The 144,179-nt window shown below is 42.2% G+C and overlaps 1 protein-coding gene across 1 annotated transcript; it reads right to left on the reverse strand.

The window, feature by feature from the left end:
• Positions 1-4,269: 4,269 nt before the first annotated feature.
• On the reverse strand, positions 4,270-115,453 carry epha8 (eph receptor A8). The gene is made up of 17 exons (XM_066690892.1): positions 115,008-115,453; positions 79,482-79,546; positions 52,272-52,935; positions 30,005-30,160; positions 26,507-26,899; positions 23,835-23,959; positions 22,271-22,433; positions 19,508-19,604; positions 17,844-17,911; positions 17,106-17,231; positions 16,718-16,903; positions 13,887-13,948; positions 12,417-12,626; positions 11,361-11,510; positions 10,555-10,745; positions 8,550-8,705; positions 4,270-6,578 (listed from the first exon to the last, which is right to left on the reverse strand). The coding sequence occupies exons 1-17, from the start codon at positions 115,099-115,101 to the stop codon at positions 6,464-6,466; spliced, it is 3,021 nt and encodes a 1,006-aa protein (XP_066546989.1). The 5' UTR covers positions 115,102-115,453; the 3' UTR covers positions 4,270-6,463.
• Between the last annotated feature and the right edge of the window lie 28,726 nt (positions 115,454-144,179).

Consider the following 144,179-nt stretch of genomic DNA (forward strand, 5'->3'; position numbering starts at 1 on the left):
AAAGCACGGAGGACATCGTGAGGAATAAAAAAACTGAATGGTCACTGAAGGTTCATACGATTTAATGAAACGCACTGAGAATATCTAAACATCTCAATGTGGGAAATGTCTTCAATATTTAATGTTTTCAATATTGTTACGCATGCAGTTTCATGAATCCCCAATAATCTGTAAATAAATCAATACAATTTACAGATTCAGTAGGCTGAACAATTCAGGAAGGCAGGAAAAAAATACTCTAATCCTTTGACCATCTTCAACCTGCCATTAGTGCACAGAACCAGTGATCTACATAGCATCAAACTTAAATAAAGAAAATCCATCACTTCCACCAATGGGAGCAGAGCTACAGCCTCTTCACACACCGCTGGGTCTTTAGTGTTTTTGGACACATGCCCAATATAGCAGCGGGACACTATTTTACCTAATTAGGGTCTTGAGGGGATCCAACACAGGCTGTCCTCGTTTACGGAAGGTGTCTTGAGGAATGCAAATCCAGCCGCTAATTGTACTCTGTATCTAGACGGAGAATCGATGAGACTAATACTGTATTGACGTTGAGCCCAATATTTAAAGTTATTCTGGCCACAGTTGCATGGACTTTTACCACCGATGCCGTGGAACAGCCAACACAGGTTATGTATGAGTTAACACACACCCGATCCGTGATCTCAGCCCTGACAAGAGATTTACTCGGTTCCTGCAGAGTGCTTTGAAATTATATTCCTCCCATAGCATTATTGTGCATTGTAGGTAATGTGATTTGGGCTGGAATGCTCCTAATAAAGTCAGCAGCATTTGTATATAAACTCCACATACTGTCAGACACAGCATATACATTTATACATCATACATTATGGATGTCTTGTGTATGTCGATCGGCAAGGGATGTATAATTCATGAACCAACTGTATAGATGTGTGACAGGACATGCAGTGCTATATGGGTATCATGCCCTGGAAATGAATCCACAGCAAATGCAATCCACACAGCTGCAGTGGAGTAGAAACCGATGATAATTTCAACTCAGGCGGGTCTGCCTTTCCTTCTGGTACACAATGATTACTTGTATGAAGACAGGAAAGGAATGACAATCCTAAAATAAAGACAGGAAATGCAATATTTTTGTTATTTTCCTAATTTCTACATATTTTGGTTTGTCATCATCCACTGAATTCACAGAGACGTACGATATCCTGATCCAACACTAAAGGAGTACAGAAGTGTTTTTCCCAAAGTTGTGGTTTCCATTAAACCATCTTTTGTTTTGCAAGAAATAAAAGTCTGCCCTGAAGGAACTGTCTATTTGAGTCTGCACCCTGTTGCTACATTTTCCTGTTTCTCAGACACAAAAACACTGACATTATCCACAGATAAATTAGGCCATCATTAATATTGTATGCAGAGTTAGGCTACAAATGAGTTATGGTCGTCCCTGCTTGTGAGAAATACTGTGCATCTCCAGGAAAGGAAATCTGGGTGATGCTAATTATTTTATTCTCTCTGAATGAACAATCGTTGACCCCATTTCCTCTTAAATTCATAATGCTTTTAGTGCATAGAAAATATTATAAAACTACGCCATCAATTCAAATTATTACGTTAAACACCATTCCAGACAGAAAAATTAATGAATGAGCAGATCTTCTCAATGCATAGTAGATGCATAGTTTTTCTGTTTTTCTTTTAGTACACAGGCCTATACAATGAATGTATAGTGAAGTATTTTAATTTCAACTGATATCCACAAGTGTAATTGTGAAATGACTGTGGGGGTGTTTAACAGGATTTCAGAGCTGCCGCTGTATACCGCTCACATTTAAGACATGTGTAAAAAACAAACAAACCAACCCTGTAAAGAGCCCAACGGTGCGTCAGAGAGAAAAGGATGAGACAATAAGCAACCAGACATCTGGGTGTCACTCTGCATCCGAGGCGTTTACATTCGTGTCACTTTATTAAAATGCAGATTTACAAATATTAGCGTGACGCTTGAATTAAAAGCAGAAAACAATCCGACAGCAGTGTGGCAGTTAAAGCTTTGTGCTACAGCAACTACCGCACGTTCCACTCATGATCGTACGTACGGGCTGTGTTCATCCGCTTGACCTACTCTGGACTCGGATCAAAGTGGTGTTAATGGAAACCAGCTTCGCTTTTGAACGCAATGTCATTTCATGGATTAAAATGAACAAGTCCGGAGCCACTGCGTCATGACACATGCGTTCTCGATCACGATAAGTAAAGAACTGTGTGACGTGTGTGCTCGTGGGCATTACAAAACACCTGCACCAGATAGCTTTATATCAATACCATAAGTGATTATAAGTGTATCAATTTATTTATACATTTACACCAGCAGACAGGTGGAATAATCATTGGCCCTGCACAAAATAACTGCTGTCCTGTGTGGCCGAGTTCATGATGCCCCTTCTGACGAAACCAGACCAGCCCTGACGTCACCAGACCGCAGAGCGACAGGAGCAGCGATCAGTCCAGGGTCTGAAGGTTGCCGGGCTCATCAGAAATACCATACCGTCGTTTACACTGATTGAAACCTATTGGCAGCTCCAAAAAGAGTTAAATCCAAAGTAAGCATCTGTAATCTCCCATTTTTGCAATATATACATTTTATACAGAAAATGTGTACAGTAGTAACAGAAGGTGCACCGAGGAAACAAATGAACGCAGATCATTCCAAAGAAAAGACCATCCTGAAGAGAAGAACATCACAGGAGCCCCTCACCGATGTCCTGCAGAGCAGCGAGTTTTCATTGCCAGCACAGAGCAGAGCAGACTCGGGCGCAGTGAAGTCCGGGAGGGGAGACGGGTTATAATTGGAAACGAGAATCCAGCGCCACAGGGAGGCCATCCTGCTGTGTTGAGTAAAAGAATCTCAGCGCCCTGTTGACCATCTCATTGTACCTGAGCACCAGATTCTCTCTAAACCCTCCTGCCTTCGGTTAATAACAGCAAATTATTCACAGAGACAGATTTGCTCTCGCCAAAGCTTTTCTATTAAGCAAACATTAGAAAATAAAAAGAGAACAGAGGAATTTGTGATTTAAGATTCCATTAAGCAGCATGTATGTGATTCCTGCAACTTCCCGACACAAAGCTGCTGGTTTGGGCTTCAGGCGCTTCTGAGCGGGAGTACAGTGTTCAGCAAGTGAATTACAGTCTTGGCGTATTTCTAGATACGTAGGAGAGCAGAAATGTCATCACTAATGTTCAGGGCCTTGATGGGCTTTTAATATTTAAATTTCCAGAGCTGGTGCCAAGACCTCTGTATCAAGCAGCACTTCAGCCCAGTGTACATTGTGAAGCAGATCATCCAGCGACACAAGTCCCTATCCTCGCCCCACGCTGGCACCGACGCTACACCTATGCGGTGAAGATCCAAGGTGACCAAATCAGCTCAAATGATTAACAAGAGTTTCTCTCACCCCTGGTCCTGGAGTAACCCTCTCTGTTCTGGATTTTGCTCCAGCAGCGATTTAAATAACTAAACTGAACACTTCACTGAACTCTGATTGTTTAATTGGACCTTTTTGACTATTCTAGCAAGTTGCACCGATTAAACGGATGATGTTTAAATAAGGTAACTGAGAGGTCAGCTGTAATCAAAAAGCAGAAGAGACGGGCTCTGTGGCACCAGGACTAAGAACCACTGATCTGAAACACTCAGTCGTTGGGACGGTCATGCTCGGCTGACTCAGGTATTGTGTGAAGGATTCTCAGAAAAATAGGACCCACGATCTCTTATAGACATTGAAATTGGCCCAGATGTGGAACAAGACTATTTTAGCATATTGTCCTCTCTGAACCAGGGTAGACCTGTAGGTTTGACTGCTCCCCCCAGCTGCCTGGTCTCTGTTGCTAACCTTATGTAAACTACAGCTATAAATCCCTCTACGATACCAGGCTGTGTATGAAAAAAGGGTTACGGCATAAAACAAAAGTAAAAAATACCATTTGAAGGTGGTGGCTTTCAATCTTTATCATCTGTGGAGTCGGCTGGTTAGATGGTTTATCATTGTGGAAAAGTGACGTTCGATTAAACTAATTGAAAACTAGAAACACATTTAGATAATTCTTGGAAGTGTATTTGAGAGCATCTGCCTACTTTGTTTTATGACAAAACACACATGAATTAGACAATCAAATACAAATAACGAACCTAATACACCTAATGTATACATTTTTACCAGTTGGGGCTGCTTTCTTTTCAAGCACACTGCAAATCATAACTACACACATTATAAACACAATCGCACGCAATAAAGTGTGTTGTGCAGGTAAGTTATTACCAGCTGAGGCAGAATGTTTCCCACACTAGTTACGTAATGAAACGAGTCTTCGTTAATATATTTATTTCCATGAAAAAAGACTGGACTTAGTACTTTATAAATAACAATATTTTATAAATAGGATTGTTTTCGGTGAACTACAACAAGGACAAGTCAAACTTTATTGGCACACAGAGCTTCAGTCCATATGCTCAGCATCAGGGGTCATTAGAGTGGAAGAAATAGGACAGTTTACAGGATAAAAAATAATTATAAAAAAAAAGAAATACAATGTTCCCAGGGCTAGATATTCAAAAGACTTTCACATGAAAATACCTCCCAACCCAGAACAGAACTGATCCAAACTTTTGGCTCAGCGTTTCTGTACTCATAAAGCTAAGACACATTTTAAAAAGTATTTTTCAGATGTCCACTGCAGCGCAAGATCATTCAGTCCCAGCTGCGACTGTTCTTCCAAACCTCCGGGTGTGTGGATAGCAAACCCTGCTGATTCCCTCTTTCTCGGTCCCCATGTAAGACTTAATAATAGATTGCTTTTGTTTACCATGTGCATTCCTCAAGTTAACCATACTACTATTCTCTGAACCCTTGTCAACGGTAAGAACGTCCCTTTGAGCAGCTGGTGTGAAATGAGAGAAGCGAAACAGGTGAGCAGGTTGGACAGGCGCAGGGGGGTTGGAAATGTCTCGTGAGATCCACAGGATTTGAAGGCACCTTTCAGCATGGTAGAAGGGATGTGGAGACAATCTCTTGGGCACAGAACATCCCAGGACGCGCACAAGCAGCTACAATCTCTCAGACCAGGATGCTAGACTCTCTCACCAGACACTCGTCAAATATATATGTTTTGCATTGATTTCTTGTATTCAAAAGATGTCATTGCTAGGTAAATCTCAGCCTCATTCCCCCATTAACACCCTTCAATGAGTGACTATCGTTTACACTGCAGCTGCCAATGCAACATTCAATTAAATGTGTATCAGTGTTACACAAGTCACTTCAGCATCACACACCGAATGATCATTTCCTCACGCAAAGACAAGTGCAACACTTTCCAAAGCAGATGATGAGAAAACTGACACTTGCATGTAAATGTGCGTTGTCTGCAACGATATTGCCATTTTATTTGTCGAGAACAACTGCTTTTCATATTTATAGATTTAAAATCTTGTGAAATGCAAATAAAGAGTTGAACTAAAAGGTGAACTTAGTCGTGAACTAGCAGTATGACTTCTTCGTTTTGCAAACCTCCCACACGCTATTCTGAGTAATTGCCTGAAAGGGAACACATACAAAAGAAAGAAACAAACTTTAACCATCTCCTGTTTTTAAATAGAAAAACTGCAAACACACAGATTGTAACACTTTTGAATATCTAGTCTGAAAGGGTTCTCTAAGAAATGTAATAATTCACAACAGCTTTTTTTCTCTTCTCCTTCATATCACTAGAGAGGCGAAACAGTGAACACTACGGGGAGGGGACAGTTTTCAAAACGTTCTTGTGCGCTACGACAATTCAGATCGGAGGCTCGACCGCTCGTACGTCAAGTGTCATTAGTTTTTGCGCGTGTTGTGTACAGCACTGGGAGCACCATCTTCTCCGTGTCTCTCGCAGAAGACGAGAATGTATCGCGTGCATGTTGGTCTCTACAGTCCGTATCAAATATGGAAACCAGGATCGCTCATTACATTATAAATGTCTTTTTGCAGCTGCTGTGAGTTCTTTCATATTTGACGTCCCACAAACACACACAGGCTCCACTGGTGAAAGTCTTCAGGCACCATTATTTCTCTCCAGTGCTTCAGTTTTTGTGTTACTTCTGAATTTCATCCACTATGTCCGTACAGTTACATTTTTTGTACATAAAAAAATGGTTCCAGGAAATTGTTAAGGCAGTGTTCCATAAATATAAACAGGACAATAAATTGAACTGGTTGTAAAAATATTACAGAGAAACACACACACACACGGGCCCCGGAATGGATAATGAAGCTCCCAGCAAGTGTCAATAAATCTTGTCCGAAAATTGTCTTCAGGTAACAAAGAAGAAAAAAAAAGACCATTCAGTCTTGGAAGTTTGTGTCGTTTTTGTATGTTTTTGCAAATATAAACAGATGTTTCAAGAAGTCGGCCTCGAAAGCCTGGCCTTGGATTATATGTGCACTGAGGGGACGCTCCTGTTGAGTACCTGAACGCGCATCAACTGCACACTGGTCATGATCTTCTTCTGATGGCCCATCAGCGTCACTCCCAGCTTCTGGATGTCCCTGGAGGAGAAGAGACGAGGACGAGGACGTTATTTTGCCACTCAACAAAACAGAAGATGGCTGCACCGAATACTGGGAGAAGTGTGGATTCATTTAAAACAACAGTAAAGGAACATAACATATAACTCCTTCTCTCTCCTCCCTGGATTACTAATATCTTCTCTGAGGCCAAATGGATGCCACTGCAGAGTGGAGTGACAGCCTAGTGTTTCTCCCTTTCCGGGGGAATTGCACTTTAAAATATCGAGGTACTTTGAAACATCTGTACAATTGCATATAAACGATCTGACACAAGCTCTTTAGAAAAGGACTGATGGGAAAGTCTTCTGTACTGGTTGGGAGAACAATTCTTTTACAGTCCAATAACCTGAAATATAGGCACTCTGTGTCTTAGAGAAAGCAAAGTGTTCACTTTTTCCCCCCTCACCGTCTGAAGCTCATTTCTGGAGGATTTATATAAATGAACATCTGCGTGGTTCACCCATCGCCCTCCTAACCCTCCTCCTTCAAAGACTGATCGTAAAGGTGTCTGTTCAGGAGCAGTTTTGTGGGTTGTCTGTGATTCTAGCTGCACCACATGCTTCTGCTCAACGCTACACTCAACCTTAGGAGTTCCTGTATTATAAATGAATGTACAAATTCTATTAATATCTCAGATGAACACTGTTTACTTGACTGGATCAGGTGTTAATTAGAATTATATGTATGTGATCTGTAAGAAACCTGTATTCCTTGAATATTTCAATCGTATTTCTTTTATCTGATACAATTAATTTGTTTGAGATAAATGTCTTTATTCGTGTAGTCTAACTCAAACATTATTCAAATTCATCTTCACAATCCAGGGATTTGGATTAATATACACACACACACGCATGCACACACAGTAATGTTTATGAATATTTGAACAGTGACACAATTGTAATAATTTTGGCTCTGTATGCCACCACAATGGATCTGAAAGGAAATGATCAAGATGTGCTTTAAGTGTAGACTTTAATCTTTCATTTAAGGGTAGTTGCATCCAAATTGGGTGAACGGTGTAGGCATTACACCCATTTTTATATGTGGTCCCCCCAATTTTAGGGGCTCAAAAGTATTTGGACAAACTAACATAATCATGAATTAAATTGTGAGTTTCAATACTTGGTTGCAAATCCTTTACAGTCAATGACTGCCTGAAGTCTGAACACATAGACATCACCAGATGCTGGGTTTCTTCCCTGGTGATGCTCTGCCAGGCCTGCACTGCAGCTGTCTTTAGTTCCTGCTTGTTCTTGACGTTTCAAATCCATGGTGGTGGCGTGCAGAGCCAAAATGATGTCTGTTCAAATATTTATGGACCTAACTCTGTGTATACACATACTGTATATATTATATATATAGTACTGCTTAATGGTATTTTTTTTCCCTTTTTCCAATTGTATAAATCTGTCTTTCTGAATTAGCACAGAAGAGCGGCTCAGACACTGACTGGTGTTTGGCATGATCTTTACACCCCTCGTCACATGACTGGGAGCTGGGAACATTTCTGGGAGGCGACAAGCTTCTCTTGCGATGCCATTAAGTCGGGGGATTATAAGAGTCAGATGTCTTGAAAAGGCGCTAATCTAATTATTGCAAAGCCTACAGTTGAGTCGAGATTGCCAATCTGGTGGACTCCGCAAAGCCTGAACTAGTGGCAGTCGCAGAAATGGCCAACCTCTCATTGGACTCTAGTGGGAGGAACTCAGCAAAACAAAATGGCAATGATATTAACCGTAAAACGGGGATTGGGCACACTGCACTGGTATAAAGCTCCAATTAGCCCTGAGGCCCTACATCTGATATAAACCCATACAAACCCTCAAACTGTAGCGCTGCTCTCCTCCATAATCAGAGGCTAATGCCCGGAGACACTCAGAGTGACACTTTAAACCGGCTTCCGCAGCTCGGCAAGGCTTTGATGAATCTTTTACAGTTGCCACTTACTGCAGATTCATTCCCATTATGTGACCCATTGTCATGTACCCGCCGGCGGCGAAGTGGTCTTTGTAGCGGCCCATCTTAATGGTGTCTAACCAATCGTCTACTGTCCGGCAGCTGGTGAAATCCGGGATGCTTCTGTTCATCAAAGGGCTTCTTAGCCTAAAATGAGAGCGAAAGAGGCTTTGAGACGCCCAGGCAGAAAATCGATAGGAGTTAAAATGATAGAGAAGGGGAGGCGCGGCTCGTGGCGGGGCAGATTAATGCTCACAGGAGTCTCCGTCACCGCAAGGCCGGAGTTCTGCATCACAGACGCCGAGGCGCTAGCAGCCCGAGCTGAACAATTTATACAGTCCAATTAGAAAAGCCGCGGTTTGCTTTTAATTCACCTCCGATCAATGTCAATACAGTACAAAGCCTTTATTTAACACAGAACACATCTCTATTGTGGGATTGTATTGGAAAATGAACAGTTAGGACTTAACCCCCTCAAAGCTCTCTAATCTGAATGAAACTACGCACTATAGCTCACGTTGACAGACCCTGAGGGGACTTCTAATGGCACTGAGCTTGGATGTCGTGGGTAAATGTCTTACTATAACATAACATTGCTTGAGAAAACTGACAAATCTTTCCATTGACAAAACAAAGCATAACATGATTCTGATGCACTATTTGAGTGCATTTCGTTCGATGGATCTCGTATTTCACTTGACTGTACAACTACATTGCTCAGTATACAGTATAACATGCATCTTTGGAACAATGTAACTTTTTCACATGCAATGTTTACCTCACTTCTGGTTGGACTTTGTGCAGTTATTTTTTTGCTGTTACTCAGAACAGGTGGTTTTCCAAAAACTGGGAATTATACAGACATTCAACATGGTTATATCATGATTGAATCGTGGCTTCATATGTGTTCAAAGTCTTTCACTGTTCCTTACTAGCCAGCATCAAACACATACAATAGTTACCATGATAAATATTATAATAAATATAGGCATGATTACTATGGTAGTTGTGTGGTGTTTTAAGCATAGGGGAGGCAAGTTCAAACCATATGGTATACCCATAGTAAAAGTGCAAAGATCGTATGCTAAACTTGTATATATTATAACATACCTATTATACTAGTTTGTAATTTAGGGGTTAGAAATAAAAAAGCAAGATTTGCAAAGGTCATATAGAAGAGCAGAGATTAAATTGAGATCTTTGCTCAATAGGTCTTGTTTAATGAACAAGAGTTCAAAGAACATAAAGTTTACAAACAAGAGGAGGCCATTCGACCCATCGTGCTTGTTGTGCTAAAGATCTCAGCAAACACAAGTTGTTTCAAACTCAGCGTGTGAGTCTGTTTGACAACAACTATGTTTTAAACAGCTTGTGTTTCAGGAGAAATGACCGGGATTTGTACAGCGCTGCCCTGCTAGAATCAGTATCTCTCAGCAAACCCGCCCCTCCAAGCCAGCTGTGCAAACCCTGAGCTGTGCTGTCCTCTCAGTGAAGATGCGTTACGATGTCACTGTGACATGACATGACACTGAAGCACTACAGCAGCTATTTCCCCCATAGAAAGGAGGCTTGACAATTGAAAATAAAACACTCCTGTCTTGAGTGCTGCTGCTCTCCCATGGTGCAAACTGTGGGCCTAGACTCAGTGCAGCCGTCTGCCAACTGTAAAGACGCTCATTTTCAATGGGGTGTCAACGACCGACAACTACTTTATTTCGAGTATGAAGGTCTAAAACACTTGAAATATCTGCAAAGCTTCTCATTATTCAACCTCACTATATTCCAAATGTGGTTTGCTTTATTTATACTGTTTCTCTACACTGTGCAATGTTTTAAACTGGATTCAATTGTATTTTATCACTACTAATACTAATATTATAAGAATATTATTCATTACAAAAGCTACAATAGTAATACACACAATAATAATACAAACTGAAGGTCACAGGAGCAGTCACATGTACCAGTGAAGCTGTGAAAGTGTCTGAAGTCATACCTGGACAGCGTGTCCAGTGATTTGAGGTTCTCTGGGTTTCGGATCAGCTTGTCCAGGACACCGACGATCTGGCAGAACTTGGGCCTCTCATTGCGGTCCTTTTGCCAGCAGTCCAGCATCAGAGTGTGTAAGGCCCCCGGGCATCCCATGGGTGCGGGCAGCCGGTAGCCCTCTTCCACTGACTTTATCACCTGGGGAATACAGTTTTCATCATCGGCAGCACCGAGTCCTGCGAGTCTGTGATATTATCACTGAAAACTGCGTCATCCCTAAAATACAGTTATAGTTTAAATACATAAGAGGCTATACAAAGTAGCAACTAACGCATGTCGCTGACATCACCGAGTTATAAAGGAAGGCCTACAACCAGTTGTTTAGTAACAATAATACAACTACATTTATATAGTGCCTTTAATACTAAAAGCACTACAATAAAATAAAACTGAATATTTAAAATGCAATAATGATAGAGTCTTGACTTAACGCGTCTCGTAAAACATGGCACTGAATTCCACAGATATAGTGCATTATAATTATAACTAATTATAACTATATTGCTGGAGTTCTCCACCTTGGCATCTAATTGGCTGACTGACCGTGCAAAGAGAATGAGGATGTCTCACACTGGCCAATCTGACTTCTCCAGAAGGACAGCGCTCCAGCCCAGGAACTTTAAAAGGACTATCATATACACATACCATGCTGAGATCAAACCAGTCGTGCCAATTAGCAATTAACAGTGTATTAGTTATGATTTCAACAACCCAAACAGCTCCTATATGACGAAGGATTGTCACGATACGTACATCTCTGTTCGTCAGGTTCCAGTAAGGCCTCTCGCCATAGGACATGACCTCCCACATTACCACCCCGTAGCTCCAGACGTCGCTGGCGGAGGAGAACTTGCGGTAGGCAATGGCCTCGGGGGCCGTCCAGCGGATCGGGATCTTTCCCCCCTGCGAGGGACAAATGCAGATAACTGAGACACTCACTGAGACACTCGCTGAGGCCAGCCAGCTTTCAGAGAACTGCTCAATAATGACCGAGCAGCTTCTCTCATCTCCAAGTCTGCACAATTATTTGCACTGTTAATGCTCTGGAACGAATGGTGTATTCTTCCCAAAGAAAGACCGTGCAGCTCTGAAGGCTCTGGGAGACTCTGATATCTAGGATGAAGTTTAAATGAAGTTTGCACTTTTGTTGAGATGAATATAGGGGGATAAATATTGTGCATATATTGTATCTGGGACTCACTTGGATTTCTACATGAGCTGAGACCACTGAATTAGAATTGTATTTATTCATTGTCTTAATAATCTAGATATCGATTGGTTACCATCCTAATAATCCAACCACAATTTAGTTTTAAAACCATCAAACACAGCCAGCAGTCATGACTTTAAGGACCACTCCAAAGACAAATATATTGACCTATTTATAAATAAAAAGCCTGTGAACTGTTTGGGAACAGAACAGTCTTGAGATTGATTTAAAATCCAGTGTAACATGTTTTGGATGCAAATAAAAAGCATGTCGTGACTGAATGGGAGAACAGCATCCTGCCTGGATGACTAATGTGTTTCTGTGTCCGAACAGCCGATCAGATCTCCAATCCAGACCCTGCCGAGCCGGCACTCTCAGAGGTGGAAAGGCATTTCACGACGTCCTCCTTTCACTAGGAAAACTGTGGAACTGAGGAGGGTCTGCGTCCTGCCTGGTAAACCCATATGTCCATACTGAGGCATTCTGGGACAATTTCTGCACCCAAATGTGACCCAGTTCCTGCTGAACTATCCGACGTCCCCCTGCGATGGGGAGCCGCAGCGCTGGGTGTCTGGGCAACGAGCGGCAGAACAACTCACGCTGGTGGTGTAGGCGGCATCGGGGTCGTCCTCCAGCACCCTGGACAGGCCAAAGTCAGAGACCTTGCACACCAGGTTGCTGTTGACCAGGATGTTGCGTGCCGCCAGATCTCGGTGGATGTACCCCAGGTCAGCGAGGTACTTCATGCCCGCGGCGATGCCCCGCATTATGCCAACCAGCTGGATGATGGTAAACTGGCCGTCGTGTCTCTGTGGGAGACGGAGAGCATCGATTAAACACATCTGACTTTCTGGCATCCTAATGCAAGCGGTGAGCGCAAATGCAAACCAAGAAATAGCAAATTAAATACGAAAATTAATAAACACTCAAACTCAGAAAACAAACTTACAGTTGGTCACTCTAAGTTTAAGATTCCTCTTTTAGACATGTATTTCAGATGATCTGCCATTTAACAATGTCTCACATATGACTAATATGATCAGATTAGTCATGTGGAAGTTATTTGCAACTATGTGGCATTTAACAGCTTGATCTGCAAGACAGTACAAACAAAAAATCCCACTTACAGTAGCAACGTCATGTCAGCCATCAGCTTTACACTGACATGTGAGTCATTTATTTGTGAAGTGTTTGGTAAGTCACTAATAAAGGCTCATATGGTGGCGACCCATGATGTCTAATACTGCCCAGTCACACATTCATTTTGAATACATGCCTAAAAGAAGATGCTTATAATAAGTTGTCACCAAACAGTCACACAGTAAATTGCCACTCGTCTTGTCACTGTGGAATTGAGCATCTCAGGGCCGAGTCAAGACAGACACTGCAGGCATATCCAATCGCGGGGGCTCACAGACTGGCTGCTCGTCTTTGAAGTCCCGAAGTGTTATTTGCTAACTAATTCTGTGGCCTTTCAGATTCTATATGCTCCTAATTGCTTCTCAGAAACGCCAAAATGCTGCTGTCTGAATACCTCAATTACAGGCACAAAAGCTGGGCTTTGTTTGTTCTCTGTTGTCTGTCTGTTCTTCATTATCCTAATTTCAGCTTTTTAATAAAGGGTAACAAATGCTGTTTTGTTTGCTGAGGAGTGATCTGGAGGCTTCTCTCCTCCAAGACATGTCTGCGTTTCAAAGGAGAACAGCAGGTAATGTGTAATTTTTGGGGGAGGAACGGAGGATGTGAGAAAAGAATACCGAACCTGTTTGAGCTCAATTTAAATTAACTTAAATAGTATGGCGGTGCACTGGGGGGTGACAAAATGGCCGACCTGCAAGAGTAGACTAGCTTCCTGAAGACTACTGAAAAAACTGCCCATGATGAGATTACCGACGGCAGAAGGACTATCACCGTGCATGGCACCAATCTGCAGCTCATCTATACTGGTGAAGGGACGGCACACAGGCCATCCGTGCCGTACGAACATGCTCACAGGTTTGGTCTCTAATTCTATAACAATCATCCATTTGTTTCTTAAAACCCGAGAGAGAAAAGATCTGGTCACTGACCCTGAGGAACGAATCCAGAGAGCCGTTCTCCATGTACTCTGTAATGATCATCACCGGCTTACCTGTGGACGAGAGAGAGGGATCATAGCATTGACATCACCACCACCAGCAATGGACACGCGGATACACAGACACGGGGCTGTTCTGGTCTGACCTTGTCACTCCCTGCACACAGGATCCAGCAAATTCAAGCTCACGATGCTAAGGAGGGCGAGTGTTAGGAAACAGAATCGGCTATGCATGGTTAAGCTTCAGTGTTAGGTTGTCACTTAGCGAGAAAAGTCTGCTGCTCGTATGCTCTCTCATTAGAGGTGTCTACAGGAGACGAACACAGGGAAATCTACTGGACTTTATCAGCTCTTGTCAGACGAGGATTTTGGATTTTGCAATATTATCTCAGCTTTTTAGAGACTGAGAAACGTTTTACTGAGAAATGGAATTGTGAAAGTGTGAAACAGTATATCTATGTTTCCACCTCATGCTAAACAACTTATTTAAACAGTATAAGCTATACATGAATACATATAAAATACATATGTATATCATCTTATTAATCTCATTTTAATCAAAACTAATTATAGACTTTATGCAAATGTATAATTGGCATCTGTGCTGCCTTCGGTACTTTTGCTTTCATTTCTGACTAAAAAGCAAGGTCAAATAAAAGCACACATATTACATACACAAAAATACATAAACTAAATCCACCACATAGAAAATCCAACTACTAGTTATAATTCCCATTTCAGTTTGAATTAAATACAACGCGTAACTGAAATGTATATATTACTATAACTGGTTATAATAGGTATATTGGTATTTCTGAATAGAGCTGGATTTTGTACATATTTTCTAATAGAAATACAACAGCAAGGACAAATGAAATGTAAAATTCTTTCCAATAGATATTTCACAACCAGCAACAGCAACAGCTTCAGAGTTCTTGTCTAAGATCAACGCATGAACCCAATCAATAATAATAATGATATGCTCATGTAATAATAATAATCATAATTATAATAACATGACCATCTCATTGTTCTTTCTACATTTATTGGAGGAAATAAAAGAGCGGGGATTCAGGCCCAGAAGATGACCTCAGTTGACACTGCCCATGAAGGCGTCTTCACGCCGAGCCGCTCGTGAGCAGATGGCTGTGTGACGCAGACGGGCCGGGCACACATTCCCACAGACGGCCCACAAAGTACGGCTTCAGGACAGACTCGGATACCTCAGCACTCTCTGGGAATGCCATCGCCAGGTCCTTCAGATTAGTGGATTAATATATAATATTATATCATATTATGCAAGGAATGTGTTTTGAATTATTCTGTGTAAAGGCTGTTGCCAATTACTGTGAAAGTGTGTGTGTTTCAGCCTCAGAGGCAGCCCTGGCTGGTGTTAACATATTAATGACACTGTAAATATTGAAAGAGCAACAGTAAAAACAGTCAACTGGGTCTTCTTACAGCATCTCTGACTCAAGAGTCAAAACAATGCAAACACTTCAGGAAAATATACACACCCGTCATGACTTCTGGCCCTCAGTTCAACTAACTCCAGTGTAGGTATAGTAATATTTATAACAGGGGTATTTGAACAAAGTGTGCTTTCATTGTTTGCTGGGATATCACAGGGCTGATGGGAAGGGTAACATTAGGGACTTTTCAGTTACCATGGGAATTCATCTCCATTGCATCTGGAATACAAAACCTGAAACACATTATTCTGGGCCTTATTGACATAGCTTTATTTCCCTGCGTGCTATGGGGAACAATCTCACAATTAAACTCACAGGGACGCACTCCTCTGTGTAGTATAAGCTTCAATACAACCCAGTAATTGAAGAATAAATAACATCAACAACAAAAATAACTGCTTCCTCGTTCGTTTGACCGAAGCTAAGACTGAAGCTCATAACGAGTTTTGCTAGATCTTTGAGTTAAAAACAAAACATGAAAGGAGTATTTTTTTATCCTGCAAACACGTTTTTGATCTTTTGGGTCTGCTGTTAGTGAGCCTTACAACCCTCTGCTGTATACAATATTGTGTTTGAAATCTATGTATTATATTTAATTAGTAGGAGATGGTGTTACTCTCGTGTGTTTTTTTGTTACACTGATGATTATACAGTGTGAGAAGTTTCTCTCATTAGCAAAAACCTAATCAGAAGGTAAACCCCACTATTCGATCTGAGGAGTTTAGTTTATTAATCTATAACCCTGATATTTAACGTTTCTGTTTTGAGTTCTGGAACAGTGCTGCACTGTCAAGGGTTCATGTTGTCTTCATAATTCACACTTACAGTCTGCTGTGTGACTAAGGCCCACAGTCTGGCGTATGAGGATGAGGAAAGATGTCTATATTGAGAAGATCTATTTCTCTTCAGGGCACTTAATCAGAGATATGGATCACTAAAGAGTCCGTAATGGATACCATTGTCCCAGACGTCGGCCCATCAGCACTGCGGATCAACGCTGCAGAGACGGGTACATTTCCGACCTTATAAATCAATCTGAACTGCGCGACAGAACGAGACATCTGGCCGGAGCACCACCGGATAAGTTATGGAATTTAAATTGTCTGTGTTTATTGGACCAAAAAAGCTTTAGGAAGGTTGTCAGGTAGAAGGGATTTGCCATCTCTAAGGTTGGCACACAGTTGTCTAAGTGTTGTTGAGGCTTGAAAGTCCTAAAGTTAACCGACTTTCTCCTCAGTGTGTTGTACATAGTTCTGTCCCTCGTTAGCCCATTAGCTGATGAATGCACAGAAATCAAACTAGAATCAGACACAGCCGATCGTGAGTTTGATACAGAGCTCGAGGCACTCACTGCGGGTCACGACGCCCTCCAGGCGGATGATGTTGGGGTGATCGAACTGGGCCATGATGCTCGCCTCGCTCAGGAAGTCCCGCCGCTGCTTCTCCGTGTATCCGGACTTCAGTGTCTTCAATGCCACCGGGATCTCCCTCTTCCCAGGCAGCTTCATGCGGCCGTAGCACACCTCCCCGAACTCCCCTGGGGGAGGACAGGCAGAGACGGGGGTCAATGGCAGATCGGGCGGCGCGGGATTTGGAGGTTAAAGGTCGAGTTTAGAACAGACACTTTTTCTCAACCTGAAACTCGGGCAAACACCACAAATACTGTAATGAAAGAGTGATCGCTGCGCTTGACAGGAAGGGTGCGACGCAAAGGCAACGCTGTCCAAACAAAGATATACCGGAGCCGATGATCTTCTCTATTTTTATCCTGGAAGCTTCGATTTCCCTGGCGAAGTCGTGGACTGCTTGACAGGGGTCTTCGTAGGTGTGGGGGTCGATGTAGAAGCGGGATTCTGGGAAGGTGACTGTCAGGCAGAGAAGCACAACACGGGAGGTTAAAATCATAGACATAGGCATTGAATCCCGTATAGAAAGTGTAATGTGTGTGTGTCAATGTAACTTTTGTTACATTTATTACCTACAGTGAGATATGTATCAGAGCTACATTCTACCTTTTAATGAACGGATTAATACTTTTTTTTTTAATAGAACCCACCACTAGAAAAAAGGGTGAAATGACCTTCTTGCTGAAAAAGCTGAAGGGCATACTTGGATTAACAAACCCATTAAGCAAAAGACATTCACAGTTTTAATAATCGACTGAAGGGATGAAACATTATGATGTGTGTGTGCGCGTGTATATATGTCATGTTCATTATGCATTAATATTTCCTGTGGTTTTGTTTATAAAAAGTGTATTGGTTCTATAGTTGCAGTACTATTTAAATACAATATTAAACTGGTGCTTTTTATTTTTCCAGACAATCAAGTTATGAGAAGATTAACATTTCTGTTCTCTGTGGTGAAAAGCTTCAGTAATGGGGCATGTTCATGAGCACAAACATGCTAACAATGTGAGGGTCGCTAAAGCCGAGGGAGGCGCGATGGGTAGTGGAAACACGCGGTGAAATACCCACTGTGCCCATTCTGGTAGTGCATCTTCTCCTCATCGGGCTCCTGGAATGCTTTACTGTAGCCGCAGTGTCTGTAAGTCAAACACACACACACACACACACACAAAGAACAATCAGCTCTGGGAAGACATGTTCATCTCCTCGCTGTGGTCACTGAATAAGCGCTTTCTCTGGGTCGTTCATCATCTTTATTGATAGAGACCGCATGCAGAACTCAGTCACAGCTGGATCTGACCCGGTCCAGGCTGGAGCCCAGGCTGTGTGAACCACAGGACTCGCCCTACACGTTGGGCCGGGGCTGACATGCCTGTTTACTCAGATCACGTGTGGAGGGAACTTTGGCACCGTTATGCCTCTCTCTCATTCTGCCGCTCATATTTACTGCTCTGTCTCTGTGCTGTTTCCTAAACGTCTCGCTTATTTCCCCTCATCTGAGCACCTTCCACTGCAGAGTCACTATATATAACTTCCTGCTGTGCAGTGCAATGTGCCGCTACATGCACTTTGTGTTTCGATGATGTAATCCCTGGAAATGTTGTGTGGATGTAGTGTGTGGTATGTTCGTTTTTGGAAAACACGACAAGGTAAAAACATTTAAAATTACTTTATAATAATAATGACCATATACATATGTAATAATGCCAATATAAATGTATAATTATGAAATTATGAATACATATACATAATGATATAAGTTAGCCGAGTAAGTAAACCATTCTTCCCTCAGTGAAAACAGATCAGTGTAATGATGTGCCGATTTATTTATGAACTCTGCAATAGTCTTACATTTTTGTATTTCAGATTATAATGAGTTAAAACTGTCTGATCAATTTGAGTGAATATCACATGAAGTTCAATATGCTCCTTCTTTGAACTTCTGAAAAGAAGGAAAAGTAGAAACTGTGTCCTTGCAGACATCAAAGCAGGGAAGATAAATGACTCATGGGGACACTGTGTTAATTGTCTGGAATTAAGAAATCATTAATTAGTCTGTTTTTATAGAACAGAAAGATTACAATTAACCCCAAACAGCTCACAGAACAGACAGATTGTCTTTATTATAAATGATCAACCATATCTTAAAAAGGTTTATTGATCATTTATAAATGGAATTATTTATTCCTAACTGTTTTATAAACTATTTACCACTCATTTATTCATGCTGTTCAAACCCAGTCACCTCAGTGCTAGTCATACAGTTTTAGTTTCCCTGTGTCAGGTCTCACACACGTGACACAAACTACAACAGACTCGATGCTCTGCCTCAGACTGAATTTTCTTGCAAACAACACGTCCACAGAAGACTCGTCAAACACAGAACTGGTAGGAAATGTACTGGAGAGTGGAGGGGAATACTAACACTTCCACATTGTAGTAGCTCTCGCTGAGTGTTAGGGAAGGCTTAACAGAAGGTACAGGTTGATTAAAACTACATTGTTATCTGCTTGGTAGTAAAGTTCTATAATTAGCTCTTTTCTCAAATGCAGTCGTGACTGTAAAGGCAAAACATCCTGATTATAAATTAACTTTTCCACGGTCATTCACACGTCCCAGAGCCCCACTATCCTCCCTGTGCATTTCTGTTCATTCATCTATTCATCTCAGAGATGTGAGTATTGCAGCTGCCAGCTGGGATTGTAAAAGTGGACACAGAGAGACTCTCTCACCTCTTTCTGCAGATGAGAATAGCCAGGAACATCACCAGCCCCAGGACCAGCGCCATGCAGATCCAGATGATTGTCATCGTGTCGTAGCGAAGAGGTGCTGCCGGATGAATGAATACACAAAATAAAGCAGAAAAGGGTCACGTACGTTATATTTTAGGAAGCAAACATTTGCCTTTATTAACCGCTAACAACCTTGGCCAGACAAGAAAAAAGACATGTGCGTTAGCATATAGTGAGCAAAGGATCATGGCTTATTTCTACTAACGGTATCCACTAGGAGTTATGCCAACATGTACACAATTATCACTTGTGCAGATGTTGTCAATCCTAGCCCCATCCCTACCAAGAAAGCTGGATGCAAATAAATCAGTCTTAATGCTTAACTAACAATTAACAACAAGATCAAATCTGTTATTAACATATTTACGACCCGAAGAGCTCAAGCTTTTCTTTTCCCTGCTGTTGACTTCCATCCTTCAGGAAACTGGAGGTAACGCACTTCATGGAGGAAGTGGCACAGACTACTTTCAAAATGACTGCAGCGAGGCTGATACCCAGGCCTCAGTCTTGGCTTGTGTGTGGTGTCCATGGCCTTGTTAGGAAGGTGAGGAGACTCCCGCACGGAGAGGCGGCTCACTGGTTTCCCCACTGGGTCCGGCTCTGATCAGTGATGTGACCTTCAGCTGAAGCTTAGAACAGAAGCACCAGCTAGAGGGAGACACTTTACCTGCTGTCTCCCAGTCCTACTAAGACCAGCACTTGAGACTGCAATCCCACTAAACTGGGCCTGCAGTACATTATCCCTCCCTTTATTACAATCAACACAGAACATCTTTCTATGAATGAGATTATAAACCCAGCAGTTATCATGCACTCGTGAATAATTGGATTTTTTTTTTTTTTTTAAATCACACACTGGATACAGCTCATAAAGGCGTGATGCATCTATTACAAATATCCTCTGTGTTGGTCAAGCTAAGACTAAACCATTAAATATGATTAAATATTACCTTTGTTTTCAGGTAAAGGCGATCTCTACATCAGTCTTTGATCTTACAATATAAATGTAGAAAGAGCATCCGTTTTCAAAGCTAAATGATCCCGAGAACCACTCAGAGATCTTGGTTCGGTTTAAATGCAATTCATGCAAAGCTCTTGGATGTGTAGTTAATACTTTTCCAGAATTAACTGGGAAACTGGGAACTGCTTTGTCAAGTTTATGAATATTACCTTTAATCCCAGAAAACAGCACGCCTAAATCCATCTTCCCAGCCTGCCAAATACAAGCAGCAGAGTCAAGATGAGTGACCTCAATATGGTGATGTAAGGGCTCTGCAAGATCTTTTGTTCCCACTGCACGGAAGCGGCATATTTTGCGCAGCTCTCGAGCCTTTGAGGATTGGGCTCACCCACGTTCGTTCCCGTCTCGCCACGCTTCAAAGAGCCACTGCGATGTGAGACGACACACGAACAACTTTAACCCAAATATCCTCGATTCTGGAACGCTAGGATGTTCTGTGCTGTCAATTTGCAGAGACTTGGATTCGGATCTGAGAGGTTGTGAACGCCGGGTGCAGAGAGCACTGTGTGTTTAATGAAGGCTTTTGATGAATAATGGGCTGAAGCACAGACTTGGTCCTCACCAAAGCAGGACTCGGCGAGAAGGACTTCAATAATGAAAGATTGTTTCTGGAAGTGTGGGTGGCTTTGCATGTCCTTACTGTGGTCAACATACAAAAGTTTTTCCTTGGATAACGGCCTTTGCCAAATTAATATATAAATCGATATGTAAACAAATAATGAACTGGCTCTGGAGATCACCGATCCCACAAAGCTCCTGGAGAAATAATCTCACTATACATAATTCCCTTCCTTAGGAATTTCTGAAACGCATCGCATTACAATTAGATCAACTAATCGCGAGTAAAATCCACATGTGAGGCATGAAACAGGGCGTCTGGCTACAAATCTTAAAGAATATCTTCAGGGATTTAAGTTGTTCCTGTCAACTGCCTTGTTGATGGTTATTACTAGGCTTCCTATTTTTCAACATTTCTGGTTTTAACCTTAATAAACCAGCCGTTAAAAATAAAGCGCATCTCTTGAAGGCGTAATCGCTCGCCCTCTGAAATAAATCTGTTATGTTATGTGCTGCTTGATAATGTAGACCTAGTTTTTCACCGGCTGAAAGCTAACAGCACCCCGTGTTATTGGCTCCTGAAGATTCGTGTCCTTTTTGGAAAATGCAAAGTTAAATCAAATAATCAGCTCCTTCTCCTACGTACACAACTCAGTGTCTCCCAGCTGGTTCCACTACATATAATGATGCGAATACATGACAGTTTTAGGATTGAAATGATTAAATTTAGAACAAAACATGAATAGATAATTAAGTGAAAGTTGTGCTATTTAACTCCGTCTGCATCAAAACTATCAACACACTTAACAGGTGTAACTGTCGGCCTAAATAAAACTGACCACGAGTTTTGCAATTGTAATTTCTGGTCGTCTGCGGTTGGTGGCACCACAAGTTTGCTTTGCTCCCCCCACACTTGCCCCGCTGGCATGAGCCATAGGACACCAGACAATAGATTTCACAAATAAACAGGAAGTGCTCAATGTAACGTATGCATAAGCACATGGGGGCTACAATTATTTGGATGCTCACCATCATGATTATCACTAAGCCCCTACGCCCCCGCAGCAATACAAACCTGTCCGCGCCTTTTTAAGGACAGAGCCAGCGTGACAGTTCGGACCAACCTGCTTTGCCGGTCTGAATCTCCACAGTCTGGCTGAAGCGCCCACAGCCGGCGGACGTCCTCGCCCGCACCTGGAAGATGTACCTGGTGCCAGGCTTGAGCCCAGCCACCCTGGCGCTCGTACCCTTGGACTTCAGGGTAGAATAACTTTGCTGCTCCTTGTCCTGCAGAGAGCGAAGAAGCCAGGGGCACCGTGTCAACTGAGAGACTCTCGGTCCCTGGAGCTGGACTGGACATACGAGCATAGAGTCCTTGTGCACTGAATACTCAATCATTTATATACCCCAACCTTTTCTTGAACGAACAAGTAAGCGGATGAGAGGAAGAGTCTCCGCTACATATCAAGTAGAATGACAACATCCTCTTATTTGAAACCCTTTTGTGGAAGAAGAAGAATCTCTTAATGGAGATTTAAAATTATATAAATGTATATTAAACAGACTGGTTGGTTAAATGGACAAACCGGTACTCACATGGTCTGATGACAAGAATTAAGTGAGATATTAACGATGATCTCAGCCTAATTTATCAGCACTGTAGTTTGTCGTCCTTTTTAAAAGCTTTAATGCCTTGTAACTCTGGGCATCGCAGTGCATAACAATCTGCTTAACGAGTTCGCTCTCTGTACGATCGTCTCTCCACTAATGACAGAGAGAGGCGACGAAGCAAGCACCACGCGCACAGTACCATTCTCCTGCATTGAGCCCTAACTGGAACCGAGGCTCATGTCTTCCTTTGTGCGAATATCAGTTGCTCGGGGAGATGAAGACCTGGGCGAGAGAGCTGCAGTGCTGGTCGGCCCTGTAAAGAGCTCCTGCAGCTCTGCACGTCTCCTACACAACGAGAGAGTCGTGAGCAGCAGACCTGGGATGGCTGCACAGAGCTGAGCCGGAGCACCATTCCTTAACCACACTCCGCTGCACACTCATTGTTAAGCCTCCCCGAGGGGCTGTGAAAACTAACAGAGGCTTCACAAATGAGAATTAAGTCTTATTTACATTGTGACATTGTTGATTGCATGCTACTGGTTAATTTCCCAACACAGCTCAGATCGCTCTCAGGAATCTGCTCGTAGCACAATTGCATCCTATTGTTCTCAGCTTGGGCAATGCAATTAGGAAGGTGGTTTTCTTCTTGCTTTGTAACATTAAGGAAGTTCTTGGGGTACAGTTTGGTAATCTGTTCATACAAATGATCTACAGTATGCATTTCATCACATCAGTCGCATGCTGGGATTACTGTGAACCCAATGTAGCATGATGGATAAAGCATGTAATTCAGAAATGTCCAGTCTTGGTCCAGGAGAATCTTAAATCCACTGCTTTAAAAAGGCAACAATCCCAATAACAAACCCATTCAAAACCAAGCTCTAGAATGTGAAAACATGCACAAGCCACACAGGATATGAAAACAGATGAGGTCAATGGGATGTAAGATAAAGTAGCTTTTTATAGGTGTCTAACGGAACTCTGATTGACATTTTAATTAACATAATGATAACTAGAAAGTATGGCACACTAGCAGTTATTAATTCATGTATTTATTTGGGGGTGGCGGCAAGTTACCTTCTCATAATATTTGATCTCGTACTCCAGGATCACACCGTTGGGCTGGTCTGGTTCATGCCACAGCAAGGTGACGCTGTTCTGACTGGCGTTTTCTTGCCGAATTGCAATCACCTGGGAGGGAGCTGTGAATAGAAACGACGCACACAATTATTGCATCCCTTCACAGCCTTATCCGTGTAATTCACTGATAATTCCTGCCTCAGCATAGTGGCTTCTAGAAGATAAGCAAACTCGCTCATCTGTGAGGCAGATACTGCACATTGGCACACATCTAACTGTCGCTTCTCTCTCAAACACAGAACTGCCAGCTGAAACGTGATAACCGAGAAATTGTTTCCATCCATATTTTCACAAAACATTTCTAAGGAATATAGTTCTTGTTTCGTTTCTTTTGCCAGTTGGTTAAGATTCGGGTTTCATTTTCTGGCAAACGTCGTTACACTGTGGGGAACACCCTGTGCAAAATCAAACTGGCCTGTTGAAGACTACACAGCTATGTGTAGGTACATACTAGTGCCCTTTAAATGCAGGCCATGGTGAACAATGTGTGTGTGATCTAATCCCATCACTCCACAGTGCATACTTCTCACTCTAGCTCCTCAAATAGGCCGACTCCATAAGCCCTCAGCTCTCAGTGAACTCAGATCCCTACTGGGAACAAATAAAACCAAACTGAAATTTCACCTGGACACCAACTGCGTTATTTAGTTTTACTTTCAAAACCTCAAATTAGTTAATCTTCCTTTCTTCTCACAATACTGCAGTTTTAAAAGACTAACTGACTATTAGCTTTGTTTATTTGTTCATTAGCCTATGGATTAGTTTTCCCATTAATGAATTGTAATAATACCAAAGCAAACAAACAAATCCCAAAGACCTTATCAATGTAATATGTATCCCTGTGGGTCATTCACAGATAAATGTAAACTAATACTTGTGGACAGTGTGTCATAACCCTGCGCTCCTGGGTGCTTTAAACTACACGATGTTGACAGGTTGGCAATTAGCAAAAAAAGCAAAGACATGCTCCATTAATTGAAAGCCAATTTTATTAAGTTATTTAAAACAAAGTCAGCAAGCTGAAGCAATACAATGAAAGCACAAAAATAACAAAACTTGACTTTGAATATCAATGAAGGATCTCAAAGAGCCTCAAATGCTGTACAAAACAGACGCAAATATTACACTGGCAGAAAATTAGTAATGAATTAATAAATCACATCGATTATAACACAAAATCATATAATCAGTCATTTAGCCTTCCGCTGTGTACGTTTGACTTATTGCTCATTAAGTCACTTTTTATTTGGGTTTAAAAGACATCTGGAAAAACAGTTCAAACTCATTTTACAAGTTATTTTTCAGAGAAACTTTTGATATCCATCTGAAATTACTGCAGATAAGACTGACAGGGATGTGAGAGCTATAATCTGTGCTGCTCTCACAGAAATAACCCGAGACGTGCCCATGGGTGTGTGTCGCGCTCGAGTGGCAGAACAGTCAAGCTGCAGCTCAGAACACGGCACCGTCTCCTCTGCTGGAAGGATGGATTCTGGCACCGTCTTGCCCATTAACCCTTCCTTTACCGATTGTTTTTAATAATCACAAATGGGGGACAACAGCTACTACAGGTATGTCAAGAGCGCTGGGTGAGATAAGGACTCCTAAACTGATTAAACCCTCACCAGATCAATGCGGAGAGCTTACCCTGTGGCACAGCTGCCCCCATGAGATCTGTGAGATATGATGGTCCTTGGTGGTGTGCGCCAGCGGTGGGATTCGGACGCTGGAGGGTGAACGCGTCCGCGGGGAGGCTGGTTTTTCGTTGTGGTGCCCGAGGTAAATGTATGGTTTTGTGCGATTATGGCTTTCAGTTGTTTTGTTGGTGGTCGCACTCGTTTTTCTTGCTCTGGTAGGAAACTCATTGGCCACTGTTTTGTTTTGACAGTTTTGAGTCATTTCTATTTGATCTTTTTATTTTTAAATTGACGATGTGTTGCCCGGTGAAGTAAAGCAACACATCGTATGAACTATATATATTATACATCTTTGACCGTCTTTTCATTGTGAATGTAATGTATTTGCTGGATACAAGTGAGGCTGGGATGTAGGTGTAGTTTTGGTGTTTTATGTGTACTTTGTAATAAAGATCCTTGCCTTTCTGATATTGGGCAGAAAACACAATGTATGCAAGTTCTTGTTCAAAATATTCTTCCACTCAGTTGGAAGGGATCTAAGCGGGGATTGTAAAGTGATCTAACGAGCTGGAGTTCCCTTTGCTCCTGGAACAATTGAAGGGTGGCAAAGTCAAAGTAACCAGGCTCCACATGTATATACAGAAATAACCCAATTTTTCGACCTGACACCTTTTCCAAAAGGCAAAAGCATGCAATGACATTGTCAAATTGTTTAGCTGGCAGGCCCATAGTTAGGCTATTATATTGTGGTTATGTTGTGGCTGAAACGGCTAACAGAGCCACAGGGGGCGCTGCTGTGCAACGGCCTGAGGAATCTCCTGCTGATTCAAACCTATCAATGTCTGCCACCCAGTGACACCTCCTGGCTAAAGTTGGCAACGGCCGGGACTGTAGACCAGCTCTTGGCCGAGGCTTTCAGGAGACGTGGGGGGGTGATACCATCGTACATCTGCGTGGCGTTGTGTCCCCTACCTGCCTGGTTCGTGGTGACGTTGACGGCGACGTGCGGCCGGGGCTCCGGGCAGAGGTGCGACACGCCGTTGAACGCCTCGATGCGGAAGGTGTAGTTCATGTGGGCGGCCAGGTTCAGCACCGTAACCCAGGGCTCGCTCAGACCCAGCTGCTGGGGGGCGAAGCGGATCGGCGGGCTGCCCCCTGATCCGCCCGCCCCCCCACTGCTGCCGCCGCCCCCTCCCGCCCCAGCGCTGCAGGCCTCGCACAGTGCCCAGTCGCCCGCGCACTTCCAGCACAGCACGTTGTAGCGCACGTCGCTGCGGCCCCCGCTGTCCAGAGGCCGCCCCCACTCCAGACTCACCGAGGTGCCATTCACCGCCGAGATCACGTTGACGGGCACAGAAGGGGGCCCTGGAGATAGTAATACAGAGGATTAACAAAAGAAATGGCACAGTTCTTAAACTCCTTCACCTGGATCGTTTTTGGATGCTTTGTGGAGATTAGATTACCAAGAAACAAAACTGCTCGACCTCTCTCTGCAGCCCGTGATGATGTGTAATAGTGCTAGTATATTTTAATCAAAGCCATCCACTTGGTGTTTGATATCAAAGCTACCTTTGCTCACTCTGCTATCAACCCAGTTGTAAGTTAGAATTGCACCGACTGCTCCAGACTGAAATACATCCAAAAGGGGAAGAGCCTTCTCACTGCTGTTTGCCAGGGGCTCAGATTGGACTCAATCTTTCATCTAAAATGCAAGAGCAAACGTATTGCAGAGTTCCTATATTTCTGATTGATTAGAGCGAATCAACAGACATACTGTAGAGCCCACATGTAGCCTATGTACCATTTGATTCCTATTAATTTACAATTATGATGTTACAATTGGATTCTGACAGATTTTATTCTGGTTGGCATTAGGTTGTATGCTGTGTTTAATAAATGATTGGGTTTGGCATCACATCTGCTATCCCAGCACGGTGTCTGCATTGCCACAGACACCCCCGATGTATGCCTAGTGTAGTTAGAGCTTGCACCCTGCCACACAAATGTATATAATAACTACGACCTTTACATAGTGCAGCCCACTCACATTTTATTTTAGAAACATTTAACAAGGTACGTGCTCCGTGGTATTAAAGATATCTGTATATAGAGCGTTTCCCTCTAGCAATATGAATATTTCAGTTTTGACAGGAATTTGACAGACTTTAAGCATGAAATGGACACATATGTTCAATCAACGGGGTAAATAACTGGCACTAATTAGACCTAATTCCTTAATCTTACCATTAATACTTTCATCTGTTCACGAGCCATATATTTCCTGGTCTTCACTGGGGATGGGGATAGAGGGTACTAAAATACCCAGGAAGAAAGTCTCATGAACAAGGGATAAGGATTGTGCACTTAAATGCCCATCTCAGCCGTCGCACATTCCTTGTGCTGAAGTTAAAAAAACAAAAACTCAGTTTCTGTATCGCAGACCTCTTTAACTTCCGAGAGCAGTCTTAAAAACGGTCAGATATAACGTTAGTGTTATAAACAGCATTCTGTGACGTGTAAATCACATTATTCTGCATGGATTCCACATATGGTTTCAGCCTCAAACAAAGGTGAAAGGTTCAGTAATTTCAGTCGAATCATTCTGTATCACACGGATGCTAAAGGCAATGAAATGTGGTACCAGAACAAAGCACCGGCCTTCCTCTCTCCAAACACGGTATTATTACAGTCACCCAGTCAAACTGGGGCAGTCTGAGCATCGTCTCAGTCCCATGTACATTCAGATTTGTGCTCATATGATATAACAATACAAATACAAAATATTGCAATTCATTAAAAAGTGATTTTTGTTAATTTTCCCGCTACAGCTGCTCAGTTATTCCCTTAGAGTGCAGTGTCAAATAAAACTTTCCACACAGAGAAAACCGACTCTTGCGCTTCTCGTGGTGATATCTGACTGTACAGTGCATCTACAGTTACACACACAGACAGACAGGCAGACCGTGTCAGAGAGGGTTGAGGGTTGATAATAAAACACACACCAGAGACCCGTGTAAATAAATGGCACAAGATCTCATTGTGAAGACAGAATTCATCTCAATCAGAGCGAATGGATCTAATTCAGAGACATCGGATTGACTGGTGTCGAGGTGGAGGGTCACGTCTACACACATGTACCTGGGAAGCAATGTGAGACTGCAATCTGATTTAATTAGGGCCTCTACACAAACCACTACACTGAACAGCTAGTAAAACTGCTGCAGGTTTTTGTTGGAGTCGGAGCATAATGTTAATTAAAAGAGAAACTGCGAATCCTCTGATTGGACGCCCCGATTGGCCTCTGAGAATCATAATTAGACAATTACTGCCACTGTGTCTCTGATTAAACTTATCTCTTTCAGGTGTGTTCTTTAATGACTGAAGTCAGGACTCTGCCCAGACCAGCCCTGTTCCTGGAGAGCTGCAGGAACCAGGTTTCATTCCTACACAGCTCTCAATTTCACTACTGAACAAATTAGATTGATAAGTCACAATTAACATGATCTTTAGCACTGGAACCCAGTTTGCAGGGGCTCTCCAGTCCATACAGTCCTGTTAATGTAATACAGCCTGAGACCAACTGTACCAGATGGTCAAAGCATCACAAGGAAGTACAGCAGAACTTGCATGAAGAATGTCATGTATGTGTGTGTGTGTAACAAACTATTTATCATAGTGAAGCTGGATAGTCATGGGTGATACATATTCTAGTGAAGCAATTCAAGCCGTGATGTACTGTTCATGCTGGGTACTGCACATACATTCGTGTGATGTCTCCTCATCAGTGGCTCAGCCCTGCCCATGGTTATATCAGCGCTGGTTCCTGTGTTTTGCAGGGCTTTCTATTCTGTTCCAGCCGAGCTCTTACTTCCATAACTGATCTAATTGTTTGCTTTACTAACTCCATCTCATCTCCCCCCAGGACTCGGAGAGCTGTCCATTTGAAGTGACATAGGAGCATTGGACTGTGGCCCCCCAGGCCTGGAGCTGCACGGCACGGCCCTCCGACTCGAGGGCCCAGATGAACACTCCAATGCGGCACGGCTAACTCGTCAGGTTCCCAAAATGAAAATGATTTGGGGGAGTTTTAAGCTGTTTGTAAATGATCTCGCACACCTGTCATGTGACTATGAGACGTGCTATCCCTGTAAGTACCAAGAGCATCAAAGGATCTAATTATTAATAATAGTAATAATGATACTTTCCTATATAATCCAAATGGTTGCACACACGCTGGAGATCTCAAGGTCATGTCCTATTCAACACTTTCCGTACTTCCAAGAAGAACAGCCTTCGAAAGACAGACAAGCACTTGCTCTCTACAGTTTAACAATCGCCCCCAGGATTCCCGTCTCGAAACCCATCCCGACGGGCACGCGGAGGTATCTGCCATGATACAGACCGGATGATTTGAAACCCTTCACTTTAAAGCAGCTCCTCCCAGTGCGAGTTCTGCGGGTCGGTACTCACTGGTGCAGGGGGCAGAAGGCAGGTCGAAGACAGCGCGGTAGTAGTTGGAGTCGCAGGGGCAGAAGAGGGACGCCCGGATCTCCGAGTGGCTGTGAAGAGGACACTTCCCGCAGAGCTGGTCGCCGGCCGAGGGCTTGTAGAAGCCGACCTCGCACGCTGAAAGAGAGAAAAACATGATGAAGGAGGTTAGCCAGATGTACTGTACATCACTGTACATTCACATAAATACTGCTTATTTAATGTGTAGTAATAGGAGTGGGTGAGTAACTAGAAACAGTGTTCACATTTACAATAATTCACATACAGTTGTTACTAGAAAGATAGTGGTCAGATAAAGACAACCACATCAGCAGCAGCAGATCCACAAACCGAGAGATCAGCAAGGCTTTAGTCAATAAAAAGGCCGGTCAAAAGAAACTGGGGAAGAAACACAACTTCCCCAGTGGTTTCAATGTGTTAGAAATGTTTATGTCAGTGGGGATGGTGGTGTTGGGAGGACTGGTCCCAGGGCCGTGTAGCCGCACTGAGAACATAAGACCAAGCCCGGGATGGATCGGCCCGTTCAGCCAATTGTCCCGGGAAGAAATGTAGATTACAGGCACAGTCCTCTCTGGGAGTGGGACTCAGACGTCCTCAGTCAGCTTTGTAGGAATGATGAAAGTATGGTGGAAAAAGGCAGGGCTGGTAAGAGTCGTGGTTTCCAGAATATTGTTCTCAAAGTCTGTTACAGTTTCTTTTTTTGGAAGGAGTAGCTGTTATAAGAGAGATTAAGAAAATAATTTGAACAGACTGCAGTGCGGGGCTCGACAACTGGAGAACGTAAAAAAAATATAAGAAAAGGGAAAAAAGGTGAGCGGTAAATTGAACCATTTGAACAGCCCGATGATATTTTAATTGAATCCCAAATGGAAAAAGTATGAGAAAAGAATTAGATACAATTAAAATAAATTTCTGTCTCCTTAGACATCACAGGATTATTTATGCCCTCACACACGGAAGAAAGATTCATTATGTTCTTCTACAATTTCACTTCATAAGTTTTTACCCCCACTAGTTTATTATTTTTGATTGCTTCCGATCTTCAGTTTCATTCTTACTGAAACACGGCCAAACAGTTCTGTTGTGAAGTCTAGTTTGTGTTTCGCTGTCTCTAATGTATCACTATTTCCTAGTGTCTGTCCGTTTCCTTTTTTTAAATTGTCTATACTGGTGCCTAGCTCTTCTCTATTACAAGGTCACTGCTTGTACAGACGTGTCTGCTTGGAAATGGTTTCACACTTCGATTTATAGTACGTCTTCTGGAACAAGTTGTTTAATTATGCTTAAAATAATTGATTGGGGGTAAATCTCAGCTTATTTTAATAGTTTTATTTATTGCTGGTGTAAGTACTTTGAAGTCCAGACACCTGCAATAACTGAAGTCTGACCAGTTTTGTGTAAATAATGAAGTCTCTCTCTAATATTTAACATGGTTATTTTGCAGCTGATGCTTTGGATATGTAAAGCTTTCTTTGGTCTGGTGAGGGGGGATGAGTTTCTGATTTGTCATCCTGTGTCTGGCACCGAATGAAGATGGCAGGGGCACGTGCCAGTCGATGCCAATCTCAAGGAAGTATATGTGGAGGTCTGTGACCATGAGATTGCCGTCCGAGGACTCGGGGCCCAAACGGCTAGAAAGCAAAATGTGAGCATAATAGAGAGGATTCTTCACATTCTCAATCCGGCTCCTCTTCTGCAAATCTGGTGTTAAGAAAGTGATGGAGGGCCGAGAGAGACAAAGGAGAAAATTAAATTCAAATAAAGAACGGATTCATTAAGGGACTGATTGCTCAGGGTCAAGCAGATGACAGCATTCACACTTTTGGAGAACAGGACACTTTTCATTAAAGAAATGACAGGACTTACCATGAAGCAGTAACTCTGTGTTCATTAAAAATGTTTTTATCAGATGTTATATTTTATAACCTATGCAGTTACAGGTAATGTCTATTTCCACAGTGAGGTTCACCAGCATGTACAGTGTTTCACCAGTTTATTCACTTGTAATGCATGTTTAATTTGAGTGATTGACTCTGGAACATTGTAGCAATTAATAAGCATTAATGAGAAGGCAGAATATTGATGAATTTTGATAGAAAAACTGTTATGCACAGCAATTTCCAATGATACAATGTTACAAAGATGTTACAACAAGGTTACAACAATATCAAAACATTGGGAGTGGTGTGGAGGTTATGGAGGGTTCTCTGCCTCAAGGTGCGGATTGGTGTATTATTACAGAGCAGCAGCTACCAGTATTAATACACGTAAATACACGGTGCTGGGACACGTACCGTGAAAAGGAGAATAAATACAAATGGATTAAGCGGGATACTTATTCAATTAAGTGGGACGCTGGCCCGTGAGTGGCTGAAGATTATTCTGCTGTTCGTTCCAATTGCCCTCTAAACTCCTTCATTGACTTGGACCTAATCTGATGAGAACAGTTCTCCAAAAGACAATGCGTTGATGAGTTAAGGGTGACCTACAGAGCATGCGAAAGATGAGCACCGGGCACCCCTGGCTTTAGGAGTGTTACTGTCACTTACCCTGCTATTCGGGGCTGAACCTGTGGGTGGAGGGCACTTCATCCAGGTCATCTTCTGTAGTGTACCTCATTTTGGTGATGTTATAATGATAAATTAACCTTTATACGTCAATATCTGAGCAGTGTGGAAAATAAACAACTTGACGAAGCAGCTTCCCCCAGTCTGTGGCTCTTCTTATTGCTATTTATATGTTACACACTCCCTTTAGGGCCCCGGCGAGGCCCAGACGAGCATACATTGTGCGTGTTGTCAACGTCCTGTCAGCATACGGCTCGCATCTCGGGGAAATTTGCATTATAGTGAATTTTAATGAATATTTGCAGTCATGTTATGCTGACCTTGATTTCATTTTCGGTATAAATGGATAAATAAATCAAGAAAGAAAGAATGAGGGGGGGAAAAGGCAGGAAAAGCAAATTATTTGCACATGCATGTGACAAGAATATAGGGGCCCAAAAAATGTGCTGAGAAGACGAAATAATTTTGAAGGCAGGCTGCCTCCTGGCGGGTGTTGAAAAGGTCATTTCCCGCCTGTACAGATTTGTTATACTGTGTTTTCCTTGCAAATGCGTGGTCCTTCTTTTTTTTTTGTAATAGTTCACTTTTCCACAGATGAATTCTTGACTTTGCTGCCCTGCATCTTAATTTTTTCTTAAATACTGACAAGGCAATTGTAGGCTGGAGTGTGGAGCACATTTGAAACCACAGCAGGAAGGCTGGCGTTCTGTGAGCACCATGGTAATTGCTCTATTGTGTGAGTTTACTGTCAATTCATAACACACCTGAGTCACCACCGCACACGAGCCATGTTGCCTGAATGACGAGAGCAATATAATCATATAATGGAATTTGCTTATTCCACGTCTTAACGTTTAGGTGATTCAAAGACCACTTTAAACCGCTGTAAATCATAAAGGTCCTTTAACCTCCAGAAAGTTGGATTCCTGAGCTGGTATATTGCCTACAGCTGCAGAGATGTTAGAAGGGGAGAGAAAATTATTCAAACAGAGAAACACAGTCCATGGATGGCCCTGTTGTTTTATAAAAGGGGTAACTGTATAATCCTATTAGACAATTCCTTTGCCACTTCGTGCTGTGTCAGACCCATCAGGAATGATAAAACCACAGCCGAGCTTCACCAACCAGGCCCAACCAGCCTAAGACATGCACACCCCCCGCCCGGAGGAGCAGACGGCAGCTGTTCATGAGCAGCGAGGGGGCCGTGTGAGGGTTCAACTGAGCCAGGATGACTTCAATCGACCAGGGTTTTCCTGGATTGCCACACAACAGTGACGCCTGCGGCTCAATGACGGCTACATCAGTCCACCATTCGAACCTCCAGCTCTGCCGTTTGCTCTGGGGACTCGCAGTGAAAGGAAGCAGAGGCTAGACATCGTGTTTCTGAGGACGTGGGTCTCCATGTTTCAAAGTCAACAGGAGAAAAAAAAAAGGCAATTTTAATTTAGGCAAGAACAGGATAAATGATCATGGTTTCCCATTTTGCCTCTCTCCTCTAATTGGTAATGAAACAGTGGGGATGTGCGTGTGTGGGAGCCACTCTTTTCAGTTCCCAAATCCAAACCACAAGGATCATTTGAGGCTTTTTGAGAGAAATGCCAAAATTAAACGTGCAGTCTGATTTTCAAGAGGGTCAAAGGAAGAAGCTTTTTTGTTTGTTTAAAAGACATAATTTAGGTTTTAAATCGCACCCAGTTTGAAAGGGGTTCTATTGGCAGAACCAAGGGGATAATAGTTGGGCAGACGCAGACTGAAAAAAAACACTGACAACAGTGTTTGTGTATTTCTCATAGGAAAAGTGTATTCAGTTCTTATAGAGAGTCTGGCAGTTTACCTGGCCCCCAGATGAAATTCCCTCGCAGATGCAGTTTCTACCTCGGAAAGGCAAATGACAATGACATTATTAGGGGATTGTGACATTTGGCAACCTGTCATTCAGCTTCACGTTGGGACTGTGATTGACTGTGATGGACACTGAGCTCCAACCGCAAACTCCAGGCGCCGCGTCGATCAGCACTCCAGATAAGACTGTCTGTGTGCGATAAACACCCAGCCACAGTGCTTGTGCATAAAATACAATCCACAAGTAAAACTGAGAGCCACAAGCTGATTTTGTAGGTAGCACTTTATAATTATTTAAATCCTGCTCAGTTGATCCTGGTCATTGATCCTTTACAGGATTGGGCTCTCCAGGATGAGAATTAGGGAACACAGACAGTATTATATTAAAATATATGTATGATCAGTTTACTACAGGACTTTCCATGATGCTAGAAACAATGCAGGAATAAAGTGCATGGCCTGTAATTCACCCTACAGTAAATGTGCAGCAAACAGGATCATAGCAAAGCAGTAGAGCGAGCAATAAGCGCTTCTGGGTACATCGTATCTGTTCCCTGATGCAAGACACATTGAACACAAGTGTCTGCATCTTAAAAATCCCACACTGCCAATGATCAGAACCAAGTGTGCATTGAGGAAGCAATACAAAAAAGTGCAATATAGACACACTAGTTGTCATTGCTCCAGATCTGGATCACTCATTTCAGGGCAAATGTACAGGTCTCCCCAAAAGCATGTCACAGGGAAAGGTACATGCTTTTGGGTGGCGTTTGGTGAAGAGGGACATTGAAGAGGGTGAATTGGCCCTCATTCTTCTCACCAGAACAGACTGCATGAGCTCAGACTCCAGATGAAAGAGCTAATTTCAACACGGTTCACACTTCAGCAGGACAACGCTGTAACTCTGATCAGTGTTCAATTCCCACACAGCAACACGAGCCCCACAGAGTTGTGATTTCCAAAGTCGCTGGATGTCTTCACAGGCTTTAGGAAGCTTTTAGACACTTCATTATTACCATGTCCTAAAATGCTAAATTGGTCACAATGGGAAGAAATAAAAAGGGGGATTTATTTTCTTTTCTGCCAGAGAAGAATAAAGGCTCTCTGGGGTTATGATGAATGGGGTCCTCATGAGAGGCGAGAGAGCAGCATCGTCCTTGAATCGGGCTCTTAGTCTTTCTGTCATAGGGCCAAATTAAAGTGCAAGTCCTGCCGTCCGCAGGCCGGGCTCTCACCTGAACTCTCATCTCGACTTCTCCGGGCTCATGTAGGAGGACGGCCCTGCTGCCAGCTGTCCATTCGGGTAAACCTGCCGATTGCTTCACACCTTGAACCCGGGAGCTCAATTCCGTGTCTCGAAGACGTAAAGAAAAGGGCAAAATCGGCTGCGGTTACCTAACGATTCTCGCCCCAGATTTAAGTAGTGACTATAAAAGGCGGTGTGGAAAAATATGGACTTAATTGTCCGTGGCAAAGATTCCTGAATCATTCCCAGAGATGTGAGCAGCTGGCACTTGTACACTTTATTTTAATACAAAGCAATAACAATTCAAGCACTAAAGACAAGAGAAGCCTGTTCTCAGCCTATACACATGCAAAACAAACCCTACAATAGCATCTTGGAGACCAGGACAGTCAACAGTGCAGCGCGGGTGTCTGTTCTCTCTGGGTCACACTTTCTGACCCGTATTCACCTGTACAATCCACAACCCCTCATTAACAGGGAAAGCAGTTAATTAACCACCACTGCAAGCTTGACTCTTGCCCATCTATGCTACACACTTCAGAAGCCAAGATCCACGAAGCACTCGTAACACAGAAAGCAAACCATTTATAGCGTGACTGAATTTATATTCTTAATTGGGTTTTCACATGCATGTACACAGCCTATCATCTCCAGGCTGACAGTTGGATTTATATTCCTGACATTGTTTCGTGGCCAGACTCATTTGTTCACCACAGCTGGCTTGATTCTAATCAGGAAGGACACAAACTTCCTAGCTGTGTTGTTTGTTTTAGTAATTACAAAGATTTCTGAGGCATCGGAATCCACAGATATCTCCACTCTGCAAAAATACACGCTAAGTGAAATCCTTTGCTGTTTATTACCTTTTTTAGAATATTGTAGCATGTTTCAGGTTTTGGTTCACAGCGCCTGAACACTTGATTGATGGAAAAATAAATTCTCCCAGGAAGCAACTGTGCCCCTGAGAAGGAAGCGAATTCAGACTGTGTTTAGAGCTGTTAACTCAATTAGCGGAGTATGATGTCTTATTTAGCTTCAGAACACATTTCAATGAAATCCCTTCCCTGCAGGTATTTAAAATGAAGACATACTACTACTACTAGTAATAATAATAATCATTCTTCTTTGCCTTCTTATTATTATTTGAATAAGAAAAACATACATTTTCCCCAATTTGGCATCGTCAATCAACCAATTCAGCCCGTCCTTGGGTTCTGATTTCAGACTGATGTCCACCTCAGTAACACAGAGCAAAGAGTCACACAAGATCCAAGGGACCTGGCATTACGAAATACGCTGCTCTGCAGGCAAGGAGACGGAGCGGAGAGGAGACGGAGAGGAGGAGACGGATCAGTTTTGACTGGTGCGCTGGAGCGGACACTCGGCACACTTGTGCAGCACAAACATCCCTGCTTCCCCACCTTGCTCAGTTTGCTGCTGCTGCCCAGGGATGGAAGTAATGCGTCGATTCTGCACATCTCAGTTGGACCAGAGTTCATGTTAGGCCGCCGTTAAAGACTTCACTGAGACCTACAGACCCGTTTCACGCAAAAGCACATCCCTGAAACGGGCCTTAGAGTTAGGACTGCAGTACTTTAGTGAATATTCAGAAGGTAAGCAAAACCATACAGGACAAACCTCCTTAAAAGTGTCAAATGCCAAACAATATCAATAAGATAACCCTTTAAATATCCCCAATATACTGACCTCAAGCTAATTAAATCAGATTATTCTTTACAGAATCATGAACTCTGTCTGTATTTGTACACATTGTTTCTGCGTATACCTGACAAACCATAACCATTGTTACTGAAAAGGTCAACACTTTTAGAGTTAAACAGTTTAATGATATTTGTTTCCAATACTACATCTGTTTCAGCAGAAAGTTTAAAAATGTGTATAAACATAGCCTGCGAAGGTTGTCAGCTCCCTTAATAAAGTAATAATGTGTTTATGTATGAGTGTTGCCTCGGGGGGGCAGCTCAAAATATCGTCAGCAGCGGAACATTGTTAACAACATTGTTAGTCTTACATCTGCAGCTTCGTACGTAAATACCTTGGCCTTGCACGGCTGAAATGTGATCCCGAGTGGAGAAATAAAACGGATTACACCTACAATAGGTAGAGGAAAACAATATAACGGCAGATTGTCTTAATTGTATGGGCCCAGTGGTCAGGACCGCAGTCTGCAATGATGGTTAAATATCTGCGCTGTGTTTCTGCCACTTTCCGTGCCGTTCACAGTGCAGCAGAGCTGTAATGGACGGGCTGCTAATTTTCAGGCTCTGTTGCCAACCCCTGTGTGCAGAACCACTCAAATCACCTTTAATAAACCATGACTGTTACAGTTTCCTGCACCGGTCCTTGGCACGCACAGCACTTTAACTCCATCCGAGGCCACAAACCCACTGCAATCCTGTTATTTTCAGTGTTATTTTCCTTGTTTGTTTCTGCCCAGTGAAGCTCGATCACTGCAGTGTCACACCTTCCTCACCCGAGAGAGATGCTATGGACAGTCATACATGTATGACGAGGGGTTGCTTCTCAGCTCGGAGGAATTTTAATCATGATTGTGTTTCTGTGATGGCAGGAATAAAAGAGGGGTGGACCACACTGAGTTTGCATCTTTGCACAATCCTACACAAAGCAGAAAATGGTAAACACAAATCTCTGAGCCTCTGGTGAGGTGGAGCTCCAAATCAGAATCACTATTTGGTTTTGAAACGGTAAAAGTGTCACCAGTTTCTCACCAACTTCCACAGTAAAACACTGAATGTCTGCTGCTGACAGGGCAGGGAGAGACACCCCCGACACCAGTCGAGTACGTGCCCAGCGTCCCGCCCTGTCATTCTGTGGCTCTCTTGCAGCTAAACTAATGAAGAAGTTTAATCTATCTGAAAGGTGTCCTCGTGGGCTTTTTATTTGTAATCACGCCATTAAACATTTCATACCATGGCTAATCATCAGAGGGAGCAGGAATCTGCAGCCTTGCTAATTAGTTGCTCATATATGCATCACTGTGCAAAAAAAAGTGACTAACACCAGAATGAAAGACCACCTGGGGTGAGCTTTGTGGGACTCCTGTCCTCCTCACACACAGCTGCAGGGACAAGCACATGCAGACACACAGACACACACATGCAGACACACACAAACATGGCCTTCTCAAACACGGAGCACCGATCACTTTCCATCCTGCAGGTATCTCTTTGGACTGTTTTTTTTTTTTTTATTTTGTACACCTGAGCAACAATTTACACCATCAGAAACATAATTCCATATTTTTAACAGAATCATTATTTTTAAGTCACTTAGCAGACACCTTTATATGGTTTTACAAACACTAAAACACAATGTACTGCATGAAGAGAATATCTCAAAGGTAAGAAAATCACTTCCCCACACGACATAACATTCAAGTAAAAAGATCAGAGTGCTCTACAGGTTCAGTCTAAACAGAGGCATCTTCTCAAATCAAAATGATCTAAAAGCTTATGAAAGCCTTTATTATGTCCACATAATAAGGTTTCAAGGCCTTTTTCCTGCATTATATCCCATATATCCACAACAGTTTACACTGATAAATTAGTACCAGTTGCTTCCTGTGGAGATTTTTTAAATACAATTGCCCATTTTTTCTTCCTGGCAATTAGCAGTGAAAGAGCCCAGTATATCATAATGAGTAAAACATGTAAAACCACTGAGAGTGTCAGATGGGAAATGCCTCGTGCCAACGTTATTAAGTAGAAATATTTTCTTTCTGAGTCAATTCTGTCAAGCTACTGTTCCCAGTCAAGTGAAGCTGAAATTAGAAACAGGATGAGACTCACGGGAGCTGGTGAGAAACACAAAACCAGTCTGTCTTAGCAGTCGCAAATACTAACTGCCACGTTTGAATCCCACCAAAAAGCTATAGGACTCGAAGTGAGAGATTTGGTGTGTCAGAAATGTGTGTTTCTTGGTCACCGTGACGTGAAAATTTAAGTTTACTGGATCGTATTTCGAGGTGCTTTAAGTTACAACTCTCTTAGTGTTTTCCTTCTACTAAGTCTGAGAAAGCTTTGAAAAAAACAACGAGAGAAGCATTGTAAAGACTTCAATGCTTGCAAAGCAACCTGGCCTACTTCCACAACAGAAAGCGACTAACTTAAAGCTCCCGTGTTGTGAGCCCGGGTTGTGTCAGGTCACAGGAACGAACGGTGCACCAGCGCAGATAGGGCTGCTGACAGTATTAATGCAACAAGGCTGGGGAACACATCACTCCAAACAATCCCAGTCCCTTGACCCTCATTAAGTGCACTGGGAAGGATGGCTCAGGGAAAGCGTAGCGGCATGTGTGAAGCACAGACACCCTCTGACATCTAACACTGAATGTATATAATCTGTATAGAAAGTGGTGGAAACGTCTTTGTAAAGAATAATCAAAGTTAGTTATTTTGTTGGACTTCCATTGCCTTTGGATTAGTGTTAACTCCCCACTAGCTGGAGAAAGTTCAGTGGTGCATCACAATATCCCCGTTGGGGATCATTCGTCTCCTTGCACTTTTTATTTTTATTGTTCACAGATTTCACCCTTCGTTTGTGTTAGGAGACTGATAGCATGCCTGCCTTTTTAACCACACTATCGCACTGCCGTGCCGCACACAGAAAGAGAGACAGACGGGTTTGTGAGTGGGGGGGTGCCGTTACTTGCGTGTGAGAGAAGCACGTCAGCAGAGATTTATTTTTTTGCGAATCATGAAATGCAGATTTGCACGTTGAATGTTCTTCCATGTAGATTTCATTGTGCAGTAATTTCTGAAAGAGCTGTGTTGTCAAAGCAAAGGTCTCCTACACTGCTGGGCTGCCCCCCCTCCACAGCACTCTCACTGTACAAATGCAAATGGAAAAAAAACAGAGGGCAAGAAAAGAGAGTCAAGTGGCAGCGCAAACACAAATGTGTTTTCTTTCAAATGTGTTTTCTTTCAAGTGTCCTGTAATTGTAAATCAAATGAGACAAATGCATCTCTGCTAATGAGCATTAAATGGCTGTTAATTATTCGATTGAATTGCTGTCACCTATCTAAGCGTGTCTAATTGATTTGCGGTGGAAAAGAAAAGGAAGGGGGAAGAGAAAACACAATTTGGCTCCATTGAAATGCCACACAAACGGCAGGGGGACGGATCGCAAAAGGAAAGGCAGAACGCCGGCTGAAAGTGGACCAGCGCCATTTTCTTGGAGGGCTAAGGATGGCAGGAATTCTCTCCCTCTCCCGCTCTCAGACCAACACATTCCTATCACTGTGGAATAACAATAACAAGATGAAGAAGGTATGTCCTGCACACAATTGAGAGATTTCCAGATTGATAAAGTATTAAACCTTTATCATCCATGCTTTCAGTAGCTGGAATCGACAGCTCATAAATAAAGGAAATACACATCATTGTACTGTTGTGTCTAGAGTCAGGCAGTGTAATTTTTTACATTTGTTCTGATGTTAGTTATTAACTGCATTATTGTAGTGACTCCCTCAATATACAAAACTCCAATGACTGTCTACTACTATGGGAAGTGTAGAATTGATAATGTCCAGTGATCGACCAAGTATACCCCTTCTGAGGCCAAACAAAGTGCTGGTTTGTGGGAACTGCTTTTCCTCCAGGAATCAGATATATGTATTACTTTCTTTCCTTTTACTGGGTAACCAACAACAGCACTTATGATTAACCCGTTTCACCTGCTGTCCCCCACGAGCGTCACCTGGAGAAGAGCACCCCCCCACCGCACCGCACCCTCAATAACCAGAACAATCACATAATGTGCTCCTATCCTGGCCCGTCTCATCAGATACAGGCTGTCTGAACACGGAGGAGAGATACGTGTGAGCAGCAAAATGGCTTTGACTGACATGCAGCGATCCAGTCTAAATACGATAAGATTCATTACTTTATAGACCCCCCCCATTCTATGCCTGCACTGCTAGCTAAGAGATTAAATGTTTTTTATTTTTTCTAAATAGCGGCCTAGTTGTAGAGACAGCTTTAATAACGTCTAACACACAAACACAGCCTTCTGCTATGCGTTTAATCCTGATGTAAAAAGTTGGCCAAAAACCGAACCCTCCAAAGAATTCAGACCAAGAGTAAAGACACAAAGAAAGCTAATTAGTTTTTACTTCTTCTGTTTTGGATGCGTGTTTGTTATTCCGATTGGTATTGTTGTTCGTCGCAGCACCATATGGCAAGTCAGCGACTGAGTAAATACATTTTTTTTCCCCTCTGTGGGGGAATTTGAAGGGAGCTAATACAGATTTACAGGGGCGAAAGATGTTCCTAATTAAATCCCTGACTCTTGTTGGATTAGAGCAGCAAATAAAAACCCACTTTTTTCTCCCTGAGCTCTTTGAAACACAAGCTTCAGTTTTTCAGTGCAAGTCATAGAAGAAGCTTGAAAGAGAAGAGAGGTATACAATCCTTCAGTAGTGCTGCAGTCTAGTATTGCAAAGCTGTTTTTTTTTGTTTTTTTAAACATACTTACAAGGTGAACAATTTGAGAAAATATCCACTGTCTGGCCACTACATTACAACCTGCAGAGCCTACTTGCTTCAGTGCCACAATAAGCTTTTGTTGCTAACAGGCTAATTATGTGACACAATGCTATCCCTGAAGCACAATACGGCTGCTACAGCACTGTGTTCCCAAAAACCTCGCCGACTTTGAAATCAAAATACCGTCGTATTCATTGGTGGCACAATGGCCCGGTCGCAGGCTTCTGAAGGACTGTGTTCACTGCCATGTTTGGGTCAAAAGCCCACAGAAGGTATCGGATATCTATTGAGAAAAGCAGAAAAAAGTGATTACAAACAAGAAGTAGCTTTTTGTCCAGTCTTGTGTATCGGCCGGCTAGCAGGCGTGAGGCGAACAGCTCAAACCCCGGCTGTGACGCACTTTGTGTTATGCACACATTGAGTGAATCTGGGCCTAAGTCTCGCTCGCTTGCCCAGTGAACAGATACATCTCTAAAGATATAGATCCATACTGTGACGCCAGTTACAAGTTGCGCAAAGCCACACATCCTGCAGATACCTTGACCAGAGCCTGAACCCCCACCCCCCCGCCTGGCCTATGTGCTGTAGACCCTGCCGGCTTTCCTCTGAAGCTGGTGAAGATGATGTACAACAAACGTCTCCTCTGCGCCGAGCACACCTGCAACACTGGGGATCCAGATGGTGCGCCCCCGAGAACAGAGAGGAGATGATTTGGGCTGATGAAATATTCATGCCTCGGCAGGGCTCAAGCTGGGGCTACCTGCCTTCAGATCGGCGATGAAGACGTCCGAATGAGACGCTCCACTGAGAGAGAGAACAAATGTCACCATCCCCAGTCTGGACAGTGAGACCATTTCCCGGTACAGCAGTGACCCGGTGGCACCAAACAGGATGAGTTTTTTTAATGTGGAACAAATTAAAGGAAAAAGAGGATTTCAATTGTCTTGTTTAATAACTTTGTGAGTGTTCCGTCTTCAGCGGGATTTTGGTTCGTTGCAATTCATTAATTAAATAAAAGTTATTCCTTTAAAATAACTTATTATATAATTCCTTTACTAACTAACATTTGTCTCGTTGAATTCCTTCAGCTCCAGGACATGTTGACACAAACACACAATCCATCATCTTAATACAAATACAACAGCGCTGACCTCGAGTACATCCAGTGTGGATGGATCGGAGATGGGTATTAAAGACTGGTCCAGCCGTTCAGAGGACCATGCAACGACTTTACTGACATTATTCAATCTGTACGGTTCGTTTTGTCCGATTCTATAGTTTTTTCTGAAATTAATGAATCAATAAAAACATTGTATTTGTATTGTATGGTTGTTAATTAAATGCAGTTGATCTCCTGTTCAGGACAGCCAATAGTTCTGCCCAACCGAACAGCTACAACGCGCTCAGCTGTCATCGGCCGCTCGGGTTATTTCAGAGAGCACCGACGGTCAGTGCGGTCAGAGCATTGTTTCGAGTCTCTCTGCTTCGGCTTCACACTTCAAGGACCAGCTTTAAAAGTCCTGTCAGAAGTTATTTATACAGCTAATGAGTGCGCAGCAGAAAAAGCTTTCACATTAATAGGTTCATTAGGAGTTTAATAAACAAAAACAGCTAAATTCCAAAGCAAAGGCAAACGTATCAAAAAACGAACAACCACCATAAACAAAAGCATCCAGAATGATTAGGGGTTTAGGAAAAACACATCTGAGCAGAAGTTCGGTTAATTTAAAGCAGTCCAATTGTGCCGAGACGATCTGGATGCACAAACCACCACCGTGAATCAGCGCTTCACACAAGCGGGAATGTAATCCTACCTAATGCCATTATCTGCAGGCTTTATAATCTTTCCCAACTTCAAAGTCTCTCTGGTTTAATCTGGGAGCGAAACGTTATTCTGAAGAGGAGCATCAGACCCCCCCGGGCACACAGCTCAGCTCAGAACATTACACTTTACACTTTGCTTTGTGTGTGTGAAGGGGGATGACAAACACAACACATACAACATGCCACAGGGGACAGGACTGGCCATGCATGACACAGGACTCAATCTGACAGAGAAAGGGGACCTTCCCTACAAGAGGTCAAGGCCCCGCATCCTCCCCTGCCAGCTGAAGGATGGGGTTTGAATACAGTGAAAAGTCCCTCCCCAATGAAATCGTATGTAATCAGCTGACAGGGAGAATATTAAAAGTAAAAAGTAGTTTAGCATGGCTCCTGTCTCATGTTAAATCTGTCACAGGACCGGCTCCAGTCAAACCCACAGCCAACAGACAGAGATCCTATGGACAAGACAACACTGAGCACAACACTCAGCACATATTAATAACAATAACCTGTGTAATCCTTCAGACTCATTAGGGAGTGACTGTATGGTTTACGGTTAAGCTAGGTACTGCTGGAGACTTATATTAGATCATCACAAGTGCAATGTTAATGTTACATCCATTCATATACTGTTGACCGTGTTGTGCTAACAAACGTGGAGCTCTGAGTTTAAAGGTTACGACTCTCAGTGCCGCAGCAAGAAACAGAAGAGCTCGCTGCTCGACAACTGCGGAAAACAATGACATTTTCAGTCATTTCTATGTAATAGTAAAAGAAAAGACGCACAAGAAATACCAGATGTGATTCCAGAAGTAGACTATGCCTTAAAGGGGCGGAGAAATGGAAAACACCTGGAGATGATGGAATCACAGCGGAGATCCTGAAAGAAGAGGAGAAGGAATGGAGAAAATTCTGGCAAAACTTTTCACAGTGTCGCATACCAAACACGTTAAACACGTTAGGGCAGAGCTTGGACAGCTTGGAGCTTGGGCTTGAGTCAGATGGACAGAAACGGTCAGGACCGGTCTGTGTTCACTGCTGTGGTAATTAATCTCGACTCACTGAAACTGGCCACTCACAGCTTCGGGCAAATCAAATCACTTGTAAACACATATCAAAACACGTTTCCTTCGACAATGTGAGATATAATACAACAGTTTCCAGACGAAGCTGTTTAGGTCTGCGTGATATTAGATTAACACATCAACACGGTCCCTTTATTTGCTGCAGATTGGATTTAGAACAAAAGAAGAGAAACGCAGATTCCTTTCCTTAGTTGGAATTTCACAAGTCTTTTCTCAATATGAATTTTAATGGCATTTCAAGCATGTCGCTGCCAACACCACACCCCCCCTCTGGTGACCTGAAGCAATTTGTATTCAACAATAAAGCATGTTTTGTCATCCCATTATCACGTCCCCTTTCTACCCAACCAAAATCCCGCTCCAGTGGCCAGTCTTATCGTCGACTGTCAGCTCTGTGCGGCGTCTCTGTGTGGGGTGACGGTCCACTCAGAACAGCATGCTTCACTGAGGGGAATCGGGGGGTCTGTATGACCAGCGCGTCGTGTGATTTTATCATTTAAACTAATACACTAATGGCGGTGCAATAGAACACACAAAACCCCGACTCCTCTGCAGCCGAGCTACACTCTTCCTCCTGTCCCTCTCTATGTATGAATTACTAAGAACAGACAGATGAACACATGGCAACTGGTGCAAACTGCAGGACCTTCTCCAGGTCCATAAGTAAAGGGCCTTTACCGTGTTCTTCCTTGTTTTTCCTTTCCAACCGCTCTCTGCTCCTCCTCCCCCAACAACATGGTGTGCAGGAACCAGGCAAATCCCGGGAGCCCGGTGAGTCAGGGGCCCCCCAGCAAAGCTTGTGAGGGAGGTAGTGCCATTCAGGGTGTACATTTTGTGTCTCTCCCAACATTGTGCCTCCACTGTTATATACCAATTCTACACCATTTTATACCATTACTGTACAATGTTTTGACAAGATCCTCTTGGGTCTACAGATGTTGCAACAATGGCATCCTGTTCTGTGGTCACACAGTAGGTCACACTGAAATGTTGTTATCTGGGTATCAGCGATGGTTGATGAGGGCGAGGTGTAACTCAGACTTGCAGACCCCTCTGAACTGTGCGCTGACACTGTGTAGACCAGGTGCAAACCACTGGGGTTGAGCACAGTCTTCTGGAGCTCAATATCTCAATACCATCGCCTAGTTTGGTTTGCTCGGGTCTAAAGGCTCTTTAGTTATGGAGGGGGGTACAAATGAAATCGGGGCTCTATACGAATTTGTGTGAGAAAAAAAAAAAGTTAACGCACTGGATATCGAAAGCAATTCATTTTTCTGTAGCTGGAAAGAAATCCAAAGCCTCTCTCTGAAACACTTATCTTTGATCTGTTCATCCCTGAAGGAATTGGCTACAACCCTGTCATTACATCCGCCCCCAACAAGCAATCAACTCAGAAATTAAAGAATAAATGGTGCCACTACTGCACACCAGCCAGCAAGTCACTTGGCTGTTTAACTGGAAAACAAACCCAACAATTTGCCAGTGTTGGCAGACCCTGGTGAACGACACAGGAGAACATAGTCACTCTGGTCAGACCAACTGTAGTCCCATCATGCCATGCGGCCGAGATTAATGTACAGGTAGAGATGTGTGGACGAGCCTCGTGGTGCACTAATTACAGCGTGGTGCTTCCCACTGTGGCGCGTCACGAGTAAAACATACTGCAGGTTCAACGATCGGTCAGATGCCGTCGACAGGAAACATTTTGGAGAAATCAGGAGGGATTTGTTTAGTGATTTAAAGCTGTAGGAGTGTACGGATGTATATCATGGCCTGGCCTGTGACCTGGTCTTATTTCTGAATGCTTAGGATCAGTGTTGGAGGTCTCCTGGTAGAGATTAATGGTAATTGCCATCTCCTGCTCATTTCTGAATGTTTTGTCAATGTCTAAAAATACAGAGGGAGAAAAACTGCAGATAGTCTAGCTTTGGAAATCATCAGTAAGGAGAAAATATCGGAGGTGGTCCTTTTGGGTCATTAGTCAAATTACAGATTCTTATTTCATTACACAAAATGACCACAACATACACAACTTAATAGCTCAATGTACAATGAATATATAATCATCTTTAATTGCGAAGTTCGAGAGTATGTCATGTGTCTCTCTAATGAATTCAACAGCCTGGTCAATTAATGTTCAAGTGCGTTTACTTTATGGCAAAAGAGCAGCGTATCCCAGTCTATATCCTGCATGTTTAGGAAAGCTCTGAGCTGGCAGGGTATAGGAATTTGTTGAGGCGTCATCAAGCCAAACACAGGGTTGATCAATTACTAACACTACCGTCCGGGCTGTGGGATTTTTAACAACAGGTAGATCTGTTCACAGTTTACAGTCAGGCATGAAAGCGCAGGATTGTGAATCCAATCAATACACGTGTGTGTGTTTCTCACGGGAAGGACAGAAACCGCAGAGTAAGACATTATCCAGGGTTCTCTGAGCAAGGTCAAGTCACCCGAGCCCGGTGAAGCCATAGCTGGAGAGAACGCAATGTCTCTCAACGTGTCCCCCATCAGCCCTGGAGTCTGAGACAGCACGATGTCTGGGCAGGAGTTAGTTCTGTAACTGTCCATCAGGTATGAGACTGTTTCTAAGGGTGTACAGCGTGTGGACAAGTGGAAAATTGGGCTTCAAGGCATTCAAGACAGAAAACAGGAGACACTTCTTCACACAGAGAGGCGTCACAATCTGAACAAACTCCCCAGCGATGTGGCTGAAGAGACAATTTGGGAACATTCAAAAACAGACTGGATAGGATCCTTGATCACTTAGTTATTAATGGACACCAAACGAGCACGATGGGGCGAATGGCCTCCTCTCTTTCATATGTTTCTTAAGTGTCTGATTGGTCATCTCCTGAATGCAGGTCATGTGAGCGTTTGATTTGGTGTTCTGCCTGCTGCCAGGTCCACAGACGTGGTCTGTAATTCGATTACTACACAGGCCGCAGATAACGGTCTGTCCGATTGTATATCTTACAGTTTGGAATAACATACAGATTGTTTATCTGACCAGGAGTGGTTAGGAGTGGAAACTAGATTCTGCTTTTAAATTTTACAACGAAACATTTCCTTTCAGCATTAGGGCAAAGGTTTACTAGTGAGGCCAGCGAAGAAAAGGACACGAGCAAAGAGGTCAGGCTCAGTGGCAGGCGCTCTGAAATTGCCATTGTGTTTGATGTGAGGTTCGTGCATATAATTAGTAAGCCTCCAGGGGGATTGTGGGATTGTTAATTAGCCCAATACACCTGTGCAAGAGTTTCCCAGGGGGAAACGGCACCAACAGAAGTTATTTTGGGGATCTCCGAGCAAGGTCACCTCTACCTTGTTTTTCTGAGGAGTCTAATAAAGCCACATTTAAGCATCAGCAAATTGTGGGCTCTCGCCGTGTCCCAGCTTCAGCACTTCATCTTCTGTGTTTCTAAATACATGATGAGGTCGTTCTGTAACTTTCTACCGAGTTAGGGGCTGTTTCTGAGGGAGTCCAGGGTCTGGTAAAGTGTCCGATTGGTCATCTTCAGAAACCAGGCGGAGGTCAAAGGTTGCATTTAAGTCGTTCTGTCTTTTTTCCCTGTTCTCACTGCTGGACTAATTCCTTGCATGCAGTGAAGAATGTGCCACCTGAGGCAAATATTTTATACATTTAAACATCTTACATCTTTTTAAATTAATGAAATATTTATATATCAAATATAATTTACCAGATTTATTTGGAAAACTATCAAAAGGGTGACACTGATCTCAGAACAGCTGGACTGTGTTCATTGTGTTGCACTTCAAAGTTGCTCAGTTTCAACAACAAATGCTGCTATAAATAATTGTAATCCTTGGCTGTAATGGCTCTCAAGCACAAATAAAGGTGACTACGGTTTCTTTTTTCTTTCTCTGGATGGAATCAAAGTTACAAGCTTTTTTTAACCCTTTTAGAGAGGAGGATTACCAGCAGCCTTATTTTGATTGTGTTGTCATTTCTGATGTCTCTCCTTGCCTTGACAATGGTCTTCAGCCCGTCTTCCCTATTAAAACGCACAGCGGTTTGATTGTTTCCATTGTCTGAGCCTTTGAAAAACGGCTGTTCCCTGAGGCATTAAGAAAAACACTTTGCCTGCCTCATCCTATTCCTGTAGTTTCCTTATTTAGCTTCCTGCTCAATTGTTGATTCCGGATTTTCTCCTTTCATGCATCTCAAGACGCACGGCAACAAAACTGACAGCGTTCTCAGCACGTTGCGTGCAAAAAGCAATAATCAATTTTAAATCTCATTTATGCTTGTACAATTTATATCCTTCCAGAAACAGTGTGATAAGGTTCTTGGATCAATAAGCCAGTTTAACGGTGACGAGCGAGATGATCTGAATTACTTCCCCTCATTTGTTATCTTTCGGAGGCTCTTTTGTTCTTTATGAAAAGATTAATCTGTTGGAGATTCTCCTCTTCACGTTTGGAGAAACAACAGGTTTACTAGATTGTAGCACCGGACTTGAATCTAGTCTCGAATAGCAGGCGTGCAAGAATCCAGAACCCAGAAAGGTACTGACACCCAGAGGATCAACAGTATCGAGGCCTTGAGGACTGGAGTGAGACTTGAGAATTCATTTTAGAAGAGGTGAGCCAGAGAGTCTGAACAATCAATATCCTTCAGCGGCCAGACGAGCAGAATGGGTTCCTCTTGTAACCTTTAAGTTCATATGTTTTATCCCCCCCAATAGGACAACTAAAGGAAGTTGACTCCTGTAGCAGAACACCAGAATCCCACCCGGTCATGGCAAGGTCCACACCTACAGATCTCGCTGTGAGGAAGAGCACCAGACGTCTGGCCCTGAGAAATTATTCTCACAAGAAGCAGTTTCCCCGAACACTTTCCAAAGTGTATTTAAGTTTTACACGTAGCAAGATACTAGCGACATTTTCATAGTCAGTCCCCCCGCCCGCACACACCTTCCTCTCACCTGCTCCGAGTCTCTCTCCAGCTCAGGAGTCTTGGGCTGTCAGACAGCCTGATTGGCACGCATTGACTCTGCTCGTGATAGAAACCGTATTGTCAGAGTCTGACAGGCCGAGCTGGTCTAAACGGCTGCCTCCAGGGCCGTGCGTCTGTGTGCTCACACCCAGGTGTCAATTCACACAGATCTTTCATTATCTTCTACTCTGACAGATAATCACGCAAAATGAGAAAGACTGGGGGGAAGCGTCTCGAGAAATTCCCTCCTGTATCAAACGAAGGTGCGTTGTCTAATTGACAGGTAGTGATACTGGGGGAAAGGGTGGATTTTCAAAATGGAAAATCAGAATTAATTTAATTCCAAACCAATGGTATGCAACCCTAGTCCTTCAGGGCTGAACTCTTTCAATTAGCAACTCATTCAGACCTCGAATAAACAGGTGATTTGACTTTTCATCCTAATAATTCTTTCAAGGAAGTAATTCGGATCGAAGGTGGAATGAAACCCAGAAATCCCCTGGAGGTCTGGACGTGCCTGCCCCGGTCGTATTCTCACCGCCAGGAATCAGACGTTGCGCAGCGCAGACATTTTTTTAAAATAAAAATGTATTAGCAGTCGGAGGATCACGAGTTGGTTTGATTTGTGACACTGATTTTTATTGCTAAAACCGAGGAAATTACACACTGCAAAGGTAACTGTAATTGAGGTGCATTAATCCGACTGTGCCACAATTTTCTAGGCAATTAATGTGCTGAAATAGACTCATCATCAGGTATTCAGTCCAGGGCTCGACAGCGTTGCCTCAAAGCATAACAAAAATAAATACATTCAAGAAATTAAATCCAACCCGTAGACATTCTGGATAAACCAAACCAAATTTGACATTTTTATTAATATTTATTTTGTAGCAGACAAATCACATACAGATGAGATGCATCCCAGCCCTCAGTGCAGGTGTTTGCAAGGCTGTAGAGGCTAAAATTGGGATGTTCTGTGATACTAAAAGGATGTAATGAAGTGAACTTGGCGTGTGTCATAGCGGCTGCCCCGGGAACCCCAGCCACCGTGAGCCCTGAGGATGAGAGACGCGTAGGGACCCCTGGCCCGTGTCCACCATTGTGCTGAGCTGATGTATTTCGCACTTAAATGCCTCCTCGAACCACAGCGGAGGAAGCGTAGGACACACACACACACACACACACACACAGATCAAAGGCAGGCCTGAACTTCTCTTGATCTCCGCTTTAAAGCGCAGGGAGGCAGTCGTCCAGCGGAGAGGAGGACGCAGGCCTCACTCAAGGGGGGACGGCCCTGACTGGAAGCGCTGCCCCTCCCCTCCTCCACTCAGCGTAAAGCTCTCCGCAGTGCAGACCTCAGACAGAAGGGCCTTTATTGAGACAATCCATTCGAAACGACGGCATGCGAAATCATCCACTAACTTCACACGACTCTCGAACAATTCACAAACAACGCACAACAGCTTAGAATAGATCACTAAATATTGAGCAAACATTATTATTGCACAAAACCTTTTGCCACGAGTGAATCAGGAGAGAAGTGCGCTGTATTGGTGCCGAGTGACAGGGTCGAACATCGAGTATTTAAAGGCAGTAAGGCTGAGAAATTAAAGAGGTTAAAAAGTAGCGCACTTAATTATATTAGAGCAGGACTTGTGCGGGATATGGCATGTTGCCTCCACACTCATGGCATCTTAATTGTCCCTGGGTCTGAAGTGTAGGCCCAATCAATGAGCAGTTTGTTTTGCATCTTGTCCGCTATCCTGACAGCCAATGTTGACAAAAGGGCTCTGTGAGGACGACTTGAGAGTTTAATTAAAAAAAGACTTCAAGCACCACTTTGGATTATAGTGGATAACATGAAAGTCCTAACGCACACTGGGAATAATTTGAATCCCGAGCGCTTTGGAAAGCATCTTGGATGGGGATTGCTGCCGAGCTGTCAAAATAAAATTAATCCCGGGCAACATATGCTGTGTGGAAAATAAACAGGCTGCGTGAAAGTGGTGTTGTAATAATTATTCAATAACTCTGCTAATGCAGGGTAGCTTTTACACTGACAGGCACTATTACAGCACAAATTCGACTTCGACTCCGCAAAACGATTGGCTTTAACCGAAACCACTTGGTCCGCACTCTCTAAGCACTTTCTATGGTATCTGCGAGGGTGTTCGCTTACCGATGCAGGTGTCTCGGTGCTCCTCGAACCCGGCGCTGCAGATGCACTTCCCGATGGGCACCAGCCACTCCCCCTCGGCGCTGCAGTACATCTTGGGGGTGTCCCGCTCCTCGGCGTGGTCCACACACTCCCCCCGCACCTCCACCAGGGAGGACGAGTCGGCGCCTGTCACCACGTCCGTGAAGATGGCAAGGTTGCGCGCCATGGCTGAGCAGCGCTTGTAGTAGACCCTGACCGAAACGATGGCGATGCAGGCTCCGATGTCCTGCAGGGCCAGGTAGAAGCCCCTCTTGTTCAGGGGTCCCACGCCACGGACCTCAGTGTTGAGCTTGAGCCTCCGCACGCCCAGGTCCACCCCGGTGAAGCTCTCGTCGGCTGCGATGGTGTCGATCTTGGCGAACTTGCTCTCCCAGATGTTGGTGCCCACGTCGCGGTCTGTCTCGTAGTAGTAGAGGTTGAAGGTCTCCTTGCAGGTGCCCAAGACCCCCGGCATGCTGTTGCAGTCGCGCAGCGTGAACTTGATCTCGATGTAGATACGCCGGGCGCCGTCACGCTGGATCCAGTTGGTGCGCAGCCAGTTGTTCTGGTTGGGGCTCATGACGTTGCACACTTGGTAGGTGTGGATGGGGCTGAAGTATTCGTCCATTTCATTGATGGCATCCCACTGAGGGGTCGGGGGACAAAATGACAAAAACAGCATTGTAGTTACAGAAATCTCTCTTTACTTACAGCGTACAGTTAGTTTCTCTGGCTGTCATTGTCAGGTGTGGTCAATTCACTCTGCAATCAAACTGATCCGACGGCACACACTTATAAACTGGAGGTGCTTAAGGACAAATACATGATGTGTGGCTGTCGGCTGTTTCATAAGTATAAGGTTATAAGGTAATCTTTTGAAGGTTATGGTGTGAACCGTTTCATTGTTGTTAACCAAGCATTGCTATCATTGTTGTCCATCTTCACTGCCTAGTAAATCAATCAGTCTGTAAATCAACATCTTACCTTTTAAACACACACTCTTTCCCATCTCCCTTTAGCACACTTACAGAAATAAGTAAACGAGGTTATGAACTTGTCAGAGATGAAAGACAACATCTGCACTTTCAATTGAATTCATACAGTGTTAGTTAGTTAGTTTGAGATTTGCCTCGTGTCTTTGGTTTTGGTTATTACTGCTATAGATGCCGAGGGCAGCCGGTCTGATCTGTGGTCTGAAAGGAATTTCAGACTCAGACAGATTAAAAGACATTCAAGAGGAAAGTGGCCATTGTGAGGAGATTCATTGGCCAGTTGCACACACAATTGTGTAATAAAACCTTGCCCTTCCAAACTAAAGTGATTCTCTTAAAAGTTCAATCCAGGCAGCATCAAAAATTAAACTGAAACCGTTCCGCCTGGCTCCTCTGATCGTTATACAATGTCAGTGCATCAAAACGGCGTCAACATTCTGTCATGCAAATGTAATAAATATTCATATCATGTATACAGATACATTTATCCATACGTACACACACATTAGAAATATAATCACGCATACATCACATTATATGGGCCGATGTCTGAGCTCTCTGGAATCTGACTGTTATTAATTCTCTGATCATTCTTTCTCTATCAACACATCAGTCGAAAGTGGGACTGCTCTTCAATCACAATTTGGTCATATAGTGCATATTGTTCCCAACTGTCAGCAGGTGGCTGTCACATGTTCTTCTTCAGATATACAGTCCAGTGGCAAAACAATGGTGTCCAATGTCTTCATTTACAATAAATACATGCACATCCCACCTGTGGCTCAAGAACCTGGTCATGAACTACACAAACTGCACAAAACCAAAAACCATGTATGCCTTGAACAACAAGAGGAGATCGATAAGCAAATACATGGATCAGAGATCAAGCAAACATATGTGACATCAATGAAGAGAGGGAAGATGTTAAACCTGGCAGTCTGTATCGCAAGAAGAGCAGATCAGAGATGGACAACAGAGAATGAACTCCAAGAGGTGAAGGTAGAAGACCACATAAAGCATGGGAAGACTGGACCAGTATAACCAGGAAAAAAGACGCTGGCCTTCATCTAGCAGTGGATCCACAGAGGTTGCTGATGATGATCATGTATACAATACACATCTACTGGGTTGGTATCTGGAACATAATCCAAAAAGTACATCTAAATATCAACTGTAATTCATAAAGCCAGGACTAGAAGACTGGAGAGGCTGTGAAACAACAAATGAATAAGACCTGAAGGTAATATTCTTATGGAACAGAGATCAGACAGGCATTGCATTGACAAAACGGGTCTCCAAACACAAAGGTCTGAAATCAGGAGAATTGCTCCGAATGCCATCTGACAGCAAGATAATCATGAAGCTGCAGTCCTTCCATCCAAGGAATGGCCTCCTCAAAGAAAAAACAATGAATCCCAGCAATCACCGCTGAAAGGTCTTGGAATAAGCATGGAGTTGTACAAGAGTTAAATCAGAAGAGTCTTAATGGTTTTGAGGGGAAGGGTTGGACTATTTTTCATACCAAGTTATACTGTGCATCCATTTGGTAATTTTAATAAAACTTTTTTCTATTGAACACAAAGTTTATTTCCCATAAGTATAAGAGCAGGAAATAGGCATTAGCACAGCAGTATAGACACACATAGGTAAACTGCAACATTAATAATGCTGTCCTACTTGAAACAGCAGCAGTTTTGGGGGATTAGTTTATCTCCCAGTTTCTCAGTGTGGAGTTTTTGCACCTGCTGTCAATCCGTCAGGCAAAGAGACAATCCTCCCACCTCCCCACTTCCCATGGGGGTCCCGTGAGGATAAGACATGGAAAACACTGCAGACAGGTAAATGGGTTCCTAATTACTCACTACACATGTAGAGACGGGCTGACATTTATCTGGGCAGAGCGCAGATACAGACACAGACGCTGGGGAATTTGAATATTGCTGTACACACCAATATTACAGTTGAAGCTCATCTGTCCGTGCCAGCCTCTCCGAGGGCTCAGTAGGACTCGCACTGCAGCTACAGAAGGCCGCATACATCCCCTTCACACCCGGGCCAATGGTTTGGCTGTGTTCATCACACAAAATGAAGGAAATGCATACCTTTTTGTGCCACATTAATAGCTTTTTGCATATTGCACTGCAGTTCCTACCATCAAGACGTGTGATAGGGAGGCATGCTGGTACAGAGGAAGGTGGGGAGTCCAGAATAAATGGAAGACATCTTAAAACTGAACCGAACTCTGCTGTAAAGCTTCTCCTTGGTTGGCTGGGAGTTTAAATGCCTCCGCTGATATCATGCCCATCGAATGTCATTGCCAAAGCCTATGGGCTGGCGTGTCTCCCTGTGCCGGAGACAACAAAAACAACAACAACAACAAGAGGACATGAACCCATGCGCTGGGTCAGATATAGCAAGCAGAAGGGGAGGGATTTAACTACTTGATTAACCTATAATTTTAGAATTTCTGTTAAGTGTGTCAGTACTCAAAGACACTCCTTAAATCCTAAAATTATTAATCCTCTGTCATAATTTGTATAAACAACCCCTGACACATCGCATTTTATATTTGCATCTCTTGTACAATATATATGGATATCGTAACAAGACCATAATGATTAAATACCTCAATAGTGTAGGAACATTCTCGATTTACCCTTTCAGTTATTCCTTTATATATACAACCTACCGGCGCACGTAATGGTTTACAATAACACAATTTCCTACTCCCCGCAGGGAAGGACTCTTTTGCGAATGAAACACTTACAGACATTGCGAGCTTCAGAATTAATTATCTCCTCGCACTTGTGGCAATGTTACTGTGTTCATGACAAAGACCGCAGGAGAGGATGCTAGACAATTCAGAACAACACAAAATCAATAGCAAGTGAATTGAGAGGTATGAGATCACACACATGAACCACCGCCCACACACCCACACTGCTGGTCCTCCAGCCAGAATGAAAATACAATTAAAGTGGGTCAGAGTTGGTGTAAAGAAAACAATTGTGTTGAAAAGATGTGTATTCTTGTTAGGGTTACGGCTGAATGGCAGCAGGTTTGATTATGAGCATGGCTGTATGGAATCAGCATTTTGTTTATTTGGGGGGGGTCACCCATCTTTGATTCTTCAGACAAACCCCTTCCCTGAGTAGCGTCAGCCCCCCAAGCATGTCTTGTTGAAAGACTGTGTGCTAGTGAAGCTGGTTCCCTCTCCTTCTAAGCAGTAATTCCGACAAAGACAATTAAAGTATTGTTTCAGCTTTACATCCAGTGGGAGAAGGTGAATCCTTCAAATCCAGTTCCACAGGACAACATGTCAAAATGAACCTATGAAAGAATTCCCACCCTACTTTGTATCAGTGCCAATGTTTTTATTTTATACTTTTAAAAGTCTACAACTAAAGCTGCCTTGGAGCAGCCAACAACCTATTGATCACAGTCATAGTGTAACTGCAGTATAGGAAAAACTGTCCAATTGAATTGAAGATGTCTCCGAGTCAGTGCGTATGGGGGAGTCACGGATAATGTGTAGATCACTGGTTTCATTTAGTCGACAACAAAAGATGGCGGAAGACATTGTGTCGTGTGTGTGGAGGGGGGGGATCCGAGATCAGAATGTCATGTGGCATCAAATACCGGTGACAGTTTTGTCCACGTGACCGAGACCATCAAATAAAACTAGAGCAGCCTACACTCATCCTGCTGCTCCTCTGTACTGGATGCCCACAATGCGTCCGCCTGCTGTTACAGCTCCTCTCTGCCCGTTTCAGAACTGCAACATGCAGCACATGCACAGATTTCCTGCCACACATGGGGAACGCACGGCACGCTGCCTAATTAACCACATCAGTGTCCCTCCAATCAGGGGCCCGGCCGAGCCCAGGTGGGGAGGCCAACATAAGCTCCAGTGACAAAGACCTCATTGGATTCTACCCGAGTTGAACCTCCTAATTCTGGGAGAGATTCATTAGTCAGATTATAATCTCTTATAGGGCTGGGCGATATGATTTAAAAATAATCTCAATATTTTTTTTTATTTTTTTTTTGGAAGTTTGGGCGATACATGATATATACCTCGATATGCCTTGTTTTTATCCAATCAAGCTACAAAATAAGACCAAAGACATTTAAACAACAAATTTTTATTTAATCATTAAATATGCAAAACTAACAAATACTACATGCAGGCTGTCATGGTAAATATATGCAGAATGCAACGTATAACAGCGCAAGTGGTGTGTGATGTGTTATGTTATGGGATATTATATATATATATTCACATACATATACACATGATTTACTGCCACATAACCACAATAACACAAGTAATAGTGATCACGCAACACATGTGCTGTAAAATGGTACAGATTCAGGTAGATTTAGCACAGCCGGGTTTATAGTGGCGCATTAACATCTGCTAGACAGACATTTCTCCTCTGACTGTCGCGTTTCGATTCTACTTACAAGTACAGCACGTTGTTAATACTAAATAGTTTTAATATTATTATTATGATGATGATGATTATATAATAATAATAATAATACAAAAACTGTTGTACCACTTCACCATCTCATGAAACTTTCTGCATCTGTTTGCATTGCTTTCCAATTTATTAAAATGCAAACAAACTATTATTCTTTAATTTCATACAAATTATATCCGTCTAAATTTGCGGGGGTGGGGGTGCTGCTTGCAGATCGAGTTCAGCCCTGCGACGAGAGCGGGGCGGACCGTGTACGCCTGCGCATTAAAGAATCTCTTGGTTGTGCTGGTTATTGTGTCACTTCTCTCTCCTCTTGTCTGTCTGTGTTTCTGATGCTCATTTCTTGCCGCATCCGACACGTGTGTAAGAACCGGGAAGAACGCAAAGCGTCCTAATGACGAAAAATACTGCCGTAAAGAGTGCGATTTGCGACACCTCGATATAAACGATAGAGCATAATATGAAACGATAGACGTTTTTCTATCGTCAAACGATATATATCGTCATATCGCACAGCCCTAATCTCTTATTTAATCTATGTAGCTGTGTGTGCATATATGGATGATAGTTCAATTTCCATACATTTCTATTCAAACTTTTAATACATTTCCCCCTCTGTAATTGAAATGTTTTCTAGAGTATATTTTCAATTACCATCCTTAATGGTGACGATAGTATCAACAGCACGTTTGAGCACACACGTACGATGAATCGTAGGTAGTCTTCCGATATTAACTAATTATAATGCATTATGAATTAACCAAACTGGGGAAATAACAAGTGTAATTAAAGATTAAATATAACGGTAATAATGTAGTACAATATTTTGCTTCACTAGGTTATACTGCAGTATATTTTATCTTTGTGTAAAATCACCACCTTCAGGACAATACCAATGAGGGAGATCCTGGCAGACAGGTTTAACACAGGGCGCAAGTTAATAATAAAGTACAGCAGAAACAGCATTGCCACAAAAAGAGCAAGTCCCAACCACACAGATCTGATAAAGCAGGCTGTCACGCTGACTCACTGGGAGGCAATTAACTAATCTCACTCTCAACTCGCTCTTCTATTTAACAATAATAATAATCATAATAATAATAATCATCATCATCATAATAATGGAAGAAGAAGGAAAGAAGCCCACAGCTGTCAGGAGGCGAGATGCACTTTGAAAGACCTCGCTCTGCTCCCCCAGAGAGCGGGCCCCGGCGGAGCCGCCTGCCTTTCATCTCCTCGAGCTGGGAGACACACTCACCCGGACTGGAGACACTGATTAAAAGTTTAAAGAGAGAGAGAGGGAAAGTCAAGGCTATACGCAGGGAGTTTGGATAAGGATTTGGGTGGCGGGGGGGTTATTTCAGGACTAATTAAATAGAGCAAGAGAAAAAACGAGGTGTTCTGGGTAAGAGACATCTCACTTTCCCTCGCAGCGTAAACACAGTGGCAGAGGAGCGCGGTGATGGACTGACAGCCCGTCCCCCGGCAATGGCACAGCCACACGGTCACCACAGAGCACCTGTCAGCCTGTCCCCACATCACCTCGGCTGCTCTCTCTCCTCCTCCTCATTCTGTTCAACCTTCTTTTCATTCATTCATTCATTCATTCATTCAATTAAATACATGACTGTTATATATACACCTTTTAAAACATGGGAAAACATTGCCATCATTGTGTGGATGACAATGACAGGGGATTAACCAGTTTTAAATGTATTTAAATTACATATCAGTGCCATTAATCATCTGTAAATTAAATTATGTAAGTATAAACAATTGGTCAAAATAAGATTCATACTGCAGAGCCGTCTGACCCATTTCAGTCTCCGTACCGATGGCCCTGATTACACTGCAAAGCACATTAATTGAACCCCACGTCTGTGCATGAAAGTGAGATTGTGAAGGTTTTACAGACAAACATACACAAACAGTTCCCACCCTAGAAGCTGAACAGATTGCCCAGGCCAGTGCATTCACAGAAAAGAGCGATGCTAAGTGAGCAGCTTAATTCTGCTTAGTCGTGAACATTTTTGTCAGATTGTATCAGGCAAAGCAAAAGCAATTATCTGTGTTTACACTATAGACACGGGCTGCTTCTCGGAGGAAACAGAAAGCAATTAACGCTACATATATTTAGAAACAAGACTAAGAAGTAGCTGAAGCCTTAATTCACCGAGTTCGGCGAGCAACTGCTTTGGGAGAAAATGGGAGGATTTTAGCCGGCGCAGTATGCCTACCCTGATGTAATCCTTCCAGATGACTTATCGCTCGCAGGTTTATCTACAGGAGCTGTCTCCCCTAATTGCGTTAATTAAACTAGAAAGCAGATCACAACAAAGCAAGGACTGGGGAGAGATAACCTTGTACATCTGAAGACCATTCTGTTGGATAGAACAGTACAAGTAAATAAAACGCAGACGAGAAACAAAAGTGCGAGATCACAACGGGCTGGTTTTGTCTTTCAGCTGTGAATAAGGAGTTTTATCTGTGAATTATCCTCTCAATTTATACAGGGGCCGATCCTGGATTATAACCACAATCCTGGAGGGATCTTATTGGGATTTTTTTGTATGCATAGGAGAGAGAGAGAGTGAGCGAAAAGAAAAAAAAAGCAGCTACAGATGAAACCATTGCATGGGCCACTGCTCATAAACACTAAGGTGTATTTTATTTTATTTTATTTTTTTAATCCTTACGGTAAAACACCTACAAACTATCCTTTCGTTTGCCACAGTAGAGACTCAGGATATCCATGAAGTCCACAGAAAAACACACTTTCATCTGGAGCATAAAATAAAACTCTTAAACTCTCAGCGTGGCACTGAATCTCAGAAAAGGTCTTTACAGATGAATAGACAGTCTAGCTCCCCTCAGTACCGCTGTAATTGTTCTTAAATTACCTCAGATTACCTATTGAAAGCAATGTTTCCCAAAAAAGACAGCTCTAAGCAATAGCACTTGGATAAGAGCGTCTGCCAAGTAAGGAAGTGAATAAAGTTGTTTTATTTCTTCCCAAAAGTAAAACCTGTATGATTTTTGATGACTATTGATGTCACCCTGCCAGCTCGTGTCATGTGTTATTTTTGGGAGGGAAAGGCTAATCTCAGACATGCTCGTCCTGAATGCATTATGATAAAAGCGGGGCCTAATTGAAAGGGAAAGTGTTGACCCCGGACAGGGCTCTAGCTTCACAGCTCTGACCTCGGCCCCGTCTCAGTTCTCAGACCTCCAGTGGACCACAACCCCCCAGGGCTGCTCCTTAAAACAAAAAAGCCCAGTGTAGTAATTAGGAGCCTGCAGTCGTAACCCCTACCTCACATCTTTATCTAGCGAATTAAATGTGTCCTTGAACAATGAAAGAGCTCTAATGAGGGCACGGCGGGCCGATTCTTAAAATAGCGCTTCTCCAGCCTTGCTATACGTTTTCTTCTCACCATTATCAAAACACAATTCCTCCTCCTGCTTTGTGGATCAAAATAGCCTCTTCAGAGCTGCCTCACCCTGCTCAAGCCCAATGCCTCCCTTTCCCAAAACACGCTATTTCTGTCTCGTTTCAATCAGGATTATTAAACGTCTCCAGCCCAGAGTTTTTTGTTGGCCGACCCAGAACAGCCGTGGCCCACAGACGAGACAGATGGCAGAGTGTCGTTGCACCTGACTGATTCCACTCCGTCAGACTCGTCTCCTTTTAGTGGCTGTAGCTTTGCAGTCTGTATAGTTTAGTCATCTTCTCGAAAGAAACTGTGCTGGAATAAAGACTGTTCACTGTATTGCCACCACTTGAATGCATAGCAGAAGTATCGGGGGGAACTGATGCCGCTCTCACCGAGTTCTTGGTGCACATTAAGTCACAGATCTGAGGAGTTCAAACACTGTTTCATCGTCCCAATCACTCTCCTTCCTTTCTCTATTGACCAGTCTTCATAGTTTACAGTCCTTTCTAAAACCGGACTGCTTTGCCATCTGTACAAAGGAAACTCTACTTCTCTGCTACTCCCTTTCTTGTATTATGTGAAAAGAGTTCAAAAGAAAGACAGAGACCAGAATATTGTACACACAGGACAGTCAATTTAAAGTGTATTAAAAGCAGCATCACAGGGCGGGACATTTGGCGAGGTTCCACACAAGACTCTGTTTATGAGAATCTGAGCCAGCAGATCCTGAGATCCAGGTTTGTGGTTGAAAATATAATTGGGCCGGGAAAATCCCATCCACTCCGGAGACAACAGAAGAAGTGGGGAATACCTGCGTTTTAGCATGGATCCCTGCATTTCACATTAAAATGTTAATGAAGTGCTGCTAGTCCTTGGGGATGAAGACAAGTAAGCAGAGGTACTTAATATGATATTGAAAGGTTGATAAGAACCATTTAAGGCTGAGTGTATTAATAATTATAGACTTACTTCTTGTGGTTGAGAATCAGGAATTGAAGCTCTTTGGGGAGATGGATTTGAATAAGATTCGAGCAACCAAACAAGGTGGCCCCAAGGTCCTGCTATTTTTAGGGGCCCTTCACACCTACTGTTTGACATGGATTGAAGTGTGGTTCGGTTTGTTTGGAAATGTATGTGAACGTTGTCAGCATGAAGCTGCAGTTTGTTTGCATGTGAACAATGACTCAAATTAGTGAACTAGGTGTGAAAGTGCCCTTAATCTTACTTGATAGACAACTATCTGATTCTAATGTCGAACTAGAGAGAAGCTCCTATAGCAGTGAGAACAGAGCGTAGTCGTGTGTTAAAGTATTTCAGTTGCTTGCTTGACAAAAATACTAAAATGATGATCTTAATTCTTGTAAAATGCCCAAAACACCCAGACAAATCGATGCCGTATTGAGGCGCTGCTTGTTAGTTCAGTTGGAAAGGTTTCTTCCTGCCGTCTGCCTCAATCCACAGCGGCTCCCACGCCGACCTGCAGTCAGTGGGTGTCAGTAAACAAGTTATCATTTCAGCACATCAGCGTCCAATCCTTTACAACAGGCATCTCCTAGAGAGCCTCTCCCCAAGCAGGGAGAAAACTAATCGAGGGGTCTGAAGGGGTTAAAGTCATTTGCAAAATTAATTGGCCAAAGAATTACACAGCTGTTTCCTGTCTGTTTACTGGCGAAAGCCCCCAAAGAAATAAATCATTTCTGGCAAGCTGAAATGGAGAGCAGGGGAGAGAAAAAAGAAAAAAGAAAAAAGTCCTTTCTTCTATTAATCTACAGATGAAAAAGGAGAAAAATGAACAGCAGCCCGTTTCCCCACTGTTTCTTGTAGTGCCGTGGCAGTCGGACACACCAGCTCTCCGGTTCATATGGAAGTACGTTCTCCAAAGTCTCTAAACCCAAGCGCGACGTCTCCTTCGTTTCATATTGTGGCTTCTGTCAACGTCACTCGGTTTCCACTTTCCTGTTCCAGTATTTGTGTTTTAATTTAGAATTGCCAGTTATATTTTTCTTTGCGTCCTCCCTGTTTGGAAAGGGCAATTGTTAATCAACGTTTCGCTTCTACGGCTCAACCACCCTACATGGGCAAATGGTGGACGCAAGGGACAGTGGGAAGGAGCACCATTATAAATAGTCCGAGGGTGCTAGGAGTCAGTTCCCTCCTGTGTGGACCTCTTGTCTGTCCCACCCCGACTGATACAGGAGTCTGAATCAGCTGTCCTGTCTGTCCCCTCTGTCCGTCTCCGGGGTCACAGCCTACAGTCTTTGGGAACTGTCATTCTGTAGTGGCCATCAAAGCAGCGCTCAGCTACTTCAGTGAAATTAAAATGGACACGGGTGGGGCGGGGGGGGATCTGGGAAAGTAGGCAGTATAACCGTGTTAATGAGAGGACAGTTTCTAACCTCCCAAAATCTTCACACCTCCTTGGGCAACGTGTTAGATGTGGAGCTGCTATGTCTATTATTAGTCATGAACACAAAACGGCCATTTTCATTAAAAGTGCAAACCCTCTGTTAATTCACTAGTACATGGTTTTAAAAAAAGCATACAGTTAAGCACTCACTAATTAAATCAGCAATACATCCATTTTAACCACAGTGGGCTGCGCAGTCACTGATGCTGTGTGTGCACTACCGCTACACGCATCGCTGCAGTGACTGCAAACTTTTCAGACGTTGTCTTGTTTATTGTAGATCTTAAAAATACAATAACCGACACTGCCACACAGGTGAAGTGACCATTACACACCTCAATACTCCTATAGGCTTTGACCATTTCACCGATGCACCGAAAAGTCTCAACCAAGTCACCCGAGTGTTATTTTTTTGAAGCCGTTGGTTGTTATTGGAAAGCAATCTGAACACAATACTAGCGTTGAGGTCGGGTCATATTTTTTCACTAATGGTTCTCTCCTAATGGTAAAGATTTCAATCTGAACTCACTTAACTCAGGAAATAGCTGCTTGTAATGTTTTTAAATTGCACTTTGTTACAAAAGTAACCAGAAATCTCACATAATTGTACCACACGCACACTGCTGTTTATGTTTTTTGTTCATTCTAAATGTAGTGGACATCAACACTGTGTAGATAAAACATCCAAATCTGTCAAAAACATATCCAGCATACATTGATTTGGGTTTCTCTTATTTTTTTCCATAATGCCTCTGTTTTGACACAAGACCTGGCAGCATATTTTGCCATGAAATGTTCAGTACAGTAGGAGCGCAGTAGGCAGGTAGCTTTGCATGTTATTGCTGGGTTTGAATACCTTTTTTAATGAGCCTCTTACAAATTAGCCTAGCACCGTCTTTGTTATTTCTCTTGTCTAAGCAGTAAGAACAGCACAATACTGTGATGGTTGCGTTTGTTGACACATAAAAGATGAGCTTAACTTTCCCCTTTTTTTGTAGATTTAGTTTCATGTGAAAAGTGGTAATAAGTCAAACTAACTTTATTTAAGCAATTCAGATCATTAAAGCTACTTACTGTAATTTACAAAGATATAGAGGGATAAGGTGAACTGACCTCAAACCTTTGCGTTTCAGAATAGAGCTCTTTTCTAATATTTTTCTAATATTAATATGATATGCAAATCCATCTGCTCTTAGTTACACTGCTGTGGGAATTAAATGATCTAAATGTATTATGGCCGTCTTTCTTTTTTTCTTTTTAATTCATCCCACTAGTGTCTCTCAAGCCATTGTACTCTTGAATTCATTTCTGCTTCTCTGTTGGCAGTAATGGCTTCGTAATAATAGATATAATGAAGAAAATAGGTGTAGCGGCTTTGTGAGGCTGATGAAAAGGATGAATGACAGAGAAAGCTCAAATGATTACGCTTTATGAATTTTCCATACAAAGAGACCACCAGAAGACATAAAATGCTCAGCAAAGTTCCTATAATCTTATCTCCCGAGAGATCAAGCCCGTTGCGGAGCTGAAAATGACTTGCGGTTAATATAGTATAAACCCCTCACTTTGTTTTGTACCTTTATAACATGGACTTCATCAAATATAAGACAGATCTGAAACTTCCCCAATTCAGAACACTCAGTTTTTGCAAATCAGAAAAGTGTTGGGCCTTAAACTTCAGAATGGCAGCCCCCAGTATCCTCCAGCGCCCTATCTCGCATATTCCAGACCGCCACAAGCCCCGCGGCAGGGCGGTCTGGGCTCTGTGTAAAGAAACGCCTCCTGCTTCCAGTCCTAAGTGCCCGCCATCCTCCCCATCTGTGACCTTTGGTGCTTGTTTCATTATTTTCATCACTATTAAACATCTTTGGTTGCATTGTATTGGAGTGGCATTTCCTTTTTCTCCTTTTACACACACATGCACACACACACTTTTATAAATATAGAAAGTTTAAGGATGTCAGATGGGTGACACAGAAAAGGCTCCATTCCAGTGTTACATTGAAAGGACAAGATTCAATTTTAGATAAATGTGCTTGAGATGGAATAAATCTGGCCCGATCTTAAATACCAAACAATGAGTGACAATAATGTGCGGCGGCTGCTAATCCGAGTGGTATTTACCGCTACAATGGCAACATGCCTGGGCATCGCTAGAACAGACAGAAAACGTATCACATCACCTGTAATATTGCTCAACTACGTCTAATTACAATATGAATTGTACCCTCACCTTCCCTGTTAAAATAGCTGTTTTGACAGCGATAACCTTTCGGATTCAGTTCATTTCTCTGGTCCGGTCTCTGTTAGTGCTGCGCCAGCACTGCAATCCACAGCTTTCATAATCAGCCATTGAACAGTAATTACTGGGTTTCAATGCTTTCTTGTGCAGCCGTGAATTCGCACTGACTCAGAGCTTAGTGTTCCCATCCCATAATGTGGCTCGAACTGTCTGCTAGGAAAGACGACGCTGTTGAGGGAGATAGACGCTGTATTCATTATATTATACTGGACATTGTGTGTGTATGAGTTTGCAATTGGTACTAAAAATATATACCCCTCCCCGCCCCCCCCTTTCTCTCCAGGACTGCATCAACATAATTACAGAGAAGGCAGCCAGCTTTGATTTTAGCCTCACACCTTTGGATCTGAACATTATTTATAGCTGTGCCATTAAAACAAAACAAAAAACAGCCCACTTTTTCCAACAAGCGTTTGGTCTCCTCAACTGATCATATCTGTGGCTTGAAACGCATGTATCAATGTACCTGAAAGCACTTTAAGGATTCTGCTCATCCATATGCATACAGGCGAGACCTAATCACTTGTTCTTGAGCACTTCAGGGCTGTCCTGTCAAAGCTGGATGATATCCTGACCAGGTGAGCTCAACTCGTCTGCGCTGCAGGACGGCTGTGATTGCGAGATCCTGCCTTGAGGGACAGGGGTGAATACAGCCCGATAAGTGTTTCTGAACTGGGTCGGTCACTATCCTGTGCGACTAAAGACAAGGGCTGAAATTAAAGTGTGTATATCTATATATCATTACAATAATGCTAGAAACAATTAACCATACACACTATTGAAAATCAGACCGCTGTATCCTTTCCAAAAATATCCAGAAAGGTTAGATTATATATATACACTGTATATTAAGAAAAGGTGGGAGGTTTTATATGTACTGTAAGGTTTTAAATCTGTAGACTTGAAAGGTATAGCTGAGGTCTTAAAGCTGAATTAATATTAAATAAATAGATAAATTAAAAAATAGTATATACACCGATCAGCCATTACATTATGACCACTGACAGGTGAAGTGAATGACACTGATAATCTCGTTATCACGGCACCTGTCAGTGGGTGGGTATATTAGGCAGCAAGTGAACATTTTTTCCTCAAAGTTGATGTGTTAGAAGCAGGAAAAATGGACAAACGTAACGATCTGAGCGACTTTGACAAGGGCCAAATTGTGATGGCTAGACGACTGGGTCAGAGCATCTCCAAAACTGCAGCTCTTGTGGGGTGTTCCCGGACTGCAGTGGTCAATACCTATCAAAAGTGTCCAAGGAAGGAAAAGCGGTGAACCGGCGACAGGGTCATGGGCGGCCAAGACTCACTGATGCACGTGGGGAGTGAAGGCTGGCCCGTGTGGTCCGATCCAACAGACGAGCTACTGTAGCTCAAATTGCTGAAAAAGTGAATGCTGGTTCTGATAGAAAGGTGTCAGAACACAGTGCATCGCAGTTTGTTGCGTATGGGGCTGCGTAGCCGCAGACCAGTCAGGGTGCCCATGCTGACCCCTGTCCACTGCCGAAAGCACCTACAATGGGCACGTGAGCATCAGAACTGGACCATGGAGCAATGGAAGAAGGTGGCCTGGTCTGATGAATCACGAGTTCAGGGTGTTGACTTGGCCTCCAAATTCCCCAGATCTCAATCCAATGGAGCATCTGTGGGATGTGCTGGACAAACAAGTCCGATCCATGGAGGCCCCACCTCGCAACTTACAGGAATTAAAGGATCTGCTGCTAATGTCTTGGTGCCAGATACCACAGCACACCTTCAGAGGTCTAGTGGAGTCCATGCCTCGACGGGTCAGGGCTGTTTTGGCGGCAAAAGGGGGACCTACACAATATTAGGCAGGTGGTCATAATGTTATGGCTGATCGGTGTATTTGATTCCTTTAGGGGTCCAAGAAAGTTGTTTACAAACCTGCCAGTGTGGATCTGTGGGCCAATACTGTGTTTTTATTGCATATTTGCCTTCCAGTTACACACAGAGTTAAGTGTCAGGGTTTTAATCCGACCTGTGGCAGAAAAGTGTTTACAAACCAGACGGGTTTCTCAATCCAGGAGGAGCAGTGAAGTCCTGCGTTGATACCCATGATACCCAACCAGCAAATCCGAGGCACAGAAAATGTACACAACATGCGTAATGGCCTAGATTTGGACACACATGTAGCACTATTATGCAGCTACTTTGACTGATAACAAATAGCAATATGTCTAACAGCATTACATGATTAGTAAATAGTTTATAAAATGGTTTATACATTAGGAACAAACCGTTATAAGATATGATTTATCATTGATAATAAAGATTTGAAACAAAAAAGTGGAATTATTAATGATGATATTTTTATTAACTATTTACCAATCATTTATTAAAGACACCATGATATGAAGTGTTACCAGCATGTCTATGCTCTTAAGTAGACTTCTGTATAAACAAATAAAGAATAAATAAACTGACAAATAAACTGTTTATTTTATGTCTACAGCAAATTACTCCAGAAAATCAAGATCATCTTCATCTGGCTATTTTTCTTTAGTTGTTGAAGAACCTTTTTTTTTTCCTTAGATACAAGCAAAGGAATGTTTAAGGAGATCTTGTTGTTTCTCTTCCTCTTTACTAAAAGAAACAAAAGATACTTCTGTATCTTTTCATAATTAGTTCAATCTCCCCAGTTCAGCTTGTGCCCACTTCCACGCTCGGATGCAGCCTCTGATTGGCTTATATACACATGAACCTGGACGGGTTCAGACTGCTGTTAAACAGACCAGTTTCCGGCACTTTTTTAGGTGGCTTGCCATTTAATGAAAGCAGAATCATACGGCGCTCTGAACAGATAAGCGAACGATGCGACCTGCAACCCAGAGGACGCTGCTGCTCAGAAACCCATTGGAAAGCAGGATGTGAGAGTGTTACATATGCCGAGTGTGACAGAGAAAGCACCGCCAGCTTTCTCCTCCCTCTCCGTCGACTCTCCCCTTTAAATCGCTGCCACACGGACCAGCTTTTGTCAGTTCCCATTTCTCTCCCGCCTGTGTGGGTTTCTGGCAGACAGCCTGCAGGGCGGCAGCCAGGCGATGTCACCGGTTTGTCAGAGCAGTTTTCAGCGTGATCCTTCCACCATCTCGATCAATCTCGGCGGCGTGAAGGGCACCGGCGCGAGTCTCCAGGCTCTTCTCCGAGGGAAGGGGGACGAAGGGACGGCTCACTAAACCGTCTGTTGCTTTCTCGCTCTCTTTCTTTTCTTTCCTTGGGCACATTTGTCACTGCCCCACCTGCTTTGTCACTGTTATCGGAATGAACCCATAGTTCCAACATAACAAGGGCACACGATCATACAAATAATCATAAAGATAATAACAGTGATGAGGAAGTGTCTGCATGTGGGCCGTTGGGCTCTGCCAATGAAAACTGAGCGGCAGATTGCTAGAATTCCTAATTAGTCCCAAGGACCAGTATGTAGCCGTCTAGTCTGACACTGATGGAGTCGTCTTATTCTCCAGTCCACAGACACGCTGTTTCCCTATGCCTCTCTCAGATAGAGCTGTGTTTAGATCATGTGTGGTCCTGGATAGCCACAAACATGTAGCTTCAAATTAAGTTGCTTCAACTTCACATGAGGGTAGAGCCCCAAAAAAATCCCCCTTTTCTAGAATACTGATCAAAGGCAGGACTTCAGAGCTCATCTGGAATAAAACCAGAATTTCTCCGGAACCCTTTCTTTGAATAAACCTCATAAAGGAAAGTCATGTCAATGTATAGTTGTAGATATTGGTAATGTAAACAGCTCACTGTGGTCTTCTGGTCACTTGCTGGTAGACCTCTCTCCATTCACACAATGCTAAGATTATGATTATATTTCTTAGCAGACTACTTACAATTGTTATAATACATCACATTATTATAACACACAATGACCCAGCTGTGTTGGTACTGGAGCATTCTGGGTACAGTGCCTTGCTCGAGGGTACAACAGCAGAGCCCCCCAGCAAAGCCCTGACTGCTCCTCCACATGGCTGGCCTTCTATTTCTCACTCTTTTGTTTCCATCAAGTAACTCTTAAACTCCATTACAACCCTGACCCTACCTACAGAGAGATGAACAACACATAGACACCCCGCTGACTCGAGCACAATGAAGACTCTCCCCTCATTGTAAGTCACTGGCACAAATGGCGCAGACTGAGCTAGCCGATTACCTGACTAGGCAGAAGGGTGGGTTGATGTTCAGTGAGCAGAGAAACGCCCAGCTGAACCATGTAGCTCAATGCCATGAAAACCTATAAACCCGCATTGGGGTTTACCAGAACCAGGGCTGGAAACTTCTGCTCTGAGCCACCTGTGTCCTCTTACCAGAAGTTCAATTCACTCTCACATCAGCAGCGAAGTGTGTCTGGGCTCAGTGTGATTTCCCCTGATCTGAGCCCAACAGTGAGTGGAAATAGGCCGAAAGAATGACACATATATATATTTCCCGATACGGAAAACAAGTGCTTTTCAATGAAAACCTCCGTTGGACACAGACCACACACTGCTCCTTCTATAGGGCGGGTGATTGTGATTTCCCCAGTGAAGCCACCGACCAACAAGACTGTCCAACGCAGTGCCCGTCTGACACCCACCCACTACCATTCCCCTAACAAGCACCCTGAGATTTTCATTCTCTCTCTTCATGTCTGCCAGCTGAGCCCGAGTTTCTTCACACTGCTGTCAAATCAAATGAATAATCCAACTCAATTCCCTAATGAAGGGGAAAGCAAACAACGTGAGGGCAGGCGTGTCCTACTGACGCAGCCAGGCACCATTGCTTTTTAAGGTGTTTTCCAGGAGCCCAAAAACAAAAAAGGGCTAAAGACTCCTTTGATCTCAGTTAAAAGCTCATCCCAGCCGAGGGAAAGGGAAGTATTTTGGACCGCACTGAGAGCAGGCACTGCCTCTCTGTGTTGTTGTTTGCGACTCACTTTTCATTTCTTGTTTTTGAAGCCTCTCTGAAAGAAAGCGAGGCCAGATCGCAGTCACTCTTTTAAGATGAGAGGGTCCCTGGTGACAGGAAGTACGAACGCATCATAATTAGCGTCTGGATAAATTTAGACGGGCTCAGAAGCTGAATGAGTGCTGTCGAGGAGAAAGAAAGAAGAATATAGAATCGAATAAATAGAGGACTCGATAAACAGGCTTGTTGTCGCTTTGCTGAGGAACAAGATCGGGGGGGTAGAAAACGACTATCATATTTTGGTCATGGGGGGAATGGGGGCACGAGGGTGGTTTGTAATGTACAGCCTGAATTCTGAGCTTGGAAGCCAAGTAAATCTGGGTCTGAAGGCATCACAATTATGCATTTAACATGATGTGAGAATTAGAGGTCTTCACGGGTCCACTAGACCCGAAATTCCGAGACCCGACCCAGGACCTAAGCGGGTCCTTGTCATAGGCTATTGTTGGCGTTGCCTGTTGAGGCACAATTTTAAGGTTCTTTTTATTCTTTCGGTACTGAGCGGGTATTTTGGACCCGAACAGGTATGGGTCAGTTTAAAAAAAAAAAAAAAAATGCACGGTACTTTTCGGAACAGATCTGTTTGATGTTGGGTCAATTCGGAACAGATCTAAATTTTGGGGGTTTTAATTTATGCAAATTGAGTGGGGTGAAAAAGACTGTGGTTCATTTTGGACCCGTGAAGACCTCTAGTGGGAATATAAGAAACAGATCAGTTATGAAAACTTATTTTATACAAACTCAAATGCATCCGTTTTATTTGTAATTTTTTTCCAGGCATATGTGGCATCATTAAAAATGTGATGGTAAATATGTTGAATATGAATATATCATCAAATCAATTTAAAAGTAATCATTCTTCAGTACATTTCAGGCACATGTTGACATATTCCACACAGAAATAAATCCGGTGCTACAGCATTGCAAGACCTTTATGTAACGTCCGTATTTATTTTACCAGCTATCCAGCCCTACTGTCAGTCATGTTGTCAGTCTGTCAGTCACACCAATCCCCCTGTGGTCCTGATGAAGACAATTACGTATCAGTCTTTATCAATTAATCAAATTTGTCTCCTGGCCAACAGCCACAATGCATTGACAGATCATCCTGACAGGTAGAGGAATCTCAGGAGGGCTGGGATTGATCAGGACTTGGATGGGAGACTTCAGGGGGAAACTGGGTTGCCATTTAAGTTGTCTTGGTGGACCAGGAAAGATATATTTCCCCCCAAAACCAATTCCCCAGTCCAGTGAAAGTTTAGTGTCCCCTCCAGATTCTAGAGTGCCCTGGAATTCCTTGGGACAAAAGGCGCTATATAAACGTGAGACAGTAAATGCTAGACTTCCCTCAAGCTGCTTTCCCTAGAGACGTGATGCGAGCATTTTCAACCTTCTTCAAGTGGGTGTTTATGACTCAGAGGGGAGAAATCTCTGTCTTCTAGCCCACATAGTTTAGCTATTTATATAGGAGAAACGGAATCACCTATTATTCTGTCCCCCCTTATACACCCCCCTCCCCCCCAAATTGGGAATCTTTAATTGTTAACCAACTCAACACAGTTCACTGACTCACCTCCAGTGCTGAAAGAGAGAGAGAGATGCAGCACACCACTCTGCAGAGCTACAGAAGAGCAGGCAGGACTGATGAAACTCTGTAGCCTCAGATTATAATACGTCTAACAAAACCTCTGACACCATATTAGAGCCCCAATCCCCTAACACAGTCGACCAGAAGATTATTAGAATTCCTCCCAATTAGTAAACATGCTCCTCAGAGCAGAGTATGAAGACAGACCCAAGACGGCTGATGAAGTAAACTCAATAAACATGTAGGTTTAGGATCTGTATTGGTTACAGCCCGATTCTATACGGTGCCAACAATGACTAGGAGCTGCAAGTTCGCTGCCAGGGTTGGAAAGTCTTGGGTCGGCCAGAGTTTGTCCTGCTTGAAGCTCACCAGGCACAGGCCCTCTCTTCGCAGCAGACTATCCAGCTTAATTATACAATCTACTTAACTAAACTATTTACTCTTCAAAGTTTCCAATATATAGACTACCGGTCTGTGTTCGGATACACCTGTGCGTTCGAGTTTCAGTGAATATAAAATAAATCGCAATAGCTGGCTGTTTATGTAACTTAATATTAAATTAGTTTGTTGCTCCCGTTTCATTTTTTGGTCATTGCTAGTTTCACAGAAGGGTGATTGGCTTTTAGGTGGGTTAACATATAAAAACTGTAGATTTGTGGTAGATTAATTGCACTGCACATATTTTATACTTAATGGCATTTTCATTTACACTGTCAAAGTATTTCCATGCAGCACTGTGAGGAAGCCATCATTCGGCAAAGTATGTTCTAGTTTAGCAAATCACAGACAAGAAATCCCACCCTCCAGTCAATCTTCATTACTGCTACATAAAGAACCAATCAACAAGACAGGCTTTAAAATGAAATCAACATATACTTTTTAACTATCAAATGTTAGATTAAATTTTGTATAGTGGCCATCATTAATGAATATTCAAATTATCGACTATTCGGTATCATCCCCATTCATGATCAGGGGCCGGTTGCATGAACACAGACCAAGTCTTTGTATGATTATAAGTCCTACTAATGATAGACACTCAGTTAAGACCATTGCATAAATCAGTCTTTCCTTAGACTAGTCTTAGACTGGTCTTACTCAAGATTTTAAGATTTTAAAAAAAAAGTTTCTCTAACAGCAATGATCCTAGTTAATTGAAAATCTGTGCTGTTATTGAAATATAACGCAGTATAATTTGGTGGCCATTTTCAGAAACTTTCACTAACACATTCAAACAGAAGCCGTGGGATAAAATGAAAAAAGCCGCTGTGTGTGTTGTGCGGTCTGTAAAAGACGGGAGAAACAATTCAATAATATGCTAAATTAAGAGGAAACATCCATGTACTAAACTCAGCACAGAGTTTATTATTTAGTCCTGTGCCAGACGCCCTTATACAGGGTGACTCAGCTATAGGATACAATAGCAAAACAAAAGTGCTAAATACAGCACAATTCCTAATCAGTCATAATACAAATTAAAGTTTCAAAATGACAGAAGTGCAGGTAAAATTATAGAGATGGTTATTGCAGTGTGTGGGGAGCGGTCTCGGTGTTTGTGGGGATCGCTGCGTGCGGGGCAGCGGGAGGCTCCACCTGCCTGTCAGCTGCAGTGACCGTCTGTAGACTCGGCCAGCGCTTCAATTGAAAGATAGACTTAAATCTATCCCCCCTTGGGGGGGAGGCTGCCTTTTCAGGCTCAGTCTTAGTCTTCATTTTTATGCAACTGACTAACTCGCATAGACTATAGTCTAACTGTCACATTAAGACCAGTCTAATGGTTTAGACCAGTCTACTATAGTTGTATGCAACTGGACCCAGGGTTCAAGGTATTGCCGATTAAACGTTGAGTTGAAAAAAGCAAAACATTATTATAGATTCCAAATTTGATCACTTTGCATGTAGTGGTCAAGTTTCAGTAATTACAGATGTATTTACAGTGCATTACAGTGTTGTTACCTACATTGTTATGGTTTGTAACGTGTAACAGCATGTCTCAATAGATAATTACAAGGCATCTGCATGTGTAATTACACAACAGCACACTTAATACATACATACCCATTAACTATAGTGTAACGGTGTGTAAGTACACCATACATACACAGTAAGTACATAAGTAATTACTCAGCAGACTCCTAAAATTGCCCACGATGTTACTTAGTGTTGAGGTTGTCCATACATGCTTTCTGTGAGTTCCGGGACCCATACTCTTACTTGGAGTGGAGTGGGAAATGAACTCTTACAGACAGATTACACACTCCTAGGTCCTTCATGTATATAATTATCTGTTCTTCTGCCATTTCTTTAAGAGCTGCTTTATCGCTTCATCGCTGGTGGCTCTTCCCTGGCCTACATTGATTCAAATACCTGGAGCTGAGAATCAACCCAAGAATTTCTGGATATCGGAGACTAAATCTATAGTGTTTTAGGCACTGACACATACTTATGGGCAAGGATGTATGTACAGTGTGTGTGAGTAATAAGGCTTTATATTACAGTAAGCAAATCAGAAGTAGAAACCTAAGGAAAACCAACTCCTGTAAATGAAAACCCCAACAATCAGAGATGAATCAGCGCTAGGCATGTCCACCCGGGCCTCCAGCTCGATTTCCCATCTGAAGCAGAGATTCTCTAATCACTCGAAATCTCTCAGAAGTTTTAATTGTCAGTAATGCACTGGTGCTGGTGAGGGCTGGGGGGTGACTGACCAGCCCAGAGCCCGGTCTTCTGTCGCTTCACCCTGACAATTAAATCCTGTCACACGGTAATTGCCGTTAATTCATTTGGAATTAAAACCCATTAGTGTGTGATGTGCTATTTTGGGGGCATCAGATTAAAGCTTATTCCCAGTTTCAAAAAGTTAAGGAGACATTTTTATTATTGTAGCTAAATCTCTGCTCAAATTTTCTCAGTGTCTGAACTGTTTATAAGACTTATTTCTTTTTAACTGCTTTTTTACTGCTATCACTGTCAAGATTTCAACTTGTCTGATGCAATTGCATGTGTCCTCAAGTCGTCTCTAATCTCTCGATTTCAATAAACCTACCGTTTTGTTCAATATATAAGCTTTGCTGTTATGATTATTATTGCCTCCATATAGGGAACATGTGTGTTATGACACAAAGGTACAAAAACACGTAAGTAGGGAAAGTTGTACAGATTCCTAATTTAAATTGACAAAGGTGAAATACATACATTTATTTTCTAACATTAATTTTGTACCATTAGTATAACTATTTTCTACAGGTTTAAAAAGGTCTTCTATGGATGAGATGCAAGATCAAACTTACACCACAGGGTTGACAACCATTAGAGAAGTTGTTCTTCTTTTGGACCGATGTTCTCAATCTGAATAATATTTCCCACAGAGGCTATTTTAAATGCCATATAAGACTTGACACTACAGTAGAGAGACATCGCACTCAGGATAACACTAAACTGGCCACGAAACAAATAATCTCAATCTCAGGAGCCAATGAGCCAATCCCATTGAAAGTTAGAAGACCACCAGTTACAGTGCATGAAGTTTTCATCTCTGGGTGTCAATCAACGTCAGTACACTTCCAGTAGAAGTCAATACCAAAGCATGTGTGTGTCTGTTGTCTGGTATAAACAGAACAGGAGAAATGTATTTGGAAGTTGATATTGGTGTTGTTTAGCATGGCTAGAAGACATTTTAACTCACTAATGTGCGAAAAACAAAAATAAATTATGCATTGGCAAAGTTCATTTTAATACAACAAGATAGAAAACAATATTTGCAAACACTCTTTGGCTATAATTGTGTGTAACCCTTCCGAAAGATAAGTGGACATGGAATTGTCGTCGTTCAGTATACAATTGGTGGCAAAGGAGCGGGAAAAAGGCACTGGCAGGAAACGAAGCTATCGGCTACAATGCTAATGACTTTATTTCCGAATGGAATCCACTTGACTGATAAAATGACACGCGCCGCGAACGGAGGCGTCCCTCAGAGTCAACAGCAGTGGGAAAGAGCGCAGCTATGTTTCAAATGAAAAACAAATGCAAATAAGATGAAGGACTTCACGTACCAATTTAACCGCGCCTCATATCACGATTGTGCTGTCAATCATACAGATGTTTCATATCAAATTATAACACTTTGTCAGGAACCCATGGAACACCAAATACACCCGGTCTAAGATATTGGGAGACCCCCATACTACCATTTAATAACACAAGGAGTACTTTACTTCTCCTGCTCTTTGACTGTTTGCTTGGTACACATAATGAGGTGTTTTATCTGTTTAACTATCTGCCATACTGCAGCGGCAACGTGTTTTCCCTCAGTTCGTACAGGAGACGTCGAGCAGTGTGTCAGTTTAGGCAAGTAAATGGCGGTTTATATATTGTGTGTCCCCGGGCCTTGTTCATCGGAGCTGCACTGGTGGCCCTAATGGACAGCACTCTTACGAGAATGAGAACCGTTAACCTAGCCAGTGGGCAGGACGAGACGACACCTCGCCCACCCGCAAGACGAGGAGAGGACAATGGGCCTTGGGATACAAACTGCTATGTGTACAGACTGGATTAAGGGACTTGACGTATGGGTTCATTCTCTGTAGGAATGTGTCATTAGCTTTCTAGATAATTGTCCAGACGTGTGCTGTCATGGCTGGACACATCACCTCAAATCACTATGGTTGCAGCATTAAGGAAAGGACATATACAATTGTAAAAGTACTTAAAGGGCCAGAGACAAAATAGACAAAATGCCCATAAATTAGTTGATGAAATTATATATTTTTTCATGTTTCATCGTTCAACACTAATATTGGTAATTTAAACCTTTTGCTCTGTGGTTAAAAAACTATGTAAATCAATTTTAGTTTATGTAGAGTAAATAAAGTACGTCTCATATTATAAATAGTGAAATTGTTATGCCTGGATAAAGAGGCCTGTGTATAGCTTTGTCTATTTCAAGTCCAATAGGCACACACACACATTCTGCATTCACAAATCATTGACACCTTTCTAACAAGTACACCCACAAACATCAGCAGTTAAATGTGGTTCACTTTTATTTTTACATTTTCTACAATGCAATTTAGCGTTTTTCATCCAGCTGAGAAATCTGCAAAATCAGATGGAAATAAACTAGCACCTGAGGACCCACCAATCACAGCTCAGTGTTGGCACTGAACACTAACACACAGGTACAGACCCCAGTAAACAGCTGATCAGGTCACAATTCAGTATTTGTTGCCACACATGACAACACTGTCTGTCTGTACTATGAACAAACTACTTTAGAAGCCACTAGTCCTGTATTATTGTTCTTTCGGGAATATGCTCTTTGCCAGGACAGCAAGTCTAAACTGAAATAATCGCAGCTCAATCACACATAAAGCAGTACATTATTGGACAGACAGCAATGAGGCAGAAGGAACATCTAAACATTCCAACTGTATTTCTAACTCCACTGCTGTTAATGGGCGATTGATTGTAAATAATAGCAAATTAACCTACAGCTTGAAAAGGAATCCTTACATCTGATCATTCCAATAAGAACACAATCATGCAAAAAAATGAACTACGATGTCATATGCCTTATCTTACACTGTATACTTTATATATGCCTGTACACTTTAGAGAAAGGTGCAAGTCTCATCTTCTATTGTACCCAGATCAGCTGAGGCCTTCAAAGTCTACCAGTGAGGTTCTAATTGTTTGTTATAAAGGTGGTACCATCATGAGGCACATCTTTAGCGCAAATTGTGAGGCTGAGTGAAACAAAACTGGTAACCACACAATGACTCGCTGGGGTATTTCAGGGCACAGGTTCTCGGAGCAACATGGTGCCTAAAACCATGGAAAACAGCTTCTAGTATTTTCAAAAACGGATGGAATTATTTGCTGGCTTTTAATGCAGCTGTGAAAAGACCGTGAAAGGCAACGACACTTATTCAATATTCAACTTCAACTCAGGCCCAACTCATCACAAAAGTGAAAATGAATGTCTTTAATGCCAAGTTGGATATTTTACAATTTGTAATCTTACCGCTTTGAGGAAATCTAAATGTTTTTCGAGGGATGTGTTAAAGGCATATTTGCTAATATATGTGGAGAATAATGAAAGCCTAATTAGTGAGCATTGAAAGCAGGCTGAACCCCCCTCGACGTTAGGCATCCCTCGAGTAGCAGTCAAAAGTTTTCACAACAACTGTCATCTTTACAATCCCCCCCAGGGATTCATCTGTTCTCAACAAACTGAAAGTATGTAATTAACACATATAGTTAAGTTAACCATATTTATTCTATGTAGGCCTATTATTAACTAAACACAATCACTGAATAACTCTCGTTCACATGAAGGGAGTGAATACTTTCAACTACCCTGGTACACAAACGTTGAATTGCGCTGGAGTGTGGGCACCGTGATTAGAGAATGTGTATAAATAGAAATGTGAATCTCAGTTAGTATTTTGACTTTAACCGAAGTAAGTAAGAGTTGATGAAGATAAAGATAACACTGAAATTTTACATTAAAAATCTTAAATGCTCTTTTGAATTATAGTACACAGCTCATTATAATGGGATTTCCATGTGTTCTGTATACATGATGTTGAAATGCAGTAAATATTAGTATCATCATCATCATTCAAAGCCATTTAGACCACTTTATCCACAGTGACTGGCATGGTTTAACAAATACAACAAAACGCTCCACATAAAACAGACCAGGGAGGACAAGTGGTTAAAAGCATGAAGCTGCAACCTTTTCAAACAGGAGAGTCTTTCTATAGGAAACTCAATTTGCCAAAATGGCTGGTCTCAACACAAGCTAAAATCAAGTCAGTCAAGCAAGCCCTTTATTTAACCAGTGATGTGCATTAAAAGCTTGCAGGGCAGAAGTTCTAGATAATAGGAAAGAGGAGAAAAGGGAAAAAAAGTCATACTTGCAGGACAGAAAACAATGAATAAATACATAGCAAATGCACAAGACACACGGCAGATCAAACGCGAGGAGAAGACTCTTACCCCGTGCGATGGATGTGTCAGCCAGCCCCAGTCTCCGCTGATCGAGGACGTGTCGAGGAGGTTCACTGCAACACAGGAGAGAGGGTTTGTGAGCCCGAGATGTTCCCAGCTGTGGGACAATGCCTGGCCTACACTGGGCTTATTTTTCAGCGATACTGATGCCCTGTATTTTCAATCTCATCGGCAGGTTAACTCCCATTGAAAGGCTACACGGAGGCGCTGATGGCAAATACAGCAGGTGTCTGTATTACTGACACCACAAACACAACAGCAATTCTCATTTAAATGACTTCTTGGAAAAAATAAGCACAGGTTAAAGGTCAAGAATAGCTAAAGCAGTACATATGAAAACTGTCACAGATACCAATAGCAGATAGACACCACGTATCATAGATGTGTTATGAATTACAATTAGCACCTATTTCGTCAAAGTACAGTACAACTATTATAAATAAACATGCACAGCTCCAATGTGTAATTATTTCCCCAAATTTGCAAAGCTCTTTAGTCCTTCAAAATCAAGTTTTGTCCAAGAAAAAGAAACATACTCTAGTACACAGGCGGGCAAACTACGGTCTGTGGGCCTGTTCCGGCCCGCCAGAGAGATTGATCTGGCCCATGCGCATTTATACAAATAATAAAATCACTCCACGAGCTTCTTATGCAACAGTAGCCAACTATCATGAAACACACATCTCTGTATGTGGCAAGGTAGAGCGTGCAACAAGGCACGTTGTTTCGTAGTTCTCAGTGCGCGCTCGCAATCCTGCAACAGCTTACAGCAACTAGCCCTGGACCCAAAAATGAGCAAGTCCAGAAAGAGAAAAGTTGACGCTTAAGTCCAAATTGAATACAAAAAAGGAGGATTTCCATTGTTTTTCTATTGCACTGGATGACAGCACTGATATGAAGGACACAGCGCAACTTCTTATCTTTGTGAGGGGAATAAATGACACCTTTGAAATAAGTGAGGAATTCTTTGCCATGGAATCATTAAAATGGACAACAACGGGAGAGGATCTGTTCAGTAGCGTTTCTGCGCGTCTCCAGAGACTTAATTTATCATGGCATAAACTGGTAAACATCAACACCGATGGTTTTCTAAATCTCCCCGGAAAAATGAGGGGCTTTTGAAAAGAATAGAGGACAGAGTTAAAGAATTCACACTGAACTCAGAGGTAATATTCTTGCACTACACCAAGAGGCGCTGTGTAAAGCTGTTCTTAAACTGAACACGTTGTTAAAGTGTTTGTGAAATTGGTCAATTTGATCAGAGCAAGGGGACTGAATCATTGCAAATTCATAAAACTATTGGAAGACACTGCAGCAGAGCATGATGACTTGCTTTATCACAACTGTCCATTGGTTAAGTCTGGGAAAAGTGTTCCGGCGGGTTTGGGAATCGTAACCTTTTTGCACGGTGTGGGCAAGGCTGATGATTTTCCCGAGCTGCGGGAAGAAAGCTGTGCCACTTTGCATTTGGAGTGGACATTCTGGGACATTTAAATGACCTCAATGTGAAGCTACAGGGAAACAATGTATTTATGCACAAGCTGTAAAACTATGTAAAATAATTCAGAGTCAAATGTGTGCTATTCACCAGGCAGATGACATTTATTCACTTTCCAACACGGGCAGTTTTGAATGTGTCGCCACAATGTGCAGTGAAATACAGCACTGTGCTGAGAGACATGGGTGCGGAGTTTTCAAGGCGATTCTCTGACTTCGTGAAGACTGAGGACTCACTGGCACTTGTGATAAGAGAAGTTTGACACGGCCACTCTACCAGAGTTGTATGCGTCATTAAATGAGACACAGTTCCCACACACGTGACAGCTGGCTCAGAAGATGCTGGTTCTGTTTGGCTCGATTTGTGTGTGAACAAACCTTCTCTGTGATGAACTACAATAAATCCAAACACAGATCTCAGTTAAGTGATGAACATTTGGCCTCTATACTGCGGATCTCAACAACACAAATGGTACCTGACTTTGATAAACTTGCAAAGCAGGCTGATCAGCTTCACTGTTCACACTGACTTGTTTAAGTGGCCGAGGCTAGTCAGGTTGTCAGGGCTTCTCAATGCTTGTTGTAAAACATTGCTTTATATATGTGTATTCCCACATTGCATTGTTCGTATGTGCCTGTTGCAGAAAATGCTCTAGTGGTGATATGGAAGTATGGAAAGTCACACTCAATGCGAGACTCATAAAGCCTTAATGCTAATGAATGTGCTATGAAAATGTGCTATTGTTCAGACTGTTTGCCTTTATTGAAAAACCTATTGAGTTCTTTAAAAACTATGCTCAAACTTGAAAGAAAAAAAAAAGATATTGATTGTGTGAGTGGGCTATTTGACCGTCACAGGTAATAAAGGAACCTGATTGTAAATTTGAACGTAGATGCACTTATGAATACATTATGGTAAAAAAAAACATTACTTCATATAGTGTTACTAAATGCGTGTGGCCCACCAACTGTTCAAGACCCATTGTGGCCGAAGTATGCCCAACCCTGCTCTAGTATCATCCTATTTGTCAATAGGATAGTCCTGCTAAATTTACAATACAACATACTTGAGGAAAGTGCTGTGTTCTGTTAACTTTTAGTTTTATTTTCTCTCCCAAACCATCAACACTGTTACTGGAAATGACACAGTAATATGAGAAGATTTTTCATAAGCATAGCAACTCCCTGTTGCTTTATTTTAGGCTTTAAACACTGTTTGTTGTCTGGGTCACACAGCACAGACTGCTACACAAAGAGGGGTCTCGCACACAAAACCCATTCCAAAACTGCCTGGACACACTAAAGCCCGACACTTCCTTATATAGGAATACTGTCCAATCAGCAACAGGTGCTCAGCATGATCCCCCAATTAACCTCATCTTGAGCCCCTTTATGAAAGTGCCTATAAAACGAGAGGGATGGATCCCCCCAGGAGACTCGGTATAAGCATTCATTTTTACCTAATAAAATGAAAAGAGCAATTTCTCTCTCCTTCAAGGGAGATCCCTTTATACTATACTGGAGGGATTAAAATAATTCCAGCAGTCGCCTGAATAAATCCAACCTGTCTGCGACGCCATCCCTCCTGCACCGTGTTGTAATTTACAAGATACTGAAGGAGTCTTCAGCGGCAACGGCTTCCCCTCGAACGCCTTTACGAAACGGGAACCACGCATGTAAAGTCTCTACCCACGTCACGCTTTCATTCACACATTTCTGCACATCAGCTGTAGTGGCTGAAGATACTGCTTTTAGGATGAAGACGCAAAGCAGATGCTGAAACACAGGGGGGAATACAATACATGCTGGCAAAAGAAAAGCACTAACTTCACGAGATAGTAGTAAGATTATGGAAAATACCATTAAAGTTCACAGGATGTTCAACTTATAAACTCAGGCTCCTGGGAGTCCATTATAAATATGTACCACTGAAATCATAGCACAGGGTTGTAAAGCCCAATGAAATCAGATTGGATATTGGTAGCCACAGTAAAAGATGATGCTCAGACTGAATGTTGTTCACCATCTTAGTAGTCTTATATAAGTATTACTAGTGTATCACTTGTGCCACCTTATCTCATAAACAAACAAATGATGTATGCAGGAGATGTGAGGTCATTTGCCTCTCTACAACCAAAAAAAGTGTTAAGAATTAATCTAAAAAAAATCAGTAATAAAATAAACACAGAAAAATGATGCAGTTTGTCAATTTTGTGATCTTACAGATCTTACAGATTTCAGCCCGATTATGTGGGTTGTGTTGATCAATACTGTGTATTCGGGTCCCGCTTTAAGCAGACTGCAGTGCCATAAACCAAGGAGAGCTCTCGACCCGCAGAGATTCCTCTTCATGGAGCCGGGCTCACACATGAACACATTTTAAAGCATGGTTTAAATGGTATAACATGAGAAACCTGCGCTGTCTTAGGGTGTTAGCAGAATATGGAGATGACAGATGGCACATATTTAGAGTAAAATAAACGATTACATGTTATTAAAAAGAAGAAGCAGGGTAATTTGGGGCATCTAGAAATGTAGGCTTTTTTTTTGTGTTGTGTCCTCCGGGCTGCTTCTCACATCTGTTATTGTAAATATCTTTCAGCGTGGACGGGCGCCCACAGATAGCTGACTAATTGGCCAATTGATCGCTGTTCATTTACTTGGAATTCCTTGATTGGAAGATCAATAAGTCAATTAGCTACTAAGCAACAGACACTGCAGTATACAACCTCTACAGAGGTCCACAACGGCATGCAGCTCAGAGGCAGACGACCAGTTACCAACAGAGACCAACACAGCTGATAATCTGTGCCTTCGAGCTAAATTTAATCAGATTTACCCTTCTAAGCCTGGACTCAGACCGCCGTTTCATGCCTTTTCAGTTTTATTAGGAGTTTATGCTAAAGCTCCAGCGTGCCTCAGGGTTAAAGGACCTCGATACATTATAACACCTGTCATGGATTTCCTTCTGCTTTAAAATTGTCCAGACCTTTTCTTTCACTCACTGTCTTTCACCCACATCCACAACACCGAACGTCTGCGGTTTTCTCTGCTGCACAGTTGCTGGCCAATGAGAGAAGGTGACTTATAACGGATGAGGGTTTTTTTCAATCTCCCTGCCACACCAGTGTGTCCCAGGGCACTGTGAATCAATCTGCGTCTCTCCCGCCCCACGTCCCCGGTGCAAACAGCGGAGCTACGGCTTCAGCGGGAGGACTGGAGCAGCAGCTGATGCTGGTTACGGTAAGATCAATGGCGGCCTGTCATCTACAGGAGTTGAGCCCACCTCACCCTGGCAGCCCTCATCACTGATGGCTATGAACCGGTTCAGACTGGAACCACTGGAGCATCTGTGCAGGCGGACCGAATCCCGAGCAGGGAGCTCCGACCCCCACTGGCTACATTTAGATATAACTGCCAAGAATTGTTGTAAAACAAAACTCATCAGCTTATTGTCACCTTTCCCCAACACTGTAGCTCCCTTTAATGGTCCGAGCAACTCTTAATTGGCTACACATTAATGAGGTGCACAGGTGGGGATGAAACGGTATCAAATACCCCGATTATGAGCCTTATCAGTTCTGCCCGGGCCCAGCTGTTTCAATACCACACACCTGGTCATAGACACAGCGCACTGAAGTGAGGAGGGATTTCTGACATCCAGCGCTTGGTGTCGGGTTAATGATAGTTTTTAACACCATCCGATTCATTAAGAGGTGAAAACTTTGAAAATGGTTAATCAAACAAACAGTTTAAAGATGATTTAGCAGTTTGGGAACTCGGTATTCAGCATTCAGAGAGGCCCTGTTCTCCTGAAGCACTTCTCAAGACAGGTGACCGTAATGGAAGCAATTGGCGGGAAGTAAAACAGGTTTAGCAAAATATCCTCAACATCTAGGTAACGCATGGAGGAAGAGCTAGCCTGGCCCTTCATGTTTCAGATGTTCCTCACTACAATATATCCACGTTTGGAAGATAACGGGTGTGAAGACCATGAACAGGCCACAGAAATAGATTAATCACATGAAACCGTGGGATTTCTTCACCTTCAGAGACCCAGAAACATCGGGCATCTGCGACCTACTTTCCCATGTCATCCTTTTGGGTCTGAAGCAGGTTTCTAAATTCTGAACATCATGAAGTCAAACCACAGAATTACTTGTTTGTCTGCAATTGATAACCGTCTGGATCAACTGGAAAATAAAATCGGGTATACTGAGGACAACAATGTAACAACACTACTTATAAAGAATAAATTGACATCCTGTGAAAGTAGCACCACTGGCATTTAAGTTTCCTGAAGCATCACTGGTAACTGAAGATGTTTTAAACACTTATAATTCTCTGCACGGGATGACATTCATACACAAGATAGTTGGAAGTTTTGGAAAAGCTGCTGGTTTTTCTTACGAGAGTTATAACTGTTTAAACAAAGAAAAGAAAACACAAATTGATTTGGTTTTAAACCAGACTTCTCTAACAGTGCAGATCACTTTTCTAATTTGTCCACTGTCCCAAAATTAAATAACATTTCATCCTGCAAGCCACACATTCCTCCCAAAAAACCTTCCCTTCAGTCAGCCTTGACAATATACACATCTCACGCACTCTCGTTCTCTCCATTTTATTCCTATTAAATCTGTGACTTTGATGGTTTAACAATCACTGTTATATAGCACTCTACATGTAAAGAATATTACACTATATGTAGAATGACAGGTAATTGTCCATGTAAATGTACTCTTCTACATTGTTAATGCACTGTATTGCTTTTGATGAACTATGAAAACGCACACGTCACAAGAAATGCATCAGAAATATGAAATAATGTAACAAACTAATCGTTGCAGTGACTGTTGCGTAATAAGGTCTACTCCATCTATTTGTTGCCTCTGTTGCTCGGTCGTCTCATGAACACAGCCCCCGAAGCCACTTTCACATTTCTTCAAACACAAGATCAAAGGGAAACGTCAAAGGAACAGTGTGGAGACAGAATGGGGGCTGCTGCGGCCCAGAGACGGTGTGCATTGCGTCTCCAAACTCTTCTCACCTACACAACATGGGGGGTGAAGTCAGCATGACATTGACAAAATCTCTGCCCCCCACGGCACACAGATCTCCTGCTCAGCCGACCTCGCGTTTCACAGGTCAGCCGCTCTTAATGGGCTGTAATTGGACGTGCACTGGGTTTAATCTGCAGGGCGAGGCTCTGTCCATTTTATTCTATGCAGTTGGAGGAGAGGGACCCTGACACACGAGGCCAACTCCTCCGAGGTTTAATTACCTCCGATTCGAGCTCCACAAGGGCCCAACTGTGGCGTCTCGCTACTCCAACGCCTCTAAACAGGCACAGACGGCAGGAGATGAAGCACTTCATTTGTTAAAAAGCCAGAATAAAAGCAGCCGTCGCTGCCCGAAGGCACATTTGTTTCTGCATTTTGAACGACTCTGCGATAAAGCGCCTCTCAGGTAGATGATATTCCGCTGCTCGTGCTCGGGAGGACTGAAGCACACGCCAAGTTGGAGGGACGTGAATATGAATGTGGCAAATGTCACGAGTACAGGCCCACTTTAAAGGCATTTCCATATCAGCTCCATATGCAAACCACAGGAGCAGCCGCACTGTGTGCATCATTAACACTCGAATTAACGGACAAGGCATTTCTGGACGGTAAGTAATGAGTAATTAGATATGAGAATTTCAAAAGGTGCAGTTAAAGAATAGCGAAACTCATACATTTTTTTTTTTTAACTAAAACAATAATTAGTTAGCCAGTCAAAAATGCCCAAGTAGGTGAAACCATCAGGAACTAATACTTTTTCTATAATGAAGAAGTAGGTGTCTAATCTAAACAAGCACCAGTTCAGAGGAGTTGCATTCTACACCTGTAAGAACATTATTTTCAGTGGTGATGTGCAAACCTGCCTCCAGAGCAGTTTGAGTTAGGTCCATCATCTCTAAAGACTGGGAGCGCAATTATTGAGTGATTAATTGAGTTATCTGTTCAATTAGGGGAATTCTCATTCGCAAGGGCTGGAGGGTATTTAAGTTTTTGATCCAAGTGATCTGCAAACCCTTGCATTTACGAAAACAGCAGCTGAACTGATCAGAATGGGATGCCTTCTGAATCTTATAAACTGATGATTTATGGGTGGCCTGTAGATCCATAGGAGCCAGGAGCAAGGCAGGACACCCCTCAATTACAGTGATCCCCCTCAGCTCCATTCACAGGCCATGCAGCCTCAGAGCCCGCGGGGCTTTAAACTGAGAAGGACAGGAGCGTCTCTTGCTTCCGCGATTGAAATGCTCTTCCGTGCCGCTACGTTGCTGAGCGCAGGTGGATTTATCTTCGTGACAAGCGACTCCGTCAGGTCAGGAGGTGAACGGCTGGCTACTCTCCATTAATAACATTTTGAAGGAAGGGAAATACAAAACGCAGGCCGTTTTGCAGATGTGAGCAGCACTGCTCTTTTTTTCCCTCTTTCGAAGGGGGAAATCAAAGTAATTTCCCAGGACGCACCCTGTTCTCTGCATTAGCTGCCGTCGCCCCACGAAATGCATTTGCCATCTCAGCCCATTCAGACAGGCCACAGAGGTACGCATGTATCAAATCAGCGCTTGACCAGGGACAATGGCAGTCCTGGGGAGCCAGGCAGCGCAATATTGGAGGAAAAACTTTATTTCTCTGGTGGCTCTGATAAAATACCATCCATTGACATCGGTGAGAGGAAATAAAGAGCCAGGCCTCCAGCCATGAGGAATGCACCAGAACGCATCACAAACTCTGAAGGCCTCATGTATTAAAAAAGGAAATTCACACCCAAACCTACTAGCAAGGCCCGTCGTTTTTGCTTATTGAGAATATTACCCATACTCGGAGAAGCAGTGTGGAAATCTCTCCAAAAAATCTCCTCCTTTCCCTAATTTTATAATTTCTATTTGATCACCACACTCTTTACACTGCTGAGCAACAGCTGAAGCCGCACAGCGGATGCAGGCGTGTGACTCAAGACATACGTGCACTATGTATTCACACATGCAGCACAGCCCCAGCTGTAAGGAATTAGCGAGGGGAGCTCCACCGATCGATGGCAGTCAATATGATTGGACTGCTGCATGGTGCTTCATTTCAGGTCCAAATCAGAAGATACTTTTGACTGATCTTATCCTCTGAGTATTTAATGCCACGTGTGGGAATGCAGGAGATCTTAAACACACAAAACACAGCTGAAATGCTGCAGTTACAGTTTCATGCCGGCTCAGTGTGTTTCTCAGGGAAACAGATTATATAATCTGACCTTTGCAGTTTATGAAAGAAAAGAAAGTAATTTGCAGTGGTATAAATTCACTGTGGCGGTCCTTTTGACTTTTAATAGGGGGATAACGGCTTGCAAATTGTTAAGCAGTGCAATTATTTTAGTAGTTAACATTTTCAAATGAATAACCTAATATAGAAGCTGAATTCAAAAAGGTCACTTTATACGATACACATCCAAAAACAGCAGTCCTACTAATTTTGCCATCCAGTGATCTACAGTCCTGGAAAAGGGCACCATACAAAACGGAGACCCTTAAAATGAAGTCTCCTTCTGAACCTTCACGGTTGTGGGGACAAGATAAAGCCAGGCATACACAGTGCAACACACGTAAACCAGCACAGTACATGAAGACAGACGTCACTTATATCAGCATATTAAATTGTGTCCACTGGCACATACAGAGAGAGAATGAAAACAAGCTCCCGATAATATAATTTCTATTTTTTTGTTTTTTCCACACTGGTTTATACAGTAATTGCTCTCTGTGCAACAGAACATTTAAAATAACGGATTGAATTTAAAAACACAAGCAGATCATTACAGCATTACTCCAGAATGAGACAAAATACCGTCCTTCAGTCTACCACTACATCAAATCTATCTCAAAGTGTAATTTGGAAGAAAATAATGCATGCGTTTAGGTGCCCCTGGGGAAACAGCAGTGGAATTTGTACCTGGTGAGACCTGAGGGAATACACTTATATTAAACTAGAGACAAGAAAACATGAACTGGCATTTCACACACTGTCATTTTCCAATTTTTAATTCAAATTAAATTGATTTCCACAGATACTGTAGTACAGTATATATCAATTAACTATTGATTGGACCTATTAATAGTACATAATAAATACCTGCACTGCGAGTCATTTATTTACAGATTTGCTCTTGCTTGCAGCCAAGAAATGTAGGTGATGTTAGCTTGTCTAATGAAATAATGGATTTTCACTGTGCGATTCTGGGAACCAAATAAACAGAAGCAAACGTTTGCATGTATGGATTTACGTTTTATCTTTTTTATTTTTAGATCAAATATTTATAATAATTCATTAATTGAACCAGAACGTACTGTAACAACAACAGCTTTCAAATCACATGACATACCTGTAAGTTCAGAAAGAACATTCATATCTGCTACGGTTTTATCTATAATGTGTATACACCGAACCATAACATTATGAGCACTGACACGTGAAGTGAATAACACTGATAATCTCGTTATCATGGCACCTGTCAGTGGGTGGGATATATTAGGCAGCAAGTGAACATTTTGTCCTCAAAGTTGATGTGTTAGAAGCAGGAAAAATGGGCAGCGTAAGGATCTGAGCAACTTTGACAAGGGCCACATTGTGATGGCTAGACGACTGGGTCAGAGCATCTCCAAAACTGTAGCTCTTGTGGGGTGTTCCCGGTCTGCAGTGGTCAGTACCTATCAAAAGTGGTCCAAGGAGGGAAAAGCGATGAACCGGCGACAGGGTCATGGGCGGCCAAGGGTCATTGATGCACGTGGGGAGTGAAGGCTGGCCCGTGTGGTCCGATACAACAGACGAGCTACTGTAGCTCAAATTGCTGAAAAAGTGAATGCTGGTTCTGATAGAAAGGTGTCGGAACACACAGTGCATCGCAGTTTGTTGCGTATGGGGCTGCGTAGCCGCAGACCAGTCAGGGTGCCCATGCTGACCCCTGTCCACTGCCGAAAGCGCCTACAATGGGCACGTTAGCATCAGAACTGGACCACGGAGCAATGGAAGAAGGTGGCCTGGTCTGATGAATCACGAGTTCAGGGTGTTGACTCCATATTCCCCAGATCTTAATCCAATCGAGCATCTGTGGGATGTGCTGGACAAACAAGTCCGATCCATGGAGGCCCCACCTCGCAACTTACAGGACTTAAAGGATCTGCTGCTAATGTCTTGGTGCCAGATACCACAGCACACCTTCAGAGGTTTAGTGGAGTCCATGCCTCGACGGGTCAGGGCTGTTTTGGTGGCAAAAGGGGGACCTACACAATATTAGGCAGGTGGTCATAATGTTATGGCTGATACAGTGTATATGTCTCAACTGTAAGGCAAGCCAATATACTTATTCTGTTCCTATAAAAACATTCTGACTGGTTCAAAAATGACAAGGGAGAAAGGGAGCAATTAAAATGTCTTAATTGATTTAAAGAGATGCCACTATGAAAACAAAATCACTCCAAGGCCTTTATCTAAATCAAAACTATGACCCAGCTGCCAATAGCAATGTATAGGTGTAACTTACAATTTTATAAACAATAAATACATGTGAGCAGAAACCAAAACTAACCTTATCCCTACGTCTACATGCCCAATTAACCAGAACCCATCTGTCTCTCACTATTTTATACACAATGAGAAAAACGTTCACCGTTATTAAACTCCAAAAATTGAATAGTTAAATGGTTAAAAAGTAAACACACATGAGAGTCAAACTGTGTCTGTAGCTCCTCACTAATTTAAGTTCCCCAATCCCTAATTAGTGATTAGATATGAGGAATCCTTTGACAGTCTTCACAAAATGTCTTTTTGAATCACATAAAAGATTTCTCCACTTCAAAAATAAATATATAAACAAACACCATCTGGTGAGAAATCCAATTTATATACTTTTTAAAAAAAGGAGACTAAGCCAGAAAACACTGCTTTGCAGATGAGCTTTAAATGTGACAAATCGGGATATTTTATTAAAAGGATCATTTCAACAGCGCAGATTTCCGAGATTAATTAGGCGCACCTTCGCCAGTGAGACGTGATTCGGTGCATCTCGGCTTTGGGCTGAACTGACCGTTCGATTCCCAGAGCAGGAATCCAGATTTGTTCGGCTTCTTCCTGTTATTGTTTACTCCAGAAGAGCCTTTGTGATCCCAGACCCTTTACAATAAGACAGCACATCAGTGGAGACACCGCTTCCTTCTCGTCTTCAAAAGAAAAAAAAATCCATACGTTATAAAAAACAGAAAGCCTTTCATAAGTGTAAGATCTGCCTTCATTCTTTGTATTTGTTCTCCTTACTGTTCAAAGTTATCTTTCACTATATAGACTTGGGTGGATTTTTAAATAATCCCATCATATTTATTCATGACACATACAATTGAAAAGTATCAAAAATTAAATTTGCCATTCTTCGTAGTAACCAGTGATGTCTTATTAACTGGATATTTACTAAATCGATCTCTTTATATGAAACAGATGATTTTCAGGCTGAAATTCCCTTCACAATCCCCAACACTCGGCCGTTTCCACATTTAACCTCTTCCTGACCTTCAGTCTACATCTTGTGATTTGAGCTCAGAGCCGCACCTGTCTGATTGCGGGGGAAACGGCAGTCAGTCGTGAGTTTTACCAGTGGGTATCTCAGCTGGATTTTCTCATTAGCCTCCAGGAACCAGTTTGATTCTTGCCTCAGCTGAAATGATTCTCCAGTCCAGGGTACGGGTCAATGTGTGGATCACACTTCAACGACTAACGACATAGCGTCCTGCCACTCACTGTTACCACAAATCCACTGAAACAAATCACAGATATAATGGTATAAATAAGCCTATAATGCCCATGCATTTCTTATTGTAGCAATCCTAATTTATTGGGTGCATCTCATCCTAAAGCGCCCAACGAAGGGTTCTAAAGTTTTTAAATAAGCATCATTATAGGTGAATCTTCAAAACACAAGACTCTAAGCCACCCTGTCGTCTGGCACATGACACTTCATGTTGTCTGATCCGCCGTCAAATATTGTGACTTAATTTGAGGTTGGTACGTTGGTTGCCTTTTTATTTAATCTGGGAGAAGGTTTTATGTATGCATTTCATTATTATTTCATGCTGTGTACATTTCATTCACAATCATTAGTCCCCTACGGTTTCTCCTGTATCCAGATAGACTCCGACGACCTCTGAGCAGTAGGAAGTGAACCCCTATTTGTTATTTATCTACTTAAGTTTTCATTACCCCTGTCTAAGATTGGAGCACACATGTAAGTGTATGGAAGATTATGACAAATAGATACGAGACAGGGGAGCCCTAACCTCTGCTCTTTTTAATATACGTCTCTCCCCATCTCATTCATGTCCTCATAGCTAACCTACATCTATATTAAAAGCGGGGTGATCGGCAGAGACACAAATAACGAAGCCAGGGAGAAATTATGAGCTCAAAACAAATCAATATGAATCTTAGTTGTCACATGACACACATAGACACAGGTTTTAACAGTTAACAATAGTTCCATTTCTTATTTACTGAAACACTGAAAAATAAGGCAACTGTACTTTCAAGTAAAATGACTGTACACAAGATAGTGTAGCCATTACTGGTAGTGTTTAAATTCGAGGAAACTAGTTAAAAACAAAGCAGCTGAGAGTGAACAGATCCCATTAGGTCGTCACATCTGTTTTAGTAGGGTTACCATTTTACTCCGAACTCTCCACAGGAGTAATTGTACTCCTTATGTAATTCTGTTGTAATCAACAACATGTCTGGAATACATTTACAGTAATAATTAGTGATTGGCAGACCACATCCTGATGTATACAATTGATAGCCAATATCCTGATAATTGCGAATAGTTAATCTCTCAAAGCTTACCGATACCCTGTGACACATCAGCGCTTTAATGCACACATGATCCATGTTGCTTATCTACATCAGTGTTTTTATTTAAAGCTAATAACACTCATATAAACACCTGAAGGTATATATGTTTTACACACTGATTTAAAATGACAAATTACTAATAATGATAATAATAATTGAGATATATATTGATCAGTAGATAGATACTATAGCTAGATGGAAATAAATCTTGACATTGCCCGTATCTTGAATGTGTTAATATTTAGCGTGCGGCAGGATTTTGGGTGAAATTTCGAAGTGAAGTGTAAACTATGCGCTGTGTGATGGTGGGGCTGGATGTTTGTGTCAGATTGTGCCTGGAAGCAGCCGGCAGTCGTCCCAGGAGCGCACGGGCAGATCTGGGCACGCTGCCCTGACAGAAGCCCACAGGAGATTTTCACAGTAGTCTGAGGGGTAGGCGACGCACACAGAGCTATTTTTAGCCCAGGATCGCTGCTCAACCGATGACGTCACTAGCTGAGATGACCCAACACTGCATGCCAACAACGAGACCCATTAACATATTGCTTTCCGTCAGCACACAGCAGTGAGAGACGGATCCCATGAGCTCAACACCAGGGAATAACTGAGGATGCTTCTCCCCTTGCGCACGAGGGAAGCCAGGGTGGACAACTGGGGATGGGAGGGGCGGCACTTTTACCAGGATATACATGTTATTGGAGACAAAAACCCTCTAACCTGGCGTTCCCAAAGGCACGTCCCGCGGTCTCTCTCCTGCCGGACCCATATGAATTTCTAAAAGTCAATTATCTGATAAGGCACTGACATTACTTAAGGTTTTGTAAATGGTATTAAAATGCCAATGGGAATTAGATTAATTGGATTGATTTCCAGCTCTAAGATTATTTTTATTCAGAGAATCTCAATGCAAGATATGCTAAAAGATGGTTCAGTGATACACAACTCAAACAGGTGTTTAGACGGCACCTGGCAGGAGCAACGCAACTGGATGTTTTTGTTGTTGTTGCCGAAAGAGACGTGCGTTTTGTCTGTGTTCGTACAGGACGGCATTTGGCAGCGTTTGAAGAGGAAATTCAAAAGAATCCCCTCATAGCTGAAAAACTAGTAACACAACTGAAGTGTCTCAGAGTAAATATAGTTACAAACAACTAAAATTGGGTTCTCTCTCCAAACAAAAAGGCAACATCCAAAACTAAGACATCAGAGAATATGCCCATTCCTCTTTATGATCAAAATATTCAGATTTAGCATTCATTCTACTTTCTTTATGCTTATTTACCAATGTTAATATTTAATATTACCATATTCAAACCAAAAATCTACAGAAGTGAATTCAGCATTTGTAAAATAATGATTAATTGAACATTCAGATTGGGATGAGTTCTAATTAGCAGTTTTATTTAGTAAATTATTTAGTTTTTAGGTCAAATCACTTTTAAAACCGGGGAATACAAATCAATTGGTAGGCCTAAATGTTTTTCAGTCAAGGGAAAAGTTATATTTAGTACTTGTTCCGAGTAGATTAATTCTGGAACCATTCTACACAGTTACAATGTTACTCTAAATTAAATCCTTAGACAACGGTAATACTATGACTAGTTATAGTATGCCTTTAATTATCATGTTAAAAATCACATTCTAGTGCTGTAATAAACTGCTCACACAATAAACATGAAGGAAAGTGTAAATATGCAACTGCTGAATCTTTAATCCTGCGCTGGTGTGAACTGCTGCTATTTCCTCAACTGCGGTTAGTGAATAAAAACTCTGGGTTCGGTGGGGAGACCCCGGTGGCAGCCAGTCCAAGCCACCCAGTGCTTCAGTCCGGATGCAGAACGGCGTCGGTGTTGGACTTGTGTTCGCCGGGGCTGCTGCACTGTATCAATCAACTCGGCTCTGAGTCTTTGCATATATTTACCAGACAGAAACATGAATCCCCGGCATTGACACAGAATAAGTGATTGCTCCCAAAGGGATCCAATTAGTCAATGTGTTTGTCTTCGCCACTGCGAAATCTATCTGAGCAGCGAGTGCAAATCTGCCCTGCCTAGTTAAACACACGGCCGCGCCTCAGACGGCGGAGCGGGGAGCTCTGGGAGTCATAGATTTTATGAAGCCCAAATAAAGCTGTAAAACTGGCTGATTTGCAATGCAAGCAGCTGGGAAACGGCAAACCCTGAGTTGTAGACAAATACACTGTGTTGTGACCCCATAAAGACAGTGTGGATGAGGGACGATGTATATCTGTTTATGGACTCGTAGCAACAATGCTGGGTTTGCTTTGTCTAATGAAACGGACACAGATGATTAGTAACATTAAATACATCTGGAGCAAATCCTTGAACAGTCAGTCCCTCATTGAGTAAGTTTATCAATTCATCAATAACTAACATGTGTCGAGTCTTCAGACGTGTTCTATCAAGAACACACACACACAGTGAAGATGATAACAGAGTTATAAATAACATAAAAAGCCTGCATTTACCAAGACCATAGGAAATGTACTAAAGGACCACTCTACACATTTTGCTCATTCGGTCTCCAGTTGCTAATCAACACCGCAGTTTTGTCCAGCCAGATGAATAAGTGCCTCCACGTTTCACTTCTAAACGCCCCGGATCTTATTTCTCACCTGTCAACAGTGCTTGTGGCTGACCTCTCTCAGGATTGTGAAGAGCCAAATGAAATCAACTCCTATCTCAGGTTTCAGCCTTTGTGAGACACTGTGAAATGAATTAAAAGTTTTAAGAGAAATCGAAAGTTTCTCGAGCCACGAGCTGGTCTCTGAAGGTCTGAAGAGGCAGTAAGATCAGAGGAGAGGGGAGGCAATCTATATGCACATATATACATACACACACAAATCCTACAAGGTAGAACTGAGGTGTTTAGGAAATGGCAGTGTGGGAGTCCTGTGCAGATTCCCTGGTGTCCTTCAGAAACAGCTGGATGAGATGCTTGGATCAATAGTCTAGCAGTGACCCAATTAACAGGTTGGACTGAGCGGTCTGTTGGGTTTTGTAACCTGCCCACCGGCTCTCCTGTGTCACCAGCTCAGCCTTCTCCTCATCTCGTTTCTGAGCTAGCAGGCCACATCACAAGAGTGTCTCCTGCTCTAATGCCCCATCGCTCAGAGCTGTGAACCTGCACACGCTAAGTGGGACAATGTGCGCTTTAATTTCCGGCGGCATTCGCTCAACGGGGACACACACAAAGCTTGATAAATGGACAGATCTCAGCTTACGTGTCACCGGTAGTGGTGAGGGCGACACGCAGATCTCGCGGCCTGCGGATCCTCAGGGTCTATTTCGTGTCTGTCTCATCGGAAGCTAATGGATTGACTGACCAGCCCGCGAATTTAAGCAATGAGCTTCTTGATTGAGCAATCGATCAATCAATTAGATTCAAGGGAAGCTACATCTAAACTTAACGAGATAGAGAATGAGACACATACCTGGTCAGGGATATAAAGCACCAAGACAAATTGTTTTTGTTATGGATGCTAAATGTCAGGTAATTAGGACAGATACTTTACACCCCATTTCTGGTTTCTGTGACCCTTTCTAGATTCTAGTTTTTTTTTTGTTCATCTCCCCAATCTAATTCAAACCTGCTTCTCACCTCCTACAAGCATCTTCTAAAAACCGCACAGTTTACTCTTATACACTAATTCCAGTTATTGAGCACAAAGGTCTTTTGGGTCTTCACTCACACCACGTGTTAAGGCTTTTAATTGAATAGATAGTTTGCAGAATTAGAAATATATATATGAATATGATATCATATATCACATGAATATATATAAAATATAATCAGATGTAGTCTCAGCTTGGTGTATTTTACATCACACTGGATTACACAACAGCAGTACAACACAGACAGGGCCCGACTGCCGGCACAGACAGCCAAGCGACAGCTGAAACACTTTCCTGAAATATAAGATAGATCTCGGAAGCATCAGCTTTCCATTCGTTTTTGATGTTTTTATTCATGTCATAAACTTCTAATCTAATGTTTAACACTAGATGTGTTAGACAGTGTTGCCCAAACACATTTAACACTCCTAACCCATGACACAGACTCAGTGTCCCAGGGTCTGTGCGTTTCTCTCGCCCTCGCCAGCTCCCCGGTCCTGCACTTTTGACAAACCAGTAAAAGAGGCAGTCAGGATGAAAAGATCATGTTTTGGTGTGTAAAATGGTCTGGGACACGGCAGTGAGGAATCTGAGGCATGTGACGTCTTGGGGAAACTATGATTAATAAGACAAATCTTTACCAAAGAAAAAAATACTGTTCCACAAATAATTTTAAAGCCAAATTGACAAGTTTTTGTGATCTTATTAGGCGTTTTGTTTACATTTCAATATTTCTACACAGTGCCGAGTTTAGGGATTGAAGGAAAATTTTAAAATCTGACACAATCGCACATCAAACATTATTTGGTCAGCTGAACATTTTTAATTTTAAAAAGTTGCTCAAAATGATAGACACGAACTGGAAGCGTGCTCTACAGCTCATTGACACACTACAGCAGCACATAAAGACTCATAACACCATCATTTTGGGAGTTTGAGCGAGTTCCCCTTTAAGAGTCTGATGGGCCCATTTTAAACAACATAAGCACATTAAACCTGTTCAACAGCCCTGCTGGCGAAGACTGCGCGTGTGTGTGTGAAGGAATCCTTAAGAGCAGGTCTGACAGCGACGAGGCCTCCAGTTCAGTAATGTTGCAATGGCCGCAAAAAGGCATTTTAAAAAACATCCTTAATACATTTCCTGCTTCCCCTCAAACAAAGCCAGCGGCGCGTGGCTCTGCATTCGAAGCGCGACCCATCATTCTCATCGGTATGCGGCACGCGTTGCGGATGTCCGTATTTGCTATACATTATAAATGTCTGTTTCCAAACGCCATGTATGTAGCCGTCCATTTTCACCACTTTAACCCACTGTTCATTATATTTCATTTATATGATTTATGTGCACTCTTGTTGGGTATAAAAATGTGTTGCATTTATAACAGAAGACTCCCCGAGTCCATAGATAGCAACCCCCCCCCCACAGGACAACACACATATAGGGATACAGCTACAATTGATATTAATGCGCAGTTGGGGGAATCTCTGATACAGCTTTACACTGAGAGTGATCCGTCTGAGGAGCCGGTGATACAGTGGACTTGTCTGTATGGCCACTGGTCACCCCCAATCTGGTCACGACAAGGATGGAAATCAATCACACTCACAGGCGTGCTTTACATTCCCCGTTTGTTTTTCATTTCATCCCCCCTCCCCCACCCCTGCAAATTCCTATATTGTAATATTTCTCTATCGTTTTGCTTCATTGTAATTTATGGTGCTAGCTAACTTTTCCACAAACCCACAGTTTCTGAACAGGGAGATTGAACAAGGGGTGTCCTGAGTGGCTTGACCGGTAAACGCCTCGTAGGGCGTAGATTGAGCCCTCTCTCACCCACTAAGAGCTGGCCCTATAGAGAGACCCCAATGGGCCGAGGTTGGGAGGACTAGACAGTAAAGGGTGTCCTTTGCTTGCTGCAGTACAGGGACCCTGTGTCGTGTTATTGCCTGGGGGCTCTGCGGTGTTGTCAATGAGAGTGAGCTCAGTCTCTCTACGAAGCTGCTTGCGCTGTGTGATGAAGTAGATGGCCGGTCAGTGCGTGCGTCTACATCTCAACACACTGTGCCAAGCCGATCGGCAACTGAAGAATCGAAATAAGAGACAAAATGGTGATGGACATCTACTGGCGTTAGACAGGAAATGACTTCCAAAAGCCATTACAGTGTAAAGCTCTTTAAAGACAACCAGTTCTTGGGAAATTTGTTTAAAAGCTGGTTGTTACCGAAATGAATAGAGAATACAGAAAATAAAAAGCACAGATTTCCACTTAGTGCATGTCCCTCCACTTTCTCCTTTGAAAAAGGTCCAGTTTTTCTTTTAGCCAAACCACACTAAGGTTTTACACATTTAATCATCTCTGCCCTGTCATTCTCACTTCCCCCCCTCTCCTCTCTCTGAATCTCTCTCTCATTCCCACTTCAAATTGTATTTCTTCTACGTATGTGTTGAGGAATAACATTTCAACCAGCCTCTGTGAAGGACTCTGTGAAGAACGATTTGACAGCTTCAAGCTGAGATGTGGGCAAGCTGCTGTCCACACATAATCAGCGCCGAGAACCCTGCCCGGGAAAGGATCACAGGACGGGAAGAGTGAAGAGACAATCGGAGGAAGTGACAGTGTCTTGGTTTCCGGACAATAATGAGGACGGTGAGGACAGTGACAGCGGCGCGGGATGGCTGCACGCGTCCTCTCGTCTCGCAGATTATACCAGCCCTCTCTGTCATTCCTGGCTTGCCATCACATGTCTCCAATATAGAAGAGATAATTAATTTATTCTTGATGTATTTTCTAGTTACAATTACATTTTTTGCAAAACGACCTCCTGTGTCAACAGTTCTATAGAGGAACCGATATGATACGGAACATCGCTTCATTTGTAATTAACTCAGATGTCAGGAAGTATGACAACCATTACCAAACCAGAAGTCAATCACTGAACACATCTAGAAACAAAACGACAACAACTGCCCAATCAGGGTCCTGCTTCGAGGAGGAAGTCCAGGATCACACCGTCACCATTTTCTCTCTTCCTGTCAGTTTTGTTTGTATACGTTGAAAATGCTCTTCTGATGATTTTGGTGTACAAACTGTCCATCCGTATGAATACTGTGAGCACTGAGAAGCGACTTCTGCTGAGTCTTGATACAGGAGTAACTCAAGGCTCACTCAATCCTCAAATCATTTAAGAAGGGGCTGGACTTCTCCCACAGATGGCCCTGATTGGTCAGCGTTTTCTCCTAATTCGCCACTTCCTGTTTATGTTTGGTTCATTAATATGGAATTAGCAATCAACTAATAACAATGCAGAGCTGAAAAGAGGGTAGCAGTAAAAAGAGTGGAGTGACTTTGCAGTTCTGTGGAAGAAGTGTTTTTAACCCTCGGTGCTAAAAGGGCACAAAGCTACCTTGGGCTGCTCCATTACCGATGATAGAGGAATACAATTAATCCCCCACTCTTCTGCTGCAGGGTTATTGATAGAAACACACTCGCTCTGCCCGTATATTTCCCCTGCTTCCCTGGCTGTGGAGGAAACAGGTAGTCGCCGCCAGCCGACTTGAGAAACACGTGTGTAAACTAAATAAATGAGTCCAGGCATGTTCTGTAGTGTGACTCCAGGAGGGGAACATAATGTATGACAGAAATAAACAAAACCAAATAAAAACTTAAAAGTCATGATCAAGTATCAAAGCACTGACATTTTCACACATTTCACACACATGAACCGGCAATAGAAAATGAGTGAAGACAAACAATATAGAAGCCACTTTAAATACTGGGCAAATAAGCTGCAGGAAGCAAGAAAGCACATCTTATACAGATACAGATATCTTCCAGAAGATACTTCGAAAAAAGGATGGCGGTATTTATTTGGGTGTTTTAAGGGCAAGAAAAAGTTAGATGTCTAGTAATACATATATGAAACAATTCCTATGTTCTTAAATCAGTTAGATTGTCCCTTTTCTGTCATTAATCCTCTGACAAAATTGCTGCAAGGACTACAACAGTGCCTGCCTATAATGGGAACACGTACATAATGACCTCAGCTGACTCGTTACTGTCTCTGCCTCTTTAATTTTATACCACGAGTAAAATAGTCATAACTGAGGAAACAAAGAATGCCTAGTCCTTTTAATTTTATTTAAAAAGAAGGAAATCGTGCAATGCTTTACCATAACACACAGAGATGTGCTTTTGCATCATGTACAATGCTCTGGAGCCTCGCTTAAAGATATTGTACAAGACTCTTAACAACACCACCAACAATGTATTCCTTACTTAGAAAGAGAAATTACACAGGCATTGAGCAGAGATGGATTCGTTTAAACACTTCACGGAAATGGGAGTTAATGCCACCGCTGTGAAATGCATAATCTCAGTGTTACAGCAGTGTGCTCACAACACAATCCTCTGGTGTGATGTTAATAAAACTGGTAGTTAATCTTCCATGGAGAAATAATAATAATACAAAGAGCCAGTGAATGTGACGTGTATTTTAAGGGTGGCCGTGTTATCCCGATTTACATTCTGCGGCCGTACTTAAACAGCTGGCACGTTTTCAATCCACTCAACTGCAATGGCGGCTTTGAAGCGCCGAGGCGGAGGCACGTGTGCCTGTGCGGGTCACACTCTCGAGGTGTGCAGGGGAACAAAAGCCACGCATCAGAGGATGTGTTCCTTCTTCAAGTTAATTAAAGTGATTAAACCTGAAAATCCCGTTAGACCTTAAATGGACTAGCATATATTCCTGATTATTTTATCATTTTAATTGCCATCTTTCAAGAGATGGAATTAAGTAATTTTCCTGAAGGGGAATCAAAGTCAACCCTGAATGGCACTGCGGGATCACCTCGGTCCTGAGGCCGCAGGGCTGTGTGTGTAGTTTAGCGGAGGGTAGATTCAGACTAATTTCTGTGCTAGAACAGAGTTGAGCGTGAGCTGTAACTTTAATTTCAGGAGTTTAGGCCCCAGTTTCACCCTGGAACAGAGGAGACTACGTGGGGACTTGATTCAAAATCATGAAAGGCATCGAGCACATCAAACCAGAGGAGCTTTTCCAGATCAGCAGGGACACACGCACCCGGGGACACAAATGGAAATTGGGCTTCAAGGCATTCAAGACAGAAAACAGGAGACACTTCTTCACACAGAGAGGCGTCACAATCTGGCTTTTATAAATGTATATAAAGCTTATTTCTTCAGATAAAATTTTACCCAAAAAGAAAACTGATAAAGTAACTCATTAAATGTTACAGAAACACTGAAAATATGGAAAGAACACTGGAAAGACGAACTAGGTAGTTACTAAAATAGATTTTTACTAGAAAATTAACAACATGCAAAATTTAAAACTCTAACATCGTATCAATCACCACATCCACTGAATACTTGAGAAATGTTGAAAACCCTGTTGTGTGTGTGAGTGTATGTGAGTGCGTGTGTTTTTGAAAGTTTTTAAGAAGCGAGTCCAGATCCGAATGCCACACAGCCAGAGAAACAGACCCTCTCTGATGAGGTTAATTCATCCCCTTCAACCGGGGGGGGGGGGAAGGCAGGAGAAGGCAAAGCAGAAGTAACACACGCCCCCCTCCCACCCCGACTGCCACACGGAGACAGGTGAGGGGCCACAGGGGAGTCTCCAGCTTCTCCGGCCTGCCTCTCTCAGAGCCGACTGCAGCCAGCGATCAAGGTGAGAGCTGCCACTGTTGATTTATTACGTGTTATTCCGTAAACTGCACGCTCTTAAGGGGATACTCTCTCAATAGCAGCTGACACCGGGAGAAAATAGATATCTGGAGCATACTGTCTCTCAGCCCCTCGTTGTGCCGTAATTGAGAGTGATGGGTCTAATAATCATGTTTGAGTTTGGTCTTAAGCAGTCTCGCAGTACTGTATAATTAAAGCTTGAAATAAATATTTCTCCTAGTTGATTACACAAACCGTTTTTAAAGAGTGCACAGCCTGGTCACCTTATTGAGTGGCATCTAGAATAACACTTTAAAACCAGTAAAAACAAATCTTTAGGTGTTTTTGCAATTCAAATTATTCTGCCATCAATTGGAAAATAAAGCTGTTATTTTTTTATTATAGTGCTAAAAATAAGGTTTAATTTAATAATACAGTTTCTCAAATATGACCTTCTCTAATGCAAATCAAAAAAGCAATAGCAATTCAGAGTTGCTGCCACCCCCCCAGCCCACAAATACATGATTAAAATGTAGATACACACACATGCTTGCATACTTAGAAGGCTTCCACATACCAGAATGAACACAACAGGACATACAATCCTTGACTATATAAAGGTAGCATTAATCTATAAATACTTGGATCTACAAATATATTGTATATCATGAATTCATGTTTTATAAGTATTTTCACGCAGATTGTCTGGTAATACTCATTTCAAAAATTTAAATCAATGACAATGTTGAGCACTTCTTGCAGAATTGTGTGTGTGCGTGTTCATGACTCAGCCCTCAGGTTGCTGCAGGGGGCATAAAAAGGACAGGGTCTTGACCGGGGGGGGTGCTAACAAACTGTGGACCGGGATGGCACTTTCTGGGTGGCAGGGGACATCGCCCTATTCGCCCCCCCGTACACGTGCCTGGGTTGCAGTATATTCCTTTAAAAGCTTCACAGTAGAGGTCTGCTACCCTGACCCTGGAGGGACAGAGGGTCTTTCTGTTTCCCTCGCCCAGACCACCTATCAGAGATAACTGTGCAGAATAATGATCTTAATTAGTGAAGATCCAGTGTGACATTAGAGACGAGGCATATAACTGGTACCGTTTCACGTACATCCATCATATAATGCGACCAGTGTTTCAAATTTACGCGGTACCCTGCTTCACGTTAACGCAATAAACGCAATTACTCTGGTCCAACAACACCTACAAACTAAATCCTTGGTAAGTTATTATAATTGACTGTGTGTGCCATTAAAAACAGACTGTGAGACCAACAACCCTTGTGAGTTAGAGTGTGTCGTTATCATTAGACTAGTGAAGGTTTAAATATGGGAATGAATCCCATTATTTAATTTTTTTTATACTCTATTATAATATAACGTTATCATATATTGTTGCCCTCGTTTCTCCAGACTTAATGCTTCAGTTACAGTTTCAATGTATACTGTTTTTCTGTGGGTTCGACTAATACGTTGGAAGTATTGCGGAGAAAGTAGATTCATACCTAAAACATAAATCAGAGCAGATTCCCAATGAAAGGTGAGATTTGTACAAACTTAGAAAACCTAATGAACACCTTCTCGAGCAAATGGAAAACTGCGGACAAAATGTTTGTCAGTGAAGTTGTTTGTTGCCTTGTTGTTAAATGTGGTCAGCGAGGGGAGGGTGTGTGTGTGTATGTGTGTGCTATTGGTGACTCATACAAAGACGCAAAGGGGATTTATGCCATTAAATATGAAATTCCTCTTGAAAGAATCACAATTAGTTTGCAAAAGACCTTTTCTTTTAAAGAAGTTCTTTAATTGTTGGTACTTTGAAACCAAATCGTCTCTTTCTAGCGAGTGTATTTTATTGTTATATGTATATCTTGCATTATTGGGTTTATTGTTTGACATTGGAATTATATAATCCTGTAATTTCCCATAGATACTCTGGGCAACAATTACTTTATTTTACAGTGAAAGATGCTGCATTATTCGAGGTGGTTTTAACTGTGAGGAGTTTGATCAGGCTGAAGAATGGTCCCGCTAATCGTATTTTTGGAAGAGAGATGATAATATGTGAACACAAAGCTGTGCAAATTGGCACAGAAATTAGGAGGAATGAACTAGTACTTGCAATGTGCAGAACTGGAGGAAAATGAAAGGATTTCCAAGTAGGAATGTAAATGTCTGAGTTCGTATAGTTAAGAAGCAGGGAAGTAGTAAATCATGACGAAGTTTTAATATGTTTTGGGTAGGGTCTCTTTTCTAGCACGGTCCTTGCTCCTCCGGGACAGATCTCCCCTGGGTGGGCTTGGGCAGACCCCTCTGAGCGGCACACTCCTCTTGGCGTAATCCTGCTTCCTCAGGCCTCCAGCTGTCTCTCCTCCGCAGTGACGACAAGGACAACCCCGGGAGAGAGAGAGAGAGGGAGAGAGCAGGCAGTCTAAAAGGCCCACACGGCTCAGCACAGGCCAAGTGCTTACCTTGGCATCCACACAGCAGCTCACTGATCACGGACTCGACTCTCTCACCGCCCGGTTCTGCTCCTCTCCCCCAAGTACCGGCATCAGAGCCTGGAGGGGCGACGCCACCCAGGTGACTGCAGGTGAGTGAACTAGAGGAGCGATTATTTGTCTAACGCTTCCTCTTCTCTGTCCAGGTTCATCGCTCTTCCCGCCGCCTGGGGGAACGGAGCGACAGCAGCAGCACTTTTTAATATAGATGGTGAATGAACGTCCTCCTATAGCCGATTTCTTTTTTCTCTCAAGGGCGCAAATTCAAGACAGAGTTTCAAGGAAGAGAGGCACTGCGCTTCTGCCTTGTGCCCGAGCTCTCCGGCTCTACCCGGTTCTCTCTCTCATCGGTCGGGTCTCTGCAATACCCCCCCACTACCTACTGTCTCAGGAGTGGAGTTAGCGGCTCTACCAATCCGATTAGACGGCTTCAGTCTCCTCCTTCCTGCCCCTGTTACTGCCTCGTTGTTGCCATAAGCCCTCGCTGTGCAGAGGAGCAGGTGTGGGTCTCGGGGGACAGGGGACGCCCTAGTCAGCGCAGGCGTGTCTGCTTTTAGTGACTCAACCATGGTAAAGCATGCAGTACACAAGCAAACCATTAAAACGTGTAAAAAGGCGATTATTCAATAATTAAAGCAATTAAATTGTGAGTCAATGCAATCAATACGAATATTTATATATAATAAAGAAACAGTGTAAAATATACAGACCACAATGAAGTGATATTTAGGCTGAGCCGTGTCACCTGATGTGACTACATTTCAGCTGCATAGGTCAAGGTAAGTGCTATCTCAATATTTTTTTCTGGTGTCACTAAGGTTGCATTAATTGATGTCACCTGGCCGTGGTGTCAGTTATGGGAACCAGTTTATTTGACAATTTAGTCGTTTGTTCACAAATTGATATCACTGTGCCCTGAGGTGAAACAAGCTGGATATACAAGGGCCTACAATGTGTGTGTGTGTAATACAGCAGACCCCTGCTATGCCTGTACCAAGTCAGATTCACACAGACCACACAGTGCACACCCGTCTTATTGAAAATCAAAGAACATCTTCAACGTGAATAAAATCCAGAATAATAAAATAATACAGGTCGAGAGACTCAATCCTTATTTAACAATGAAGAAAAACAAAGAACTCAAATGGTGGGAACTAATAACTTCCAATAACATTTCCTTATCATTACTGTGAGAAATGCAGAGACGTCGGGAATGTGTTTTGAGCGAGATGCACCGACCCGAGGCTTTGATTTGTCCCGTTACAGCACATCCTGAGGAAGTCAATGCCTAGCGCTGTTCAAACAGTCCTGGTTTCCAGCTCTATCCCTCGTATTTGTACTCTAGACGAGGCGACCCGTTTACGAGCTCACTGGGCTGCATAACTCAGGAACAGCAGCTAATCAGGTTCAAGAGGCTCGGAGAGAACAGGGCCGTTCAGTAAAGCTCCTGATCCTGGCGGGAGCAGTAATGTATGTGTCTGATGCTTTTATCCACAGCAAATTACATGGGCACTGCGGTGGCAGGGAGGTGAGATGTGAAGTGGGAATTTCCACATGGGGGTGTAAACAGTAACAGAACTGCCTGGAGTGGAAAAATTAGTGGAAAAAAGCCATTTAAGAGAATCCCCCCCCACCCCATATCAAATAAAAACAACAGACAAGTATTGATCAGTTTGTCAGATTTTCATCGTAGTGGATCATCTTTCCAATCAAGCACACTGCACTGGACTGGACTTTGCACTCAGTTCATGCTGAGATCCTGAGATACATAAGAACATAAAGTGTCCAAATGAGAGGAGGCCATTCGCCCCATCGTGCTCGTTTGGTGTCCATTAATAACTAAGTGATCAAGGATCCTATCCATTGTCTCTTCAGCCACATCGCTGGGGAGTTTGTTCAGATTGTGATGCCTCTCTGTGTGAAGAAGCGTTTCCTGTTTTCTGTCTTGAACTGCACAAAGCTGCTCAGTCTTGAGAAACGAGGAGTCTATGAAGAGATTGTTTTTTTCCTTTTGAAAATCCCGCTTCAATGGGTGTAACAGTAATGAAATCAATCTACAGATGCAGCTGAATAATAGGATCTGTTGTTAAATAAATATCATCCATTCAACTATAACCATATATCAATTACACCTCTGAAAAAAATTAAGAGACCACTTTCTGAACTTGGAGTGGTCAACTTCTTCCAGAGCTGTATATTGTTTCTGAAGCAGATTCAGCTTCAAGGAAATGGTGATGATTCTACCTGATGCAACGAGGTTAACAGTGAACTGATATCTATATTTCTGCATGAAAAATATATCCCAGGCATCTATTATTGACAAACTCAGAGCATTAACAGCATGTATTTGAATCAGATTACCAGGGATCCTTCATGAAACAGCTGGAAAAGTAGATCAGATCAATTAACTCGTAGATCTGCTCTCATTTGTATCGTTCCTGTTGTTATTTTGATTAACTGTACCTTATTTTTGTTGAATTTTGTTATTTTGCTTTATTGTGCACTTTATCCTGCACAGTTAGACCATTTGTCACTGCAGCTTTGTACACTTTCCTGTCATACGGTTTCATATTAAGTACAGTAACACCTCACTTTGATAAAAGCATCAGCCACATCAGTTCATAAAGGAAATCCTAATTATTTCATCTTTCTTGCAGATGTGTTAATTAAGCAGGGACATCATTTTGCCTTTTTCCCCCCACAAGCATGTCAGGTTCAAATGGCACAGACACCGAAGTGTGTCAGGTCTCCACGCTTGTCGGTTAATAAAACAAGAAATCAATACCAACTTGTTCAGTAAGCGGGTCGCCGCTGCACAAACAGAGCCACGACGAGCCTCCCCAGAAATCTCAATTTATTTCCCTCCACGGAAGTCTCTAATCAAATTCAGAAAGAGATGAACTCACTCGTTATGCATTTTCCATTCTCTGTCTGAGACTTTCAAAGCATTTTTTTTCCCTTAATGAAAAAAGGGGGCAAAAAATGCGATTTCTCAGTAGAATGCCCTGAAGGCCAAAGAAATATTAAAATACAAGCAGACTCTGGGTTTACACTGAGCGACTGGGCCGAGGAAATTGCTAGTAACCCTGCTTGAACTCTGCATGGTAGAGCCCAATTACAAAGCGAACTTGCCTTGCTCTCCCCTTTAGCTGGTGCAGAAAACTCCGGTGCAAACGGCACGGATATTACACAATTATGTACTTGAATTTTATTCCATCTCTGGGGGAAATAAGGCTTTGTGCCCCCCCTCCGAAGACCACAGAGGAATGGGGCTGTCAGGCTGAATATTGGTATTCACACACAAATGATTTTCAAAGTGCACACTTTGCACTGAAGACTACACATCCAAATTCCACATATGAAAACAAAAGTCAAACATTCAGATGAAAGCTTTAAACTGTTTATGTTGCTGTTGTTTGTGTAAAAGTCAATGTAAGAACAATACATACCATAGCCGAGGACACTAGAATTAAAAATAGACTGTCCCTCTCTATTGATACTAATGTCAATCTAAAGATAGATGTTATGAGCACTACACACTGATACACAGAAACGGCGAAGAAAAATAGGATACAGAGATTCTCTGAATGTAATTGTTATATAAATATATATAGATGATAGTTATTTGAATTTATTCTTATGTATTTGTTGTAAGATGTACAAAGGTACCTACTGTATTGCACATCATGTGTATTTTATGTTCCTGACAACTTTTTGTAACATGCTGTGCATTTCCTGCCACAGCGAGACTCGAACCCCATTCTCCCACGCCCAGCTTCAGAATCGCTACACCCCCCCGCCAGTAGTTAGAGCATGTCTGAGTGCTGCTCCAACATCTCCTTCCCTGAGAGGGACCGACGTCGGCTCGGCATCCCACTGCTGACACCAGCGTAACTTACTGTGATGTTCCAGCCAGGGCCAGACTCGTACCTCGTCCTACCGGTCCACAGACCTTACCATTAGAATCGCTACAATATAAATGTGTCTATACTCTCACAGATTATAAACTAATCCCAGAAAGAACAAACAAAAAAAGTATAATAAAATTATTTGTGGAGGAAAAAATTTATAATCTTTTACAAAATTGACATTTCTGCCTAATAACCATGTAGTACCATGACAACAGGACTATGAAATTCGATGAAATACAGGAAATAAAATCAGTTCTTAATACATGTAGGCTATTTATGATTATCAATTATTCTTCAATTATCAGTTATGTACATGTTTTCATCCTCTGTGATGTAATGTCAATATGCTATCCTAATATAACTGAACAGCAGTTGCTCCGACTGGTGGCGACTACAGGGAAATATGTAACCTGTTTTTATTCATTTTGGTTAGAAAAACAAGAAGTTTTTTTCCAGTCGTTTCAGGTTTAGGTTTACTTTAGCTTTGATTTATTTGATTTAGTTGCATAACCTGTATGTTAGCTGTAGTGTTGCAATAAAAATGAATAGTGTACAGGAATGCTATCAAAACTGCAAACCTAAAAAATGAACATCATTATTTTAAGTGTAGATATCAAAGTTCATATTGAGTGGCCCGACCATACACAGGCTAGGACATTTTAACATCAGCGCTCCCGCTCGCCAAGACGCTCCCACGCTGTAATGTACGGATCTCACTGCGTCCGAGACCCTGAGCTGCAATCGGGGGCCCAAAGCAAAGCAGCGTGCAAAGCGATACTGGAAACAGCTGTTAACGTGACAAAATAGTGACAATTACTGCTTCAAACTGCTGTGCAGGAGCCACATTGTGGCACTGGCTGCTGACAGATGCAAAGATGCAACGTTTCATTCCGTGAATGTTTTCAATTGCTTTAGAGAAAGTGCAGCTATTGCAGCCTTCACAAATAACTTGTTTAATTGTGTTTATTGATGTATTTATTTGTTTTACATATAGGTGCTTATAGATGTTAGTGTATTTATCGTAGTTCAGATTTTTTTTTACCTGACATAAGGAAAAAAAAATCTTGAATTATTACTTTATGATTACAATGTTAATTTGAACCTTAATTATCGGTTTAGGAAAAATATGCAGATAAATCATCTATTTTTTTACTCATCTATTTATGTAATTTTAGTAATACTGCCATATGATAACCAAGTCATATTTGTGCAGACTGAACTGAGCATGTGCAATGCATCTACAATAAGCGTCTTAAGTAGAGACGTGCGTTTTGCAATTCATTTTAAAAATCATAATTCACTGCTTATCCTGCAGGGGTCTCTGTAGCCACTCCAGTTCAAGTAAATTGGATAATAATGAGGAATAAGAACATAAGAAAGTTTACAAACAAGAGAAGGCCATTCGACCCATCGTGCATCATGCAATAGATTAAGCTGAACAATTATAAAAAGAGAAATAAAATGATGACGGTATTTTTGGCCACTCGGTGGTTTTGATGCTTGTAAAGAAAAGCAGTTTTACGCACAGCTAAATACCAGCAAAGCAGCAAGTACAATGCGATGTAGCAAATAAGGTGAGATCAATTTGTATTGTGCTTTATGCACATTTGCATTTCCCACAGGTAATTTTTAATAGAAAAAATAAAAATTATGCACACATACAATGCTGTACTAAAATTAAATAAAGTATTTTGGTTATCCAGTTGCTCTAATAACATTTTATATATTGATTTAAATTGTTGTCAACAGACTTAAAACGGTACTTTTTTTATAATAGTTAATTGTAGCTAAAAATAATACATATCAGATGTGTATTTGGTTTCTATTATTAAATCCATAAAAAAACAGGTATAATACAAAAATGTCGCACTCAGGGATTCAGACTGCACCAACACCGATAACGCCAGCGTAACGAGCTCGAGTTCACGGTGATCCGCTCAGGAAAACTTACATACGGACTAGAGCAGTGAACCTATTGGTCAAGTGAAACACGAAAGTTTAACAGATTTCTGAAAGAAGGGATTCATATGTGCTCATCTTTTTCACAGAACTGACGGTAGGAAAAAATGTTAAATTTATGTATATATGCACAAGAAGTTCTTTTATCGAATGTGCTGCTTACGCATACTTTTAATTATTGCCATTTTCTCTGCATTATAATTATACGCTCTACAGCTTAAATATTCGATTTTTTGATTTCTGTATTTTTATAGATATGAAAAGATACATAATGTGTTTGCATAATTAAATCCATTAAGATGCTTTTTTATTGACAAGAAGCATACATTTTCCTAGTAATAACGAATGTATTTACACATTGTCTGAATAATCCTGAATACAAAATAAACCTGCTGAAATGAATGTTTATATATAATAGCCCTTCTGTTCCCCAGCATGTTTTAGTATGACTGATTGCAATGATTAAAGTGACCAATGGGAATATTGCTGATGAATGTTCATTAGGTGACTTAGGTGAATAAAATATGCAGGAAATTTGTTGAAATGCAGAAAAAAAACCTCAAACTGTTTTTGTTAGAGAACCGTTCAGCCAACAAACACCAGACATGCTATAACTTGGCAAACGGTATGAACAACTTACACTGCCCCATGTTTGTGAAGGTAAGGTTGCGTCAATTATTTCGTATAAATATCCCAGCTACCCAATTCAGCAAAACTACCACAAACTTCAAACTGCTAGGGTTTGACAGCTGTGTGGCCAAATAACTCCACGTGGTACACATCATCCCAGTGTTCATAAAGGCAAAACGGTGTTCTTCTATAAGATAGCATATTAAGCAATTTTTTAATACACACAAAATCTGCTTCTTGGGATCTAGTGAAGTGATTGATTGACAGTTGGAAAATATCACCAACTCACAATCTGGCTTTAAAGTGTCTTTCATAAATCAGAACATAAGAAACGGACACCTACACATTATCAAAACAGGGCCCAAAAATAAACTGCTTCTGGTCAAGAGCATGTAGTCAAATCTCTGAACACTTGGTAGGAATCCATGAAACTCATACATGGCATAAAAATGGCATCACAGCTGTTTTCTATCCTATCAGGTGCGACTGGGCTTGGAATCTGTAAAACTGACTGGCAACTCTAGTTTATTTATATTTGGAACAATTTACTGGTTTATCCGTGACTCTCCCATAAATGCATTCCATTCAAAGCGAGCATACAAACTAATTAATTCCAAGCATTAAATTGAACAGCACTAGTCCAAGCATTGTAATGCGGCCACTTATACATGGTTTAGAAGAGTAAATTCATTAGCACAGTATTTATAGAGCATTAATGGGTCGTTACACTTAACAGTACACTTATATAGACAAGTGTATGCTTTTCAGGGGAATGTTTATTTGGGTAAAACACATACAGCCAAATAAATGCCGAATTAGTATGTTATCATATATAATATGTTATACATTTATCCAATTTTATTTCCTATCAAAACATGTATGAAACAAGAGGGAGGGACATAAACAAGGTTCCCGAGTATCGTACTGACCTCTTTTGGACATTATAATTACAGATCATTGACAAATAAATGAGACTGAATACTTAAAGCACAAGAACCTGCCATTGGGAGAAGTCTTTCTTCTACATTTAAGAAAAATGACCAAAGATAGCTGACTACCATTCTGAAAGGCTGCTGTCGTGCCTGATAGACATCTTTAAATGTCCTAAAACCTTTCAGACATGGACAGATAGGAAGATTGACAGCGTTTTTTAGTATTTAAATTTTGCTTAAAATTATCGTGTAAGACAATATATTTTAATTAAGGGATATTGCTTATCAATATGAAGAACTGCATTAGTAATGATGGACATTTATTAAATACAATACATTCAATTCTGTTTCCTTGCTTTCAGCAAGTATAATAGTATATTTTTCCAGAAGGTCGCTAATGGATATTGCGGATAATACCAGTTTTTATACTGAGCTGAATGGTCAAAACCGTGAGGGCGATATTCAATATCTGGATGTTCACAGAGACTACTACCGTTTTCATTTGCACCTTTTTAGATGTATAACCTTGAAATAACATCAGTATACTTTAAAAGCCTTTACAATCGTGCCTTCTGCCTTGTTGTCTATTTATTTTGTCAATGTATGGACAATTCTCAGCAATTGCAACAGAATGTGTACTTTTATTAAGTATGACAGTTACAGATTATTACTAGAAATAAGATGCATTTTTCTTTCTTTACCGCATATTACTAAAATGCATGGCAGATGTATAATACAAGAATACAAGTGAAGAGCATTGGTTTTAAACACCATGTTTCTTCAGTTTATGAGCTCTTATCTGTTACCTAAACCAAACTCTGACCCGCTCACGTCCCTGTAGTGTGATCGACAGGGTTTCATACTTAATTGAAAGTGCTTCACATCCTATTAATTTTAAACCCAAATGAGGAGACAAACAGCCACAAACAGCAGTTCTGAAATGCCTTTGAAACGGAATAATCATTAATTGAGTACAGGGGGTGTTTTTATACTGTGTACAGGCACAATTATACATACATTTACATTAACTGTTATAGAATAATTTAGCTGATAAATAGTTAAAGGATAAAATATATCTAGACACCCACCCCCCATAAATATAGGGCCATAAATAACAACCTAGATTGTGTTTTTTTATTTAAACCAAATTTGTCTTACTAAAATAATAACTGTGGGATGAACAATGTCAGAAACTTTTCCCAATTTACAGTCTAGCTGCCATAAGACAACGCTAATCGCTCGGCATACGTCTGACAATAAAACCACATTCATGTTTTCAGACGGGGCATCCTGGGTGAGATTATATATGCTTTGAAAGTACGAGACACACATCCTAAATATTTATATTTTACACAGTTAGCGAAGTATGCAGACAAACACAAACCAGCGCGCATAGTGCTGGCGGAGGGGGGGGGTGATGCAAAATGTAAACTTGGAAAATGGAAGAAATCTTCATAAAATAAAATCCTATATGGTGAGAAATGTCTAAATGTGTAAATCATGAATTATGTCATTAAAACTAACATATGATAATGTAAATGATGTAAGTACATGCTAAGTGTGTGTGTTCTTATAAATAGATGGATATATTGAAAGATATAGGCTAATTCCAAATAGGACAACTGAAAATATCAACTAGACAATTTAGCAGTTTAATTGACAAATTATGCCTTGAAATGTTATCTGTAAAATACATGTCATTGTGACATTAAATTGTGCATTATAATTTGCTTCTGTGACTTTTTGGGTCAGGATGTGTCAACATGTTGTGTTATCAAACTAAATCACTACAACAATGCCAGCTTTTACATTTACAACAATTAAAGGAAAATAAGTTACCCATTTAAGCAAATGTGTTACAATGAAATACTTGTTCTTATTTGTGTTCTCAATTGCCCTATAAAACAGTGGTCGCTGTTAGAAATGGCTTCAGTGCGTCAGCACAGCGTTCAGAGGTTCGTTCTGCTCTCTCTGGGTCAGAAGGTCAAACCATGCCAACTGTCAAACACATCCGACAACTTCTACAAAAACTGTACAATTTCCCCATTTAGAAGATGCTTAATTTATGTGTATATATACATACATGCACACATACATAAACACACACATTTACAACAACCTGTCCTTTATAATACGTGTGTGTATATATATTAATGTCAATACACACACACAAATGAGTTGCATCAAAGATGCAGGGGAAATTAAAACGGCACAGCCAGTGAGGAGCACCTGAACACCGGGCTGCAGGAACCCGACACGGCCGCCCCCTTCCCTGTGGTTAAATGGGTTAAGTACAGTGAGTTCAGCAGGAGTGGGTCGCCCTCGTACTGTACTCTGTATCTGAACTCCGGCCATGTGATAGATGTAGGGGATGAATGCAGCTCTCTTTCTCTGGTTTGGCAAAAAATATAATCACTCTCAGTATTCCCCCTTCCTCGACTCGCAGGCGCACATCGCAGCCTGCTGAAATGACACTGACGCACACAGCAAACACGCAAACTGACAGATCTGCACCTTCAAAGAGCACCCAGATCCAGACTCCGGTCTCCTGCTCCCGAGCCGGTCACGGCACAGAACCAGCGCTGTCTGCCTCCAAACAAATTCAATCGGAGGCAACTTTGCAGATTGGTGGCCACCATGCCATCTCCAGTCCAGTCCTCTGAACTGTCTGGCTGGAAGTTTAGTCCATGGGCTGATCACACATCAGAGCCACACTGTTGTGGTGGTTTGGCTGTTTTTGTGCATCTCTCAGGGTCATTCTGCACATGTTCATCTCAGCTTTAGGCACATTAATAAGTGACATTATTCATAATCCATACATCATCAGCTCTTACCTTCGTTGTTGGTGCCTTCAGTGCAGGCTGCTTGCAGGGAAATAGTCCACAGAATAAAAGGCAGCAGCCCTGGATCCAATGCCATTGTGCACATCTACCCCCGTACACAAGGGCTCTCTATCTCCTTGTGTACAAACAGAGCCCGCTCTATTAGCAACTCCGAGCACATTCAGGAGACTTAAAACTGCCTGCACTTAAACACACACACACACACACACAGCGCAGCGCAGCGCAGCTCGGCAGCTCAGGGGAGTGGACAGCCTGCCTGTCACACTTTAACAACCAATTACAACAAAGGCTTTGCACTTCCACAAACCAAACACCCTCTCTCTCTCTCTCTCTCTCTCACTCTGGATGAGGATCTATATGTATTTTTACCCATAAAAAAAGCTCATCTTTTAACTCTTCATGGCTCAGAGTGCCAGAGCTTGAATCTCCCCCCCCGACTTGCTATTGAAATCCTCTCTCTCCCTCCCTCTCTCTTTATCTCTCTCTCCCGCTGGCTGTGGCAGATTTACCTGGTGTGGCTTTACTTCATGCACTGTGGAATTCAAGTGAACTGATGTGTGCATGTGTTTGTCTGTTCGTCTGTGTGCGTGTTTTATTGGTCTGTATTGTGTTGTATAATGACTGTTTATATGTATACATACATATTTGTATACATGCACACATGTATACACAGATGTGTGTGTATATATCACATACACACACAAACACATACTTGATTTACAGAAGTAAATAAACACCTCTGACAAAATACAAATTATATACAACGTATGCACAGGCCTATATGTTGCCGTCTTGTACATTTTGTGGATGAGATCAACAATCCATATAGTGTTCCTATAAAATGAATTGTTCCTCCCAAGTCCTTCATAGCACAACAACACGCATTGATATAACGAAACAGCAGGGTCCTGAACTGACACAGTCATGAGGTTGAATTAAGTCAATGGGAATTGTGCTGCAGTACAATAAATACAGGTTTTAAAAACAAATAAACCCTCAAACGAGTCTGTAGAAAACTAACAACTCCAGCCATCAGTCCCCTCCACCTTGGATTCCTGAACTCGTTCTTAATGTCAGTTGTGCAGGACTTGCCACCAAGCATGAAAAATGTATAAGTAATTAATTCATCAACGATCACCATTAAAAAGCAGCCTTCAAGTCCTGGAACTGCAATCCCACAACTGACACATTAGTTTAACTTTTCATTTGGCCTTTTCCATAAAGAAATACAACTGAGCTTGAGTGAAACGCTTTCATCTATTGGACAAATTGAACGTGCTGAGAGAGACAGACACAGTAAGACAGAGACGAAGCTAAAATAGATATACAGGTTAGACACACATACGCTGTTAATTCTTGTGAACTTTTCAGTCATCTCTTAGTGCTGGAAGGGTACATTTAATTCAATTATTGTTGCATTCTTTTAAGAAAGCTCTTCTGCATAGATCGCTATATTGGACGAAAATAATTATCTATCGATTTACTTGATCCGCAGCAATCTGCCAGAGACCTGGCTCAAAGCTCCAGGTGACAGCCCTGCCAATCAATGTGCTGCTCAAATGAACATTAGAGCTCAAACGACACAAAAGGCACAGAACAGAACTGTGCATCTCAACGAAGGCGTATCAGAATGAATCGATAAATAAACACACAACAACAATCACGGGGCCAAAAGCTGGGTTTCCATTTTCTGATTGTCTTTAAAAGCAAGGTATTTAAAAAGGCAAGAAACAGGATAATGGCATATCTATTATCCAGTGGGTCCCCTGAGAAATGTCATGTTGTAAACATAGATCAGATCTAACTAGGACAGCCACTGTAATTATGTCTTTTGTCCCTGTCCAGCTTCTAAATGATAAATAATTACTAAGGACTGAAGCAAAACCTCCCCAAATGTGTTCCACTTGTTATCCAAGTCGCCTTGTGATGCCCATCACATTCAATTTACTTAAAAAGCAGCAATCTGAAGAAAGTGCTGATTTCTGAGAGCATATGGTGCAGGGGCAAGATTTCACGAGAGAGAAACACACAACTAGTTTCCAACCAAAACATGACCTTTAATACTTCCAATTCTGTGATTATGTATGCGCTCCGTTTTCTAAAATTCATGTGAGCCTTAAACAAATGTTGAGAAGAAGCCATGCACACAAGAAACTGTTAAAACCTAAACAGACAAAATCACCACAATGATTCTCGCTCTCAAAAAAAAAAAAAAAGCTTACCAGGTGTAAACTATATTTCTATACACAGTATTTCCAATTCAACATTTTGTTCACTGAAACACACAAATAGGTGATTAAGCTTTAAGAGAAAGGCAGGGTGTGCGTTACTTCGTACAGATCACTGTCTACTGTGGAAAATGTCGGCTTCAGTGTACTTTTAAATTGAATTAAGTGATTTGCAAAATTGATCAATTAGAATTGATTGGGGAATCTGTTTATCAGAATCGAATAGAGATTATCCTTGTTTGAAAGCAATTTAAAATGATTTGTTTTTGTTTAATAAAAAAATAAAAAAATATGTAAGATGCATCTTCGTCATTTTGAGATGTACATATAGTTTATTGGACTCTGAATTGACCCGAATTAAAATTCCCAGGTGGATTCCCGGTTTACACGACGTTTGCAATACATTATGGGGACACAAAAATGAGTCTCATCAGCACCTTTTCATAGTGTTCACACTAAACAAATCCAGTTACTTTGAGAGCCATCCAGCTTACATCTGAACAGGGAATACGTTCGGGTTACGCAAACACCCCGGCTGTGTAAAATGTTATCACTCAGGCCGACACTGGTGCTGAGAACAGAGTCAGAGAGCACAGACCTCCTCAGGGCCTCTTCTGAGAGGGGCATCCTCGGCCTGACACAGATGGAGGGTGAGGGCACAGGGATGCAGGGGGTCCACACGTCTCTGCAATAGCACTGTTGTGTGCTGTGCAGATCGCAGTGTCTGTGCTGCTCTCTCCAGGGGCAGGACTCCGCTCCCCCACCCTCCCTCTCGCTGGGATAGGCTGCTCTGCCAAGTGTATCACAAGCCCGTTGGGAACGCAGCTGGCTCTATTAAAAGACTTTCATAGCTGGCTAGTGGGGAGCCGGCCAGAAACAGCGATGCCTGACTAGGACTTTTCTAGATACCGGGGTGGGTGAGCTATATGACAGGGGCGGCTATTTGCCCACCACACCCGGATCTGCCCCAGTTGAACCCTGCTTTGCTTGTGACCAGACCTACACACGACCTGCCTCTGCATGCACACTGCGCAGCCAGACGACATGCATCCCTGCAAACACACTGCTGTAACCATGGCAAAGCTGCCCTCCGATATCGCTGCACTATAACACGGCTCTCTTGACATGTTGTGATATGCAGTCATTTCATAACGTACAGTCATTAGTAAACAGCCAACTGCATGACCATTCGGTCACATTCGGCCTCACGATGCTCGTCTTTACATATAACATAATACCCACCCCTTTGCCCCAGTACCCCAGCGCGTACAGGCTCTGTGCCAGGAAACACGTGCCCACTGTCTCTCAGCTTTAATTGATATCAAGATCTGCCGGATCTCTCGTTGTCCATCTTCAACTAACCACTAGGTTGCACTGCTTATCTGTGCCTGAGTGATGAATGGAGGATGTGTATCAGTTTACCAAGGTATTATTCCAAACACTGTACGCACTCTAGCATTAAGGAAGGTACTACGAATAGCTACAGCAGCCGCAGGGGTCAAAAACTCACGGTGCAGCGAACTGGAGTCGCCATCCAAAGGAGGTCAGTGCAGTTTTGGTTAAATGCGTCACCCACAGGCAATACAGTTAACAGAGTTTTTTTACAGTAGTTTAGCTTATTGTTGTGCTGTGAACTACAGGCAAACGATGTGGCCTGGATTAAATACCAATTTTCAACCCACCCAGTCCTTGTGTATTTAAGTGTACGATACAGATGCTTGAAATGGAACAAATACTGGAATGCACAAACTTAAAGTTGTATAGTTTACCAAAAGATATTTAAGTATATAAGTTATATAATCATCATTAGCTTATATTGATCCACTGCTGGACAAAGCCCTTCACAAGAGGTTTCCACTTGCTTTGATCTATTAGCTTCCCTATATATATATATATATATATATATATATATATATATATATATATATATATATATATATATATACATATATATACACACACACACACACGTTGGTGCCGCTATCATTATGAGGACTCTCCATAGACAATGATTTTTATACTGTACAAACTATAGATTCTATCCCCTAACCCTAACCCCCATAAAAAAACGTTCTGCATTTTTACATTTTCAAAAAAACATAATTTAGTATGTTTTTTAAGCATTTTGGGAACATATGGGGACATTGGCAATGTCCTCATAAACCACTGTTTTTGCATAATAACCTTGTAATTACCTATTTGTAACCTAAAAAAAAAGTCCTCGTAAACCACATAAACCAACCCCCACACACACACTTAATCAACTTAATCATTAAATGAAAATGTGTATTAAATCCAGACTCAAACACTACAAGAGAAAAACGCATTACCGAAGGCCAGAGGTGTTTCATAACTACCCATTTAAGTCGGCCGAGGCCGAGGTAGATGGCTGAACTCTCCCCAGAGACAGGTTCGTATGTCAGCCTGGTTAACCTCAATGGCACTACGGCTCCGTTTCAAACACGTATGATCCCGTGTCTAGCCTGAACACACCGCAACAAGACCTCCTTCCCCAAACTCATTCCCTTTTTGCTTTGGGGGGGGGGGGGGGTGCAATTTATAGGAGAGAAATCCATATTTTGAAACCTGCTCTCTGAGGAAGAGGACAACCTGGTTCATACTCCAGTACACTGCAGTACACTGCTCAAAAAACAGTCCCAGAGAATGGACATAATCTCACTAGGTGGACAGAGCGGCTATTAATAAACATTAATTACGATTATCTGTATTGTCGTTATCCTTATTATTCATGGGTTGTTGTTACTAGTGTACCAAATGAAAACAAAACAAGAAAACGGGTAGCAGGACCCAGACATTGTTATAAGAGACAATATGCAGAAATGACAAATTACATAATTAAAAAAAGATGACTCACAAATGTTTCTTTATACCATCAGCATTTTATGTTGAAAGTTACACACCGCGCATTTGATCTCCATCCTTGACAGAGCGAGTCAACCTGGCATTGTATATACAGGACTTGTTTTCTGCACAGAAATGTTTCACATAAAGCAAAAAACAGAAGTGTAATGAGAGTCTGTGATTTAGCTGCAGCGCACCTTCCCGTGTGCCTACCTCGCTGTCTGAATCCTGCATAACTCCCACTTACCTTCTGTCTCATCTCCCAGCGCTGCTTAGCACATCATCTGTGAGGAGAACGTGCATTTCAAGATCACTGCTCTTGCTGGTGGGGTTTGTGGTCCCCATCTCCAGATGAATGGAACAGACAACACAATAAAGACTCGGCCAATCCTGTTTCTGTTTCATGTTTAAAAAGCCATTCTGTCCACAATATGTACATTTCCCCACAGATCCTAAAAATAATGGGAAATCATGCCACTGGGGTCTCTTGGCAAGAAAAACAACACTTCTGTGCACACGTATAGTTTAGACACAATGTAGATATATCGTTACATTGCCAACTTTAAACATTGAACAATCACCAACACAACGGCATTCTATACTTACAGGAACTAAACACAAAACGACAACACCACCACAAAACTTAGTATTAGATGCCATACTCAAGCAATGTTACATTCCTCACTGGAAGTTTTAATTATAGGTTTCTGATGAAAACCCAACTCCATAGAAATGAGAGATATGCATCTCTGTATTGAAAAGTGGTAAATGGTTCTTTGAGCAAATATGAAACCTAAAGGAGAAGTGTATGCATTCAGTAAGCTTGTTGACTTATTTCAAATTCCCTGCAGATTTCGAAAAGCAGGAGGGTTCTGCTTGCATGGGATTTTGGGGTGATCAGGTCTGTGTTTTTATAATTACATGTCAATTTGTCTGTCTATCCAATGAGAATAATTTACTATCAGCATTAAGTAGTATATTTCACTAAGTGCGGTATTCCCTGTGAGTAATAGCCTATACCCGTCACATTTATTGTCATTGTTCATATCTATGAAATACATTTAGACTGATTTCATAAAACTTACTGCTTGACCAGATTGAAGGATGCACCACAACCAGTACTAAACAACTACTAAAACTACTATTCAATTACAATTTGTTCACTAAGCGTCTACAACTGTCCAAGACCACCTATAAAATCACCCCAGCTATCTTCACTAATTAACAGATCATTTGCAAAAACGTGTGAATATCCTCCAGACATAAAAGATCAGAGCTCCCTCATGTGAACAGCAGCCCATTTCACTGATCAATAACCAGTGTGTGTCCCGCGTCTGTGGCGATGGCTGATTTAAAGGGACCTATAAAACTGGCTGCATTGATGCTCTCCGGGACCAGATTTGATGATGACTGGCTTATGAACTGTCAATTACAGACGACTGGCTTACAAACTGTCCCCATTTCGGTCAGCCCAGATTTGCCAGCCCGACATAAAACCGCTACTAAAGTGAAACCTTTGAAATAAGACTCTTCTCCCCCCATGTTCCTAACACAGCAAATCATTAAATGTTAAAGAAAGAAAAAACAGCCCAACTTCGTCTGATTCTCTGGTGAGATCCAGCGAGAACTAATGATGTACAATCTGCTCTGTTCTTCTCAGAATATTTAAAGCTGAGCTGGTTTATGTGCGGCTCCGGGATCCAGGACAGCTGCCTCCTCCTCACCCCAAACAAACTCCCAATCCCAGCTTACTCTTCTTTCTTCCCTTTTAAAATAAAATTAACAGAACACAAGAATAGACTACATGTGACAAAAGACTGCTGGAAGCCGGGCCCATCTTGCTTCTCCCATTGTTAGTAACTTAATGATCCCTCCCCACCCCTCCATTAATTCCTTAATTCTTCAAGAATCAACCACTGCACAGATGCGAGAAAAACGGTTTTATTTCCAAATTGCCACCGATTACCGTCTGGTCTTGGGATTTGTGCCGAGTTTGAAGTAAAGTTTTAGGAGCATCTCTTTCAGTCCCTTTGCAAACTTTTGACTCTCCCCAAAGTTTTACGGTTCCACATTACAAACACTTGTGGGCCTTGTGCAGTAAACTGCAGTACTGCGTGCAGTAAGCCCCTTACCATGTGCGTTATGCATCTGCAGTACTCACTAAGCAAAGCTTCGTGACCTGGCACAACAAGTACATCTCATGGAAAGAGGCGTTTCGAGTCACAACTCATATTCATGTATGGTAATTCATTTAAATCGATGAATTCCATGTAGGAGGTGCTTGATATGAGAAGGTGCAGACTTTACTGAGCGTCTCTGCGTGTGTGGAGTGTCCTGATGACTGAAACCAGGTGGTGTGTGTGACTCAAACACAATGAAAAGAGGGGCAGCCACAGGTAGGGCTGCGAGATGTGTGCATGTGTCTCAGTCCTGGGAGAGCAGCGCAAAGGAGTTGTACAGCAGAGCCACAAGATGGGTCAGGGAGAAAGCACTTCATACAAGGTAAACGTCACTGGGCTTTCACCAATACAAATCAGTTGCATTCAGGTACTGTTGTAAAGCAAAGCACTCCGTGTAGAGCTGTTTATATTAAATATTAATAAAATAGACTTTCATAACCCCTTTCATGAGGTAATGCACACTTGATTAAAAGATGTCATTAAAGCACTTTTAAATGTATGAGAATGGCAGAAGAAGCACTATATTAACTCAGATGTACAATATCATCTCGCTATTTGGTTGGTGAAGTAAATAATATATACATTAACTACAAATGTCCACTAAGTGAATAAAATACACAATTATTAATCCTATACATAACGCTTCTCCTCTCATATATAAGCGGAGATTTGGAATCTGCTCATCACATCTAGAGGGAATGAGAATTTGAAAACCACAGGACACACATCCATCTGCAAAAGGAAAGAAAAGTAGAGGCCTACTCTAAGTGTATCCACTTCTTTTCAGATATAGGCGTCTAAAAATAAGAGCTGTGCAATTACACGGCACAGCAAAGCACAGATACCTCAGAACAGACAGATTCCTGGGTTTAAAAAGGGTTTAATCATCAGTCAAGGGTTTATTACAGCCATTATTATGATCATCTTGCTCGCATGGATTACACGCATTATGACACTTATCTCCAGATATTAAATGAAGCAAAACTGGAAAATAAAATCTTCTCAATAGGTACTGTGAGGTGACAACTTCCGGGTTATGAATTTAGCATTACAATGTATTGGTGTATATATTTAGTTCAGTGAATGTAGTTGTCAACGCTTCATTTCCGAGCTCAGGGTGGCTCTCCTCGGTGGCTGCCATGCAGTAATTCTGGTCATTTACCACTGTTTAGTGACTGTGGCCCTTTATCGATGTATGGCCTTTGTTTTAGACCTAGTCTACGTTGACAGTTTTACAGTGACAGTTTTACACTGCGTTTCTCTGAAATGTAATTATCTGTAATTACACTGTACAGACTTTTGAAAATGACAATGTGGGTAAAATTAACACAGAAGCATACAAAGTAACACACAGTATATAAAATCCAAAGTCCGGTTTCTGTTCAGAAGTGGATTGGAATGAAAGGCATTGTTTGTGATGGCAGCCACCCACACAGAAACAGAGATGCATGTGAAGGATCCTAAGAGCATCCTACAGGTCAAAGGGGATTTATAGATGGAGATTATACAGAAGATACACCGGAGAATGAAAGTCCACTCTTCCCATACAATCGACAACACATCATGACCATTTTTGAGTAATACTCAAACTGTTAAAGCGACATTGAACCCCCCCTGCATTGTGCCCATCACAGACAATCATCCTCTGCCTGTTTAAGATGCATGGCTTCATTTCTTAATGAAAACAATTTCCTCTTCTGCTCATGAGCACAAAACAAACACAGCGTCTAATTACCTAAACATACAGAGAAGGACAGGTCGCACCACTGCGAGGCTTTTCCAGAGAATCCTTGACGCATGTAATTTCTCTGAAGAAATGCCTGTTGGGTGGAGAATTAAGTTTTTTTAAAAGTTATGAGTTATACTTTAACAGGAGGGTTTAAGTAACAATATCCAGTTTCCAGAGCTCATTACTCAGATAATGGAGCGACTCGTTTGCTCCTCTTGTGCGCCTGGAAACACAAGTCCTTAAATAAGAAACCATTTAATGTAAAACTCTTCTATAAACTCTGTTTTGTGTGATTCTCTGCAGCATGTTGAATAGACACATACAGGCACATGTGTCCTGATATTGTCAACGGGGAATAGAGAGAACGCTGCTTAACGTGTTTCATCAAGAACACATCAAGCCAAAACAAACACCGTCATTTCCCACCGTCGTTCCCTCTCTCCCTGCTGAATTCTCTGCACTCGCTGGCTCTATCATTGTTCACGTTCCTGTGCTTAAGATACTTTGAGTTTAAGGCTGTTGCACAGTCTCTTAACATATACATTAAAGACTATGTTAGTTAAGGGAGAAGCATCAGTATTTCAGATTTAAGTTATTCAGGGATACATGAGTTTTATTCAACTGTATGATTTGCTTTCAACCCTGCAGCACATCTCCACCTTTAGAAATGTCCGTCTCCTGCCTCCAGCCTTTTCTTTCCCCGATAGTCGACTGTTCACATCTGAAGAGTTGGACGATATTTGTAAATGGCTCTAATCGCACCTAGAAACTAAACTATCAAATAGACACTGCTGTTGTACTGTTTAATTAATCAATTAAATGAATAAACGTGGGCCTAGTCTGATCTTAAGCAACACTTTGGAAACATCTAGCCATCCTTAAACATATTCCCAAGCCCCCAAATCTTCGGCTCTGCTCAATGTGACATTCACAGTCGCACAAAGCCTTTTAGGAATCAAAGGAGCTCCATGTGCACTTATCGCACTGCGTCTCCCGGCACAACGACACCTGTTTATCATCAGCTGTAGGCCTCACTGCACGGCCTGACAGACTCCATCAGAGCAGCACGTCGACTCAATCACATAGAGACCCAAGGCGGGTTCAGAGTTAAGGCAGACCTGTCTAACAACGAGAGTTCAAGCACTCGGTGTTTGTATTGTCAAGATACAGCTACACAACTCTCAGCAGCCCAAGACAAAAGCATGTAAACTCTTCAGTATTTTTCAGTTTGAACCATTACACCATTCAGTAACAGGCGATCAAATGCTCCTCCAATCCTGGCTGCCCATGAGCCGCCCGGTTATTTTCACAGTGTCACACCCGCCGAGAGGCTCAGCGCCGACTGGTGGAAAGGCGCGTCCTCGGGTTTAATCTTGACCGTGATCAATAATTTATGAATATGACACACTGAGATTATTCCTCATCTCTCTCATGACCTTGGTACAAGATAGCACTACTGTACCACATTAACTCCTGATCAGTCTCTGTTCAATACAAGATAACTGATAGCAATGTAATAACGGTGTCTCTGAAACAGGGTCTCATTATGCCATATTGGAACCGGATTGTTAACTCAAACCGTGTTATCTGCCACTGGAAACGCTCCGACATTTCTTTAATTTTCCTTTTGAAATAAAACTTGGGGTGAACGCACAGAGTCCAGGAGATTAGCGGTGCTGTGAGGAGTGCAGCTCCGGCCTGTAAATAGAAAGCTAGCCGAGCCTCTTTCATTGACCATGTTAATCTGTTTGGGATCCAGAAAGGGCAGCCGCAGCTTTGAAAGGAGACGCCCTGGAGTTTCTCAGAGACTGAAATATCTTTTCAAGCTGCCTCAAAGTGTACCTCGACATCACTTGCAAACACTGTATCCATCATGCAACTGATATTAAATACAAAACTAAATTGATGAATTACTTAGTTTTTTGTGTCTAGTTGCTCGATGTGTTCCAACCTCAATCAGTTTTTTTTTTTTTTTTTTTAAGAAGTACCTATGTATAGTCTGATTTGCATTATTTATTTTTAAATATTACATTTTTAATGCTTAACCATGTCCTTGGTGTAGTCAGAAATTATGGGTATATATAGAGGAATCAGCTAGTTACTTTATTTCAGAGTTTGGTAAATTAGTATTGGAATATACATACACACATACAGTATACATATCACAGATATAACACAAAGTGGAAACATGAAATAGCATGGAAGGACTCATGCTAAGAATAACGAGACGAGAAAGTCAAATAAATGGAGGAAGAATGAAAACCATTGGAAATATCTTGGGGAAGCCTTCATTCAACAGTGAATCGATACGATGTGATGATGACTGACACACGGATATTTCTGTTGGCAGGGCCTCTGTAATATTCCCTGCCAGTGAAATGCAGATAAACACTGATCCAGAGCCAGAATGAAACATGACCCACTTCACTCCTGCACTGGTGGCACGTCCCTGTTCCTCCTCCTATCTGCAAATCCCCTCTCTGTAGCAAGGGACGATCATATCTGTATATTTAAATCCTCTTTATAGTTGAAAGGATTAAAGATAAATGTTGCCACCTGCAGGATTCTGTGGTCTTTCCCCGCTTTAAATCCCCCTTCGACCCTGATGATCAGACCACAATAACAGTCCATTAGCATCAGAGGTCTCAATAAAGCAGGGGGGGAGAAAGCCGCCTCTGCTCTGCTCTAAAGGCGATTTATTCCTCGTCTTATTAATTCTACCCCTGTGGTCGCCCCGCCTCGGTTCAGGACCCCAGCGCCTCCAGATGTAAGAGGGCATTAGGCAGGAGAAGACACTGAGCAGGGCTTTCACAGATATGCGCTGAACTGGATGCATTAGGGAGGCAGGCAGGCAGGGGAAACTGCGTTCAGACTGATGCACAGTAGGAAAGAGAGAAAAGATGCACAGAAGAATGGCCTGTAATGATTCGACTCATTTCTCTGTACTCAACCTCTACATTGTATATGTTCAAATTACACTTCTGTAGTATCTGCCTGCCCTGAGTAGACTGGATTGATGGTGGCTGTTTACCCTTATACTTTATATATGGTTTGTGGCCAATGGTCCTGGAGGAACACTTGGGGGTGGTCTACAGCAGTGGTTCCCAACTCTGGTCCTGGAGCAGCCCCTACCCTGCTGTTTCTTGTTCCAACTGAGCTCTCAATTACTTAATTGAAACCTTAATTGAAGTAACAATCTGCTTAGATTTGACTATTTAAATTGTGACAAAGAGTTGGTTCTTTAATAAATTCTTTATACAATTCTATACATAACTGTCATTCATTCAGTCATGTACAGATCAGGTAGAATCAACACAAATAGCCTAGCCTTTACTGGTTAAAGAAACTACAAGACAAGAAAAATTAGCTGCTGCTTCAAGCGGAGTATGAATTGTTTCCACTGATTCACCACGTTTTGTTGTTTAATCCCTTCCAGATTTTCCAAGCACTTGAAGTCCACACAATGACATTGACAACTCAATTGAAGGTTCCTCGTAGGCTGTTAGTATTCCTTCTGGGTGCTCCCTAAATACGAGCACTCAACTTCCGAGCAGTGCCACACGCCGCACTGAAACGCCTTCAACACCAGACTAGCAAACTAGTCCGACAGGCCAATTTCTAAAGCACCAACAATAGCTGCATGCATCTGAAAAAATGCAATATGCAGAACAGTTAATTCATTAGCCATGCTTATTTTCCTGTGAACGAGTCAATTAGTGTCTGTATTAAATAGATGTTTTCACTGCATGAGGTGTGTGTGTGCGCGTGGTGTTTGAGTCAAAATGTACTGCAAACATGCCTGATTATTGGGCAAACAGAACCATGAATGTCATAAACAAAATGCAACACAGTGCAACAAAAAGCTTTCCAAAGGCATATATTAGTAAAGTGGATAACTTGATCTCCATGAGAAGATCTCCATCAGGGGAAGCTATCACAATAACTCTAGTTTGCTCATAAAATAAATATAATAAACAAGTAACTTGAAATCAAGGACAGATGGTTGTAGAAGCCTAAATGTGGTGCAAGTCTTTGATTAATACCTCTATTGCAAAATCCCAGATCCAAGAAAGGAAATAAAAGTCCTGGAGGAAAGCCAATGACCCGAAGCACACAGCCAAAACTACACCGAGTGGCTAAGGAACAAATGGGTAATGTCATAGGGTGGCCCTCACAATTTTCCCAACACAATCATTCTGCAGTGATTTGGATATTATTCCAGAATTTGTAGCAGCAGCGAAAGCCGACATTCTGCACTAGAACGGACTCAGTTCGTGACTAAGTTTGTGCTGTTTCAGCACAGAGCCACTGAGATGCCAGACTGATGCCAGTGCAATGCCCTCTGCAATGCTCCGGTGTCACGGTTTGTGTTCAAGGGCAGAGTGACAGCAGAGCAGTCATCCTCCTGACTGACATCCACTGCAAAGCTCTGTCCCAGCAAAGTGCACAATTCCGAGAGAAATCACAGCTTATAACCAGACTGGAGCGATTTCCCTTCTGCCAGTCCAGTAAAAGGGGGAATATTGACAAAGTCATGTCTTTATCTTTTTAAACCATGTTTGCTGTATTTGTATTCCTTTTTTGGTGTGTTTTGGTATGTTCCATTATCTACACAACTCCTGCAGACACAGGTGAGATTGACAATATTGCCATCATTCATATTGATAGTGCCACCTGGGTCTAACTGCTTACGTTTACTGGGTATTGAAACACCACCACGATTACAGGAATTTGAAACCCGGCATTTTGTTACCTACAGTCTGATCAAACAAACCGATACAATAGCCAGACTCATTAAGTCATTGAGAGTTTCACAGAAGAAAAACAAGACACTGCAGCCTTCCGGGAACGGTCACCTGCCACCCAACAGGACAATACATTTCATATACCTCAATCTGTTTCAGTTGCAGCATCTAGTTCTCGTCGGCGCTGCATATTTTCATGGGGTTAAATCTGCCACCAAGTTTTCTAAAGCACCTGCAGTAAAGCGGTGCAATCCATTTTAAGCGGCGCCGCACACTGACTTTCTGCGTTAACCGCGATCAATGCACTCCTGACTGATACAATCCTTACGCAACCCCAGCAATTTGAGGTGTCCTGATAAACACAGGAATGTTAGAGAAAGCTTTCGCTCGGCTTTGGCAGCGAATTGTCATCCTCTTGCTGAGCGGCAAGCAGGAGTTTTTCTTTCTTTCTTTTTCTCCCCTCTTGCTTTCCCCCCCTTTCACAGAAGTAATTTATAGCTGCAACAAAAGGCCCGTCACGTCACTGTGCTTTTGTCGTTTTCTTAAATCCGCTGCTGCAAGCAGGTTGGGAGAGAGAAAGCGTGGGGGAAGAAACGGGGTGAAAGAGAGTTCAGCAAGGAGCTTTGGAGCTGGCAAACTGTTTCTAATTCCAACACACTGACTCCCAGCCTTGGCTTCTCTGCCGGTTCCTCGCAGCGTTCTCCTTCTAAAGACGATTCGCAGGGCCGGCTTTCATAATCGCATTGTAATGTAAATCCGAGTGTCTGCGATACAAGCCCTGCTGAGCTTTTGACTTTCTAAATACAGTAACAGGGAGAAAACAAAACATCTAACTAACCTAGGCTAGATCAAGGTTTTTTTCATTCACACTCTAGTCATTAATAGGTAGATGCATAAATAATTCATTGTAAATGTGCAATAAGCAGCCTATTAACACATGTGAACAACCGGCTTTGTGTTAATTGCATGTAACTGATCGTTAGTAGAGGCTACCTTCCAGCAGTTTATTGACAATATCATTGAACATGACAAAATTATACATGCAATTTGGGTTTCAAGTGTCAGCAATGTTCTAATCTGTCAATCTGACTAAAAGCATAAAGGCCATAAATGGGTGATTACATTTCAGAGGCTGCTTGTGTATTCACATACTTTGTTCTCCTAAGGATACTAATTGTGGTGTATTGATCTCTCATACAGATATAAAACCAGAACAGAAAACAAGAGCTGGAACATATTCATAGCATGGCTAAAATCCCTATTTCACCACTGTCTTATGCGCTGTGGTGAAGGTTTTATGTACAGAAATAAAACCAAAATCAATCCCATTTCATTTTCACAAATACTTATACTGTTACCATAATAATAGTTACCACAGTAATATTCCATCTGTTTCATGCACATTGTTAACATTATGTCATGCACATAAGTTAAGAGTTGGCATGAACATATGCTACAAAAAAGTTAATAAAAGGTTGTCTAAAGCCCACATGGTGAGACCCGTGATTACTTATTACTGATTGGGTTTTACTCTAAGTCTACAGCGCATTTAGGAGGTTTGCTCAGCTCTGGGTCTTCTGCTACGAAGAGTCTCTGAAAGGGACGAGCGCAGTGGCCGCTGGCCCAGAGAGAAGAGTAATGCTCCCACCGCACAGCCCCTCACTGACAACAAAGCGGCTGTCAGCTTGATAAATGGAGGAGAAGCCGCGCTTTGTTTCCATTGCTGCACAGAACCCAACCAATTTCTTCGTTAAAAGCTATTAAAGAAAAGGGGTGGGGGGGTACTTCTGAAGATCAATATAGCTGAACGGTGCATTTGGTAAACCGGAGGCGGTGAGGGGAGCAGGATGGGGTGGGGGCTCTCACATTGCCTTCATTCACAAGTCTCCCATGTTAATATTCTGGGGTCAGTTAGCGATTAACAACTGAACTTGTAAGACGGGCCACATGGCCTCCAACAAACCAGCAATACTGTACTGCCAACAACCATGGTATGTGTGCCAATTTGCCAATACTCATTTCACACTGCATATTCATTGCACAGTTTCAAGTCCACTCCTGACTTGTGGTAGAAAGTTTTACGAGCCATTTTAATGTCTTCAGTGAAACCAAAAAACACTGAATTACAGATCTGACTTAATATAGACACTCACACGTATGCTATATTAAATCTGTCTGATACTATGTTTTTAGCTGCTACAAATATTCGTTTTTTCTTTAACAATAATATGACCGAAGCCTTCAAATCTTCCAGTTATGGTTTAATTAAGTAACAGTCCATCTGGAACAAAAATTCTGATGACAGAGGGTTCAATCCATACCAGGAATATATATAAAACAGTTTTATGTACAGTATCTGTGGCCTAGCATAATAAATAAGTGGAAAATAGTAAAATCAACATTGAAACAAGTTCTGCAAAATATAGAAAACAAATAAGCATAAAAGGCAAAAGTACTACAAACATTTACTTGCGTTTCTGCTTTTTTAGGGACTCGCATTCTTGTACTTAGGTCAACATGTATTCCAGAAAAAATAACAGACACAATTAAGAGGTCAATTCATACCAGGAGAAATGCCACTCACAGAGATGCAAAAACACAGTAATAAAACCATCCCAGTGCTGCACACAACATGACAAAGATAGAGGTTTTCTGTTAGTGGGTACTGCCACAGAGTTGTTGGACTCTGAGCTAATTATGAGCCCACTCTCCTCACCAAGGGGGTGCAGGGGGTAAGATAGCATAACTGAGAAAAGATAATTGTTATATACACAACAAAATAGAACCAGAAACAAACTGCATAATTATTAGATTCCAGGGAGAAAATCCAAAGAGTTTTGTTTGTATTTAATATGAAAGGAAGTAAATGTAACAAGTGTTTTACATGAATATAATAGCTTTCATATCAACACACATTCTTCAAATGTTTTCTATAATACAGATTTAATTGGAGTAATTGGCTGCTCCAGTAATGATACCTGATTTAAGTGCCCATCTCCATCCTCCAGTGAAGTGATGAGAGCCAGCCATAGGCAACACCAGGCACAACCAGTGAGAGTTGTTTTTAAAATCAATGAATTGTGTGAGTATTGCGACAGTTTTAGGGGAGGAACAGCACCTTTGCACCATTTCAATTTATGTTACTCAATGCAGTAAAAAACTGCTGTTTCAATGATTTATGGTCTAAATCTGTGAATTGCTGTAGTTCCCTGTAGAACAGAGCTGAAGTCAAGTCAAGTTGAAGAGCAGCTGGGGATTTCAGATCAGCAACTTATACAGATGTGTGTGTGTATGCGTCTGAATATGTGTTAGTGGTCTGCAACCCTAGTGCTGGAGGGGTATATATATTTTCAGTAACCTTTAATTATAATATTTCAATACTGGGGAGACATTGTAGTTACTGATCAATTAGACTGATCAATTGTCCAGTGACTACAACTCTAGGGTTAAATGCATCCAGAGTGACTTCAGTGTGGCCTACCAAACCCTCCTGACATTCATATAATCAGTATATAAATACCATATCAGAGAATAGCTGCAGAGGAAAGTCATGTGATCAGATCCTGTAAATGCAGGGATTCCACCTTGCTATGCATTGGTGGTCTGTTTGGAGCCATTGATCTTTTCTTCCCTCTGTTGTTCACAGTATGTGTCTGCTCGGTACATCACACATTCAGCCTCCAAATTGCTCCCCTGCAAAGAGCTGGGAGATCTATAGAGCTCATACAGTTCCCCTCCCCCCCTTGGAGGAAGAAGATGCATCGAACTCAATACAATCACTACAAAACAGTGACACGTGTTCAAATTCTTATATTTTCGTATAACGAACCTGATACAACAGAATTAGCATCATGATCAAACAGGTGACTGATCAAGGCATTGATCCAGAGACCCGGGTTTGCAACATGATCAAGACTGAATTCCACAGGAAAGTTAGAAACTTGCTGAGCTGATCAGGACTCAAGAGCTATAGCAGGTACAAATCTAATACAATAAATAATAATAATAATAATAATAATAATAATAATAATAATAATCATCATCATAATCATCATAATCATCATCAACAGGTTATAATGATATGTAGAAAGTCGCGTGTTTCAGCACTCAACATGATTACGAATCTTTCACAATAACTAATTTTATTACAAAGCCCAGATTCTTGGATATATTATATTCAGTATAGCCTACCACATAAACAGCAGTCAGGCGGTTGGAGAAGAAAGTATGTATATCTTATTAATTATGAGGATTTTACAGCTGAAATGCCATATATGTATTTAAATCAAATATTTAGTGACATAAGAACAGATATGCAGGAGAAATTCACACACGCAGAGAGATTTACTTACCGCACAAAAACCATCTGTGGTGGTTCTAGTGTTAAGTCTCCAGTCAACTATAGCAAAAAAATATAGATCTGCACATACAGGACGCATCACTGGCAATTTGTATGTGTGTGTAGTTTCTGTAAAGTGTCATTAACAGTATGTGTTGATTTACATCCATACAACACCGCCTTCTGTCCAGTATTTGGGTGATAAAAAGACGGTAACCCTAGGTGCACCATAGAAAATGAGTTTCTGTTTCAGTTTCTCCTAAGTTTTCTGTAGATTGCGATGTGGTAAATGCAACACTGCCCCCTATGTACTCGTCAATGTTACATGCAAGTATGTTGGCAAACAACTATGCGAATGTCTGCGTACGACGCCCGCACATGTACACAGAGACGCAGAAGCATAAATCAGCCTTAAGCATGGTGGCCAACACTGAAAACAATATTCTAACTGAGGTCTTACTAGGGCATTGTATAATTTTATGGTTATTTTCCTCAGTTTATATTGCACATTTTTCATTATATGGCCAAGGTTTGTGCTTGCTCCCCTGTCTTGTCTACAGCAGACTGAAAGAATGACAAATCAGCAAACCTCAAAAAGTCGACTGCTTGCATTGCTTTTTCAGACTGAATAGAGAAACATCCCTGCGGTCCCTCTATGACTCCAGTTTTTGATTACTTACACATTCTTAAATGCACCATTTTGACCCAGACGACACATGACGCACAAACCTTCTTGTAAGAAACATGGTTTACAGAGGATTACTTTATATCATAGCCAAAACTTTGTGAAACTTCAGCCAGCAGGTTCAAGTTTATCTTGAAACTGAGATTGTGTTTCTAAACTGTTTGAAGAAAACATACAGTACATGTGATTGTTTATCTGATCCGGGATGGCCATGCTGTGGCAGTAAGTGGAGGGATATTGATATTGTAATCAGTGTTATTGACGCTCCAAAAGTGTATCCCAATCTGGTGCTTTTGCAAAGGTTGCCAGTCTACCCATGGTGCCCCGTGTTAAATGGTGCACCGCGTGAAGCGTGATGACACATCGAAGCACAGCACCGCAAAAACACCACGTCTGAGAGACCCCTTAGGGAAGCAATGTTAATCGGAGTCCGTGGGCTGAAGTTTGGAAGAAGGCAAAATACTGTGTGCCCACATCTCTAATATCCTCTCATCTGTTGCTGCGATCACAAGTTCAGACTTTGCCTACTTGTCAGTGAAGGGAGGTGATCTCCTCTGACTGGGCTCCCAGTTGTTACTCACAGCCCCATCTCCAGACTGGCAAACAGCCCAAACAACAAGCCAAACCGGATCCGGTACGTTCTGCTTCACACGAGCTTCGGAAGAGAAGAGGATCGTATTCAGTTTGGACAGAGGGCATCAGCCCACATCGAAGACAAGGGAGATGGCGGAGGAGAATGGGAAGGAGGAGAGGCAGAAGCAGAGAAGTCATTTTCCTCCACCTAGTCATTTCTAGTCTCTTTTGATCCTCCTTGTTTTGTAACAAAGGTCATAATGAACAGGTCAGTCCGAAGGGGGGAGATGGAAATGGGAGAAATGCAATGACAAGACATGCCCAATAAGTAAGGACACGGCAGGCTCCCTTACCCCCCATGTCCTCTCTTTGTGGTCTGTCCCCTAAGTCGATGCCTTTCCTCAGGCAATGTTTTCCCATAGCAGCTGTCCACTCTGCTTTAACATTTTATTTTAGTTTAATCATACTTCATTCATACTTTGGGGGTAGGAATTGGATCCCCCCAAAAAATAAATGTCAGCATTATCTCATGAAGGCATGGAGGACTGATTTGTGCGTACTGTATCCCCGTCTGCTGTCCGCTCTCTGTGAACCCCAGTCTCATTAGCATTGTCAACTGTGGCTCCACACAGGCCTACAGTTGGGCGCTGACCCAAGGACACTCGCTTGCCAGCTCTGGCTGCAGATACCCCGGCCCACAGCCCATAACCGTCTCCCTAAGCCCGTTTTAAACCGCGTCCCATTTTCGGTTGGATGTGCTGCCCTATCCAAATTATTCTCCCCGTCTTCATCCTGCAGCTCTCCCTGCATTGCCACACTTTTACTTTTCAAGGCGTACTCAGTGTAGTACCTGTAAAAGAGAACAAATCCTAAACGGTCTGGTTTATGACAGTAAATAAATAGCCTGACCATCTTGAATAGACTGGTATGCAAGTATTTAAACGAAGGTTACACTGATGAAAAATATAAGTCTCCCCCCCCCACAAACCTCACAGGTTGGAACTGAAATATTTCGGGGAGGCGAGGTTGCACTTCTTAAATTTTTGCTCCGCACTGCACGTCTCCTCCGAGGGCTTGTTTTCTCAGCTTGTCCTTATCAGGCGGATGTTGGCTCGTGATTAAAGAGTTCAGTCCAGGTTTTGAACTTGTATAAATAAAACAACGCGGCTTCAAAGAGTGCAGATGCACCCTGGAAGACTCGCCTCTGGAAACCCCAAAACAAGACACGTTTCTTCAGCTGCCTTCTATTATTAGTGCTACGGACGCACACAGAGATAAACGACTGGGCCGGTCTCGAGCTGGGGCAGAACAGTTCACTTCGTACTGCACTGATCTCTTTCCCTTTCATGGCAGTGGTGTGTGGCAAACATGTCCGATTGACTTCGCAAAGAAGGTGGTTGGTTTGGAAGTTTGGAATCTGAGCACTCCAATATAACACCCCCCCTCCACACCCTTACACAAATGAAGTCAATGAAAGAAAATGCACCTTCTTTTGCACTGAAGGGCATACAACAAGAGAAGAGAAATTATCTTCATGTCAATGCTTTTTATCACATATAGTTTGGTCTCAGTAATGAGCTCAGTATAAGTGAAAAAGCCTAATATGCTCAGGATGCAAGTGTGGGGCCTCCTGGACGTGTATAACACTGACATGGTGTTTAGTGCTGAAAAACCCATTGAACACAGGTAAGAAATATAAGAAGTGCTCTGCACTCCTCTCCTCCAGTCCTTGCCTTGTCAGTTCCCTGGGCACAACTCCGTTATTCTATCATTTATAACACAGCCGTCACCGCCTTGTCACAGAGTGCCATCATATTTCTTCAGGGACTGTGGGAGTACAATTTCAGAATCACCTTCATGTCACAAAGCCTGACCCTGGCAGACTCTGCCTCATGGGAACAGTGGTACCGCTGACCCGACAGCACCAGCGAGCCGAAAGCCTGTGTCTCTGTGCAGTCATTGAATGCCACAGTAATAAATGTCCTGAGGGGAGGCATTTCCAAAACTGCCATGCAGCCTGTTCCCAACTTCATTAATAAATCAATTTAAAATAAGTGGTTTTAAAAAACAATGATGGCCACACAAGCAATAATATTGTATGGCTCATGGAAGGCAGGTTAGTAAGAGCTGATAGGGGTAGAATTAAATAAATACTGTATTCAATTTGTTGGATTTAACATAAATCATTCATTAAACTACAGTGATTTAATAATTATTATATTTCAGAGATTGATGAACACTTATTCAGACAGTTGATTCACCAGAGTTAAAACAGGATGTTTTAAAACACTTCTATAACTGTTACCATGACATTTGTATGTATTTTTTAAATACAACTACTACTATAAATAATAGTCATTTGACACAAGTAAACTCTGAACAGGGAGAAGTATTTCACAAAACATTGGTCTAGTAATATGGCACAAAACAAAATACCTGTAGCAAATTAATTAATGTATGAAGCTAAGATACACGATCAAAGATTTTGTGGCAAAAAATTAAAGGAAATGAAGCATAAAATGCCCAGAATCTTATCACTGACCGGTCCGTGAATAAATCAGCCATGAACCCCCTTGATAAACACCATCACAGAAGTACAAAAAGGACAGTGTCCCCCCCCCCCGATACACTCACTGACACTTACATTCAACCCCAGCCTCTCGATTCTAGAGAACAGCCCCAAAATGATTTATTCTAGTGGTGAAGCAATCTCTCAGATAAGCCCGAGCCGTATAATTAAAGTATTCATTCTGCAAATCTAATAATCGCATTCAATCTTGAAAATGTAACTATTTATAGGAGGAGAGCCGTCCTACTGCGGCAGCACATTTGGGTTTCTTCTCAGAACGGATTCGAGTCTCATTAGAACAAGCTCCTTTTTAACCTTAACTGGAAACCATACAACTTACACTAATATCCAGATTATAACGTCTCGCCTATTAGATCAGGTGCATCATTGTGCGACTGTGCTTTATGAATAACACGGTCAAAGCGTCGTGGGAATCGGATATTGTCTGGCACATCATAAAGCAGCTTTGGGAAAAGATAACTTGGGATAAGTCAGTACTGTGGATGTAAGCTGAATCGTTCCTTCATTCTCACTTCCTTCTACCCATTCTTCCTTAATTTCTCTCTCTCTCAGATTGATGCTAGGCCTCTAACAGTCCATCCTTTGGGGTTTTCTCCTGGCACTTGGGTTTGTTTCAGCAGAGCCCCGGCAGTGTGGGCACAAACGCACCCCTCCCTGACAACACTGCCAAGCAAAGCTGTAGGGATAACTGTTGTGTGACAAGCGGAGGACAGTTCACCCATGCCAGCTAGCCTTGGCATGAAGATTATCCTCCAGGAAAAGCCTTCTTTCTGGCTAGTATTAGTATTTCCTGTCTCTCTGTCTCCCTCAGAAATGTTATCATCTTAACACTAGTCTAGATCTGCGGGGACACAAATGGAAATTGGGCTTCAAGGCATTTGTAATGTGGGCAATCTATAGTGTCCAAAAAATAAAAAATAAAAAAAACGGGAAAGCAGAGTGCAAGATGAGGCAGTACTGGTGCAAAAAATAACTATTTAATGCTTCCAAGACAAAATGCAAAAGCAAAAATCTCAAATTAACAAAAGTAAAAAATCAACCGAAGTCCAGAATAAACTAAAAAATTCAAAAATCCCTCATTTTTCCATTCAGAGTACGTGAGTGTATATCTATACACAACCATTCTAGTCTTATACAGACCACTAACTGCAGTGTGACAAGCACACTCAGCCAGCTCACCTCCATTTGTTTATCCCATGTCCCGTTTATAGCATCCTCCTTGTCTGCCCCACCTACGGACTACTCCAAGCTGACATGGGGAGTAGTATCAAATATGAAATTAACTATAACAAATAATATAAACAATCAGTTCCTAATGAAAACATTAGCGCTGATACAAAATATGGTTTCACTATTCAGTTCACACACATCCTTCCCACCCCTTTAACATAAGAGGACCCATGACACACAAAGTTCACCATATCTGCGCGCACCCACACTAGCGGACTTTGACGCATCACACACAAGTTGCACACAAAAGGGATCCCTACAAAACAACAGAAAACTAAACAAACTAAAGACAGTTTAACTCAATCTGCACAAAGCCTCCATCAGGAATGTGTGCACCTATTTCCTGACATCTAGTTCCTAACAGGATTGCAACAGAAGTAAACACACTTGTAAAAGGAAAATGAAAATACACAAAAACACCCGCAGCATCATGCGTCGTAGCCCCCCTCATACTGGTATGTGGTTTTCATTTCACTAAATGTATTAAGCCGATTTGCATTTCTTATACATGTAATAACTGGGGTCTTTATTCAAAGTTAATAGATTTGCGCAACCCTGATGACCCGCACAATCTCATTACAATGCACTTCATCACAGCATTCAAGACGGAAAACAGGAGACACTTCTTCACACAGAGAGGCGTCACAATCTGAACAAACTCCCCAGCGATGTGGCTGAAGAGACAATTTGGGAACATTCAAAAACAGACTGGATAGGATCCTTGATCACTCAGTTATTAATGGACACCAAACGAGCACGATGGGGCGAATGGGCTCCTCTCGACTGGACACTTAATCTTATGTTAAGGAAACCAAGTGACTTTCTTTGATTATATTTTCATGAAATGTTCAGTTGACCTTTTTTTTTTTTTCTAATATTATGATTTAATAGACACTTAATCTATACATTACAGTGAATAAACCTAAGGCAGAAAATTAGATTGGTGTAAAGGTGTAATTTAAATAGCTGTCTGAAGGTGTTAAGACATTGCATTCCTGATGTTCATGGGCCGCCAATTCTTTCACAAGGCAAGGGAGGAGAAAGTGAGTCTAGCTAATCACAAGAGGGAAGACAATTAAATCAAGGGGATATAAACCGAGAGACTCCATCCATCCTTGCACTCCCTCTAGATCAGGTCCTCCTGCGCCAAGACTGACCGGACCCCCTCTCCACTCCCCTTCTTCCTACTGATCACTATTTGTTATACTTTGTGCCATCCGTGCCCCATCAACACACAAACCTACGAGCCGCCCCTGATCTGTAAATCCCCCAAAATAACACCAGATCAGACCAAGGTCACTTCTCACTGAAAGAATGGATGGCCTTCTCTCATTTGTAAACCTTCTCGTGCAATTCTCCTCCAGCCACCCAATCCTGCATTGGGGTCTGTGAAGCAGCTTCTCAAAAAGAGTCAAGTTGTCATTATCGGACAACCTCCCCCTAAGACTGCTATCAAGGGCTGCAGGACCTTCACAAATGTGGAAATTGCAGCTGGGAAAAGGGGACTCTACATCAAACGCCAGCATGGAAAAAATGAAAAGCTTCCAAGCCGGATGTTTCTAATCTTTCACGATACTACCGCTAGTTTGACGATGTCACTTCATTTGGAGAAAAGGCTTATCTGTTGTGCCAGTTCTAATTGAACAGATCTCTACATGGCCAAGAACACTCTTTTGTGATGACCGGAGGAGAAAAGGATTCAATTCCCAGGCATCGAGAATAAATAAAACCATTTATCGGATCCTGCAGGAAAAAAAAGATTAACTCTAAAGGTGAAAAGACAATACTGCAAATGTGAAAGTGATTGGATGGGGGAGGGATTTTAAAACGTGTTTCTACAGAGTAAATACATACAGGGATTTAGACAGAAAACAGAGTTGGGGGAACTTTATGACTTATGAGAAACTTTAAGTCCATCCATAGTTCATACAAAAAGAAAATGCTACAGCTGTCTAATGCTTGATTGATTAAGATCTGAAGTTCTGATTGGCTTTGGTGCCACAAATGCATAAAACTGCAGATTCGTCACAGAAGCGTAGAAAACAGTTGCACCTAAACTTGGTTAGTGAAAACAGTGCATTATACTTCAGCAAGGAGACTAAGACGAATACTGGATGTGATCCACCTCTATCTATCTCTGTCTTTGATAGGTTAAACTCTCCTGTGACAGTTTAATGCTGCATTTCTGTGTCTGATAAGAGTTTTTCAAAAGAAGCAGGAAGAGAGTTCAGACTGAGAGGCAGGCAACTCCGAGCTGTACTAAGTTGAAAACCTAACAGCAGTTAAACACTATGTTTTCATTAACAGTTTGGAGATCTTGTTGACAAACTGTCCACGTCGCTACAAGCCGCCCAAGTTGCAGCTGCTGAAAATGCCCGATTTCTCTTTCCTTTCCCTCAACAGATCCACGGTGTTGGCATAACATGGGGAAGGAGATAACAGACAGAAATGATGCTCTTCGGTTTAGTGCTGTGGGCTATTTGAGCGATCCAACATTTTCTGATTGAACACAAATCCGTGTTTGCTTCCCAGGCTAGATTCTTGCGCACAGCCACCGGAGATTTTGCCTGCCAAGTCAACTGGATTGTGTGTGAAAAGAAGTTAAAGCAGAGTTCAGCTCCCTTCAAATCCGATGCTAACCAAACTTCTTGAACAATGAGTGCCCCTTCTTGCCATAAAGCATCTTCAATGTTTGAGCGAGCCGCTGCTAATAGTTCAAATGTTCAGACTTATTTCAGATGCCAGAATGTGGTTGGGGTTGCTGTAGCTCTACGGTCTCTTATTCAGTCCCCCAAAAGTTAATCTGTTTTTCCCAATGTGTATCCATTAGTGGCAGATTTCATCCGCTCACTTACCTTCCACGAGGTAATATTTGGCAAGATGCATCATGAGGGAACAACTATAAACATATTGGCTGGGATCAAATCAAATTATTCTAGCAATTATTCTTGATTCTTCAGCTTCCCAATCCTACAAACCAAGTACTGAGCTCTCGGTTTCCAAACTGAACCCTTAAATCGTTTCCAATTCCTAATAAGATGCAGTTTCTACTTATTGAGTGTCATAGGTAATTATCCATCCCCATGTATTCAAAAGCAGCCCAATAAATGCTCCCAAATTGTGCATTTGTCAAAAGCCTCCGTCTGAAGTACAGGATGCCTCTGACTGTGTGGATGCGGCCGCTCTCCAGTCTTGGCTCTGCTTCTGAAGACGCAAGACAGTAACTGCCAGGAGGTAGTGCATTGGCTCGGTGCCACCAGGCCGGCAGTGGGTGGTAGTCGAATGGGTAATCCTCACACCAACCAGTCACTGTGGCTTCTCAAGCGCCTGCAGGGTTGATAGCAGGTCCAGTGCCATCAAATCCTCCGACTGGTGTGGCAGTCGGGCTGTGGGCATCCTGGCTGGCGGTGTGAACAACAGAGGCTTTGACGGCTTGCGTGTCGCGGGACATGTAGTTTTCATCCAACTGCCTGAAGGGGCACAGGTTCATAGCGGGGGGCTGAGTTAACTAGCTGGCGATAATTCCTAATTGGGGTGAAAAAGTGTGAAAACGCAGTAATCTAATTAGGGAAATGATTAGTTGAGATGAACGGCTCGATGAGCTAACAAAGACACTCAGCTGGATCCAAAATCACAAGCTGCCGGGGTCGTGGGAAAGAGGGGTGGGAAGCCGAGCTACAGAGAGGCCTGCAGTGATACCCGACTGCCAGGGCGGTGGTGAAGCTGCCGGGTGCGGTGAGCGTGACAGGAGCGTCCCCAGTTCAGTGGCGTCACGCCTCTGTGGACTCGCTATTCAATGTCTAAGGTTACACGACATGACAAGCTGATAACCCCCCTGCTGCCACGCTGCCACACAGCACTCTGCTTTCTGTCTCTCTGCAGGGGCTCTGTAGTCCGGGCGGAGGGGTCTCGGCAGTCACCTGAGCAACAGCCCTGACAGGCCCTCACACGGCCCGAGCCTCTATTGATCGCACTGGGAGATCAATCACACTGAAAGCCAAACGTGTCGCGCGAATAACACACGGGTAACATTCATGCACAAAGATCTGCCTGGAGCTTCCAGGAATGAAGCCTTGCACAGCACTGGCCTCATTAAGATGGTTTAAATTGGCAAGGCACTCGGCATTTTCTATGTTCAGAAACTAGAAACACAAGGGACCAAAAAAAATACATACAAACTCTACACGTATGACTACTGCTATCGACTCCTCTTCTAAACAGACCAGTCCAATTCATCCCAGGTGTGTTCTGTCCACTCTGTCACACTCCAAAATCTGTGATATGCCAGTACCCACCAGACCCCACCTCTATTAAAGTCCATTAGTGTACAAATCCCAAAATCTGCCTGTGGTCACAATCTCCACTCAAACCCTCGTACAAGTTTTACTGTCTCATTATTTTCAGTCCTACTGTGTAAACGCATTTTTTAGAAGGGGTGCTGCATGTCCTATAGCGATGTCTGTACACACAGCTCAGTGCGTAGCATTATCTAAAATGTATGGGTCTCAGTGCTGGCGCAGGCAGTTTCAGGAGATTATAAATATTCAGATGTGGGGCTTTGATGGGAAGCTCTGTATTAACTGTATCCAGATCCCCCGCTCTCGCTGCGGGCACTTTTGCACCTGCAGTATAATTTCAATCCACTGTCTCGCAACTGCTTTCAAACTCAAGACAGACCTCTACGAGACACCGTAGCTGTTGCGTACATGGCACTGACGAGATATTAATAAACAAGGTTCGAGTCTGGTTTAAAATGAAAGGCTTTCATAGATTCAGGCTAAGTCACATGTACAACAAACCAGAACAACAATCCAAAAATATATACATGTACAACGGTGAGAACATGCATGCTTCATGAAAATCTAGCCCACACTATTATCACACCAGCCAAACACGTTGTTCACATGTAAACTGTTTACAAAATATTAAACAATCAGTCCGAGTGAAAATTCTCTCCCTCTCCGTCTACTTCTCCACAGTTCATTAGTTCAGATTACATAACTATGCTAATGAGGAAACAGTTTCATTGCTCTAATTACACCGTGGGGAGATGTGATAAGAAAAAAAATTGAAAAAAAAAAGAACCGAAAAAAAAAAAAAATTATGTAACCGGTGTGAACAAGAGTTGAACATCTGTTCAATATGATAATTAACCCACTAGCTCCTACTCCTCAATGAAGTATTTGAACGGTACTGGCACTGCAGAAAGGTGCTGCATTTCACCTGTAGAACCCCCCAGGCTCTCAGAGACTGAAAACCTCTTTTTGGTGTGCATGTGCATTATAATCACACAAACCCATGTTATTAAAATCCAATTTGTGGGGGATAAACACATTGTCTTCTGTGAAGCAATGGATACATTTCTTTAATTATATCAAACTGGTGCGAGAACAGCTTTACAGGAACTGGTATATGTGCCTTTTATGACACAATCACTTCCTGGACCATGCCCCGTTCCCCTACACCAATTTACAACGTCTGCTTCGTTCCTTTCCTCTTGATTTGAATGGACTCTAACAAAGTGAAGCCCAACGCATTGGACAGCAATGCAACCCTGGTCACTCAGTATGGGGAGAGGACGAGACTGTCAACGCAGCTGAAAGCAGGGGACAAATGTAGACACCTCGTTAGACATTTAGGTTGTTGGAATACACCGAGTTTGCGAGGTATGAACACTGCTAAAAGGCAAGCTGTTTGATGCGTTTGTGTGTTAGCGTGTGTGTGATGAACACAGGATAAAGCCTCTGTTCTTGTTCAATATGAAAAACAGACACCGGTGTGGTGTTTATTTCCCTCAAGACTGTAATTCAGCAAGCAAAGAGGCAGCGACCCTCTACTGAATAACTGTTGTGCTTCATCTTCACAGTCATACTTCATGAACCTTTGAACATTTTCAACGTGGAACACAAAGACGAAATGTAATGTAACGCACCTGCTTTCCATGAAGTGGATACATCTTGCTGGGTAAAACCTGCATAAAAAATAAAAAATAAAAAGACTTA

This window comes from Amia ocellicauda, chromosome 18 (genome assembly GCF_036373705.1).
Source record: "Amia ocellicauda isolate fAmiCal2 chromosome 18, fAmiCal2.hap1, whole genome shotgun sequence".
Lineage (NCBI taxonomy): Eukaryota > Metazoa > Chordata > Actinopteri > Amiiformes > Amiidae > Amia > Amia ocellicauda.

What these genes read in the sequence shown, in the direction of transcription:
- epha8 (XM_066690892.1), bottom strand. Translation starts at nt 115,101, where the DNA reads ATGTGCACAATGGCATTGGATCCAGGGCTGCTGCCTTTTATTCTGTGG. An exon ending in TGAAGGCACCAACAACGAAG is followed by an intron (nt 79,547 to 115,007) that starts GTAAGAGCTGAT and finishes CCTGTGTTGCAG; the next exon opens with TGAACCTCCTCGACACGTCC. An exon ending in ATAATGGGAATGAATCTGCA is followed by an intron (nt 6,579 to 8,549) that starts GTAAGTGGCAAC and finishes CTTCTCCTCCAG; the next exon opens with GGACATCCAGAAGCTGGGAG.